The 112782-nt window shown below is 40.8% G+C and overlaps 3 protein-coding genes across 5 annotated transcripts; 2 read left to right on the top strand and 1 right to left on the bottom strand.

Moving 5' to 3' along the window:
- Nucleotides 1-32764: 32764 nt before the first annotated feature.
- Nucleotides 32765-36987, top strand: LOC311045561 (stress-associated endoplasmic reticulum protein 1). The gene is made up of 3 exons (XM_084057476.1): nt 32765-33013; nt 33684-33759; nt 36115-36987. The coding sequence occupies exons 1-3, from the start codon at nt 32930-32932 to the stop codon at nt 36153-36155; spliced, it is 201 nt and encodes a 66-aa protein (XP_083913602.1). The 5' UTR covers nt 32765-32929; the 3' UTR covers nt 36156-36987.
- A 2448-nt stretch (nt 36988-39435) lies between these two features.
- dnajb6a (DnaJ heat shock protein family (Hsp40) member B6a) lies at nt 39436-57341 on the top strand. Of its 2 annotated transcripts, XM_084057469.1 has the most exons (10): nt 39436-39597; nt 40737-40831; nt 43153-43262; nt 44004-44066; nt 44312-44434; nt 46591-46737; nt 48577-48778; nt 50088-50158; nt 54781-54909; nt 56036-57341. In XM_084057469.1, the coding sequence occupies exons 2-10, from the start codon at nt 40767-40769 to the stop codon at nt 56101-56103; spliced, it is 978 nt and encodes a 325-aa protein (XP_083913595.1). In that variant the 5' UTR covers nt 39436-39597; nt 40737-40766; the 3' UTR covers nt 56104-57341. The 2 variants fall into 2 exon arrangements, with proteins under 2 accessions (XP_083913595.1, XP_083913596.1); XM_084057470.1 differs by lacking the exons at nt 54781-54909; nt 56036-57341 and having other exon boundaries at nt 50088-51148.
- Nucleotides 57342-57863: 522 nt separating this feature from the next.
- On the bottom strand, nt 57864-90090 carry LOC311045555 (transient receptor potential cation channel subfamily A member 1-like). Of its 2 annotated transcripts, none has more exons than XM_084057468.1 (28): nt 89959-90090; nt 88844-89026; nt 88517-88667; nt 88102-88277; nt 85690-85797; nt 84126-84234; nt 83422-83567; nt 81970-82106; nt 81439-81487; nt 80467-80566; nt 79747-79847; nt 79162-79331; nt 78786-78950; nt 78366-78480; nt 77814-77980; nt 77501-77594; nt 76879-76938; nt 75764-75862; nt 75361-75431; nt 74699-74864; nt 74170-74259; nt 73716-73885; nt 72792-72927; nt 72513-72689; nt 72297-72365; nt 68903-69001; nt 68466-68569; nt 57864-58150 (listed from the first exon to the last, which is right to left on the bottom strand). In XM_084057468.1, exons 2-28 carry the CDS (start codon nt 88931-88933, stop codon nt 57988-57990), a joined length of 3282 nt encoding a protein of 1093 aa, XP_083913594.1. In that variant the 5' UTR covers nt 88934-89026; nt 89959-90090; the 3' UTR covers nt 57864-57987. The 2 variants fall into 2 exon arrangements, with proteins under 2 accessions (XP_083913594.1, XP_083913593.1); XM_084057467.1 differs by having other exon boundaries at nt 72786-72927.
- Between the last annotated feature and the right edge of the window lie 22692 nt (nt 90091-112782).

The raw sequence follows: 112782 nt of genomic DNA on the forward strand, positions 1-112782 counted from the left end.
TTCCCTTCACTTAATCAATACTGACAGAGGTACTGTATTGGATCATATAGTTGATTGACTCAGTTCAGACAGAGAGTACAGTCCTGACAAAAGCCATGGGATTATGAAAAAGGCCTAATTGCTCTAGCAACAAAACTGGTTTAAAACATTGTGCTCCATTATACGTACCTATCGTGTGTGTGTGTGTGTGTGTGTGTGTGTGTGTGTGTGTGTGTGTGTGTGTGTGTGTGTGTGTGTGTGTGTGTGTGTGTGTGTGTGTGTGTGTGTGTGTGTGTGTGTGTGTGTGTGTGTGTGTGTGTGTGTGTGTGGGGGGGGGGGGGGGGTGTGTGTGTGTGTGTGTGTGTGTGTGTGTGTGTGTGTGTGTGTGTGTGTGTGTGTGTGTGTGTGTGTGTGTGTGTGTGTGTGTGTGTGTGTGTGTGTGCATGCATGAGTGGGCAAACACAGTGACATAGCCAGGATGGAGGGTCTTGACCCTATGAAGTATTAACATCAGGGAGTCTTTATTGTGTGCGTCTCAGGAGCGATGACCTCTCCACTTAACCTGCACCACGCTCCACTTCACTACAAGCAAACTACACTAACGGACACACCACAAGTGTCAGGACCAGACAGGTCCTGAGAGAGAGAGAGAGAGAGAGAGAGAGAGAGAGGAGAGAGAGAGGGAGAGAGAGAGAGAGAGAGAGAGAGAGAGGAGAGAGAGAGGGAGAGAGAGAGAGAGAGAGAGAGAGAGAGAGAGAGAGAGAGATTTACTTACGTCTATAAGTTAAAAAATAATGTAGTGAAAATAAGTCATTAAAATGCTTCAAGTTTTTTTTATATTTTATAAGGTGATGTACAGTAATAATTATCCCTCAGCCTTATGTGTTAGACATTTGAGGTGACTCTTAACATTGTGTATATATACACTAAATACTGTGTGTGTGTGTGTGTGTGTGTGTGTGTGTGTGTGTGTGTGTGTGTGTGTGTGTGTGTGTGTGTGTGTGTGTGTGTGTGTGTGTGTGTGTATATATATATATATATATATATATATATATATATATATATATATATATATATATATATATATACATATATATAGTGTGTATGTACATATACAATTTTTGGGTAAGGGAGTTATCTTATGCTTTATTTCAGATACATGTACTGTACTGTAGGTCAGTATAAGGTTCAGACAGAAAGCATATACAAGACAACCTTTTTGATTGTAACCAGCTAGGGTCCTTGCGTGCACAAGGAGCATACAGTATGGTCTGTGCTCTAACTGGATGAGCCACCAGGCACCCCTGCAATTATATTTTTGTAGAGAATATACAGAGAAATTGTCCTTTGAAAACAACAGAGATAAATGAAGAAATGTATTTGTCTATCAATACTCATTTTTCCCCTTTTGTATTTTCATCCTTATTTCTCCCGTTCTCAATTACCCCCCCCCCCCCCCCCCCCCCCCTCTCTCTCTGTGCCTCGCGTGACTCCAGAGCTGCTTGCATGACGGCAGACATTCTCCGCTGATGAAAAAGCAGGCAGCCCCAGCCAACACTCGTAATTCCTCTCCTCTTTCCGCACCCTCCCTTTTTTCCATCCCGGAGTCTTTAACCCCCGCTCCCTCCCCCAACACCCACCCCCCCACCCACCCATCCACACACACACACACACACGCACACACACACACACGCACGCACGCACGCACGCACGCACGCACGCACGCACGCACGCACGCACGCACGCACGCACACACACACACACACACACACACACACACACACACCCTGCTTTATAAAAAAGCAGGCACTAAAATATTCACTCTCCCGATAATATCCGTGTCTGTAGACACGCAAAGGCTTCTCAGTGCCACTGAGAAAAAAGACACGCTTGGTTTATGATATGGTGCTTCAGCTCTGTCTTCGATGAAAGACTTCAGAACTGTACTGTACTGTATGCAAAGGCAGGGCACCGTGTACTACGTCTGTCAGCTGGATTGGAGGGTGCTATCGTTACAGGTTGTGCGCTCGCACACAGTGCGTGCACGGTCGCTCGCACACACACACACACAACATTCCACATGGGCCTTTTTTCCATCTGTTGACTTTGATCACCCACATCTATACTTTTCAATCAACAGCCTGGTTGCCAGAGAAAATGTTGTCATATACTGTACTATTCTACAAATTGCAAAAAAAGACTTTGCAACTGGAATTTTTTTGCAAACAAATTTCTACTTTCCAGATGCGGATCATGTCGACTCAATCCTAGATATCTTTTCCATTTAAAGTATAACTGAGAATGTATTATTTACTATTCAGTGCCTATCAACATGGAACTCGAACGGTGCTGAGTCGTCAGCGGTGGGCTTCACACTGCTCGGTGCGGCCACTCGCTCATCTAGCGCCTCGCTCAGGGGCACAGGGCCTGCTGCTGACACTGTATCTGGCGGTAACATTTATTCTCTGGCGAATGGTTTGCTTTTCAGAGAGACTACATTATCCAGGAATATAATATTGATGGAATTAGATAGATACAGTAACCATATAGAATACACATAGGTCAACAGAATATCAATGGGAGTTACCTGATGGAAACCTAGGTAGTCAACGATGGAAGAGGAGGCATAGAAGATGAATCCTTCACTGCTGACCACCAAAGCGAAGCCTGTCAGTGACTGGCAGAGAAGGGACACCAGGGTGTTGTTAAAGTGGTAAATTATGCTCCCATTTTTTTTTTTTTATTAATTATGAAGAAGGTATGCTTCTACTGGTTCTACTGAATGAAGACCCACCCTCGCAGATTGTTCATACCAACAGATATTGTGACATTGCTTTGTGTTAAAAGCGAACGGTAGTTTCATGCTCTTTCAGATTACCTCCAGAAGAAGGTCACTCTCAGCCACACCGGAGCCCAGGGAGGTGCATGCCTTCTGGGGATGAAGGTGGGCCTGGGCTGGGGGTGAAGTTGGCTGTGGTGATGACTTTCTACCTGGCTTTTCCTGGATGGCTGAATATAGCAAGACAGTATGGGGAGAGAGAGAGAGAGAGAGAGAGAGAGAGAGAGAAATGGGAAGGTAAAAGGTAGAAAAGTGTTCACACTGTGTGAATATCTCATAGCGTGCAAAGTGGACTGCTGTACCACATTAGCCCAACACAATAACAACATGAGTCAAATATTGATGAGTGAAGGGTGCAGCCCTAAGGCCACAGAAAAACCTCTACTACTTACTGCACTCTAATTTGGTTTTAAACTGGGACCATAGAACCCATTAATGTCTTGTTACTGAACCTGTCATAATATGTTGTCACCCAATGTAGTGATGTAGTAATACATTACTTTTTAATGGTTAACTATACATAAAACCCACAGACAGACTTAATTACTTTAAACTTGGCATCCATATTTGGTCATTATAAGCAAACATTTTGAGAAAAGTTTCAAAAATGTTTAAAACGGCAAAAATGTACAAGGTTTTCCTCCTGACAGCAACAATGAGAGTGACAAGGAAGAAGTTATAACATAAACAAGATGCGGATTGTGTGCTTTAATTGAAATGTGTGACGTCACGATAACATGGCGTGCAACTTGCCTGCTTCCTATGTACATGTGGTTCACCGATTGCATTGCTCATAACAGCCAGCCTCTACATTTGCCATGGCTAATGCATATTTGAAATGCATCCAAAACAGAGAAAAACACTCATGTTTTGCCTATGATTCTGTGTGGCCATATCACTGACATTGGGTTATGGAGTAGAGAAACACGTGATTGCTGTGGTCACACACACACACACACACACACACACACACACACACACACACACACACACACACACACACACACACACACACACACACACACACACACACACATGCATGTGATGATGTGAGTGCTGCAGCTCCAGGGGTGTGTGAGCTGCAAGGAGTGATCCAGCTTTTGAAAATCGTGCCAACAAATTCTCTACGGTCACGCACCCCATGCTGACTGCTGACTGGTGGGAAGGCAGCAGCCAATCAACAGTCAGGGATTATCTCAGTGGGCTACTGGGGCTGCTTCATAGAAAGCACATACTGTAGAGCTAGGAAATTAGCGTAAGACAATTTGTAGCAGGACAGGCAGTCACGCACACAAACAGACACACACGCGTAAGTGCACACGTCCACGCACACAGATAAACACTAGAAAGCATATGTACACAGTAAAATCCTCAGTTAATTTAACTGTGAGAGTGTAAAAGTGAGGATTTTACTGTACCCCCCCCACACACACAAATGCACACATACTTGCACACAGATTGGCACCAGAGCCAACAAAGACACAGGAACACATGTGCATGAAACTGATCTCCATGAAAACATAATGCAACGCAGATGCTTTTGCAGGTGTCTATAACCTCCGTAATCGTAAGGCCAGTACAGTCCTGCGCCTGTGGCAGCATGACTGACACAAATGACACATTTCTTAATTGTATTGTTACCTGATGATTACTGTCAGCAATTTGATTGTGGTTATTTTAACATCGTGGCTACTATGCAGAATAAAGACTAAAAGGTAACAGGACAGTGAATGTTATGATGGCTTCATACCAAAGCTTTTTTGTTTGTTTTGTTTTTTTGCGAACGCAGCGGAAGGAGGCCCGCGCAAGTGGAGCTTACTATGAAACCGTGCTCGGCTTGTGAGTGTCTCTGTCTCTCTGTGTGCAGTATGTGTGCACTGCCTGTGTGCAGCCAAGTAAATGTCCAATATAGACGTACCATACATCAAATGAAAGGTCTTTGAAAACTGAACACACCTGTCAAGGTTGCGTTTAAGCCCGCCCCTTCCCCCGGAAGCCACGCCCCGGAGAAGGCTCCTAAAAACTCCCCATTGAAACCCCATGTCGAATCGCTCCCAAACTTTTTCTACCCCCCCTAAGTGGGGGTCTACGAACAAATGGTATTTTTTTTTTTTTTTTTCATTGGTTACTTTTTTTTAAATCTTTTTTTTCATTATTATTTTTTTGTTTTGCGTTCGCTTCCCGCGTTCGCGCGTCTTACTTGTGTTATTGAGTTATTCCTGCTATAGATTTCAACCACATACAGTATGGATTTTATGGGGCCACACATAATCAGGTCATTTACAGTCCCGGTCCTCTGTGTGTGTGTGTGTGTGTGTGTGTGTGTGTGTGTACAGTATGCATGGGATTATGAAATGGGCCTAATTGCTCTGGCAACAAAACTGTGTGTGTGTGTGTGTGTGTGTGTGTGTGTGTGTGTGTGTGTGTGTGTGTGTGTGTGTGTGTGTGTGTGTGTGTGTGTGTGTGTGTGTGTGTGTGTGTGTGTGTGTGTGTGTGTGTGTGTATGCATGGGATTATGAAATGGGCCCAATTGCTCTGGCAACAAAACTGTGTGTGTGTGTGTGTGTGTGTGTGTGTGTGTGTGTGTGTGTGTGTGTGTGTGTGTGTGTGCACGCGCACTCGCGTGTGTACCCTTCAGCTTTTCCTTCCTTCCCTTCCTCGTCTTCTCTTCTATTCTCTTCTATTCTCTTCTCCATTTCTCTTCATTTCTCTTCTCTACTCTTCTTTTCTCTTCTCTTCTCACCTTTTTGCTTACCCTCTCCAGTTCTCCTCCATTTCTCTGCCACTCTCACCTCTCAAGCCTCTTCCTCTACTGCCTCTCTTCTCCCTTCCCTCATGTATCCTCCCCTTGTCCTCTTTGTCCTCTCCCTCTCTGATGGTCTGATGGTAGCAGAAAGATTCAGAAGTCTAACTATAGAGCCTTGTGGCACGCCATTTCTCTCTGACAAATACCCAAGTACCAACCATGCATGCCAACCCCTCTCTCTCTTTCTCCATCGATCCAGCCCTCCACCTGTACACCTATCTGTCCATCTCTCATCAGTTGTGGTGCTTAGCTTATCGTATTAATCCATGCAATGATCTTATTATTGCCTGGGGGCTCCAAACCTCTAACTCTTTTTATCTATCAATATATCCATTCATCCATGTACCATCCATCCATTTATTCTGATTGCTGTCTATCTACATATCCATGCTGTTTCGTTTCAATCCATCCATCCAACCATCCATCCATCCATCCATCCATCCATCCAACCAACCCGCCCTCCCTCTAGCGAACACACAAATGCTAGATGTTCATCACGCAACCCTGGAGGGTAGCGGAGGGGGTGGGAGTTTCTTTGCACACATGTCACACACACATATACATACTGTACAATCCACCCACAGCAGTGATCACGCATGTACTGTAGGATACACCTGCTCCCATTAGGAGGAAGAGGGAAGGTTTGAAGTCGAACTCGCGTGACGCATAAGCTCAAGTCTCAAGGGTCTCAATTAAAGCTAAAAGGATAACACAAAAATGTTTCCATTGTGGTCCTATCTATGTATTCAATTAATCAACATAGCATACAAAATGAACACAATAATACATATCATCAACAAATACAAACACTATTACAAAAAATATATGGGAAAATTACATTTGCCTCCCTTTTCGGTCTACTGATAGTGTTCTTTCAGGCCAATTTGGAAAGAAACCAGTGTTACGCATCTGTTAAGGCTCAATATATGGCTAAATATTGACCTAAACGTTTCAAATACCTTGTGGTGCAATCCAAGAAGGAATAATTTTAAGAAGGGAATGATTTGTATGTATTAAGTGTTGCTTAATGCTGTTCTGTTGTACTGGTGTTTACTTGTCAGGTTGTCTCATCTCTAAATCAACTGAAATCGGCAGCAACAGCATAGCGTGCCAATGATAGAACATGATTTCTCATTAGATTATATATGATAACCTTTTCACAGCCCATATTCTAAAACCTCTGAGATATGAAGGCATTTCTGTTTGAAAATGAACAAGTGAAGCAAACACTGACACTGTTTTTAGCCCCAAGCAGCAGGGCTCTAATGATGTCTGTCGATCGGTCCATCTGTCAGTCCAACATTTTGGTCCCAAAAAACAACTGGATTGCCATGGAATGTGCTGTGTACGTTCATGCACCCCGGAGATTGGATTATCACATTTCAACCCAGGGTTAAACGACGATGTGGCATAAAATACATAAAAGTCAAATATAATTTTCATTAAATATGTATATAATAGTATTGTTATTGTTTGCTACACCTTATTTCCGATGTAGCCAACATATCATTACATCCTATAACATAACAGTGAAAGCGCTCAGATAACACCAAACATATACTCTGTACTAGAGTTATCAGACACCAAATATCTAATTTTGAAATTAAACTCATGAGATCACTCTTCTGTGGTTTTGTGAGGCAGCTGCATTTGAAACACACAATAGAGCTCTATTCTGTGGTGATCTACCCTTAATTGACAGACCAATGACCCAATGCTACAGGTCGCCAGATGGGACATGTAGCTCTCTCCCTCCAACCTCTCTCGTGCTCCTGTCTGACATTACATGAGACCCTGTAAAGCGGCCAATGCCGAACTAATAGGTCCAACTCAGGCACGGATCTTACATACATAGTGGGGCATTCACACACCAAAAAAAAAGAAAGGAATCTTACTTCATTTTTACCAGACCACATTAAGTATTAACACGCTAGAGGAGAGGACTGAGGTCAGACTAAAGGAAGAAAGGAAAGAGAGAATAGAATGAGGGTATAGAGAAAGAGTTTGTGAATGAATAGAGAGATAAAAGATTGACAGTTTGCAGAGAGCAAAGTCCACAACTTGGCTGTATAACAGGCCGCAGGTCGCTGACACACTGACTTCCAACTCCAACACACAATAGAAGCCTTCAAGCCTTCATGTTTGACTGTGTCTATTCCCCAACCATCCATTTGTGTTAGTTAAACACAAATTTCGCTGCCTTCGGGTGGAAATCTTTTATGTCCAAAACCGTTCCTTTTTGATTATTAGGTTTATAATGTAAACATTTTAAAATAGTGAAAATAGCCAATCTACAAGCTAACAATGTGTCACATCACGACGTGTTGTGAGCTTTGTGCGACACTTATGATTATCATCATCTTACAAGAAAAAAGAAAAGGAAAAGGTTGAAATGTGGAGATATGAGACAGCAACGATATACAAATAAAAGCAGATCTACAAGCTCACAAACTTGTGAACTTATAGATCTTGTATTTTTTGGTCAAATGTTTCCTATTTTCACTGAATGTTCACCAATATTTTCGCCAAGTGTTATCATTTGCCCGGAATAGGGACGCTAGTTACCATGTGGTTAAGGCATTTCGCTAATGCTCTTGTCTCTTTGTATTTCTATGTCTGTACTAGCTTGACAGATGATCGATATTTCTGTGAATGTGAGTTCCTGCATTAAGTGTTAGCCAAAGCAAATTTTCTGTATGTGATAAAGTGTATCTGAGACATACAGCAAGTGTAACAGTAGAAAGATCTTCCTAGATTACAAACATTACTAGTAACCAAGAGCAGTCTCAGTGGATCCATCCATCATGTGTTTGTCAAATGAATACAGATAAATTAAATAAAGATAGTAATTGGAGCTAAAGGTCTCCAGATGCATGCCGGACAAATCATTGTGTGTGTGTGTGTGTGTGTGTGTGTGTGTGTGTGTGTGTGTGTGTGTGTGTGTGTGTGTGTGTGTGTGTGTGTGTGTGTGTGTGTGTGTGTGTGTGTGTGTGTGTGTGTGTGTGTGTGTGTGTGTGTGTGTGTGTGTGTGGGGGGGTGTGTGGGTGTGTGTGTGTGTGTGTGTGTGTGTGTGTGTGTGTGTGTGTGTGTGTGTGTGTGTGTGTGTGTGTGTGTGTGTGTGTGTGTGTAGCATCCAGCTCCTCCAATGGTTGTTGACAGGGTCAATGAGGCCTGAACACTTCAGATTAAAAGCCTACTGCGTGCCTCGCCCCAGAAGTCTTTCAACTGTCAAGCCCACTTTCTGTCTGCCACCCCCCCCCCCCACACACACACACACACAAGTGAGAAAAGCAACACAAATGCACACTCATTTAAAAAAAATAAAAATCACACAATAGAGGCACATTTCTGCAAAACGATACACACAATAGAGGCATATCCGCGTGCACAGCAAAGTCGATGATACTCATAAACATGTTATAAGCACACACATACAGCCTTGTGTTGCTCTATTTGTGAGGATATCCCAGTAACTAACCTTAACACTTAACCATAACCAAAACTGAATGTATTACTGCTGCCCAGAGATGAAGGACTCAAGTCCTGTTTTTCCCGGACTTTGTACTTGGATGGCAATGACTTGTGGATTTGGGCATAATGATATCCCCTATGTTCATATACATTCATGTGCATCAATTACATTCGATTAACTGTTGTGTGTCATCTTGTGGGCTCCGTAATGATTATTTATTTAGAATAAAACTAAAATAATTATATTTTGGATATGCCACTTGGCGCCTTAGACTTAGACTTGAACACTTGGAATAAAACACCAGTCAAGCACTGTTGAGTTGAGCTTTGACTCTGACTACTCTTGCATTAAACTATAATTCTTTGTTTGAAAGTCTATTTAATTCTTAATGAGATAGTCCGGTGAAATGAGACAGAACAAATAGTACAAACTGTTTGTACTAGTACTACCATTACACTGTATGACATTCCACTGACTTCCATGGAATTCCCATGTACCCAAAACCCTAAACCCTAAACCTAACCATCACGGCTACATGCCTAACTTTGACCCTTACTTTGTTATTTCAGGAATTTATGGGCGTGGAGTGAAGTGGAATCCATCTCTCTCTGTTCAAGAAAAGACTGTTAATGAAAGCCAGGCAGGCCTTTTCCCACAACAGATGTTTGTGTGCGTACATGCGTGTGTGCGTGTGTGTGTGTGCATGCGTGTGTGCCGTGCCATGCCGTGCATTCGTATATGCGTTTGATGACTTGATGGTATGACAACTTAACCAATTCTGCGGCTCAGCGCTCCTCTTCAAAAGTCTAAAAGCGTCTAAAAGCGTTACAGACTTCAATCACATGGCAGAATTCCACGAACTGGCAATAATCACATGGAAACTAAAAGAGTACATCATCTAAATGTCCTACCAACAACATACAGTACACACAGACAGAGACAGGCAGGAGGACAGATGAATAGATGCATGCACTGAAATTGAAACTTTATATTATGTGTTCTAACCCCTACTATGTCAAAATGTAAACTTTACTCAAATAGAAATGGACAATGGATAAACTGGAAATGTTTCTCATCTTTTTAGTGTCTTGGTGGCTTAACCATGCAGTTGGTGTTGATATGATTCCATTCTGGGCCATGGCATCCCTTCTTTTCTGTTCTTTTTTCCCCAGATACTTTCCTTTTTCAAGTTTTCGGCCTTTCCACATCGTACCTTTACCAAATATGTTTGGTATGTTCAATGCTCTTTATTGTAGTCTGGTCTGATTAAGAGATGATGCTCGGAACGACTTAACTTTTTTTCTTTTCAGAAACTCTAAATATTTGATTCACATAATCAACAATGGGGATCTGTGCTCAAATCGGATTTTGGTAGTGAGAAATACTAATACAGAAACCTTCATCACATAATGTGACATGTCAAGGTATGTTTATCACCTCACCCTAACCTTTAACATTAAAAATGATAAGCTCTGGAAAAGGTTTCCTCTCATGTGTGACCCCCTTATCACATTCATCACACATTTCCATTCTTGGAAGGGCATTTGGATTCACAAGATGGTAAACTCACACATGCATGTACACACACACACAAACACACACACACACACACACACACACACACACACACACACACACACACACACACACACACACACACACACACACACACACACACACACACACACACACACACACACACACACACACACACACACACACACACACACACACCTAATCTTATATACAGTACCACAGGCATTGGGAGGGTCAAGGCCACTGATCCGCTGGACAGATCTGAGATGGAGCTCAGGGACTGGCTTACCATGGAGGGAATGTGGGGGCCTCTAGATGTTATTCAATCATCAACATGTCAACCTTTGTGCTGATTAGAGCAGCTTTGACACTGTCCATACTGTACATGTAAACCACCATCTTTTTCTTCTCTCTCTCTCTCTCTCGCGCGCGCACACACACACACACACACACACACACACACACACACACACACACACACACACACACACACACACACACACACACACACACACACACACACACACACACACACTTTGACTTGTCAAGTTTGACTTTGACCTTCAAAGCACATGCGAATTTATGGACAGCTGCCATCATCTACCACCATGAACTGACAGAAAACCCTATTTGCCTTCTAGTTGTTATTTACCTAAGAAGAGAAACTGATCTCTAACTGTACAGTAGGCCCCCAGGTTCCAATCATGTGTCCTTGAACTATAGCACTGAATCTACCAACCTTCAAAACGTTTTATTTTTTGTTTGGCTGCCCATGCATTCACACTTAACCACTTTAACCCTGGCGTCCCGATTCGAAACTAAGCCAGGAGGAGACGAGATCAAATCCGGAACCTTGCAATTCCCAAGCTGCTAGCTCTACCTCCTGAGTTATTGACACTACTGTATGTCATGTCAGAGAAAGGAGGCATTGTGATGGCTTGTTCTGGATTAGACACTGTCAATGTCCTTCCCACTCCCTGACAAAATGAGTGTATTTTGTTTAACTGCTCATCAATTGATGGGATGATGTGAATTATGAATGATACGGGCAGACAAACTTGTGACGTCATAGGTTGAATCTGGCTCACCCATATCATATCATACCTTTACAATACATTCTGGATGAACAACGTTACGCCTATAGCTTCCCTCGAAGATGTGTACACTTCATTGCACAGTTGTTCATTGGTCTGCCTGGCCACAGTGGAGGGATATTTATGTCATCCTCATCTTTAGTTTATATCTAAGTCTAACTATGCTAAAGGCTTCTCTCTCTTCACTACAATAAATGCAAATATATAAATCAATGCTACAGTTATCAGTGCTACAGTACACTATACTGCCCAGAAAAATGTCAGAATATAAAAATCTACCAGCAGATTTATTTTCAATTTCCTGTGTCTATTTATGTGTGACAAAGTCACCAGGAAGTTGGCAGAATGGCAGTGATATAATAATCAATTCAAACGTCATTCAAACATACAATACAATATGCAGGTCATACATCTCAGCAACTATTTTCCAATTCCGTGCATTCCCTGTAATAGTCAGGAGACTCAGGAGGACACACTCCAGTGTGCTGGGTCCATATATCTAAAAATACACACTCCCTTGCTTTGAGAGAACACAGGAATCCATTCTAATCTAATTTGTGCCCCCTGCATGTTACCTATGTTCTCTCCTCTTCCTTCTCCTCTCAATTCTTCCTCTTTCCACGCATCCCTCGTCTTAGTCTTTTATTCCTTTTGTCTACTCATGACAACCCCCCCCCCAAAAAACAACAACAACAACAACCTTCTACTGCCTCTCCTTTCCTTTCTTTCATTTCTCCTCTCCCACATTGACCTCTCTCCCCTCTATCCTACCAAACCTTTCCTATTTCTTGTGATCTGATCTTCTCCCACTCTCATCCTCTCCTCTCCTCCCTAGTCTCTTCTCCTCTCCCCCTTGCCCCAGGCTCATTTTTGCCTGCCAGGTCCCCTGTGTTGCCTCGCTCTAATCGGCAGATCGTTTTCATGGCATCTCTGAGGTCAGAACCTCAGTCTGTTTGAGTCACGCAAGCCGCTCGCCCACTGTACTGTCGCTACACGCTATACCAAACACAGCCTTAAAGGTACATTGCACATGTAAACCCACACACAGCGGACATGGAGGTTAGAAAGGTCAGTTGTGGTTCAAGTTTCTTTCATTCTGAATCGTCTGGTTGCAGTTGCTTCACAGGCACAGAAATGCTCACAAGTGTTAGCAAAATACTTGTGATGTGCTGTGAATGGAACGGAAGTGATTACAACTCTTTTCGCACCATTTCACCATAAATTGAAGGCTTAAGTTCAGTGACTTGAACAGTGAGACATCAGTTCCTCCCTTTTTTTTATTTTTTATGTTGTCATCCTTCTTTCGTCTCTTTTTTAGCAGCTACCTCAGCTAGTGTAAGCCATTCTGTCTATATGTGGGTCGCTAGGTACGATGGTCCCTCCAAACTTTTCGAGAGCCGGTTGCAGAGTGTCATGGATCCCGTGCGCTGTTTTTCCAAACCTCTTCTTTTTTCTTATGTCACTTTCTCTATTTGTCTTTCTCTTTTCCGTCTCTTCTTTTCTGTTTGTTTTGTTTGTCTTTCATCTGCCCTCTGCTCCTCTATCCACATCAATTATTTTCTCTCCAAACGCGGCATCTCTAAGCTGTGAGATTAACGAATTCATGCAATCCTCCCAAAACTACGTCATCTTAACACGGATAGACACTGATGCTCTGACAAAGAAATGGCCTAATACCTGACCACACGATCCCCATACTTCAACCCCTAGCACAAAAGGACACAAAAGGCTCCTTGTGGATCTTTTGTATCAACCAAAAAGTTCATACGGAGATCATTTATAGCAGTGTTTCTTAAAGGTGCTGTAAGTGATATGGCTCCTTGTGGCCCTTTTGTATCAACCAAAAAGTTCATACGGTTATGATTTATAGCAGTTTCTCTTAAAAAAAAAGATTTAAACACTCGTTTTTTAATTATTATCATTTCAAACTAATAAAAGAACCCTTGTTGTAAAAAGAGAAAGAGAAATTACATTTTCAAGTGGGTTACATATTTTGGAGAGACATCCATGTTACTGAAGAAACACTATACTAGCAATGGAATCGAATATAGAGCTATTTAACACTGATTTTAACAAAAGATATATGACTTACAGCGCCTTTAAGGGGTGGTTCACGAATTGAGCCATGACAAGAATTGCACATTATGGGTAAATGCTGTTACTGTTAGTTAGTTAGTTAAAGTTTATTTCGGTCATTAACCATACACACATATCGTTGCCTTGCTAAACTAAAAAATGTTTTTCAGGAAAAAAAAAAAACTGATCCAAAACAAAACTATATGATATTTCTTAATCATTTCACCCAAAATGTTTATAACAAATTATGACTATTAAAATAAAAATAACATTCTCTGTCAGTTATGTAACATAAGAGATTTAAATAGGTTTAAATAGGATTAAATCTGACTTAGGCCAAAACATTTTTTTTTAAATGGCCTAAATCAGTAAATAATTTGGACTAAGTCACAAAACCATGTGACTTAGGCCAAAAAAAAAATAGCCTATTTTGGCCTAAGTCACACTATGGAGTTAGGCCATTATACTAAAAGGAGAGGGAACAGCATGATCCTTTTCAATTAGGAGATAGGCGATTTTACCAGAGGTGGCCAGTGTCATGAGGAGCTGACTTAGGCAAAAATATAATTTTCCTCAAAAAATGACTTAGGCCATTAGTTTAACAAGGTGACAATATGGCATTTCATACAATAAAAGACAAAACAATTAAAAACAAAAACAAAGCAGCGCAAAACTGCTTGACCGAAAAGGCGTAGTGCCTACCCTTCTTGCATTAAATAATCTATTTAAAACAGAAAAACAATTGTATACTTTCATTCAAAAAGAAAATATTTCTATACTATATAAATATATAATATATATATATATATATATATATATATATATATATATATATATATATATATATATATATATATATATATATAGTATATATATATATATATATATATATATATATATATATATATATATATATATATATATATATATATATATATAATATTTCTAAGCTATATAAAACAGAAAATGAATTGCATAATCAATCATTACTAATACCTCTATACTTTAAATAATTGCATAATTAACAATTACACATCACTATATTTCCTATGGCAGCGTATATAATTATCATATCATATTATATTAATATATTTCATTACCATATTAATGTTATACATTTTCTTAAATGTGCCAATAGAACTACATATTTTTAAATCATTTTCACAGTTATTCCATATTTGTATTTGTATTTTTCAGAAACACATTGTTTTTTTTATATTTGTTCTGGCCTTAGTTACCTTAAGCATATTAGCTCCCCTCAACCAATACCTGGTCTCTTTAGCTCCAAACAGCCTCTGAATGCAGATCGGGAGTTGATTATTGTGCGCCTTGTATTCTATTAGCACAATTTGATAAAAAGTTTATTAGTTGGTTCATAGTAATCTGTTCTAGTTATTATTCTTATAGCTCTCTTCTGTAATATGAACATTGGGTTAATATATGGGACTATGAGAGAACACAATAATATATATAGTGTCTTCTGATTTAGAATATGTTTGGTTTTATGTAATATTGCAATAATTTTAGACATTTTTATTTTTACATTATTTATATGAAATCTGAAAGTTTAATTTACCATCAATTATTACACCCAAAAATGTATTTTCATACACTCTTTCTATCTCAACATCATTATTTAAAATTTTTTTTTCCTTGTGCCAAATATCATAAATTTCGTTTTACTTAAGTGTTGAGATTAACACATTCATAATATTGTACTGTTTGAACATAATTGTGCAAATACTGGGTTGCATCCCTACATGTCACTCATTGAAGGTACAGGTGGGGCTGTGCTGAAGATGTGCTCAGTTTCTTCTGCTGCAGTGTCATCCTACTGTAATTCTATTTCATCTGATCTCATGGCGGGAATGCTGGAGTTTTGCTGATCTGACAAAGTTGAATAAAGACCATTTTGAAGTTCACTATACTTGCATGGTTGTTTTGTCCATGGTGTGGAAGTGAGGTGTGGTCTCAGACAGACATATTGTATGGCGCCGTCCCACACAGGAACAAAGGACAGCATTGCTGTGGCCGGGACAATGCTTTCATCTGCTTTAATGGGGTCGCTTCCTTCAGCAATTAGATTCCACTGTACGTTGACATCCAAGCTGATGGGCTGTATTGTGTGAGTCGATGAAGACCTCACAAGCATTGACCCCTAAGTGATCAGGAAGGGTGTGTGTGTGTGTGTGTGTGTGTGTGTGTGTGTGTGTGTGTGTGTGTGTGTGTGTGTGGGAAGGGGGGTCGGTGGGTGTTTTCATGTGAATGCCTACTGTACAGTATGTGCTTATTCATATTATGCCTGTGCCTGCATATCGTTGCTGTCGGGCCTTGTATCTCCATATTTCAACTTATGTTCTACTTCTTCGTACTACAGTGTCACACAAAAGCAGCAAAAATAGTCGATATATAAGCTCACGACACGTTGTGAGCTGCTATTTATGCTATCATTGAAATGATTTGTGTGTCTGTGAGTTTTATAAATATTGAACGAACGAAAAGTATTAACAATAACTAAATAATAACTACATTTGATCCATTGGAAGTGGAACACAGGTTATTTTTTTCATCCACTGAACAGTAACCGTTTTGGACATACAAGGTTTCCACCCGACACGACAGCGACGATATGTGGCGTGAGTGTGTGTGTGTGTGTGTGTGTGTGTTTGTGTGTGTGTGTGTGTGTGTGTGTGTGTGTGTGTGTGTGTGTGTGTGTGTGTGTGTGTGTGTGTGTGTGTGTGTGTGTGTGTGTGTGTGTGTGTGTGTGTGTGTGTGTGTGTGTGAGACGTGCGTGTGCATGTTTTAATGTACAGTAACTGAACATGTTGGAATCAATGAGGGCCACCACATTCTAATTATTGAGTTGCGTGTCAAAGGGTCTGTCTGTGTGTGTGTCTGTGCGTGCGTGCGTGCGTGTGTGCGTGCGTGCGTGCGCGTGTGTGTTCTACCATCATGGGATCATGGGTCCTTGGGAATCAGCAAGGGATTCAAGTTGGCATGAAAGACAGTTTGTTGACAAGAGCTGTGTTAATGATCAGCCAGCCATATCCTGAGAACATTCAGCGTACTGAACATTAATTCACATTCCATTTTATCTCCACATCCGGTACTGATACTACTGTGTGTTTCAGGGTTAATATGCAATACTTAAATTATTATCTTCACATCACGGTTTTATACTACTGTTTCATTGAAATGCCTTTTCATAAGCATCCATAAATATTTGAAAAAATACTGTCATTTACCTATCTGCCATTGATTGACTGTGTTACACTATATTATCTTGTTTTTCTAGTCACTGGGAACTTATTTGGTGGATTTAACAATAACATTTAATTCAAATATGCAGTAAATTGTATGCCTCCCCTAATAGACACAAAGAGTTGCATGGTAATTCAATCTTAATCGTTCTCTGTACAGTACTCAAGTGCAACTTTGCGCAATATACATAGTTGATGTTTTCTTCTCTCTACTGTTAATCTGCTGTAACAATCCTATTTCACCCCAGCAATCATAATGTTAGACAAAATATATTGTTGTCAAACTCACATGCAATAGTCAAATCTAATTATTGTAAACCTAAATCTCACTACTAGAAAATTCTAATCATTCACAGGACAAGCCTGTCTTCATTTAACTCTGAGAGCGTACAAATAGTCACTGAGGATTGCATTGGTTTCTTGACTGACAAAAACAAACAAGGCCAAGACTTTAAATTGGGAAAATGTGTCTTTGTTTGAAGTCACACATTCATATTGTTTGCATTAAGCAAAAATCCTTCCTTAACCGCTTTCAACCTGGTGTTGCTATTTTGGGCATGTCATTATAGGCAAAAATGTTCAAAGATGTAAGAAAAAGTTTTTACTAAAATGTACAAACATTTAAAAAGGTTTAAAAAAATAGTAGATCTATAAGCTCACAACATGTCGCGATGCAACATGTTGCATGGGATATTTTGGGTAAAGCAGTTTTCTGAACAATCTAACGTTATGGTGCATCTTCCATGTATCCCAGTACATAAGAACCAATGCACATTGAATCCTGTCCATCCCAGCTTCAGGACAAAAGCACAATGTCTTGTTGCCAAATGGCTTGGGTTCTAATCACAGAGCCAAAAGATCAAGCACAGTGCCCCTCAGCCTGTGGGTGACATATTGGGGTCATCCCTACCTCACGCTATAGCGTGACGAGTAATCGTTTTCTCCTCTGTCTGACTCTATACAGCATCATCCCCCCTGGCCAAAATACCAACACTCTATGAGGGCATAGTAAGCCTGAGCAAATACATAATATATGCATTTGCATTGTGTGCACGTGGGTGCCTTTTAAGCTGGAGCATTGTGTGAAATATGAGACTGCAACCTATGCACACTATGGATAGCTCTATGTTTTATTAATCAGCTGCATGCATATGCACATGTGATATCATAGGATTGTCAGGCACATTGAAGCATGAAGTAATGCAGATGTTTGGATTCATTAGAAAGAAGAGAGCTTTCTTGCACAGTACACAAACATCCAGCCACACACATGCGCGTGCATGGGCGCACTCGCGCATGTGTATGTGCCTTGCACGCACGCAAGCACTCTTTAAATACACCACCAAAAAATGTCATCACACATGTGAGACGGTTTTTGCTTTGATGTTTTTTATTGGCTCTATTTATACATATGTTTTACATGTAAATGTGTTTTTTTCTATTTTATTGTCCTGTTTTAGCTCAATTGAGAAAGTAAAATGTGTTCTGTACTGAAAAACAGCTATTTGTGGGTGAGCCAGTTAGTGCACAGACCTATGCTCCTTGTGAGCGCATGGATCCGGGTTCAAATCCGCCCCCATGCATAGCAGTTCACGCCTCAAAATGTATCTCAATCTGCAATATGCAAATTACCACACACATAACAACACGTCGCTTTGCGACGTGTTGTTATCAAAAATGCATCTCAAAATGTATCTCAATCTGCAATATGCAAATTGCCACACACATAACAACACGTCGCTTTGCGACGTGTTGTTATGTGTAATTAAGTAATTAGTGTTGTTAAGTAATTAGTAACTAAAGTTAAATAGTTACTAAATAATTGTAGTGGAGTAAAAAGTACAATATTTGCCTCTGAGATGTAGTGGTGTAGAAGTAAAAGTATTGAAAATTGGCAACACTACAGTAAAGTAAAAAATCCTCAAAAAGTGTACTTAAGTACAGTACTTGAGTAAATGTAGTTAGTTACTTTACACCACTGGCGATTTTCGGCGAAGAGATTGCATCCCTGACCACCCCTGAATGTGGTCTGTGTGATAGCTCAATACATCCTCAGTGCATTTGCAGACCTGTGTTTAGAACTGTGTCCACTTGTGATCTGAACTTCAAGATGCATATTCATGCTAAGTGTATGAATAAATGATTCAATCAATCAACCAATCAAATACTTGTCCACATTTTTCCAAACACTTGAAACACGTCTAACTACAACTGATTTGTCTGGAGCCGGATTTGGCAGTAGCTGTGGAAATGAGATAAACGAGTTACAGGCGATTTGGAACTCTCTCAAGCTTGACAGGGTTTGACTCACACATTATTGAATTGTATGGTTGACATGCTCGTCCATGACTCTGAACCACTTGGTCTTTCTCTCTCTCCTTCTATCTACAGTATGTCTCCCTCCCATCTGGCAGGGTAATGCAGAGTGGAGTGCTAGCTAATGCCTGAGTTACACTGGTTGCGTGCCGGTGTTGCGCGCTGAAAATAGCACATCAACAAGCTCACAATAATTAAGAGTAGCTTGAGAGTATAATACAGTATAATTGCTTAACAAGGTGAGCTGTTGCAATTGTTACTGAATAGCAACACTACACTCCACGACTGGTACCGATAAAAAAACTCTCTCTCCTGAATTTCACAATATCCCCTCAAATTTCACGAGGAAATCCAGTTTTACTTACAGTAGCTGTGAAATCAAAACATGCAAGGAGAATGTCGCCACGTGACAATAACTTTTGAACATCTCTGACTGTGTTGCCATTGCCCTACAGTCTCTGAACAAAAATGAGATCAATGGGGAATATAGTACATACTTCATGAAGTAGAGCTGTGGCGAGCCAAACAAAGATAAAGCACAAATCTAGTCTTAAATTATTTCAGGGGTGATCGACCCATCAGGTGGGAAAGTAAGAACATTAGCATGGCATGACACACTGGTAGTTAAAGACTTTTAGGTTGGAACGTTGTTTCTTTTCATGGATCATCTTTCTTAGAATAGTGTGGCACAAAACTATTCTTGAAATGAAGATTGCAACTGGATTACGTCTTTTGTTTGTGAGGACTTGAGACCTCTTGATTCAAAAGTAAGGCCTATTGAACCAGGGGCGTGACCACGATAAAGTTTCACTTTGGTGCTCCATGCACGTCACTCTTCAACAGAAACCACAACCACTTTAAATATACTTGCTACCCCTTATTTCATTTAGTTCACCAGTTACACATGCATGCGCATTGTGCACACACACACACACACACACACGCACGCACGCACGCACGCACGCACACACGCATGCAAGCACGCACGCACGCACACGCATGCATGCAAGCACGCACACACGCACCCGATATTGAATTAAACCAGACATAATGTGCTGTCGCTTCACATTTACACTGGCACACAAATGCTCACCACACACATGCACACACAGCCTTCTTAACTCCAATGTAATTGTGTAAGACAAGACCTTAACAATAGTGTTAAGGTCAACAAAGAGCTCATGTGGTGGATTTCACAGGCAGACAGACACACACACGTTGTGTTCTCTCAGCTCTGTTCCTGTTGAGCGTCATAGCAGACGCCTAGACTGTCTGCTGCAGTAGCAGGTCAGTTACTTAGGTCTCTGTTATGGTGACAGCCCAATCTGTACAATTACCAGGCAGACACTAGACAAGAAATGACACACACCAGTGGGTACAGAGACATATGAAGAGAGAGAACAAGTGCTCACAAATCACAGTCCCCTTCAAACAGAAGACATACTGGGTGAGTTTCAATTAAAGTGGACTTTTATGGAATTATAGCCAAAACTATTTTGACCGATTTTGTGACCTTTGACCTTGACCAATTACCCGCAGTATTTACAGTTATTAGGTCATGTAGAGACAATTGCTGACCTTTTCTAAAAGGTTAATTTCCTGTAAAGTCCCTAATATACAGACAGATTGCCTCCTCCAACCATCACCTGCAAGCTCCCCCATCTGATCTACAACAAGTTGCAGTTTGTATAAGTGGACATTTGCTTGCAATTCAACAGCCTGTTGCGAACACACCAAGTTCAATTTAGTATATGGTATAACGACACCCACACTCACCCTAACACACACACACGCACGCACGCACGCACGCACACACACACCCACACTCACCCTAACACACATACACGCACGCACGCACGCACGCACGCACGCACGCACGTACACAATAAAATCCTCAGTGATAATTTACCCATTTGTAACTGAGAGTGTATAAATGTTACCAGTTGGACCACTTAAAGTTTAAACCCTTATATTAGTAAAACGGACCTGAGTTGCAACTGTACTTGCTGACCTTTCTTTTCCAGCCCTTTTCTTATAAAGTTCCTAATAAACAGTCAGTCATACAAACCCGTCAGTCAGTCTGCTATTTCTGGCAACGTTCCCCCCAGAATAGGGATGCCTGGGGTTCAAGTAAGTGCTTAAGGGTCGATTTGGTTACATTTGTACACTCAGATTTTCACGGTGTGTCACTGCCCACCTTGGAAGAAGCTCTTGACACGGAGGTAGGAAACAGCGAGGCGGAGGACAGACAGCTTGTCCAGCTTGGAGATCACATCTGGGGTGAAGGGCAGCAGACTGGCCAGCCGGTCCAGCTCTGCGTTGAGACGGTCCCTGTGCCGTTTGGACGGGTTGGTCTTCACAGTGGATGCCGAAGGCTTCCTGGTATGGATGGGGGGGGGGGGGGGGTGGGGGGGGGGCAGAGAGAGGGAGAGATCAAGAGCTAGCACGACATACAAAGTAGTAAGAACTATAAAATATAACTTCACTGCAACAGGAGCCTAAAAATGTCGGTGGAAACCAGTGCTCACATCCTGTGTGAGAAAATTATAAACCCCCAGAGTTAAAAAAATAAATAAATGAACACTGAGGAGTTTATTTAGCAGAATAGAGGTTCTAAATTGACACTTGAAAAATACCTTTCCACAACAAACCTTTCCACAAAGGTTTGTTGCACTCTTTGTTATCATTTTGTAATTTGATGGCCAGGTCTCACTTGCAAAAGAGGTTTCATACCTCAATGTGACTCTCCTGGTTAAATAAAGGTTACATACACAATTCATGCAATTAATTGCCTAATGAATTCAGACCTTTTAAGCCTTGGGGACACATTTAAAGATTCCTCCTTTACAATGGTGACAACTATCAATAAAGAACCATTATTACAGTGTTAGAAGAAAAAAAGCAAACATTGAATCCGAGAGAGGCGTATTGGTATCTGAATGAATGCTGTGATTCCTTATTGATTTCACATGTACTATGTACACACAACCTGACAAATCAACCAATTATCTACAAATGAGGCTTGTGACTTGTGTCACATGTCAATCACTTTCTCTGCCCTCTCCTTCCTGTCTACCTCTGCTGTACTGTCTAAATATATTAGGGGGAAAAATTAAGAAAAAAAATCTTTAAATAACTTTTACGTTCTACCTGGGATTTGAACCCAGCCTCTGCTATGATGCAATCAAAATACAATAAAATAAAACATAATATGACATTTTAATCACTTAGGGCAGTGGTTCTCAAAGTGGGGTCCAGGGACCCCCAGGGGTCCTTGAGGTTCCAGGGGGTCCCCAGCAAGCTCACAACGAGCTTGTAGATCTGCTTTTTTTTCTTGAAAAATGTCGAAGATGTTTTAATATTTCTGAATATTTTAACAACACAAATCTTGGGTGTCCTTGACATGAAAGAATTTGAAAGCCATTGAATTAGGGCACTGCTAGAAAATAACGGACTGATTTTGATTAGGTTAAATGTTTGTATTTATTCCGAGAGCCTGAGCCCAACTTTAAAGCTATATATCACATTCATGTCTTTGGCTATAGTTGTGTGTTAGAAGAATGATACTTTTACAATACTTTGTCCTGCACAAAGCAATAAAATCACAGTAAAATCCAGAGTGTTCATTTATCTTGTATAGTATAAAAGAAATTGTACCTAGGTCCAATGCTAATGTTTAATTAACTCTTGGAGTCTTGCTAAATTAGAATCAATCTGAAAAAAATATTTAGGTATTTAGCAGAATAATTTTGCATGCCAGTAAATTATAAATAAGTAGCCAAAATATTACTAATGATGTTATAAGCAGCATTAAAGTGGTATTGAATAGTATTATTGAACATCTACGGTTCTGAAATCATTAAGCTGACAATTCTTTATTGGTGCAACAAATTAAATATTGTCTACTCTATTGTTAAAGTCAAGAAAGTTAATTGGACCAAGACATAAGTTAATCAAGTAGACCTAATAATAATAATAATCATTATTCTAATAACTGGTGCATTCCATTTAAAAAATCTCAACTATACATTAAGATAATTTAAGTGTTATGTTCTTATGCATATTGCTGCCGTTGGGTGGAAACCTGTCCAAAACTATTCCTTTTTTATTATATACATTTTTTTAAATATAAAATAGTGAAAATAGACAGCGCAGCGACGGTCACGTAGATCTGTTATTTTCACTACTTATGTGCAACGCTCTTGTATGATGACATAAATTTATGGGGAAAAATCATAAAAGTTGAAGTATGGTTATACTGTATATGAGGTCTCTTCCCTGACTGCTATGTAAGCTATGTAGATGCTCTGTTAAAGGAATAGTTCACCCCAAAAAATACTTATTTTCTATACACACCCCATAAAGGCTTGAATTCATGGAGAAAAAAATCTCCATGAATTCAAGGCTTCATGGGGCGTGTAATTAAGTCAACGCATTCTCACCCCCAAGAGTAAGTTGGTTATGTTGTCTTGTGTGTTTGATTTACACATTTATTGTAGGCCTGTTTCGTAAATGTCTAAATGTGTGCACAATTGCATTTATGTTCTCTTGCATTCCTTTTTCACCTCTCCCTTCTCCAGCTCTTGTCATCAGTAAAGATATATTGTCAATAGTTTCTCTATTACAGCTGCTATCATAAATAGAAGTTTAGGTTTGTATGGCTAACCAGTTGCAACTCTGTTAGTATTAGTAAACGTTGGTGTCAATATAAGGAGGAGGAGGATAATTAGGCTACTGTAACAACCAACAGGTTTCTGTTGAAAGGTTTTAGACTCACCACATAGCTCATGAACATACACAAAGTTTTAACAAAAGTTGTGTAATAGGCCTACTGCTTGAGGCAGTCAATAACATGTTACAAAGAGTATAAGAGCAAGAAACTCAACTGTTTTTGGACAGGTTTCCTCCTCTTCCGGCCAGCATAGAGACACTCTCCTGCTCCTGGTGGAATCATCATCTGAACACATGTGGATAGATGCAAAAAAAAATAAGTAATTAAAGTCATAAATATTATTAGACGAAGCAATATCATGCACTGTCACATCATAAATCATAGAAACCATTCAAATACACCAGATTTAATTATTGCATGGATGCCTTGATTGGCAGTGGGGAAGAGCCAATAAGAAACAAGTAATTGTTGACAGTAATTAAAACAACTATATATATATATATATATATATATATATATATATACTATATATATACATACTATATATATATATATATATATATATATACATACTTTGGCAATTTAAAATTAGCTGATCTACAAGCTCAGATCTATGAGCTTGTAGATCTGCTATTTTCAAAGGTTTTTTATACATTTGAAAACTTGTGTAATGGAACATTCTGCATAATTAGTAGGCTATGTATGTGTAAGCAAGTGGAGTGGCCACTCAGCAGTAATTAGGCAATATTGACTCACCAAAACGTGTTGCGGTGTCCAGCTTTTTGAAGTAGGTTTACAGAGTTAAAGAAGTAAATCTAGCAGTTATTTTTGTATCTATGTTTTCTTGGATCAAATCGGAGCCATTGGTAAAAGATGCCGGGTTGGGTGTTTTATAGACGGCCAGAATAGTGTGTTTCAGGTGGCGGATTCATTGGTCGCATTGACCTCACGTGCCCTTCGCACGCAACTGTCCCTGACACGCAAGAGGGACTTGGAGAGCTTGTTCATTCATGGTAAGGAGAGAGAGAGGGGGGGGCATCTGCCCACATGTGTAGTAAAAGGAGAGAGAGAGAGAGAGAGAGAGAGAGAGAGAGAGAGAGAGAGAGAGAGAGAGAGAGAGAGAGAGAGAGAGAGAGAGAGAGAGAGAGAGAGAGAGAGAGAGAGAGAGAGAGAGAGAGAGGGAGAGAGAGGGGGGGGGGCGCATCTATCCGAGAGAGAGAGTCACACAGCCGAGTGAAGGTTGAACTGCATTTATTCAGCTTTTAGGCTACTTCAGCTGGTTGAGCTGCTGTCTTGCAGACCGAGATGGATATCGTTAAATGCACCGACGATGGAAATTATGTATTTTCACATGGATGGATTGGATAATAATAGATGACGATTTCTGGAAATATTATAGACATGTTTTAGTTTTGGGGGTGAGTGCATAATAGGTCATTAGGTTATCATTCATTCATTTATCTTTTATTTATTTATTCTTTAAAAAGTGTGTGTGTGTGTGTGTGTGTGTGTGTGTGTGTGTGTGTGTGTGTGTGTGTGTGTGTGTGTGTGTGTGTGTGTGTGTGTGTGTGTGCGTGCGTGCGTGCGTGTGTGTGTGTGTAGGGGGGGGGGGTGCTTCAATGCAGCGTCTATCTGAATTGACATTCTGAAAACCAAATTTCTGTACAGCATAGCCTACCTATAACGGTACCTATACGTTTCTTAATTATTTGAACAAATAAATTACAGCGAATTGTACAAAGACTTGCTAAATATTTTTCTCTGTTTTGTAACTGGGTGCCATGGCCTATAGGCCAACAAAATTAACATATGTATTATTAACGTTTCTGTGTTGAAATGCGACAGTAGCCTAATCTAATGCTGTATGTGTGACCTATGTCTGAACTCGCCACAAGCGTTGACACAGTTTTGGAATCGTTGAATCAATTGTAAATTCATGATACAAGTGCGCTCTCTGCTGGCAACGGGACAGCACGACAGGAGTCAGGACGTACAGTAACAGTAGCCTATATAGTAATTTGGCTGAATGTATTGTGTGTGACTGACATTTTATTCCCACAAGACTGCGGGACATGTGACTATGCCCATATAAGGATGTGTCCGTCACCTGCTGTTAACTGAAGAAGTTCCTGGGTGAAACATTCACATCTGAATAAAAGGTTGGAGTTTCAAGCTTGAGACATGAATTGGGTCTGCGTCTTTGTTCTAAATGAGGTCTTTTCGAATAATATCATGTCACATAGGCCTACCGAAAATGTACTTTTCGGTCCATGATTAGGTCCAGGGACCCAGATATGCAAAGATAGTTTGCTTGAAATTAAATGAAGTATGTAAATTGTACATGAGAAGTATATAATTTAGGTCATATTGAAATTGTTAGAACAGTCATTCATAGCATTTTCCATATTGTAATACTAAAGGTGGATTGAATTACAATGACATTAACCCATTGTCATTGTAGTGAGGCCGATTCTTAAAACGCCTACTAAATCCTAACAGTTTTCTGAAAAGCATATGTTGCTATATAGCAACAAAACCTTACAGACTATTCAGCAACGTGTTTCAAGTATGCTAACTCTTCCCCAGGTTGCTGCCCTGAGAAAATAGCTGTTTGAAGTTAAACGACTCTGTCTTTCTTTTTCCTTTATTTATTCAGGGAAGGCAAGCTCTCTTTTTTCAAGGACGCCCTGATTACAGCATGAAAACAAGTATAGTTTTAAAATACAATACATAAAATGAAAAACAATATCAGACATTTGAACTAATTAACACAAATCACAGATGCAAATAAATATAGGGTTAAATGAAACAGGTGCAGTCACTATGTAATGTGACTCATTTGGCTGGGACCCCTGGAACCCCCTCAAGGACCCCTGGAGGTCCGCAGACAACACTTTGAAACCCACTTCTTGAGAAATACTATAGCTACCGGCTTGCTCCAAGTGTTGATACTAACTGCTCTTGACCTCATCACAGGGCTCACTCAGTAGCAGCCAGGCTGGGGGCGTTGCCTTGGCTTCTGCCTCCTCGGTACCTTTCATGACTGGCAGGTGAAACTGGAGCCAACCTCTGTACTACTGTCTCTTCTTCAGCTGTTTCCTCCTCCACCCATGCACAATGCTTGTCTTACGCAGGCCAGAGCAGTCGAAGCCCAGTTGGAGGCCTGTATTATGTGCATTGCCCATTCTGCTTCTGGGCCAAACAGGTGAACATGCTTGTGGAGATGGTCTGAACGTAGAGAAGTAAGTAAATTGTAACAACAGTAATATTGTGAAAATAGCAGATCTACAAGCTCACACCGCCTTGCATTGCGAGGCATTGTGAGCTTGTAGATCGGCTATTCTTTTCAATTTTTGCCTCTTTCTTATATTATTTGATAATTTGGCCAATGTTTGACCAGTTTTTACTGTATAGTTTGTTCATTACTTTCTATGCAGTAATGGTCTTTTTCTTATCTTTCTTTAAAAAAAAATGTATTAAACTGTCACTTTATCTAAGGACCCCCTTAAAATCATATGGGAACCCCCCTGGGGGTCCCGACCCACGGGTTGAAAACCACTGGCCTAATGCAGCTTGATATACAAGCATTGCCCTTCATTTATAGGGGTGCTATCATCCCCTAAATTTAACACACATCAAATAAAAGCCAAATGGTGAATACATTATAAAACATAAAACAACGTAAAACATGAATCCCCAAAACATTCTTCATGGCTATTAAGAACCCAACACACTACCTGGACATGCTAGTATGTTGCACGAAGGGACTCACCCCCAATTCAACCCTTCATGCTGAATAAAAGAACACCTGTCTGCAATTTGTAACTGTCCTAGAAAAGTATTCTAAGCTTAACACCAGAAATGACCCCCCCCCCCTCAACTGTTTACTGTACATGTTTATTGCTACTACTGTTAATGATGTCTTGTATATTATTGTATATTATAGTGTCTTTAAATGTCTTGATGAGTTGAATACACAGGACCACAACAAGCCCTCAGGGCTTTTTGTGTGATCCTTTTAGCATGTATAAGTGTATCACTGTATACTATTTGCAAACTGTTAATAAAGTATTCTATCAATCAATCAATCAATGCATGCAGGAGGCATTGTGTACCATTTGTATAGTCTTTGATAAGACTATGCCAGGTATTGAACCCCTGACCTCCAAATCTCAGGGCCATTGAGCTGACCGGCATGGATGGCAAATTCCTCTTGTTTCAGGCAAGAGAATGCAGGGTGCCCTGTGTCCTGGGAGACAGTTGTTCCTTGGCTTCATTCTGGAATGCAGGCCAGCCGAATCACTGCTCCAAAGCACTGCTCCAAAGCACTGCTCCAAAGCACTGCTCCAAAGCGAGCATGTTCATCAGGGCAGAGGACCCTGGGATCATCAGCAGCAATGGCATACTGCCAGGCACTTTGGGCGGCAGGAAGCAGTGGCTTCCCATAGCAGTGGCTTCCCATAGCATCTGAGGTTGTTAGTGGAATATATTTTAGTAGCTCAGCGGCTGCTAGAAAACCCCAGGGTTGACAGTATATGGGTCGACGCAGCATTGTTGCCCTCTGCTGACCATTCTTGTTGCCAATCCGTGGATGTGCTGGTGCCAGCTTCCGCCTGTCATGTTACAATTCAAAGATGCTCAGTCAAGAGTAAGACGGTAGCCTAAAAACGCATATAAGTATAGATGTTATATAAACAGACTATCTTGTTTAAACAAATAGGCTCATTATTACAATCATATTTGTATTATTCATTTAAAAAGGTAGGCCAATGGAGTCTCCTCAAAATATGGTGTATTCATCAACGTTGAGTTCAGTTACCATGACAACCAACAAGCCAATCACAGCGCGACCAATATTGAATCGGGATGAAGGATGAATGAGGAAATAAATGGAGCAAGAAAACACATATGCATTGTGCAATCATGTTACATAAAAATATACAAATAAAAACAAAATAGGTGTAATCTATTTTTCAATGCACATTGTTCTGGAAAGATTTGCACGGAAAATCTGGAAAATAGTATGATATTTTTCTTGTTCTATTTTTCTCGTGGTAATTTTACTGCGGTGGTCGCAATGAAAAGCTTGAGGGACGTTGTAGTCCAGGCGTTTCGGGCCAGAATCGTGCACTTTACGATACAAGCATGAAATTTGGCACACAGTTAGAGCATGCCATAAGGAACATTTTTGGCTATAGGGCCATCGCAGATTTGTCCTGTGGTAACCATGGCAGCCATTTTCCCAAATGGCCTCCATCTGCTGTTATTTTACCAGTAACTCAGGTGCTAGACCACCTAGGATCTTGATTCTGGTGACTAATCCTACATTTTCAAGGATGAGGAATACAGCGGTACTATTTACAACATTTTACTACCTAACTGCATATATCTGGCATTCAGTTAATTAAATAATAATAAACCCATCAAAATATGTAATGATGTAGTACAGTAGATGTTTTCAAACTGACACGTGAGAGTCAAGAATGCAGTACTTCACTGTTTCTTTTATTAGTAGTAGTATTGCATAATCATTTTCAATGGACTATAAGACACAACAAAGGCAGAGTACTCATGAGTCATAGCCTAATGGCATATAGACCAATTATTTGTTTACCAACATTGAGACTGGACGCACAGGTGATTGTTTCACGCAATCAATTCTCAACCTGTTGTTTTGGGATGCGCTGATTTCAGCACACCCCAACCCCCTCTTGTGTGTTGGCTAGTGAGGCGCGTCCTCGCGAGACCTGATAGAATGGGTTTCATTGCGCGCATCCGCGCAGACTGGTTCTTATCAGTGTGACGTCGTCTGTTAAGGGGTCTATTCAATAAAGCCAGATAATCTACACAATGTTAGTTGCACAGTCCACCACAGTAGCAAAGGGCAGTACACTGAAGTGCTGCCTTAACACATCTGCATTGTCCACTGCATCCCTTTTTGCAACCACAGCGGAGGAGTTCCCGAAAGGCCAGGCTCGCTTCTGTGTGGTCCAGTGCACTTCCCATCCTCCTGTCAAAATTAGAATCAGCTTTATTGTCAGATCACAGGTTTACAAGTGTAAAGAAGTGGATTAAATTATTTGTATTCACCTGTCTCCTTCCTCTTCCACCCCCATTCACCTGGGGATGGGAGTTCAGGGGCTGCAACCATCGCCTGTCCCCAACAATGGCCAGCTTCGTAGGCTGCCCTCTTTGTATGTTGAATCAGTGCAGCTCGTGTTGGGGGGAGTCCATCAATTGTTCTGCCCTTCTGGGTGAATAGCTGCTTCCGTGCCCGTTCACTGATGCCTGGCCGCTAGTGCGGTCATAGAGCAATACCACAAAACGCTCCAGAGGCTCCATCCAGTCATCTATTTTGTCTGGGATGGCAGCTAAGGAACTGAAGGCACGTGTGACGTCACCATAGGTTTTCCAGGTCTCCCATGCCGTCTTCTTGCCTCTGCCTCCAAAAGATGACACTGTGTCACATCCAGTAAAGGCATCGAACATGGGTAAGGCTAAGCATCGATCTGGGCCTAATGCCCTTGCCATCTCATGAGCTGCTAAGTTACGGAAACTTTTCCCAGTTCCAAAAGCAACCCACAGCTCAGTCAAGTGGAGGCGTTGGGCTGACGTTACTGCCAGGACTAGCACATCCGTGTCTACTGTGCGTATTGTCACCTTGCTATACCCTTTCTTCACAGCATCTTCTAGGTGTAATATGACACGAGTATCAGCCTCCTCATGTACTGTAGTTAGTTAGGTAGTTACTAGCATGTTGTGAATAGTACCACTGTATTCCTCATTCTTGAAAATGTAGGATTAGTCACCAGAATCAAGATCCTAGGTGGTCTAGCACCTGAGTCATTGGTAAAATGACAGCAGGTGGTGGCCATTTTGAAAGATGGCTGCCATGGTTACCACAAGACAATTCTAAATAGTACCACTGTATTCCTCATCCTTGAAAATGTAGGATTAGTCACCAGAATCAAGATCCTAGGTGGTCTAGCACCTGAGTTATTGGTAAAATAACAGCAGATGGAGGCCATTTTGGAAAATGGCTGCCATGGTTACCACAGGACAAATCTGCGATGGCCCTATAGCCAAAAATGTTCCTTATGGCATGCTCTAACTGTGTGCCAAATTTCATGCTTGTATCGTAAAGTGCACGATTCCATCAAAATATGGCCCGAAACGCTTGGACTATTGTAACAGTTGTAGCCATGGATGATCACACGACGTTCGTCTGTCACGACCGTCATGGATGAACTTCCACTTTTCGTTTGCACTTTCTACATTTCTGACCCGTACATCTACATAAAGGTTCAAATTTCAAATATAAAGTGCTAACCCAATGGCCACGGATGTTAGAATTCTGTACAGGCTCTAAGAAGTACCCTTATCTTCCGTATTGTTCAATGAAAAGCATTTTACTCCGATTGATGGCCATTTATTCCTAGAGGGTTATAATGTATCAGAGTGCAATACACTTCCCAACCGCTCCCAACGATAGGGTCGCGTAGTTGAAAGCATAGGGCGAAAATACAGAGAAAATGGCCACCAATCGGATTCATTTTTTTATTGAACAATACGGAAGATGCGGGTACTTTTGAGGGCCCGTACAGAATTTTAACATCCGTGGCCATGGGGTAATTTCTTTATATTTGAAATTTGAACGTTTATGTAGATGTACGGGTCGTAAATGGAGAAAATGCAAACACCAGGTTGAAGTTCATCCATGAGTCATGACTGTCATGTATCAGGGCTAAAACAGTTGTAACAACTGTCTTGTTATTATTATTTATTTTTTAATATATATTTTTTATTTTCAAATGTTCACAAAAGTACACATTCACATACAGCCCCCCTCCCCACATATAAACCCACATGCATAAAGGACAGCACAGTCTGCACAGATGCAAGCAACAACAACTGTCTTGTTATGGGGAGGGGGGATTTGTGCTTGTAATAATCTATGGCGTTAATGTAATCGTTTTAAATGTGTTTCATTATGTTTTGTCTTAAAGGGCAAGACCACTTTGGTAGAGGTTTGGTTTTTGTAGTTACCTTGCCATGATGTAACTCCAAAGGTGGACAAGAAATGAAAAATAATTGCTCCATTAACTAGAAATTGATAATTAAAAATATGCTCCCCATTGACTTACATTGTACACTGAAACAGCTCTCAAAGTCACTCTTTTAGCCCATAAACGAACACAAACTAAGCTGATTCAGACAATATAGAACATCACCAAACCCAGTACTGTTTATTTTTTTAATAAAAATGTCAACTTCCTGATGATTTTACTATTTGAAGATCCGGATCCGCCGATCCAGTCCAGGTTTTCTTTCTAATAAAAATAGCTAAATCAACAGTAAGTTAACATTTTTATTTAAAAAATAAACAGTACTGGGTTTGGTGATGTTCTTGTCTGAATCGACTTTGTTTACATTCGTTTACATGCTAAAAGAGCGACTTTGAGAGCTGTTTTACTGTACAATGTAAGTCAATGGAGAGCATATTTTGAATTATCAATTTCTAATCAATGCAGCAATTATTTTTCATTTCTTGACCACCTTTGGAGCTACATCATGGCGAGGTAACTACACAACCCAAACCTCTACCAAAGTGGTCTTGCCCTTTAAGTCTACACCTTGTAATTTGTCTTGAACGATTTTGAATAAAGATTTTGAGTTACAAGAAGAAAAAAAAGAACAATTCTTCCGGTGTGGGCGGGGTCACTGTTGTCTACGTAGCACTAGTAACCCGTTGCCTTTCCTCATCTGTCTCTGTGCTTTACTTTGAAACTAAAGTAGAGTATCGGCAGCAAAGAAGACCCTTTACAGGCACGGAGTCGTTTTTTTTTACCAGATATAAAGAAAAACAACTGCATTGAAAGATGGTCGCCAAACAGAGGATCCGCATGGCCAACGAGAAACACAGCAAAAACATCACACAAAGAGGCAACGTCGTCAAATCCACGGTAACGTTATCATCACACGTCCCTGTGCTTTCCATATTTATATGATTTAGATATAAATATGACGGTACTGAACTGTTCATTCAAGAACTGTCTGTTTTTCTGCTTGAACCTGCTAGACAGTGGTTCTCAACCAGTGGTCCGGGGACCACCAGTGGTCCTTGAGGGGGTTTCAGGTGGTCCCCAGCTAAATGATGGAGAGTTGGATCTTTACATTTTCCGATGCCGAATAATAGAATGGACCTTGATATGAAAAGTGTTGAAAACCACTGTGCTGTATGATTTCATAGGAACTTGATTTGTGCTGTTGATCAGCAAGATGTGTTGACACACTGTGTGTGTGTGTGTGTGTGTGTGTGTGTGTGTGTGTGTGTGTGTGTGTGTGTGTGTGTGTGTGTGGACTTGGCCATCGATATAAGGTGCAAAAGCTTGCAACGGTGCATCTTTCCCCATTCCATGTCACTGATTTATAATGATAGTACATATAGCTGCACGTTTTTTTATGTTGACATGATCTATGTAAATTGGTGTCATCTCTTACTGTGTGTGTGTGTGTGTGTGTGTGTGTGTGTGTGTGTGTGTGTGTGTGTGTGTGTGTGTGTGTGTGTGTGTGTGTGTGTGTGTGTGTGTGTGTGTGTGTGTGCGCGTGCGTGCGTGCGTGTGTGTTTTGCAGAGAACCACTCAGGATGACAAAGTGGCTGTGGGACCCTGGCTTCTGGCCCTGTTCATCTTTGTCGTTTGTGGCTCAGGTGAGTGTGAAACTTGAATTAATACTGACCAGAAGAATAACAACATAATTAAATCTGCCAGTTGCTGTTTTCTGTTCACTTAAACTCGATACAGTTCAAATTCTATTTAACTTGACTGTTGATGCAACTCATGCAAAAAAAGTGTATAGTGACTTTTTGGGTGCCCTAATAATGTAACAAATGAGTATGCCACTGCCAGTTCCCTTGTTTCCCTTGCATAAGTACAAGACAATATAGTAATTGCAGTGATAGGCTACTTGATAGTTGTGTGTGGTGAGAAAAACTCAACTGTAACTGCAGCCTGCCCTGTAAATATTTAGTGACTGATGGTGTGGATATTGAGAATTGAAGGCATTGAGGCATTACAGAAACTGTAAAGAAGAGATTAGAGGTAGGAGGCGTAGCATTCTTTACTTCCCAGTTATTTCCACTATCTTGCTCAATTAAAACATATTTTTCTTTTAGAATGACCAAAATATCAGGTGTTGGCATTCACACAGGTATTTTGAGTTTATCTGCCGCTTTGCCCTTGTCAGGAACACAACATGATTAGATGAGAGCACCTTATCTCCTTCTCTCGTGACATTTTCATGGTCAGCCAACACACGTCACAAACACAGCATGCCCACAAACAGTTGCATTTTTATATTGGCTAGGACCTGATGATTACATTTTTTTTTTAAAGTGTGTCTTTTAACAATAAAGTGAAGCAGTTCATTTTCTATTCCCTATCAAGTTAGAGTTTAGGGACTTGAGGAACAGAACCTCCAAGTGCTGCTGAACGTTGCTATTCTTTCCTATGTTGGTAGTCTAATCTTTCCAAGCAAGGTGGTTCTGTACACGTGTGTTTGCATTGTCCAACATGTTTGCCCACCTCAGCAAAGTCTACATAAGGACATCCACATTTGGATGAGTGTTGGCTGCCTGTTGGGCTGCTGGAGCCTGGAACTCAGATTATCTCTTTGATAGTCTCTTTATTTGTTTTCAGTTTTGACATTTAGGGGTGACTCTTCCCAACTCAACTTTTTGTTTTTTGTTTTGTTTTTTATATTTTTATTTATGTATTGTTAACAGCAAAATACCCTGCGTTTCATTTATAAGTTGCAATTATGTTAACTTGAGGTAATGATGCTTGATGTTTTTTTTTAATAAACTTTATGTTTTAAAGTAATACTAAGCACTTGACTGTGTATGTGACTGTGTGTCCAGAGTTTCTGCTCTGGGTCACGTAGCCCCAGAGTAGACCATGTACCGTATGGTCACTGTGGTCTGGCAGCAGTATAAAGAATCAGAGACCACAAAAAGAGGTTATAGACAGGGTTGTGGGTTCAGATTTGCAACTGGAATGTCCTGGTCTGGAATTTCCTTGTTGACAATTTTGTATGGTCATAAATTGCAGTTTTGGACATTCTTGTCTGTATGTGGACTACTAGAATATGTATTTGAAGCTCTTGTCGTGATGTTTTTACTTTTGTGTTGTCGGGATATCTTGACTGTATCTTGGGTTTTGGTATTCTTTTGTCTAACAGTGTTTTTGATGCTGGTGAAACCATTTAGTGAACATTCTGTGGGCTGCTGTGTTGTCATGCTGAGGGATTTTTCTCTCATTCGGATGATAACATTGTACGATTTGAACCAGATCACTTAAAATGCGTGTTTAACAACACTTATCAATTCACACTTATATGGTTGTCATTACTCATATTTTACTATAATCATTTAAATCTAAAGAACTGTATACAGCTCACACGTGTCCAAAGGGGCATGCATATGTTTCCAGAGAAAAGTTGCAAATATCCTTAGAAAATCTTGAAATGATTAATGATTATTGCATATTTGTTGATAGCCCATACAGTGGTGCAACTATTCTAATTTAATTGGAAATCAGTAGAGTTTAGCACAGATTCAATTAAAGTGGCAGATTTGGTGTATTCATTGAGTTTGGATTTGTTGAACTGTTGTATCTCCATCTTTAGTCACTCACAATTATTACATAATCGTCTGCTTGCAATTATTTCAGATAATCTCAATTATTTTGCATAATTGTCATAATTGTTTCAATGTTGAAAAATACATTTTCCCCCAATAGTGGAAATAACAGATCTATAAGCTCACAAATCATTGTGATGCGATGCGTTGTGAGCTAGTAGATTTTTTTTGTATAACGTTATTAAATATATCAGTAATTTATTTCTATTTAAGTTATTTTGCATATCTGCTCTGTGCAATGTTTTCCAATATTCAATGCCAAAAACACAATTAAATCATTAATCGCAATTAATTAGACAATTATTCGTCAAGTAAAATGTCATGTTTGTGACAGCCCTATCCATCTTTTGTTTCTTTTCTCCACAGCCATCTTCCAGATCATTCAGAGTATCCGAATGGGCTTATAGGATGACATCTAGTTCAAGAAGTCTGTTCATTCCATTGGCTACCTGTCCGTCCTTCTGTCTGTTCTCCAATCAACTATGGATCAACTCTCTTCTTTGTTATGTTTTCAGTATTGTTTTTTCTTTTTAAAAGAAGAAATACTTTTTATTTTTAATATTTTTTTTCAATTAGATTAGTAATTTTCAGGCCATTCCTTCTCTGTGCCTTAAATGATTCAGGTTAACACTTGATCACAGCACTAAAACAAAGCAATATACATTACATTCCATTCACGGGTGGCAGGTCAGCCACCGTATAAAATCCTTTCTTCATTTTTGTTTTCAATTGATTTTTGTTTGTTTGCTAGATATTGCTAGCATATTGATGTATTATTTCGTTGTTTTTTTTCTTTTCTTCTTTTAATCTGATTATAATGTGGTTTAACAACATACTGTAGTATGGTTCACACAGCTTTGGACTTCTCAGTCCATGGTACAACATATTACACTATTCTCAGCCAGGCACAAAGACACCTTATTTATTGACATTGATTTAATAGAACACTGATAGTCTTTTTTCTTTTCTTTTTTCCTGGATCAACATCTTGCCAATTGTTTTGCTGGACTGTGGCAAATCCATCACTTGCTCTATGCCCTGTAGGACATGCATATAAGGTTAATCCTTTATCCTAATGGTTATCTCCTCATCTGTATGATGTTTTGTAAAATCAGCCTCTTGTCATGTACAGCCCAGTTTAGGGCTCTTCATAACATGTTAATGCCTCTTGTCATTTGTCAGATGACTGTCAGATTTAATGTGATCTAAATATTAAATTTACTTATACTGGTGATACAATGGTGGAAACAAATATAGGGTCAATTCATTTATTTGTGTTATCATTCTGGGGTTTCTGGGTATGTATAATGCACTCCAGTTAAAACAAATAGCATTTAATATTTGAGAGATGGCAAATAATCTCAAGATTCTTGATCACTAAAAGTATAAGCAGCTAGTGTGACATGCTCCACAGACTGTGCCAACAATAATATATAACAAGATATGAAATATAATACAGGTGTATGTGAATGGACATTATACTAATGAGTGGGGTCATCTAGCATGTTAATTAGCCTTCACCCAATAACAACAGGAAGTGAAGGGCTGGCATCTTTTAGAGCTACATGTACTGTTTACACAAATCCTTTACAATCTTATTCTTAGTGAACAGCAGTCAACAAGTGAATGTTTAAATGTGTGTTCTGTCTCAAGAGTAGGTTAGATGTTTTTGTAGCATTGCTTCTATATGAGCCAGAAATTATAATGGTAAAATTGACCACTGTTTCACAGCCTGTATATCAGGGTACCAAAATGGACCATGAGAGGATTTTAAAGGATCATGAACTCGGAGGAATAACATATGAACCACACCTTGTGAATAACCAAAGCTATCACCATCTATTTGAAATATATTCAATGTAAAGATTTAACTTTACATTCAATATATTTCAAATAGATGGTGATAGCTCCTGGTGGACCCCAATATATTTCAAATAGATTGTGATAGCTCCTGGTGGACCCCATCTAATCAGTAAGAGAAAGGTTGTGTCTGTCAGAAATATTCACTAGGGGGCACCACAAACTTAAAAAAAATAATTGATCCTGAAATTGCTGTGGCAGACATTCAAATTCAACTTCTCACAAATACAGTTTAGTGAAAAACATTTTAATCAATCTGGGTGTCGGTGAAGAGTAACCACTATCCGGAAGGGACTGTGACTGAGCTGAAACTGTACTGTATCTATGGATGTCCAAAAGAAATGTCCCTTGAGGTGTAGTCGTAGGTGTTAATATTACTTTACTTCAAGTTATAGCAATTGTTAATGCACATCATCCAACTCTTAGACATGCCAAGCAAGCACATTAATTAACTGATTTGATTAACAATAGACCACACATTATCCAGTCTGTGTGGCTCTGGAGTCTGGAAATGAGCGGATACAGTTAGAGATTGGTGGGCACCTCGGTGTCTGATGTCATAAGTCTGATAATGATGTACCGTGCATGTTGTTCACATCATCTATACTTTACATTACTGACCATTTTTCAAATATTTTATTTTTTAACATTTTGGGTGCCCAGATGTCCCTGGGGCCCACTGCCCACCTATCCTGTATCCAGTGTTGGCAGAATTTGTGAGAGAAATATAGAAGCAACTGGGGCACTTGACCATTATGAGTACCTTAAACCTGTACTGTATACATTGAAAATAGCTGATCTACAAGCTCACAACGCGTCGCGATGCGACACGTTGTGAGCTTGTAGATTTGTTATTTTCAAAAAATCTTGAAATAAAATGTGGAATATTTGGAAGATTTTCGAAACATTTAACACATTCAACACAAATCTGGTACGAGGCTCCCTGGAACAAAACATTTTCAGATGGGGGTTGGGGACCAAGTCCATGATATGAAAGTATTTGAGAATCAACTGGTTGAAATATTTTTTTAAATTGTGAAGCAAGCCCAAATAAGCAACTACACTTTAGAAACAAGACCAAAAAAACGCAACCCGCAACTACCAATATTTACAAGCAACTTTACAGAAAAATAAGCCCAAAGTCGCTAATAATAAGCGGACATGGCAACGCTGCCTGTATCCCTCATGGATACAGTAGGCAGGCTCTGCGGTGACGCAAGCTTCAGCAGTCAGTCACATATTTGGGTCCCGCCCATATGCTGTGTGACAGACAGCGGCGGGGGCCAAGCAGGGGCCAATCCAACTAGTGTTGCCATGTCTGCTTATTATAAGTCACTTTGCACTTGTTTTTCTGTAAAGTTGCATGTCAATATTGGTTAGTTGCGGGGTGCGTTTTTTTGTGCTTGTTTCTAAAGTGTAGTTTCTTATTTGGTCTTGCTTCCTAATGTTGTTTAAACCAGTGCTTCTCAAACATTTTCAAGTCAAGAACCCCCCAAATTAATATGTATTTGTCTGCGGACACGGACACCCATCTGAAAATATTTTATGCCAGGGACCCCCCATACAAGATTTGTGTTGTTGAAATGTTTCACAAATATTACACATTTTTCAAAATTTCTTCAAGATTTTGTTGGAAAAATAGCAGATCTACAAGCTCACAATGCGTCGCAGTGAGCTTGTAGATCAGCTATCTTCAAATAGCCAATTATGTTTAATTGGCTTCTTCTGGGCTTGTTTTCATAGACCTGGTTGCTTGTTTCTCTCGCAAAACCTGGCAACACTGAATGCAACTCGAAGGCCCACCGGAAGGCTGTAACCAGACTAACTACTGCCAACAGGACGTTGCGTCAAATCTAAAACAACCTCCAGGGCTGCTGACCATGACGAAAACCCCCAGCTAAGGCTCTTTAGAAGCAGAAAAACAACAACACATTGTATATTGTTACATTTTCACCAGTGCACGGAGACACTGGACTGCGTGTCGGACAGGTAAATGTGACAGAATGGGTCAAATTGCTGCTGCTGCTGCCCTGGAGCAATCGGCTAGCAGCGATGCTAGCTTATAATTACCTGCTTTCTTTAAACGGGGATAACGTTAGCCATCGCAAACAAAAACCATCACAATAATTGAATCGTAATGTTTTTATGAGAGCTGCTCCTTTCCTTGGTAAGGGGGGAGGGATTTGTCAGACAAAATGCACCGTATATCCAGAAATACTGCACTAGTGATGACAGTTGGAGGCTTGTGTGTGACTGCCAAGCTGTCCTTTGTTTGGTTCAGTGGATGGTCTGCAGAGCAGCACAGTTGACCAATGGCAGTAGAACGTTTCTTTATTGACATTATAAACCAGCAATTATTATTTTCTGTTACAGTCGAGACCTGGATGTAACGTGTCCTAGTCAATTTCTGTTTTTTTGCAACCAAAGTAAGGTGACATTTGCTAGTCATTGCCGTTTGTTTATCTCAACCAGAATCATTGCATCGCATCTTGAATGCATTGCACACTGTGCCTCATTACAATATAATAATATAATGATATGGTGCTGGCCTGGGACAAGTTGTCCCAGGCCAGCACCGTATCATTATATTATTACAGATATTATCTGTGGTGTCCCAGGCCAGCACCATATCACTTTGTACTGTGTAATACTAATGATGTAAGCTTACATTGTTATCCGATCAGAAGAGAGAACATACAGGATAAACCAGTTCAATAGAGAATAGGCTACAGTTTTACCTTCTTTAAATCTTAGTAGTACAGATGCTACATTCAACATTTATGACTTGTGCACTGGACTAGTACCTCATAGTCATTTATTTTTCATCAGTCTATTATACTTTAATCAGAAAGTTAAAGGAATCTTCTTTGGTGTGCGTTGACAACCAGGTCAAACAACAATGATATTAATAAGATATTGATAAGATAATAAGATAAGATATTGACAAGCTGCATTGGACTTAGTTGATAGAAGACTCACATGAGTGAAAATGCACATTCCATGATCCTAGACAGTAGGTCTGTGACAGATCATGCCTAGACATCTGGCAAAGTTCTAGATCTTTGTTATATTGCAAATCTTGCATCAGCCTAATTGTTATGCTATGTTTTACTGTACAACTTCACCAGGCTTGTTGAAGATTCTCCTCTCCACTCATCATGGTGGAATATTACCACATATTAGGTGTGCGGCGAGATGCAACTGCAGAGGACATAAAGAAAGCGTGAGTAGCTGTGTACTTCATTCTAGTTGTGGAGCTCCCACTGTCTTTCAGTTGCTGCTTTTTTCCCCTTTACCTTTACCTATGAACAAAACAGTTTCACAAGAACAATGTTGACTTAACTTAGAGATTTGCTGAAAAAAATATATTTTACAAGAATAGATAGATCAGCAATCAAGTTTCACATTCTTAATTACTTTCACTTCTGTTTCCTTGTATAGACAAGACCACAGTGCAATGTATAGTTGATTATATGTGCATGTAAAAAAATAGATCAAATGTTTTCAGTGAATCTCTCACACAAACATTGTTCTTATGAAGTAGTTTATAGGTGAACTATACTGGCCAGTTTACAGTAACGTTATTCTTGTCTCTACATAGACAAAGCAAAGTACAATGCTAGTTTTATGACTTGGCATTTCTTGCTTTTACACAGACAACCTGTCAGTGGTCATTCATTTTTGGCGGTGCCAGAAATATGCATATTAGCGTATAGTATATACATTTTTTAAACTATTGTCATTCTATTCAATTCTTTATTTCCTTGTTTTAATATATTTTTGTTATATGTATGTAGCACAATCTGCGGAACAAATCCCCAAAACATTTCAGATTCGCATACATTTCGCTGCTCGGGTGGCGCAGTGGTAAAGTGCCTGGCTGCCCACTACCGCAGAGGTTAAGGGTTCGAACCCACCGTGGTGCATCCGGCTTTATCGAGCATCTACACGAACACCCGTGTTCGGGGGAGGGTGTTATTGTCTCTGTGCGTAATCCTAAGGGCTGGGGCGGCACGGGAGGAGTAGGACGAAGGCTCTACATCCTCCCGGTGGGGGCTCTTCACTGGTAGGTGAGTCAGTAGCATACAACAGCAGTGACAACAGAGGAATCAGTTTGCATAACAACTATATTGGGGAGTAAAAAGGGGGTAAAAAAAAACATCTTTGTCCCAAATGCATACCACAGAGGATTTCTATTCATCCCAAATGCATGTTATATTGTCCCCAAATGCCAAGTCTTGCGCGCTTTAGACCCCTTCGCACGAGCATTACTGTATCCGTACTGTAGCCTGTCTGTTGTAGTCATCTAATGTGGAATTAGAGTGACACCACATGGAACTTTAATGCAAAATACTAAACAATACAAGGGGCACAGCAGTTATCAAACTAATAGATTTATAATAATAATAATACATCCAATTTATATAGCGCTTGTCTTGGTACTCAAAGTGAGTAGAGGATTTAATCGATTATAAAAAGATAATCAAATTTAAAGATCCTGCAAAGCAATAATTAGTATTGTCAGTTTGTCACACCACAGAATAATGTGTTATAAACCACCCAGTCAGAATCATGAAAAATAAGCATTATTTCCTCTAGCCACTTTGCTCTGAACCCTGGGGGCGTGTCCGTCAGAGGCACTAAAATCACTCCCATTCATGGGAGAACAGAGAGAACATGCTGGTGTGCCCCTCCCCCATCCAGGGAAACTGACCGACTCACTGGAAAATGGCTCCTAATGTCATCGACCCATGATTTAGCCATGCCCCAAAAACGTGAACTGAAAAATTGTGAAAAACGGTTAATTCATTACCACATTGTTCACAGGCTTTTTACACGGCTTTAACATTACCTTTTAGCATGTATGATGTGTCCAGAAACAAAATATTGAATTTAGCATATGGTGGTGTGTTATGAAATGTAGTCTTATCATATATACACAATCATTGTTTAGTTTACATCATTGACTCTATTCCTCAAACATTCTAGCCTGGAATCCAGACTGACTTGCTACATTCAGCTGTTTTTTTTTTTCCACTTCGCTTCTCAATCTGAGAAGCTTCCATTTGATTTCCAAACGTCACCTGTTACGTAGGCACTTCATTGCTCAACGAATCATAGTAGGAAGGGAAGACTTGAATTTGACATTAGAAGGCTTTGGTCCTGCCATGCCTACAGACCATTGGCCTCGCGTGGCCACTGGCCAGACTATATCACTGCGTGGATATGAGTCTGGTGCTTCTATGAGGACGTTTTTTTTCTCCCAAGGGCGGGATTTGCACTGGCAGATTTGTCTGGTCCCAGGCTAACAGACCATTACATTGGAAGGCTCTGGTCCCAATATGTCAAGTAGACATACTTGCCATACTGTCGGGCTGTGTTGTCAGACTAGTATGACTCTGTATTCAGCAATGTAACATAGCAGCGTTTCAGAATTGCGAATCTTTATGTCATTGATAATACCATAAAAGGTTCTAGCACACTCTTTCATTTGCATGATGATGGTTTTCTAAGGTTGCTGTCCCCCCCCCCCCCCCCATCCAGGTACAGAAAACTGGCCCTGAAGTGGCATCCAGACAAAAACCCTGAGAACAAAGACGAAGCCGAGAAGAAGTTCAAGGAACTTTCAGAGGCTTATGAAGTCCTGTCAGACGGTCAGTAGTAAAATACCCATTGTTTCCCTAGGATGAGCGGGGCCAGACGCTGTTTCTGATTGGCTGAAACAGGAGTAGGGAGTGCTCGGCTGTGTTCACTTGGACCACACGCGAGGCGGTGTTGACGTTTCGGAGGTCCCTATCGGGACGTAACTCAGACAGCGCTGAGTCTGCTGAAGCAGACTTCAGAACTTTCGGCACTGCGACTCGCTCGCCTTAGCTCACACGGCGGTGCCTCTTGTGGCTCAAGTCCGCTTCAGACAAACAAGGGCTCCTGCGCCCGCTTATCCTAGGAATACAAATTTAGCATACCCAAATGCTATTCTAGAAGGCAGACCTGGCTGTGGTCAGTGCTTTTTGCACTTGAAACACTTAAGCTCAACCCACCAGGAAAAGGGGTTTTACCTTAAAATTGTAAAAATCCATGTTTACATGTGCAACATTAAGAGACCATCACCCTATCCATGTTTTTGAAAAATGATTGGATAGGGTATTGGATTGGATTAAATCTGTAAACCGCGTATTTAAAAAGTGATCATTGAAATTCTCATCTTTCAGATTGTGTATGTGATATATATAAGTAATATAGATGTAATATTGTGTAATATAGATTTTATATTTACAGGTGTGTGTGTGTTGTGTGTGTAATTGTACATACATATTATACAGAAAGATGTTGTTTCTCTTAAATATTCTGTAATAACTTTTCCTTCTATCTGTACTCTTATGTTTCTCCCTCAGCCAACAAGAGAAGCTTATATGACCGCTATGGCAAAGAAGGTCTGTCGGGAAGCAATGGAGGAGGTAAAATTACATCCTAACTCCTTTAAAGCTACTGTCAGTGAAACCACTTTGTGAAGAATTCTTTCCAATCCTGGAGCACAAAACTGTGTCAAGGCTTGCCACTGGGGTAGTGGTCTGAGGATGCAGACACAGAACAGTTGGATTGGAACCAGCAAGTGAAAAATAAATAAAACATAATAACACGATAAGTGGATGTTTGGTCCACGTTTTCTACAGCTCTTAACTGTGAAATGTTAATATTTTAGGAGGACATTTCCACAACGGAGACCACTTCCACAACGGAGACCACCATTTCACATTCCGCAACCCAGAGGATGTATTCCGGGAGTTTTTTGGGGGCACAGACCCATTTGGTGCTGATTTCTTTGGTAAGTCTTTTTCCTTTTTGACCCCCCCCCCCCCCCCCCCCCCCCCCCCCCCCCCCCCCCACACACACACACACACACACACACACACACACACACACACACACACACACACGATTACTTGGGGGAGGGGATGGCTTTATTCACTTATTCATGATGAATTACGTTGGAGAGGTTCTCCAAGAACAGCATGGCGTCCATAGTTGCCAAAATGTACGCAGATGAATGTCTGCAGGGTCCACCTGCACATACAGTATAGCAGACTCTGAGTGGATGTCCACCTAAGAGATCCACACAGTCATTATATGTGTCCGTGAGGACCTGAGTCCATGGGCAGTGTTGTCTATAAAATGTGTCTGGTAGGCTTTGAGAATGCTTCCAGTACACTAGACTATGAAAGCTCACAAAATTCCACAGACACACTGCGGTATTGTCCGTCCGCATACTTGCCTGCTTTTTTCAACACTATGTAAGCACTGGTCTGTCTCCAATAGCCTACTACGCTAATCCTGACAGCAGACTACAGAAAGGTCTCAAAGGAGAAATGGTAGCCTTTGCTAAGGAGCAAAGTTTCTTTCCATAAACCGATATGCCGGTCATTGACCAATTTTAAAATCGTATTTGGCCATTAAATATAAATATCTCTGGCCGGTTTGAACGTTTATATTTATTTATTTTAATTATAATTATTTGGATATTAAATAAAGTAACACAACATTAGCCTTACAATATGTAGATTTATAACCATTAATAACATCTCATCATCATCATTACAAAGTTGTTTGTGAGCATATACATTGACTGGCTAATTGGTTTGGTTTCCCGACAGCCTGCTGGCTACTAGCAGGCTCAAAAACACACACACACACACACACACACACACACACACACACACACACACACACACACACACACACACAGAGACACAGAAAGGCCTGGAGTTGCGCAGTGTCGTGGCGGTGAAATAGACATGATCTCTTGCCAAATTTGTAAACGATTTACAAATGGTGCGACCAACATGAATCAGGGAGCAATAAAAGATCTGTCATGTATTGATCACATTGCAGCAGTAGAGTAAAGACTAACGCCAAGCCGTCATCTTCAGTTATACTCACATGGCAGCTCAAAGTTGTACAATATGTAACAAAATGACATCATTAATCAATTTGTTGCAACAAGCTTGCTACAGTCTGTAAAAGCCCCTGACTTTGGAGCCTATGTGGATACAATACAAGGAGTGACTCTTAGGAGCAAAGTCATAGAACAACTTGGTGGTGACACATTTCTGGCAAGGGACTTCCTTGGCATCATGAAACAGTAAACATGACAGTAAACAGTTATTGACAGTTATTAAGTAGGCTTCTTGGTTTGACGTGATGTAAAGCCAGAAACATGCTCAACCTGCTTCGTTTTTTCACAGTTTCACATTATGGCTTCCAAAAAGCAGATCTTCAAGCCAACACGGTGTAAGCTTGTAGATCTGTTGATAGCTTGTAGATACAGTATATCACTACTACTTTCTGTGCTTTTTGGCAAGCTACACCCCTGCATGATGGAGTCTATAGATTATGCTTTAGGAAACTAAGGATAAATGAATGCAGGAACACTTCAGAGCATCTATGAGGAAGTGGTGGAAAGAAGCCCTGCTGCGCTACAGTATCAAGGTATAGCGATGAGTTGGGTGGTACACACGCACATGGCCTATTTGCAGGCATGCACTTGTATTGCATTATGTAATGTTGAACCATTTCCAATGTAGTGGGTCACGGGACCCATAGGTGGTTGGGTCTTAGGGACATTTTATGGGTCCCCAATAAAAAGGAAAAAACCTCTCTTACTAAATCATGGTACCTATCTCCTTCTTATCTCCTTGTTTGTATTTTTACCATACAACATTCCTGCCTATCCACTTATCACTCACAACCATCGCACTGGTATACGGATTCACTCACCTCATCCAGCTGCTTTATTTTCAGAACATTTACATGAAAGTTCTGAATAAACTGTTGTTGTTGTACACTCTTTTTTTGTGACTTTTAAAGAGTGGTTATAACAAATTACCTCTCTCTAACCTGCGCTCCCTCGTAACTCTTTCTCAGTCAATCTGTTAACCCTCCCACTGTCTTTGTCTCTCTCCTTCTATCCCATCACTCTCCCAGGTGGTGATCTGTTTGGTGACGATCCGTTCTTTGGTGGAGGGCGACGGCACCACAGTCGGGTCAGTCGGAGTCGGACAGGCGGTCCTTTCTTTGGAGGCTTTGGTGGTTTCCCTCCCTTCGGTGCTGGCTTCTCTCCCTTTGACCCAGGTACAGTATGGAGCAATGTAAATAACAATAACAAAAAATAACAATACTTTCCAGTGCATGTCCTGAAAAGTCTTAGCCTAATATATTGCATTTTATTACTAAATTCCACATATTTAGACTTAAAGAGGCACTATTTACTTTTTTTTTAATGAATGAAATGTGATTTTGTCCAATCTGTATGGTAGAGTATGTTAATACAATATAACTTATATACAATTGGGGTGGTTTTATTTTGTCTCCCTGCTCTTCTATTGAGACATTTAGATCGTGTCAAAGGTCATGTCTCACCTAAACACAGGCTGACACGAATTTTGTGGATCCACGGTTCATACGATAATTTTGGGCGTCCTTGACATGAAAAGGTTTGAGAACCACTGATATAGCAACATATGTTTTTCAGAAAACTGTAAGGATTTAGAAGATATTTGTGAAATCGGCCTCAGGTCCTAATGGGTTTAAGGTTGTAGACACATTGAATTTATCCTAGAGACACACTTCCACAGTTCTAGGGCTCCAGAGAACCATCAGATTTATTTAGGATTTTAGTAGGTCAGCACCATAAATCCCCAGAGAATATCAAAACGTCAGTATTAGCGATTTGGGCATATTTCAGGGAGAATTAGTTTTATTGAGAGAAAAATGTTTCACACAGCTTTCTAATCTGAATCTTAGGTCTGCAAATCAATTTACATGCAGCGGGAAATTGTATTTAAACTGAGTCAGATAGTAATCACCTACATGCCCTCTTTTTAAAATTGTAATTGTAGCCACATGCCCTCTTTTTTCATTTTTTTTTTCAGTCCAGGGTATGCAATCCTCTAGAAAAGGATGTGTTGACAATGTATTTCATTACCATCTTTACCACAAGATATTTGTTATTGTTATAGATAAGAGTTATCTAGTCCCAGGGAAATCTTAGATCGCGTCATATAAGAACTTTGTTCCAAAAATAAAATCATCCAGGAGATTTTACTCATATGGATATAAAGCATCACTGACCGTGAAAAAGTAAATCCAAAGAGTAAGAAAGGAAAAAAAAATCTCCAACCACAGACGTTATCAAATGTAACTCAATATCATAAACGACACAGAGTCACATACCTGACGATATCGGCGGGCTGATTTGTTTATTTTTGGAACACAGTTCTTATATTACGAGATCTAAGCTTTCCCACTGGGAATTTCAATGGGAAAAATACTTCCGTGACCCAAGGGTAGCGACTGATGTCATTTAACCCTGATTTTATTTGAAAAAAAAATCTGGCCTCTTCCGTGAGGCCCGACTACAGCCAATAAATTATGCCTACCCTTTTTGGACCCCTCCGCTCTTAGCGGCCGACCGTTGAGCTTTTAAGCTTCACTCCTATAAGCTTCTCCTATGAGCTAGCCAAAGCCTCTAAGGAGGACTAGGCTGTAGTGTATGGTGTCCTCTGGTTAACTCTTGGGGGATATCAATTATTTTCTTTGTCAATGTTTTTTGACAAAGATTGTCATGCAACAATACACAAAACTGCAAGCTCGGAATGCAATGCATTGCGATGCGTTAGGGATCTGCTATTTTTTGGAAAAATACTTTTATTAAAATTGTTCTTTATAATCGAGTAAATTGATTAATTCAATTAACTTTTACACCCCTAACCTCTTTCCCTGGATAAGACTGCATGTAGCCTTACACCATTAAGTCAAAACACTTGGATAATGACTCCAAAACATTTTGTTCCACCTTTTAATTTGCCTTTTTATCTGATTTATTATTTGCTTCATTAATCTATTATAACGTGGGCTGAGCTCAAGGGTTGTGTAAAGGAATTACATCCGGTCCATTCTTTCTGTCCTCAGGCTTTGGTTCTTTCGGTCCGATGGGCTCTATGGGCCACATGGGTCACATGACCTCCATGGGCAGTCTGGGAGGAGGCTTCACCTCCTTCTCCTCCTCCTCCTTCGGGGGAGGTGGAGGCGGAGGTGGTGGGGGCATGGGAAACTTCCGTTCCGTCTCCACTTCCACCAAGTTCATCAACGGCAGAAAGATCACCACAAAGAGGTACACCGACTGCTGTTTATGGATGGCTATTAGGACTGCAGCAATCCATTATTTTCTTAGCGATTATTCTATCGATTACTTTTTCAATTGTTTGAATAATTGAGAAGCACTTTTTTGTTTGTTTCTTATTATTTTTTACATTTAATAACATTTTATAGCAAAAAATATATAGCAAAAAAAAAAAAATTCGAATACATTTTTTTATAATAAACTAAATCTATTAGTATGATTAACCACTTAATTACCATTTTATACTGTGCCGCACTTTTGCACACCTACGGAGATGGACAGGCGCGTTGGAGTAATGAACTTGAAGAGCTGAAAAAAGGAGTCCCGCACACTGTCCTCACTTACAAAAATGTATTGATAGGGATACAACGTTTCGGTCACATGCATGATGAAGGTCTGAGTGACTGAAACGTTGTATCCCTATCAATATATTTTTGTAAGTGAAGACAGTGTACGGGACTCATATCGTACAACATTTTCACTAACAAAAACATGTTAAAAAAATAATCGATAATCAAAATGTATCTGTTCAATGTGAGTGACGTGTTGAATGTGATGACCTGTAAATTCAGATGGATTTTGATTGACTGTCAGTGTTTTATCATTTCCTCAGATCGCTCTGAAAGTGATCCCAACGATGTAGTTCACCACTGTCATCCTTATAGTTGTGGTGTGGACCTATACTGCTGACTGTGTACTAGGAATCATTCATAAGATTTATTTAGTGTTGTTTTGTGCCTTTTACGACAGCCACCAGTTTTAGCTTGGCTCATCCATCCCTGCTAGTGGATATATCCACCATGCCAGTTTGGCAGCAACCCACTACTATGCACTACGAATACTCAACTGTCAGTTGAAAATTGACACTTTCAGTTGACTAAGGAAATTCCTGTTCGGAGACGGCTCTAAAGTATTACAATACATCTTGCCTTGCTTTGTGTTGAACCGAAGAGAGGGTGACATGGGCTACTATACAGCCATCACCACTGCTACTACTACTGTAAAAAAAAAAATAGGGGGTGGGAAGAAGGAAGGAAATATTTGCATGCTATCTAACATCCCACACAATGAGTAAACAGATTCAGATTCTATCTTTTTTTTTAAATTATAGATTAATACCCTACTTCGTCATACTACAGTGTCACGGCACAAAAGTAGCAAAAATAACCCAAGTACAAGCTCAAAACATTTCACATCACGACATATTTTGAGCTTGTATATCGGCATTTTTTTCATTTTAATTCAGTTTTGGACGTATGCAGTTTCCACCCAACAATTTGTTCCTCTTCCATTCCTTCAGGATCGTGGAGAACGGACAGGAGCGTGTGGAGGTGGAGGAGGATGGACAGTTGCGGTCACTGACCATCAATGGTAAGGAACAGCTACTGCGTCTGGATAACAAGTAAAGAAAACGCCCTCTACCTCCCTTCCTCGCACAAGCAGCACAAACACACAAATTTGAGCTTGAAACAAACACAGAAAAAGCAACAAGCAACGCTATTACAGTGCTACCATTATTTGGATGTACTTCCGGTGTTCCAAGAAAAATAATTCCTTTTATTTTCCTCACCTCCTCTTCCCAGATTAGTGTTTGTTTCTACCTACCACAGGTCCGATGTGTTGATCTTAGATGGGGAATTTTTCTATGCATTTTGTTTAACGTATTTATGAATATGGAGCTGTCAGTATGTTTTGGCTCAGGGTGGTGTTGTCGTTTTAATAACTTGTGTTCGGGACCACAATGTTAATATGACCATGTATAGGACAAGAGAAATCTTCCCTTCTTCATCATGTACTGTCTTCTGTATGCACTCCGCTCTGTTACTGTCTCTATCGTCCTCTTGTATTGATCTATCTATTATGCTTTCATTCCTGGGCATATTGCCTTTTGACTGGTGTTTCAGACAGTTGATACAACATGCATTCTGAAAATAAAAGCATGACGTTTGCTTTTTTCCCCATCTGGATATTCAAAATTGAGTGTTGAACTGGATCAGAAATAACTAAACCCCAACTTTTGTTTGCTTTGACTAAACTTAGCCCTTACTCTTTATGGCTTATCTAACCTCGCCAAGTAACATTTCATTTTTGTAAAAAAAACAAAAAGAAAAAAAAAAGAAAAATGCTGGTAGAATGTGATATGTGTTTTTTATGTCCTAAAACAAGTGTTTTTGTTTTTTTCCCCTTCATTTAATAAGCATGTATGACAATAATTGTTGAGTCTTAATGTTATAGCTGCATAACAATGCACAAATTAATGATTCTATAAATTATATATGAATAAACAAGGAATTTTGTGTACTTTGTAAAACAATTTCAAACCAATAAATATGAGTTTCATCCTTTTTTGGGGATGTGTAAGTCTGGGGTGGCTTGTGCTGTTTTTTCCCCCACCAAATCAACTGTCGTTGTCCATTGTAAACATGTGATTGTTTAAGAAAAGAGGCAGCTGGTCTGTTGGTATCAAGAGGTTGTAACCATTGCTGTTTCATCCAAATATGTTACACATAAATTAACTTTAATGTCAATGGTTGATTTCGGATTGCTTTATTAACCCAGAGCCCTTCCCTTTCTTTTTGTGTTTTGCAACTGATAAAAGAGCATGCATGTAAGCACACTGGCACTAACAAAATTGGTGATTGCCCATAATCGAGTTTCTGCATGTTCTGCACATCTTTCCATGCTATGCATTTTGGCTTTTTATTCAAAACGCTAAAATATACCTTTTTCAACAATTACACCAACAGAAATAAGTACTGGCGATTTAATATTGCAAATCCATGCACACCCTTGAAAATAAATTCAGGCGAGTTCAACCTTGCCATCACCTCTGAGGCAGTTGAGTTCACTTAAAGGACAACTTTAGTTTTTTACAACCAAGGTTTATCTTTTAGATTGTAATTAAAGTAAATAAAATATGAGTGTTAAAATTTTTAAATGTACTGCTTTCAATAGTTTTAGCAATTTTCGCGATCTTTTTTTACAGTGGGCGGGGGCATTCTGTCCGGTGGCTAAATATGTCTTTTTTTACACAATAACCCGGTGTTTTCTTTATTATTATGTACAGTAGCTCTTCTAACCCCCAATAACTCACATCTGGCCATCAAAGACCACAGGACCTTTTTTATTGTGTAAAAAAGGCATATTTAGCCACCGGACAGAATGCCCCCGCCCACTGTAAAAAATATCGCAAAAATTGCCAAAACTGTAGAAAGCAGTAAATGAAAAAAAAATAACACTCATCTTTTATTTACTTTAATTACAAGCTAAAATATAAACCTTGGTTGTAAAAAACTAAAGTTGTCCTTTAAAGACATTTATAGTTAATTGAAACTGATTTGAAATTGAGGGTGACATTTCTTTTCACAACTGAAAAAACAATGTTGGGACTTTCACTGAAAATGGTTTCTTGCTGCATGGCTTGGCATTGCACAGAATGCACACTACATTCTCTCTTGTCACCCCACACGGCCACAGTACAGTGTCTAGAAACATACCTACTGCCCCCCCCCCCCCCCCCCCCCGACTGAAACTCAATTAGTTTGGTCCCATTTTATTGAAACAAAAATCCTGATGAAAGCCTAATTACGTTGTATTTTTGCAAAGAAGTAGAGCAGTTGGTTGATGAGGTAATTTATCCTGTTTCCACTTATGTTTTCCACATGAACCCTGGCATAGCTATTCTGCGGGTAGAACATTTGATGAAAATAGCTGATCTACAAGCTCAACGCGTCATGTTGCAACGCGTTTGAAGATCGTTTTATTTTCTTTGAAGAGATTTGGGTTGAAGGGAAATACTAGCAGACTTGTGTAGGGCCCTGGGGGACCCCTGTCGACTAAAGCGCGAATACGAGTGTTTCCACGTACATAGTCTGATTCAGCATGATTCTTTGTACGTGATTCTTTGCGCCAGCTACATTGAAACTCACGTCTGCTCTCGGGTTCTCGGATGTGCCACAAATCATGTGTAGCTTTTATTAGAATGCCTTATTCATGCAAAATCAATTACAATGGTGCTAAACCTCAAATACAATAAAAGAAAGTCTGTTAAACAATCTATTGCTTGGATGCATATGGGCTTATAGACACAAATTCAAACCCAATTTTTTTTTATTTTTCGGTTTGCGCATTTAGAGCTGAATAGCCTATAATTATGCCCCTCTTTTTTCGCCTACAAGTCTTACCATCTGATGAAGATGCAGTCTGGATGAATTCGGTGTCCATTCCCATTCCCAATCGATGTAGGATAGGATACGCTTTCCCCTCAGTGATCAATATAAAGCAGGTGTAGTGCGATAGCTTATATAACCTGGATTCTTGCATAATCTTTTTTCTTTATTCTCTACATCAGCAAAGGTGGGCAATTCTTCAGTAGAATAGCCTTTTCTTCTCATTTACTCATGAGAACAATATTTCATTCACGTTCAGCGGATCCATCCATACTCATTTGCCAAATACACTGATCTACAAGTTGCCACGGCGTTGCGACACGAAGCGTTGTAAGCTTGCAAATGAGCTTTGAACCATAGAGTTGAACTTGTACTATGGTACGATGAGTTCTCAGCACGGTGAAGTTGGTTTCATGTTGGATATTTCCGGTTGCCTTTTTGGGCATGGTACAAAGAAAATGGGCCGCACGTGAACGCGCACTTGATTTACGAACAGTTGGGCATCATCATCTGATACACCTGTGATCCACATAAATCAAGGCTTCACATAGCCTTTCATGAATCGCACGTCGGTCTTTACTTAAAAAGATCAACACATTTACGAAGAGCTTTGTGAATGAGGCCCAATGAATCTTGACTTATGACTTCTGAAGTGACAATGAACTTATACAGTTTCCCCATTAAGAATTCCATGCTAGAGTTTGTTGAATAGTATGTGTGCTTTACTGATTATAATGCAATAAGCTTATGCCTTTGTACCTGTTAACGCATTGGTTGGACAAAATCTACAACATTGTAGCCAGTTTTACCCATAGTTGACCTAACTTGTACTACTTTACAAGCCGGTCAAACTACTGTAAGGAAATTGGAATGGGTTGGCATTAAATTGAATAATGAACTGTTTTGCTCAGCTGTGCATCCAGCAGAACACAAGGGGGACGAGATGTGGGCAGCCGAACTAGCTCCCGTCACACCACCTGCACACATTCACTCAAGACACAAAGCACACCTACTGTAAATCCCCAATGCAGCACATTGAATTAGTGACACTCCACTTTGACACTGAAATGTACAGAAGAGGAGAGGTGACATGGAGCTCTTCAGTTATGTCCTCCTGGCCACAACATACTGTATATGACGTGCCCGTACAATCCCGATTCTTTAGCCACTACTATAAGGTGTATCCATGAGATTAAAACTCCTATACTAGTTCCCCTTCTCCAAGAAAATTGGGGGATGTACTAAATGCACCCTTTGGGCATGCATTGCTTTTACAGACGGTACATCCTGCCTTTCCATGCCACACACAATTTGCAAAAAAACCAAAATGTAAACAAATATTAACCAGCACTTTCCCGCATTCCTTTTCAAGCACTCTAGCACATTTCCTCTCCCTATCTTCTGTTAGAGGTCTTCCTCAACAGTTGAGTTCAGCTGCTGCTACACTTACCCCTGATTTATACTTGGTTGTTTCCAGCGTCACAATCAGAAAATAGGAAATCTACCTGCTCATGGGACACGTTGTAAGCTTGCAAATCTGCTATTTTCAGAGAGCGACACTGGCGCGCAACTAAATCAGCTGCTTCGGCTGCCCATTGACTCCTGTTTCTTAGCACCTTTGTTGGAAAGTAGTCAGTAGCCAATCTGAGAAATGTGGCTATATTCCACCAAAATCTAGTGATACAAGATAAAAGGATGAACCCCAATGTGCCCAATAACCCAACCTCATTTCTACACAGGCACTCTCCCTATGTTATGGCACAGCGGGTCTGATAGACCAGGTGGATATTGGTAACTGTGAAGTTGTATTCCCTTCTCCCCCAGGCGGCAAACCTAACGACAATACAACTGCTGTTGTAGAGACCAGAGGCAGAGTCTCCCCACACACCTCTTCTCTTGCCCAAACACAACACAATACAACCTCCTCTTCCTCAAAAAGGAGCTCAGAGTCAGGTAAGTACATATGTGTGTCAATGTCTAGTGACCAAGGATACTATTTTCTGACCAAGCTTAGTAGACAAGTCATGTGATTTTCATCTAAATAGTATAAACCTGACATTATGCCTGAGGGAAAACCTGAAAGTGAGCAGTCAACTGTTTTTACTTTGCAATTTGTCCTGAATGTCAAAGCCATTTTATTGGCTTGGCCTGGGGTTAAAACACAGCCGAAATTAACTCCTGTATCTCCTTTTGGGTTTTGTTTTTCATCTTCATGTTTTCCATGGCCTTGTGATTTTTACAATAATTACAAGATGTACTGTAACTAGAAAAAGTCAAATCTTACGAAATACGAATACATCTTGCTTCAGATTGTTATAGGGTTGGGCCGGTGTGAAAATGATCAAACCAGTTTCATTTTCAAACAAATACCAAATCATACTGGTACTACAGATTTCTTAACAACTCACTTCCACTTCAACTCAAAGAAACAATGTTGTTAACGACACCAAAAAAATAAAATGAAATAAAATAGAGTACCTAATAATGAAAAAGTTGCAATGTACTTTTTCATCTGTGGGGCATGAATAATAGAGTTTGAAATATCTTGCCTGCAAGTGGACATTTTGGCCTAAGGGTGGAGCTACAGGAAAGGCCATAATCAGGAAGGTCTGTGGTCTGTGGAACATGGTTCACAAATTTCTAGCCTGTGGTTTTCATGATATTTAGTTTGGGACCAAAGTGTACTGGGACTGACTGATAGCCGCCAGCAAGGCTAAAAACCAGCCAGGTTGCTACGGTGCGACTACTGTAGGTGGTTAATAGTGGTTCCTACCTAACTGATAGGTAATTGCTATGGTGTTATCAGGTTATTGCTAGGGTATCACATCGTCGTCATATGTGCATGGTGGTCAGCAGTGTTTGCTAGGTGGTCCTAGAGCAGCCAGATTATTGCATCATCAGCTGACGCCTTCCTGAAGATTCCACCATTCATTTCTAGGAGAAGTTTCTGCCATAAAATATAATATTATAAAAAGTACAATCTTATCAAAAGGGAAACTAACAGACCATTACTGAATATGCTGAACGATTGCTAAGTGTGTGGACCTACTTCAACTCAGTTTGTTATATTTGACTCCAGGTCACACAGACTTGAAGAGGAAAAAACCTTTAACCCCAGAAGAGGATGCCAAGAAGAGAAGACCATAACACATACATACACACTCATACATTATTTATGTCTGCATAGATAGCAACGGTAAAGGACATAAATACTGGAGGTACAATATGTCAATGCACTGAAGAGGTGCATGGCATATTGACTCATATAGATGAACACAACAATCAATTGCCTAGAAACATCACTATGCCATGGCTAGAGGCAGAGGTAGAACTGTTTAGCCTTATTTTTGTCTAAGCTTTGTACCAGCTGCAATCCCCTTACAAACAGTGAGGGAACATGTCCTAGGGAATCTTATGTCAGCTTCGTTAGAAAGACTGCAGATTGTAATCAACACAGGTACACACGCATGCACACATACAGAGTTTAGAGCTTCACAACAACTATTTCTACAGTATGACACCATTTAGAACTGTAAAGGTATGAGCATATCTGAAACATGAATCGTGTCAGGTGGATACCTTTTATCTCCATATTTATTTTTCTTTTTATAGATAAATGCTATTGGTCACACTTTATGTCTCTGGGTTTTACAATAGAATAGTTCGCTCACACTGGTTAAAGCTCCATAAGGAAGCTACCAGTGAAACGTATTAAAGCTTCTGACTAAGAATCTGGTAACTCCATTAGATCCACTGGAACATTATGAACAATTTTAGACATACAAGGTTTCCACCCAAGAGCAAGGATATGTTGATGCATAGTTATGTTTATGGTGTACATTCAACATAAAGATTATTAGTCAGACTGGTTGAAGGATGCTTAAGCAAAGCAGTGTTAGTATGTGTTATGTGCACAATGTTATGTTACACAAATTTAAATTGTTGGCCATAGACATTTGATAAGGGAGGGTCCCGGACACTGATACCAGGCCCACCATACTATTGTATTCTTTTAACATTTGCTTTTAAGTCGTCAAAAAAATAAGATATAATATAATATAAAGTGACATTGGTACACAAATACAAATACAACACACATCACATCAACCCTATATTTACAGTTACAAAGAAGATCTTTCCCTGACAACAAGTACATTGTCAGAAAGGTGAGCACACTAACCACCAATCACAATGCAACCTCGGGTTTAATGTATTTAGCGATTGAAAGAGCAATTTATTTTAATGAACCCCCTTGTTTTTATAATATCTGAGACAATTCTTGTCTTTATTTAACTCTTCTATTTCCTATATCATCTTGTCAGTGTGTTAGAATGTGTGAAAGCCTTGCTTTTGTGTGAAACATATTAAAGCGTAAAAGTATATGACATTGGTGTTGGTGGTTCGTGTTTGGGATGAGTCAACCTGTTTATAAACCTCTGTAGTGTTGACGTCAGTTTGTTGGTTTTAGTGTACATCCAGATTCTATTTATTTGTTCACAGCAAAAATGAACTGGAATTGTGAAAATCATTTGCCAATCGTTTAATCATCAAATATGTGGCAGGAGAGATTCCTTTTCATAAGATGTTACGTCTTCCTCAATTCAAAGGGACATACATACAGTATGTGTGTTTGTCATGACCACAAAAACAGTAAAGCAGGTTCCCTCCTCAGCAAAATTGGTTAATATAGCATCAGTGAGCTTGTAAATCGGCTGTTTTCTAAAACTCTTGAAGAATTTATTGAAATGTTGAATATTAAAACACAAATCTTAAATATGAGGGTTCCTGTCTCAAAATAATTTCAAATGGGGGTCCGCAACCAATGAGATCGAGATGAAAATGTTTCAGAACTGTATTAAAGCATGCTAACTAATGCTAATGGATAAAAATCAATACAATATTATAATAATCTAATAATCATAAGAAAAATATCAGTGCCAAGCATAGCAAGAGGCAGCTTACGAATTGCTCCATTAGGCTGAAATGGGATTATAGAGTATATATATAAGTTCTTAGTGGTCCAACATGCTCTTAGTGGTGGGTGGAGTAAGGTGGAGACCCCAGTAGCTGGTCCATCTGTCTGTAGTCCTGGGGCCCATCACATTCCTCTAGGTCCAAGTTGATGTCCATCCTCTGGAGGATCAGTTTCAACAGCTGAAGCTGTTTCTCCTGCACACTGGAAATCTCCCGCAATCTGAACATGAAGAGAACAGCACTTTATTGACTCACAAGTGGAAGCTACACAAGGGGAAAAAAAGAAAACAAATGTCAAACTTTTATACCAGCATATCGTTGCTGTCGGGAGGAAACCTTGTAAATCCAAAACCGTTCCTTTTTCTTTATTTACAAAATTATTTAAAGTAGTGAAAATTGCCCATCTACAAGCTCACAACGCCTCACATCACAAGGCGCTGTGAGCTTGTAGATCGGCTATTTTCACTACTTTTGTGCGCCACTCTTGTATGATGAAGTAGGGCATTACTGCTAACACTTAAGTCTTATTCGATTTAGAATAGAATGAACAAAACCCGGGTATGATAATAAAAATAAAAAAGCATAAAAATCTATTATTAAAAAATGGCACTTTCTTTGAATGAAATACAAGCGTTGTATGACATCCCTTCCATACACCTGTTTCATTTATTCCAAGTTTGACAACACACCAGACCAAACAACCTCGCTGAACCAACCCTATTTGAACGTTTCTAGACTTTTCACTTAACCTGACTCAGCCAGATGAGGGCGGTATTGAGTAAATGTGTGTCGCAAGCTTCTTCCATTTGGCAAAGTCAGGTTACTTTTCACTAGCCAGCACTGAAAACACTAGCGATTAGGGAAAAATCACTACTAGACTTATCACTCCACATAACTCCAGTAGACTGGTCTTATGTGGGAAATACATACCTGCGCACATAATATTAGGTGTAAGCTGTCCCTATTCAAAGCCAGCATAGAGTTTACCACGCAGCGCCACATAAAAATTGCATAATATTTGTAGGAGCCAATATGGGTGTTTTTGATTTATGTGAAAGTACTCCTTATATGGTGGTGTCATTGCACCACCAAGCCACAAGGGAGCATATGGCGCATTGGTGGTGGTGGTTCACGTCACCTACTCATTGACGTCTAGCCCGCGGCCACGCCCACGTAGCGCCCGCGGCCACTTGGCAGCTCATATAAGTGGCGTAGCGTCCTGAGGGCCAGTGGGGCCGTGGCTCGGTCAGTGAAGACCCTGTAGTGCGGATGATATGTGGCATAGAGGGGCAGATTGTAAATCCCCAGAGGAAACATCCGTGGGCTACCATTGGTTCAGCGATGTGTGCGGTCGCCCTGCGGCCCCTCCTCCTCCACCAATGTGCAGTATTGAGAGCCCTGACGTCACAACAATTGGAGCGATGGGCACTGCACTCTGGTTGGTTAGGGTACACCTAGGGCCCAGGTAGAACCCAGTTAAAGCCTGCATGGGCAAACCCAGTTAGGACCCGCCTTGGTCCCACATAAACATGGCTAGTTGGGGCCCACCTAAGGGCCAGGTAGAAGCTACTTATAGCCTGCATGGGCATCGCAGTTGGGACTGAAGTGGATGCCGCTGACATTGCTGACATGGGGTCCATATGGTTTAGCCCACCTTGAAACCATATGGGAACTACGCTGGCATGCAGGCTGGAATGCAAACGCTGCATCATACCTGTAGTGTGTAGTTTGATGTTGTGTGTGTAGCAGATATACCTGCAGTGTGTAGATCAATGTCCATATGAAAGTCAATGCCCAGCAGTGTTTTTTTTTTCTCCAGCAGAGTTTCTAGTGTCTCTGTCTCTCTCTGGAAGAGGTTGCACATGAACTCTGCAGCCGCACTGAGACGCTCCAACACAAACACTCTGACATTAAGCTGCTTCACACAAAAAACATCAGCACCACGCTGCTGTTTGTCCAAAAGACACAATATCTCCTCTCCCACCGACGTCATGTGTTCATTTATCGACAGCCGTACAGACTCCTTTTGACACATTTTACCTCGTTTATCCAGCTCTCACTGACTCTCCACATCGGGCTGTTATAGCGCCACCATGAGGCTGATTAGAGAAATCTCAAGTGGAATTTCTTCCTCGGCATAGTGGGAATGTGGGTGCAAAGTTGCACGGAAAGTGCATGCTGTGTTCATAATGTGAGGCATTTTGGTCCAAACGGAGCAGTCCTGCAGACTTTGGAAGCCATTTTAGCCAATCAGGATGGAATATGAAAAATGTGAAAGGGCTTTTTTTTTAATGACTGTGGAGATACTGTGTACCGATGTGCGTGATGTTTGGGCAAAATATGTAGGAGTACTGTGAGAAAAGGTGTTTAGCAAAAAGCGGCCTCCTGGTGGCACTGTAACAGGGCCATGTGAAAGAAATAGGGCAGAGGTTCTGAATTGGCATCCAGGGAGTGTGTGTGCATAGTTTCGCTGCGATCAAGTCAACGATGTGAGAGATTAGCTATCACAGACGGACGGACAGGTCTTGCGCCATGCCTTTCGGCCTGGCGGAGACAATTAAAAAACGAAAGTAAAGGAAATTACCATTTCTGCAACAAAAGTAGTCAACAAACTATACTATAAAAACATTGGCCACATTGTCAAATAATCTAAGAAAGAGGCAATCATGTAGAAAATAGCCGATCTACAAGCTTACAAAGCCTCTCAACGTGAGGCGTTTCGAGCTTGTAGATCTGCTATTTTCACAATATTTACTTGTGGAATGGAGTCAAACAGAATGGGGGGGTGGCCAGATCAATGACGTTTATTTGGGGGGGGGGGGGCGGCCTGAAAGGGTTGATAAGCACTGCTCTAATTGGAGCGAAATTTTCTGAAATTACTACATGACCATAATACAGCCTAACATGCGTTGCACGGGGCGGTCCTGCCATTACGTTAGTTACTGTAGTTGCTGTGGAGCTACATAGTTCTCCAGAAGACACACACAAACATACACCATCTACAATGGACTAACTGAGCAGCAATATTGACATTCACAGCTCCCTGTCCGTCGTTGCTGCGACTGAATGTGATGGCTACAGCAAGCTTTCTGCGATGCCATTGTCTGGAGACTGCTCCTGGCATGACACGACCAATGAGAGTGAGCGCTGTCGTTGTTGCTAAGATACGGTGGCGTCACTGCCCCATAGCTTGTAGATCTCTCACACATGATTGGCGTAGGCTGCGTTGCCAGGTCTGACTGTTTGTATAAGCGATTTTGGGCTTATTTGGGTGCACTTTTGGGCTCGTTTCCATAGACCACGGCAGCGCTTCTTTCTTTCCCGTGACCGATGTGGGAAAAAAAGGTGCAAAACGAACCATCCGGAAGTAGAGTGCGAGATGAAATATATAGCACTTTTTGATTATTAGAGAAGGAGACAGATGTGAAGGTGGAAAATGGAATGTAGGAGATTATATATTTTTTCATGAGCGATTTTTGTAGCAAGTTGTGAGTGAATTGGGCCACTCCTGTGGGCGGGGGGCTGATTAGAACCATTGGGGTTTGGGAAGGAGACGCTCTCTGTTTGAGTGGAAAGATGAACACACGTGTGCGACTCCGGTGTGTTTTCACCGGCTTCGAATGCTATCAATGCATTGAATGGGAGATTATCACGTTATTGAATGGGCGAAGTAGGCGAGCTACCGTCTACCCCGCGATTTGTCAGACCATTCATTGGGCGTAATCAGGAGCTAGTGACCTACCGACGGAGGCGGAGCAGTCCCCACAACAATATTTACGATTCTGTCCATATCGGTACATAACTCGAACGGCGCTGAGTAGGCACAGGCGAGGGTCGCACCGCTCCGGACGGCAACTCAGTCGCCTTAGCTCCTTCGGTGGCCCGTCGCGGGGCTCCACCTCGCCTGAGACTGCGCGCCTCCGTCATGGTCCGAAACCGAAACAACCAAAACCAAAACCGAAACTAAAGTATTTAAGTCATCTCCGTCGGTAGGTCAGTAGCTCCTGATTACGCCCACTGAATGGTCTGATAAATCGCGGGGTAGACGGTAGGTCGCCTACTTCGCCCATTCAATGGTCTGATAGAACGTGATAATCTCCCATTCTATGCATTGATAGCATCCGAATCAGGTGGTGTTTTGGACTCTGAGAGAAGCGACAGTTCTTACCGCACGCACGTTATAGCACACACTTAGGAATTTAGGAAACAAACATAGAAACAAAAGGAATTAGGAAATACACACACAAGGGTGACTTTGGGGTATTATTATTATTGCCGATACAAGTGCTACAATGGAAGGAGCCAGGCTGGAGTGAGCGAGGCGAGCGCGTCAAGAACAAACTTTTGGTGAGTCCAAACGCCACCGTGACCGAACTGAAGGCGGTATTGGGCCAAATTTAGTTCAATCACTACAATATTAATAATGACTAGAAAATACTGTTCCTGAAGAAACCGCCTGGACTGGCTATGTTGGTTCTGGTAGCAAGTATGTTGTAGTTTAACGTAGAATGTTGGTGTTTAGTATTGACAGTGTTAATTATTAGTAGTGTTAAGAGTATTGGTACTGTTACATATTGTTAATGTTATTATGAGTGTTGTGGGTGTTAAGTATTGATGGTTTAAGTATTAGTAGTGTTAAGAGTGCTGATTTTAAGTATTGCTAGTATAAGTGTTGATAGTGTTGAATAGTATTATTAGTGTGAAGAGCGTTGAGAGTGTTAAGTTTTGTCCTGCTCCTCCTTTAGAGAGAGACTAGGCATTCAGGAGGTAACCATTTGTTACGGCTCAGTCCTCCTCACCTTCACATTCACGGCTCCTCCCCTCTCTCTGACTACTCACTGGCTCAACTCAGCGCACCTGCTCTCCCTCACCAATCTCCACACCTGCCTTCCATTCTACAATCAACTGCTGCCACCATAAAAGCCCAGTCTGCACTTCACTCCTCGCCAGAGCTTCACCAGTCTACCCGTACGGTAAAGTACAGGCCAGCCTACAGTAGTTACTTACTCTAGTTGTAGTGCTCTCCAGTTTAGATTTACACAGCTACTTTAACAGCCTGTTTAACTTCATGCAGTTGCAGTGCCAGCTTTCTGTTGCCTTTTGCCCTGTGATTATTTCCACTGATCCTGTGTCTCCTCTCCTCTCCAGTACCCCGGATTCCAACGCTGAGTTGAGCCGACCTGCGGAGCCACCTATCCACACCAACTCCACTTTCCACCCTAGATTGCTCTTTTCAATAAATACGCCCACGGGCTTCACCCTACCTACGTCTCCTCCTTGCTGTGCGCTTGGGTCACACACACTAGCCATAACAGTAAGCTCTGGCCAACTGGACCCAGCCAGCATGGAAGGAAAGCCACCGCCTCTCAATCCGCTTCAGGCCCAGGGACAGGTTTTAGCGCAGCACTCCCGCCTGCTACAGGAAGCATCTGCTGTCGTTTCAAATGTGCAACAGCAGCTCCAGGGGGTTTCAACTCAGCAGCAGTCCCAGGCCACTCAGCAGCAGTCCCAGGCCACTCAGCAGCAAGCCCAGATAAACCAACTCACTACTTTGGTCCAGGATCTCTCGGACCAGGTCGCCGCGCTCTGCGCTCGACTCACTCCCCTTCTGGGCCATCCGGCCCCCGCTCCTGTCCAGCCAGCTCCTGTGCCAAACGCAGTCCCTGAGCCAGTCATGCCTCCCACTCGGGAGCCCCATCTTGTGGCCCCGGCCCTCTTTGACGGGTCCTTCACTCTCTGTCGGGAGTTCCTTATGCAGTGTGAGTACATTTTCGATCTGCAACCTAGTATGTATTCCACTGCCACCGCCCGCATAGCCTACATAGCTAATCTGACCACGGGGCAAGCTCGCCGATGGGTTATGGCTAGTCGTGAGGGCTCTGCACCTTACATGCAAGATTACATGGCGTTTACTGAGGAGTTCAGGACAGTTTTTGATCATGATGTCCACGGACAGGATGCAGACTCAGCTCTTTCCACCCTCCAGCAGGGATCTGGCTCTGTGGCGGAGTATGCCACAGAGTTTCGCATTCTCGCAGCCCGTTGCCAGTGGAACGAGGCCGCATTGTTCAGTGCTTTCCGACGGGGTTTGGCAGAGCCCGTGAAGGATGCCTTGTCTGGTAGGGAGAGGCCTCCCAACCTGAGTATGCTCATCTCCCTCTCTATCTCCCTTGATGAACGTCACCGGGAGCGTAAGCGTGAGAGGGCTCACCAGTGTCATGCTGCCGCTAGGCCGTCTCCACCTCCTCCAGTCAGCCTTAACCGGCCTGTCCAAGCCTCCCCTGCTCTCTCAACTTCAGCTGGTGAGGAGCCTATGCAGTTGGGCCGAGCCCGCCTAACCTCTGCTGAACGTATGCACCGACGGCTACAGGGGCTCTGCATGTATTGTGCCAGCTCAGCACACTCAGTTGACTCACCGTGTCCCCTCCTGCCCTCCAGACCCTCCTCAGCCCGGCTGCCAAAAGACAGGGCTCACCCTTTCGGGGGTTCAGAGTGAGCCGCCTATCTAACCCCCAGTCCCACTCTAACAAGGCCAGGTTTATTGTCACTCTTAACTGGTCGGGACAGACTCTCACCATACCTGCACTTATTGACTCCGGGGCTGATGAGAGCTTTGTTGACCAAGGTTACGCCCGGGAGGTGGGCCTTCCCATTACGCCTCTGGAGAAGTCTCTCTCAGCTTTCGCTTTGGATGGCCATCCCATGGGTCCCATCACCCACCGGTGCGAGGCTCTCACCCTCACGGTCTCTGGTAACCATGTAGAGAGCATCCGCCCCTACGTTATCACCTCCCCTGACACGCCGTTCATCTTAGGCAGACCTTGGCTGGAGCTCCACACCCCTCACGTCTGTTGGAGCTCGGGACGTATTCTCAGCTGGAGCATTCCGTGCCACGCCCGCTGCCTCCGGTCCGCCCAGATGCCCTCCAGTTTGGAACGACCCAGTCCTGTTCCCCCCGACCTCACCAAGGTTCCCTCTGAGTACCACGACTTGGGTGAGGCATTCAGTAAGGAGCGTGCTTGTACCCTGCCCCCCCACCGACCCTATGACTGCGCTATTGAGCTCCGTCCAGACGCTCAGCTTCCAGCCAGTCGCCTCTACAATCTTTCTCTGCCTGAGAAGGGGGCTATGGACAGTTATATTAATGGTTGTCTGGCTGAGGGTCTTATCCGCCCATCCACATCCCCGGTGGCTGCGGGGTTCTTCTTCGTCAAGAAGAAGGGTGGGGATCTGAGGCCGTGCATAGACTACAGACAGCTCAACAACATCACAGTCAAGAACAAATACCCTCTCCCCCTCATGAGCTCCAACTTTGAACCCCTCGTCGGTGCTACCATCTTCACCAAGTTGGACCTCCGGAACGCGTACCACCTTGTGCGTATCCGTAAGGGGGATGAGTGGAAGACCGCTTTCAAGACCCCCCGTGGACACTACGAATACCTGGTCATGCCCTTCGGCCTCACCAATGCCCCCTCTGTCTTTCAGGCTCTCATGAACGACATGCTCAGGGACATGCTGGAGATATTCGTGGTCCTGTACCTAGATGACATCCTGGTGTTCTCCCGGGGCCTCGAGGAGCATATCCAGCACGTCCGCATGGTCATCCAGCGCCTCCTGGAGAACCGGCTCTTCATTAAGGCTGAGAAGTGCATCTTTCACTCTCCTTCTGTGGAGTTCCTTGGACTGATTGTGGAGGATGGCTGTATCCGTCCTGACCCCCGCAAGGTCCAAGCCGTCGTTGACTGGCCTCAACCCACCACCCGCAGACAGCTCCAAGGATTCCTCGGGTTTGCAAATTTCTACCGCCGTTTCATTCGGAACTACAGCCGCATAGCGGCCCCCCTTACTCGACTCACCTCCACCTTACGTCCCTACGTCTGGACACCTGCTGCCTGTACTGCCTTTGCTACCCTCAAGGAGCACTTCACCACAGCCCCAGTCCTTCTCCACCCTGACCCCTCCAGGCCTTTCATAGTGGAGGTAGATGCCTCTGACATAGGTCTAGGGGCTGTCTTGTCTCAGCGATCAGTGGAGGACCAGAAGCTACACCCCTGCGCCTTTCTCTCTCGCCGGTTTGACTCTGCGGAGGAGAACTATGACATCGGGAATAGGGAGCTGCTAGCTGTGGTGGCAGCCTTTGAGGAGTGGCGTCACTGGCTGGAGGGCGCTGAAGAGCCCACACTTGTCTGGTCTGACCATAAGAACCTAACCTTTATCCGTGCTGCCAAACGCCTCAACTCTCGCCAGGCACGGTGGGCTCAGTTCTTGGATAGGTTCAACTATACCCTTACCTACAGGCCTGGCTCCAGTAACACCAAGGCTGATGCTTTGTCCCGACTCCATGCACCGGAGAAGTCCTCGGCCGAGCCTGAGCCCATTATTCCTGCTTCTCGCATCATTGGGGTGGTCACCATGGACATCGAAGCGGTGGTTGAACGGGCCCAACACGCCGAACCCGGTCCAGGCGATGCTCCCCATCACCGGCTCTTCCCACCAGATCGGCTCTTCGTACCCGACTCGGTGCGGTCCCAAGTGCTTCAGTGGGGCCATACAAGCCAGTTCGCTTGCCATCCTGGGTTCCACCGCACCCTCTCCTTCCTGAGCCGGAGGTTTTGGTGGCCGTCTATGAGGACTGATGTCCGGGAGTTTGTCGCTGCCTGCACCACCTGCTCCCGTGCCAAGGCATCACATCAGCCTCCAGCTGGTCTTCTACGTCCCCTCCCTGTCCCCACCCGCCCTTGGTCTCACATCGCCTTGGACTTCGTGTCCGGTCTTCCCTCTTCCCATGGTAACACCATCATCCTCACCGTGGTGGACCGGTTTTCCAAGGCGGTGCACCTGGTGGCGCTCCCTAAACTCCCGTCCTCGGCAGAGACTGCTGCACTCCTCACCCAGCATGTCTACCGACTCCATGGGCTCCCCTGCGACATTGTTTCGGACCGGGGACCCCAATTCACATCCCAGGTCTGGCGGGCCTTCTGTAAGGAGATTGGCGCTACCATTAGCCTCTCCTCGGGTTACCACCCACAAACCAATGGCCAGGCTGAACGGGCCAACCAGAGCCTGGAGTCTGCCCTCCGCTGTGTCTCTGCTCTCCATCCCACCTCCTGGAGCAAGGATCTACCCTGGGTGGAGTACTCGCTCAATACCCTAACCTGCGCCGCCACTGGCAAGTCCCCATTTGAGGCCTCTCTGGGTTACCAACCCCCGTTGTTCTCCCTCCAGGAGTCTGAGGCCTCTGTCCCGTCTGTCCAGGCTCACTTCCGTCGGTGTCGGCGGGTGTGGAAGGAGGTCCGCACCGCCTTGCTCCGCTCCAACGAGCGCTCCTGTCGCGGGGCCAACCGTCGCCGTTCGTCTGCACCGGTGTACCAGGTTGGGCAACGTGTGTACCTCTCCTCTGCTGATCTACCGCTCCAGGTATCCTCCAGGAAGCTGGCCCCACGGTTCATCGGTCCATTTGAGATTGACCGCGTCGTGAATCCTGCGGCGGTACGTCTCAAGCTCCCCGCCTCCATGCGGGTGCATCCCGTGTTTCACGTGTCCAAGGTCAAACCTGTTTCCTCGAGTCCTCTCATGCCCTCTGCCCCGGCTCCTCCGCCTCCTCAGATGGTCGACGGACATCCTCAGTGGACGGTTCGGCGGCTGCTGAAGGTGCGGCGCCAGGGTCGGGGTTTCCAGTACCTGGCGGACTGGGAGGGTTACCCCCCTGAGGAACGCTGTTGGATCTCTAAGAAGCTCATCATGGATCCCTCTCTCCTTCAGGACTTCTACCAAGCCAACCCCGACGCCCCCGGGCGGTCGCCTGGAGGCGCCCCTCGGAGGGGGGGTCCTGTTACGGCTCAGTCCTCCTCACCTTCACATTCACGGCTCCTCCCCTCTCTCTGACTACTCACTGGCTCAACTCAGCGCACCTGCTCTCCCTCACCAATCTCCACACCTGCCTTCCATTCTACAATCAACTGCTGCCACCATAAAAGCCCAGTCTGCACTTCACTCCTCGCCAGAGCTTCACCAGTCTACCCGTACGGTAAAGTACAGGCCAGCCTACAGTAGTTACTTACTCTAGTTGTAGTGCTCTCCAGTTTAGATTTACACAGCTACTTTAACAGCCTGTTTAACTTCATGCAGTTGCAGTGCCAGCTTTCTGTTGCCTTTTGCCCTGTGATTATTTCCACTGATCCTGTGTCTCCTCTCCTCTCCAGTACCCCGGATTCCAACGCTGAGTTGAGCCGACCTGCGGAGCCACCTATCCACACCAACTCCACTTTCCACCCTAGATTGCTCTTTTCAATAAATACGCCCACGGGCTTCACCCTACCTACGTCTCCTCCTTGCTGTGCGCTTGGGTCACACACACTAGCCATAACACCATTAATGGGACTGATTAATTATTAACAAGAAACTGAATAAGCGGGATGGGGAATACATGTAAACGGTAGCCTAGTGTTCTGGTGCATTTGTTTTACGTTAATAAACAACAAACTGAAGTAACACTTTTAAGTCAAATCACCACACTCTAAGTATAAGTTCCTCACCTGTACTTCTGTTTCCTGACTTCTCTCTCCAAAGGAAGAACCTCCTGGGAGGTGAATGAGAAACTCTGTTTATTCTCACCACCCAGGAAAGACAGCAGTCTCACCTGGTGGAAGAGAAAAACCAACAATATATGTCATACTTTCATCCATACATTACATACACTACATACATACAGTACATGCAGGCTTGGCTTCGGAGAGAGGTGGCTCCAATGAACTGCAGCGGCCTATGAGGTATCTACGTTTCTATATCTATGGTTGAGACCGAGGGCCGCATAGCGGCCCAAATTCTAGCACAAAAAAACTTGCCTTACCTAAATTATCATGACTTTAACCATGTAAAGTTGAGATCTTGTGTGGAACATTATTTAGTGTATTTAAAATGCAGTAACTTTATAGTCTGTGTTGCTTATGAACTCCTTTGTGGAAATATTTACCCCTTTACATTTGTTGGGGTAAACTGTGATGCTGTCCTGATCAACTCGCTTCAGTAACCAATATGGAAGCTTTTTCTCCAGATTGGTGTGAAGTTCAATCTAAAGAGAGAGAGAGAGAGAGAGAGAGAGAGAGAGAGAGAGAAAAAAGCCATCTGATTTACTTTGACATAACAAATATATATAGTACCAGAGCATACACAGAGCATACACTGCAGCAAATACATATTCCTTGAAAATATGTTGAGGATGCCATTTTGAACAATGTAGCAGCAATAACAGAGATAACTAGAAAAAGTGCTCCTCGGAGCACAACTCTCCGCCAGAAGACTTGTGTTGGGAATGTTGGGAATGTTCTATCTGTATAAGTGTCCTATCCGTCCTGTCTGTATAAGTGTCCTATCCCTCCTGTCTGTATAAGTGTCCTATCCGTCCTGTCTATGTAAGTGTCCTATCAGTCCTGTCTGTGTAAGTGTCCTATCCGTCCTGTCTGTATAAGTGTCCTATCCCTCCTGTCTATGTAAGTGTCCTATCCGTCCTGTCTGTGTAAGTGTCCTATCCGTCCTGTCTGTGTAAGTGTCCTATCCAATTGTTACAGTATCCGCCATTTCTCAACCATTTCGTGATTGTTCCTGTCTTACCTCACTCTTACCAGACTTATGTTGGGAATGTTCTAATTCTTATGTTCTAACTGTCCTATCCATCCTGTCTGTATAAGTGTCCTATCCGTCCTGTCTGTATAAGTGTCCTATCCCTCCTGTCTGTATAAGTGTCCTATCCGTCCTGTCTATGTAAGTGTCCTATCAGTCCTGTCTGTGTAAGTGTCTTATCCGTCCTGTCTGTATAAGTGTCCTATCCCTCCTGTCTATGTAAGTGTCCTATCCGTCCTGTCTGTGTAAGTGTCCTATCCGTCCTGTCTGTGTAAGTGTCCTATCCAATTGTTACAGTATCCGCCATTTCTCAACCATTTCGTGATTGTTCCTGTCTTACCTCACTCTTACCAGACTTATGTTGGGAATGTTCTAATTCTTATGTTCTAACTGTCCTATCCATCCTGTCTGTATAAGTGTCCGATCCGTCCTGTCTGTATAAGTGTCCTATCCGTCTTGTCTGTATAAGTTTCCTATCCGTCCTGTCTATGTAAGTGTCCTATCCCTCCTGTCTGTGTAAGTGTCCTATCCGTCCTGTCTGTATAAGTGTCCTATCCGTCCTGTCTGTATACTGTAAGTGTCCTATCCGTCCTGTCTGTATACTGTAAGTGTCCTATCCGTCCTGTCTGTGTAAGTGTCATATCCCTCCTGTCTATGTAAGTGTCCTATCCGTCCTGTCTGTGTAAGTGTTCTATCCGTCCTGTCTGTATAACTGTCCTATCCGTCCTGTCTGTACACTGTAAGTGTCCTATCCGTCCTGTCTGTGTAAGTGTCATATCCCTCCTGTCTATATAAGTGTCCTATCTGTCCTATCTGACAATTATGTATCAGCCATGCAGCCATTTCGTGATGGTTCCTGTCTTACCTCACTTTGACAGTGGCACAGACACTGTCAAAGTGACGCCATGTATTTATAGGCCGCTATGCGTCACTAGCCAATCAGATCACAGTATTTCACCGTATTGTCACGTGTCACGTGAGGCTTGACCAATCGGTGTGTCATATTTAGAAAGTGTAAACAATACTCTCCTGGCGGAGAGTAATACGAATAACACCAGTAGTAAGTAGAAGGTAAAGAAAATAGTAGTTAGTAGTAGTTATATGTGCATAATCTGGGAATACACACCCAGGTCGGGACCCATGGGTGCATAGGTGTGTACCCGTGGCACGGGTATGTCTATATATGGGCATGTGATGTGCCGATTTGCACTGACATCAGGCATGTCCATATTTGGGCTGATAACGCCTCTTGGTGAGTGTGTTCACTTGTTCGGCTGCTTCCCCTGCTTCCCCTGTCACCCCAATCCCAAAACGCAGTTAACGGCATAGCAATGGACCTTTCTTCGATTTTTTCCAGATAACCCCCATTTCGTACTAGTACACGTGTTTTCCCTAAATAGGCCTCAAGTATTGGAAAGCTTAAGAACAAAACACACAAGAGACACTTACTTACAAGTGGAAATGACAGTAAATAATAAATCTAAAAATCTAAATGAAATATGTTATAGTTAAACTAAACCGCTCAAAAAAAGTTCGGAAACTTAACTTCGGTCAATTATCTCTCCCCTTTAATAATACCAATTGGTATTGTGTTTTATATCATTTTTATCGTTGATTAGTCACCTTTACAACGAGGTACAGCTTGTAAGGATCGTGCATTTGTGGAATGAGCAACACAGCTAAACGTGTGGGTAGCGCCTCCAAAAAATGTGCCAAAATCACCCAATATGCTTCTGTTGGTAATCACTCTTGTTTTGAGCAACCTGTCAGCACACACCTGCTGAGAGGTGTGTGCCAGTAGTCACAGGTGTGTGACTGCCTCACAGGTGAGTGACTGGCACCTGAACATGGGTTCTGCAACTTTGTTGAGTTTGTACTCCAAGCAGCAACACTGCCCCCATGGAAAGATGCCACGTTTGTCCCTTCAGGATAAGGCCCGTGCAATAGGGCAAGTGAAGCTGGTGTTCCGTTATGCAGAGTGACAGCATTATTTGGTGTTAGCCCTGGTACCATTTCCAAACTTAGGACCAAGTTCTGTGAGAGAGGTGAAGTCAACAAGGAAGACAACATCCCAAGACCCCTTGCTTCACTGAGGAACCATAGATTTACAGGCAAGATTTGCACAATGGTACCAAAGACAGATGTCAAAGTCGCAGGGTCCATGCTCAGGTGCCAGTCAGACACCTGTGACTGGCACACACCTGCCTGCAAATGGTACCAGGGCTGACATCAAATAATGCGTAATCTGCGTAACGGAACACCAGCTTCACTTGCCCTATTGCACGGGCCTTATCCTGAAGGGACAAACGTGGCAGTCCATGGGGGCAGTGTTGCTGCTTGGAGCATACATAAACTCAACAAAGTTGCAGAACCCATGTTCAGGTGCCAGTCACTCACCTGTGAGGCAGTCACACACCTCTCAGCAGGTGTGTGCTGGCAAAATCGCTCTTGTGTTGCTCAAAACAAGAGCGATTACCAACAGAAGCATATTGGGTGATTTTGGCAAATTCTTTGGAGGCGCTACCCACACGTTTAGCTGTGTTGCTCATTCCAAGAATGCACGATCCTTACAAGCTGTACCTCGTTGTAAAGGTGACTAATCAACGATAAAAATGATATAAAACACAATACCAATTGGTATTATTAAAGGGGAGATATAATTGACCGAAGTTAAGTTTCCGAACTTTTTTTGAGCAGTTTATAATAACCCTGATAGGAACCGGAACGCATACCTAATTTCCACCCACCTGCATTGCAATCTGTTTCAGCACAGCATTGTTTTGCACCGCTGCAATATCACCAACGGCTAAACCAATCTGCAAAATACCATTATTTGTGTTACATTTGAACAGGTTTATCTGTAAATCATACATTTGAAAATGACTTCTATTTTTCCTTTTTACCTCCTGACTGCACTTCCTTAAAATAACTATGAACTATTTGTTTGCCATATCTCATCTTACCATGAGGTTCATGAGCAGAATTGGTACCAGCAGAATAAACCAAATAAAGATGGCAAAGGTGAGGGAGGCGAACGGAAGCCCTCCACTCAAGAAGGGATCCCGGACATTAGACTGGTAGTTAAACTCCCCCACCATCATCATAAAGGTTTCCATTAGAGTCAGGTACAGCAAGTCATTCTGCCAATCAGAAGGAATTAATGATTAAGTCAACGGATCCAGTACAATTCTCATCATTCTTTCCTGTGAAATCTTTAATGGTGATAAAAGTTAAACAAATACCACTTCTGACACTGACACCACGGCATAGAAGGACAGAGCGAAGGCCAGGATGAGGAAGAAGAAGAGAACAATGACGACGAGCAGAGTTTTGGCGATCTCCCTGAACATCACCACATAGATCCCAATACGTTCAAACCTGCATCAGAATTGATACGTACAGTAGAGTATACATTAATAATATTAGCAATCCCCTAGATACATATTGTTGCTGTTGGCAAAAACCTTGTATCTCCAGGTATCATCTTTTTATGTTTTTACAGCATGGCAAAGCTGTCAATAAACAGACACTGCAACTAGTCGTCACTTTCTCGTTACTTTCACACTTTCTCCCTATTGGCTAAAGGCCAGCCAATGAGGGGTCACCAATGGCTTGCCATACTCTAAACCAAGCCCCCAGAACTGCGGTACAACAGTGAAGCTGCCGTCGCCTAGTGGTCAAATCTGGCATTGCAATACTTCCGCATTTACAACGCTACTGCACACGCATTATTGTTTTCTTTATATTGGTAGCCAAGCTGTAAATGACATTTCATGTCAGTCTTGTTAATTATTTTTGTCATAAATGAATGGGAAGTTTTACTTACTTGTCATGCAAAAATAGCAGATCTACCACCTCACAACGTTTTGCAATGTGATGCTACTCTGTCTGTGGGTTTTACTACGGCCCACTTTGGAACAATGCAAGTCGGGATCGGAACAATGCAAGTTGGTAATGCATGTCCCACTCGGTTATGCCATACCCGCTGTACCTGCTGTCACCCGTCTGAGTACCTGTTGTACCCGTCTGTCCTTTTATGCACATACAGTATCCATTGGAACACAGACTGCTTTTTTACATTTCCTGAAAAGTAACTGTTTTGGTCTACAAGGTTTCCACCCAACAGGGACAATATCAGAATCATGGAAGAGGTCTGTATTCAGTACCGTTGTAGGTAGAAGAGGAAATTGATCCAGGATACGAGGACCGCCAGTGCCCCAGCTTGCCAGGGCCACAATTGCATGCTGTCCATCAGTAGAGGGATGACAAAAACCAGCGAGCTCAAGGCAGCCATCCAGTCCAGCAGGTTGGTAATGTCACAGAGATATCCCCAGCCCTCCACACAAAGGCAAGAGATAAATACCAACACAAGGTCATACATTCAGAGTTCAAATCCTTCAAAAATATTAAGGCTTACCCAAAAAATAGCATAGCAATAATAATTGTTTTGGATTTTCACTGAATGTTCTTCTGATTTAGCAGAATGTTCTATTTTTGCAGAATGTTCATTTATGATGACCTGCCCAGTATAGGGTTCATGTGGTTTACATTTATTTCAACATTTGACTTATTAACAAGGTACCACCTTCATTCAGAATTTTCATTTTCATAGTCCAGTACCTGCTGAACAATCTGCAGCAGCTCCTTGCCCACGGCGTACAGATTCATAGCCACCACCAGGAACATACAGATGCTGATCAAGTAAGGTTGCTAGGACAAGGATTGCTTAGTAAGTACGGAGGTTATTGTTCGTTAAATTGTTCATTAAAAAACAGATATGATTTCTGGACTCAGGGTTATGCATTATGTGATTCCTCATCACCATTTTCCATTATCTGCTGGCAGGCAGGCAGTCTGGATAAACAAGGCTTCCTTATCCAAAGCATACAAACAGTTTAGAGTAGTACTGTAGGCTAGAACAATGTTTCTCAACTAGTAAACATGGTGTCCACCCGACTTGGGGTCCATGAATGCAAAAGGTTGAGAATCACTGATTTAGAAGAACGTTGCAACATTAGACCTGCACATGGCTAGCCCAGATGTTGCAAGGTTTTATGACCGCACCTGATCAGTCCCACTGTCCATCTCAATCCAGAAAAGAAGAAAAGTGCCCACAAATAAATAAAGACAGCTGAGTGTATTTTCTCACCTTATCCAGAGATTTGGGGACCAAGGTGCGAGCTTGGGGGTTGCTGGAGTTGGTGGTGCTGCCTTTAAAATCAGGTCTCAGGTTGATGATGAGGTGGGTGAGAGGCAGAAGACCCAGAGAGTACACTGAGAGGTTCAACAGGTGCACGATTACACCATAAGCTGTCCTGGTGGTGGGATAGAATTATTATATTAGAGTGGTACTATTGTCTAGAATGAAAATTATGTGTTCTCCAATTGTTTCCACCTATTGTCCAAAGCATTTTACTGTGGAAGGCTTGCTTGAAGCAAGCTGTGACTTAGCATGCGTATTGTTTCATTGGTGGATAAATAAATACAGTAGGAGCTTTGCAAGTTATCATACTGATTCACCCACTACAACCAGTTTGTTTTTAAAAATGAGCTAATATCTTTGAACTGTAAAATCATCAGAAGAAGCCGAGTGCCGACATTAGTTTACAAATCTGCTTGCCATACAAGCCTGAACTTTATAACAATTGTTTCTCTTTGGCTTGTTGCTATTTTATGGGACAAGCAGCTTCAGTGTGGACAAGTAATTGTCCACGCAGTTTTCAAATGAGCCTTGGCTCTATTGGTCATAATTTAGACATTAGAGGTGTATATTTAAACAGAAAGTGTAGCTACAAATTGGCATTACTTTACCATTTCATCTCCAGATATTTCCTGACCACAGGATGTGTCAACAACTCAACACGGTTGAACTTCACCAAAGTCTAAACAACAACAATAACCACAATATCAGCACACTAAATGAACATCATGTAGCTACAGTATGCATCTACAGTAACATCATGGTTTCTCTGCTGAATGCCCCTCGTAACTATAGATTTTTGTATTGCTTTCAATGTAAGCCATTTCACCCATTTTCAACGTATCTTCATATAACTGATCCTCATTAATGCTCATTATAAGATGCCACCAATTCTGTCTACTCGCTCTGTGTCTCAGAAGAGGGCTGTGGACAGTTCAGAAACTAACAATATCCTCACAGCTCACCAATGGGCCCCGGCCCACAGCCGGTCTAAGCTTTATGATTCATACTTACATTCAAAGAACAAAGAGGCTTGATCTTATGGCTTTTGTCTGTTTTTGTCTTCTTCATGAATTTGACTGGTGCCTGAAGCCATCTGAAATTATAACTGATCTGCAAACAAAAGAACAACAGAACTTACACACCATTTCCTTTTACGCGTGCACGCGTGCACGCGTGCGTGTGTGTTTGTAAAGACCGAAAGATTCACAATCGTTATCCTACATTAAAATTGCCTAGTGGGTGGGTGTACATCATAAACGTAACATCTGGACTTGCGAGGCGCACCGTTGCTCCAAACTGCACCAAACTTGGCACAAACTCTGTTCATGGACCTGCCATCAGAATAGCCACTATAGCCAGCTAGTACAATGTACAGTTCAGTACAATGGTCATGCGCATATACAGTAGACCGACCGACTTCAAATTTGTCGTGCGCATTGATGAGGACTTGAGGGAGTGCGGTGTGTCGAGTCGTCGTCAGAACCAAAACCGCAAATCCCCATATATGGACTACCCTGATGTCATCAATATGATGTCATAGAACTTAACTGACATCATACACTGGCCTGGAATCAATCAGAGCCATATAAGGAGAGTTGCCATATAAGGAGAGACCATTCACTTCATCGGGCCAGTCTTCTACAGAGCCTTCTATTGAGAAATAGTGACAAAGCCCTGTTTTCTGCTCCCGAGGTCGTGCCGCTTTAGACTCCACAGGGGCCCTCCGCAGGATACGGGACACAAGCGCGATTTTTTTTCGGGTTTCCCGCGGATAAAGTTACTTTTTTTGTTACTTTATTTCGGTTTTAGTGTGCTGCGCAGCCTGCGCTGATGTGAACGCAGTAATGCACGTTATTTTCTGCTGAAGGGAGGGGGCGGAGAGGGGGCCTCTTTGATCGGCGGGTAGGCGGGGCCCCACGCAACCTGCGTAGTGTAGGGAGAAGCGGCCCTGCCGAGGTGACGCAACTCTCTAATACAAGGCTCTGGACTCAATATTTGGCCATGCCTGACACGTAACTCCATATATGGGCATGAAAGGGACTCAGACTGACAGATATAGAAATCTCCATATATGGGCATAAAAGGGACTCAGACAGATGGGTACAATGGGTGCTCTGACAACTTACAGAATAGTTGGAGCTGTTGATGTCCTCCTCTGATTCTTTTATGCAGGTGTCCAACAGCGTCTAAAGACAGCCACAGTACTATGAGAATCAATTCCATTCTAGGCAGGCTTCTGCTACACAAAATGCACACAATCTTCATTCTCCTCTGTGTTCTACTAAGGTCCCATTAGAATGCCAGAGGGTTGGCATGTAAAGAAGGGGTTGGAAAGAGATGCTCTACCAATTTAACCACATGAACGCATCCCTTTAGCATCCCAGTAGCACCGATTTTCTGGGCATGTCATAATGTAGGTTAATGTTCTGCAAATATTCTAAAATTGGTAAACTAGCCACAATGTCTTGTGATGTGTTGTGAGCTTGTAGATCTGCTATTTCCATACCTTTCTGAAACAAATTGATTAACAAAAAATAAAATAATAATGATATTTACTTGCAACCCATAAAAAGAAAAGCTTCCGCGACCCAAAATTGGTGGCAACGGTATGTATGGATAACACTGAGGTAAGCCGTTTATTGGCCAGGTACAGTATGTTCACAGAGAAGGTGAACTTATTACAATAGACACAGTTATTATGTTAAATCACTTTCGTGCTTTATAACTGTTCATGCAAAACAAACTGACCTTGAATGCCTCGGGTAGCATCTCAATCATGTCTGTACTAGCATGGCGCCGGGATGATGATTCAGTATTGAATGCAGCCATAGCTTCAATGCATCTGTATCACATACACAGGCATACAAAAAGGATTCAAGTATAAATGGCTAGTAAAGATAGAAAATACAACCTACCAGTGATGGATGAAGTACTCACATTTACTTAAGTAAAAGTATTAATATCCTATTGTAGAAATAGTACAAGGACCGCTGGGGATTCCCAGACCCCGCAATGAAAACCACAGCCCTATAAAGAGAAGCTGGAAAGAAGCAGTGCAGACCTGTCACTCTTCACAACAGCATCACTTGTCTCCTTCTTCCCGTTGAGCACTGCCTCATGGAGAAAGGAGGCGTCCATCTTGTTGAGTGTAATCTGGGCCCCTCGACCCAACAGTAAGAGTACGGCTCTAGTGTGGCCTTTTCTAGCACACAGATGCAGAGCGGTGTTCTGAAAAGTAGCAATCCACACCAAATAAATAAAAGCGTCTTAAAGGACAGTTCCTTGAGTGCTGGTATTCTCTTATAGAGATTTATTGTAAAGTAACTTTTCCAGGCCGTGCGTGGTAAGAAAGCTAAGTAATATTGAAACGATTTGGAGTCATGCTCGCTTCCTTGATGTAAAGATACTTTTGACATATTATGTCCATATTCCCCTACTGTACATCTGCCATTCATTTTTATTTGAGAAGCTGTAGGATTAGTCACTTGCTAACATTGTCAAGATTGTATTGATTCTATATGGGAGCTTTTGGAGGGACTTGTAACAAAGCTTGCAGACAGATATTCCTGGACACATTAACCCCCTTGTGAAAAGCATGAAAAACATGGTTAACCCCGTCTTCATCAGTTCTGTCCAGGAGTTTGAGGTCAGAGGTGAGCAGAGTGGATATGGTCTTGGTGTAGCCCTCAAATGCTGCATAGTGCAGACTGGTCCTGCCCTGGTAGTCACTGAAAAGCAACAAATGACACCGTGGTGATCTTATGTTTCTTTTGATTTAATTGATGGTATAATGCTTAGTAACATTTCATTACCAATTGTTTTCTACCACTGCGAGCTTCTGTATATGTAAGCATCATTGCTGTGTTTAAATTTACTTGAGTTGCTAAATCCCACTTTTGGCTCTATTTTTGCCCCCACCAACTGACCACCACGGGACCAGATTTTAATCGTGTCCACCAATGTTGATAAGTGTCGATGAATCACTAACAAATCAGAAGAGTGTTCTATTCTATTCCCTCCCAAAACATAGTACCTGTGAAACAGTGCACCTCTCCGGAGCAGGAGCTCCACCACTTGGGCATGGCCACCATGGGATGCCAGGTGCAAAGGTGTCATTCCCCTTTCATCCCCCTCGTTCAGCAGCCGGGTGTCTGTCATGCTGTCCAGCAGTTTCTGACAAGTGTTGATCCTGCCATACCTGACGGGGCAAAACGTTTTATACTGCAGGTCAGTGGTTCTCAAACGTGTTTGGCTTCAGTATCCTCTGATTTCAATTCTAAATGTAGATTAATAGAAAATTACTCATTTATTGAAGATAACAAATGGTCATAAAATTCTTTAATTGTATCAATGTTCCAACAAAAAATATTGGCATGTCATTAAGCATGACATTAACTGTACAGACTCACTCTGCAGCAAAATGCAGGGCAGATTTCTTCTTTTTGGACTTTTGTTCCAGAGACACATTGAGACCCAGCATGTTGTTGACAGAGTCCAGAACCCCAAGTCTACAGGCATAGTGGAGGGGGGTGCAGCCCTCATGGTCCTCTGCACGTAGGAGCTCTTTAACATTGCTCAGCTACAGAAACAAAAATCATGAAAAACACAGACAGTGAATCAGAATGAACAAAAAATAAAATACATAGCAATAGAAGAGAGCAGCCTTTGAGCCAATCAGTATTCTACTCTGTTTTTTCTGTTGTTTGCAATGAATGAAAACAATATATATAGTCGTTCATTCATCAAAAACTGTTGATAATTGAAAAAAAAAAATATATATATCACCTAGATTTCTACACTTTTTACCAAAACACCACAAAATGAACATAAAATATACACTAGAAGGTAAAGCACCTGCCCACCACCATGGAAACAGATTAGATCTTCGGCGTTGATTGTTGGACCACAGCAAAAAGCTTATTTTTTTTGTTTATTCATTCAGCCATCCATCCATTCATCCACCTTTGCATCTGTCCATCCATCCATGCCCTCACCTGGAGGACATCCAGAGTCAGGTTTTTCAGTCCCTTGGGCTGCACCATGACTAGATGGAGGAAGTTACAACCAGACTCGTCTTGGGTTTGCAGATCAGCCCCTTGAAAATGTATACATTTTATTTGGATATTACATTTCTAAAGTTCAAGGAAGAATTGGAAAAATGACCAGTAAGTACGGTAAGTAGGTCGGAGGGGCTTATTGTCGTCATCAGCCAGAGCGCAGGAGTCTAGACAGTGTGGCAACATACAGATGGGGATTTTGCTTAAACAAAATAATGATCTCATGAACCAGCTGTTCTAGAGTCAAACTGCTCTATCATATCACAATATAAATGTGCTGTATTTTTAATTTTTTGTATGTCTAAGATAAATGTTAAATAGCCATATTCTGATAGTAATCATCTGTCTGTCTGGCTCTTTAGTAAATAAAAAATACCTTTTCAGGTCGGTATACCAATTTCATCCAATTAGCAGAGACTCATATAGGATACAGGATAAACATGTGAAACTGGAAGTGATTAAACAAAACAAAAAGACAAAAGTGGAACTGGAACACTATGAAACTGAAGATGGTAAATGGGTTCTCTTCCTGACTGGAAGAAATTGATATCCCATTTATTATCTGTTTAATAATGAACTGGAGAAATGGGGAGACTGTTACTGAACAAACACTCTATCTATAGAAATGATTACTCTCTGAAAGTGGCTTTCACTCACCATTTGAAAGGAGCACTTTGATAGTTCTCCAGGCACGACAGCTGGATGCTACCAGCAATGGGGTGTGTCCCTTACAATCAATGGCGTTTACATCTGCCCCCTGGAAAAGATGTAGGCCTACTCATTCATTTACTGTAGTATATCCAACCACTCATCCATCTAATTATTTATGGCATGTGATTCAGCATAATGACACAGCACTGGCTCTCATTTATGTAAATGTTTTCTCATTTTGTATAAATTGTTAGCACAGGGGAATTGAAGTTTTCCTTTTATTTAGACAGGACAGTGGAGAAAGGCAATTAAGGACAGATGTGGATGACTCATTCCATTATTTACCAGTGCTTCACACGTAAACACACACACACGTGTACGCACGCACAATAAATAAACTGGCATGCAGGTACGGGCCTGCACTAATAAATAATACTTTTACATTTTCCTTTATTTTTCATGTCACTAGTTAGAGTGCTGGACTCTCTAAGGACGGAAACATGTGTCGGGTCGGAAACACTTTGGTCCGATTGTGTGTAAGGAGCAGTCTGTCCTTTTAGGGGTTTAAGACTTGTCGATTTGTTTGTGATGCCTGATTTGTGTGGCATGTGGTAGTTAGGACACATGGTTTCTGAATGTTACTCAATGAGTTTTAACAAGGTTTAGACACATTAACATTTTCTGAACAATTTGAACATGTGTTAACTTTGTTACCAAGAACATTAAAGCATTAAGGAATTTACATACTTCAAAGGACTTCCCGTTAACCATGATCCTGAATACAATTTCTTTGCAAGTTTTCAAGAAGCTAAAGGGTAAAAAGTTTAATAGTGCTGAAAAAATGCATTATAATAACATTTCATTATTTTGTAACGGTGGGTAAAGTACAAAGTCATTGCTAATGTAATAATTTGAAACATATTAACGACAATGAACAATAAACAAGCAGTTTCAACACATTTTTACTTAGTTACATACCTTTGAAATAAGGTATTCAGCCAACTCACTGTGGTCAAATAGTGTTGCTCTGTAAGGGAAATGCAATCGCACACATACACACACAGCCCTCAGAAAACTTTTTGTGAAGATATTGTGATGATCTCAATAGTCATTCTATACAGTTCTCTCAGTGGACTAGCTTCTAAGTTCTAGCCAGTGAAATAATAGTGAAATTAAACAGTTATTTATCCATACTTATTTTGATGGAGAGCAGACCTCCTGGAACCCCCTAAGTACCTATATCCTCTAGCTTCCATTGTTTCTCTATATTGTGGAACTTTGCCTGATTGGGAACCCTACCTCCCATCCTATCCTCCACTCATATGGATTAACACATGAGTTGCATCTTGACTTACATTTCCTTGATGTGTATACTGACTGACTGTCTATCTAATGTCTATCTGTCTGTCTGTCTGTCTGTCTGTCTGTCTGTCTGTCTGTCTATCTACTCTTGAGTGTTATATCATTTTTACATTGAATTTTGTTTCAGCTAATTAAATCACATCTTACTTGTGTAGTGGTGTCTGGTTGGCTCCGTCACGGATGTTGATGACATCACAGCTTTTGATGAATGATGACAACATTAATTTTACGGCCTCAAGGGAGCCCTGGGTGCATGCGCAGTGGAGCGCTGTCGACTTATCACTCTGGAAAGCAGAGAATGGATGTTACTTATAGCAGCGGTTGATTCAGAATACTGCAGCTCAAGTCCTTACTAATACTGTACCATGAAAGCGGATCATAGCACTCCAGTTCTCAGATCTTTATACTGGCCCCCTGTCTTTCAAATAATTGATTACATAAAATAAAATAAAATAGCTTTTGGTTTATTAAGGCCTTTGGGGCCAAAATGCATTTCTGACTGTTATGAACCATCCAGACCTCTTAACCTTCCCGAGAGTTTATGTGGAGAAGCAGCATTTAGTTGTATGTACCACAAACCTATTTATTGTATCTGGAACAAACTCCCAGAAAACTGCTACAACTCTGTTATTTTAATTTTAATTGATTCTGCACTGTAATCTTATTGTTTTATTTGATCTTATTCTTATTTTATATGCTCTTAACTCTTTAAAACTATTTGTTAATGTATTCAAATAATGATGATGATGTTTCCTTTGTACTGTCTTCTCTACTGTATGTTTTGTGTTTTAGTTTTTTGTATGCTTTGCCTTACCTAATACCTATGATGTCTAATGCAGCAAGGCTACACAAGTGAACAACAGGCTGAGGAGTCAGTTATGCAGACATCTCAAATAATTTAGAGGAAACCATACACTATACTTTGGGAAATGCAACAGATATAATTGAAGTTAATTTGATTTATAATGACACAGAGTTGTTTAGAAATCACATTTCCGCCATCTCAAGAGGATGTAACATAATATGATAATGCAACAATTATGGGTGTATGGTGGTTTCACCACTCTAATACATTAACAGCAATGAGCAATGCAAAATAAATTCACAGCACACAAGAGGACTGAAATGTGTCCTCTTTTTATTTCTACAAGTGCAAGCTTAAAAACATGGTGACCAATTAATAATAGTAAGTGTGTCCCCTTTTAGGTGTTGTTGTTGGGATATTTGTCAAATACATTTGCACATACATGGAAATTGTCCTCTGCATTTACCCCTCCAAACTATTAGGAGCAGTGGTTGCTATTAATGCTTCACTACATACTGTGCATACTTTACTCAGCAATATGAATACAACAATCTTCTTACTAAAATAAAGCTTCGGTTACAGCTTCACAACATACTGTACATACTTTACTCAGCAATATTAATACAACAATCTTCTTACTAAAATAATAATAAAATGTGAACACTGGAAATATATAACATATTTGTGTTTGAGAAAAAAAGGTGAACATTAAGTGTGTGTGTGTGTGTGTGTGTGTGTGTGTGTGTGTGTGTGTGTGTGTGTGTGTGTGTGTGTGTGTGTGTGTGTGGTGTGACCTGTTGCTGGTCGATACAGGATCCCATCTGAATAAGGAGTCCGATGACATCCAGGTTCCCACCACGGACTGCTAGGTGCAGAGGGGTGCAGAAATACTTATCCACGCAGTTTACGTGAGTCTCAATAGAGTAACCCAGCTCCTCTCCTATACAAAACACATGGGAAAGAGAGAGGAAAGGGAGTGAAGGAGAAAGAAAGAGCAAGGGTAGAAAGGTGAGAGAGGTGAGAGGAAGAGGAGAGAATAAAATAAGAAAGGAAGAGGGGACAAAAGGAAATGGTTGAGAGAGTAGCTTAGAGTAGAGAGGAGTTAAGCCTTTATGCTTCAGCAAATAAGTGTCGCCTGAAAATAATATATCATTTTTGTTCAGCGACGTGGACAACAGGCTTTCTCCAAAGCATAAATTAGGCTTCAGTTGATCTATAAAACGACAATTTTGGCAATTTTGGCAGACGTTCTTATCCGACGTATAACTCTTGTCAATAAACAATGTAAATAATGCAGAGAGAACCATATGGGACCTCACATGCTATCTAGATAATATCTACAAGAACATTGTCCCTATTTGGGTGGGGACAAAAAAGAAAACATGAAAATAATTTTGAAAAGCCCATTTCCATGTGTAATTTATTTGCATAGCTAAGCAGGAACAAAGGATATCATGTTTGATTATTGTAGTCAGGCGGTGTTTTATGGTTGACTTACCTTTCTGTAGAACTATCTCCACAGACCTCCTGGCTCCAGCAAAGGCAGCTGTGTGGATGGGATAATGTCCCAGTTTGTTTTGTTGACACAGCTTAGCGTTGTGTTTGTACTACAGTAGAGCAGAGGACCACAATATCAAATTCAGCATTACTGTATATACACATGTCTGGGAACACAAATGTTTGTGATAGCCTTGTTAATTTGGTTTTGACTCATTTGAATATCTTACTACATATCACACAAGAGCGTTTGTGAATGGGAATGGGACAAATTGCTCAGTGATTAAAAGAAGTAGTCATTCTAGACATATAGAATAATATAGATACAATAATAGAATATAGAATATAGATATAGATAATTTTGTTGCATTTTCCTTTATTTTATGATAAAGTGGAGAGGTGAGCAAAACGTGGGATGAACGGTACAGAATGACAGCAGTCAACAAGCTGCAGTCCAACACAAGGCATTAACCACTTAATGTTCAAAAACAGCAAAAATAAATAGCAGATCTTTAAGCTATTGCATCATAATGTAGAAACGTTAAATCAATGTTCTACTTATTTTGTATTTCTTTTTTTCCAAACTGTTTGCCTATAATAACACACCCATATCTGGATATATGTGAGGTTGTGACAAGCATTACGCTGGATGATATTCTAACTTCTATCTAAGTGTGTCCATTTGGCCAGTAACTCACTTTAAAACTGAGCCACTACTTGAAATAGCAAGTATTCAAAATTGATAATTCTACACCCCAAGTACAACCACAGATGTTGGTTGATTGCTCAACCAAAAATAATACATGTTTTCAAAATACTAATGTATTACAACAATTTATATTCTTTAATTTTATAATCTTCATTATATTTCAAGATGGGCAACGCCGTTCATGAATGCCAAGCCTTAGTTTTAGTGAAACCTGCAGGTCACAAACGTTCTACCAAATGATGCTCTTGATGTTACAATTGCATTTAAAGCTGCATTGTGCAATATTTTTAATTGTCACACAAGGCCTGAATAATATGTACTGTATGAATGTTTCATTGAGACATGCTGTAGTACACACATACGTGTCCATGTTGATATTCCTCTTTCTAAAATGAAGCCCAACAACGGATGGACTTGGTCTGCATGAGATGTGAAGAGTGAAGACACTCTTGAGGGACCAACCAAAACGTCTGTCAATTTAATAAAAACTGATGCTGCTGAGCAAGAGCAATGTGCGGTTCATGAAATATTTTTTTCATGTTTGCTTCAACATCCAAACTGAAGACATTTCATAGATATACTTCTCTGTAATCCCAAACAAAATCACAATGTGCTAACTTTTACAATCTGCATCCATTTTCTCAGTTTGGCTGCCAATGTCTGTTGGGTGCATGTGACGTTTTGTATTATCAATTACCCTTGATTATCAGTAAGGGCCCTTTATCGTTGCCGTTACAACCATTTATCACCCAATGGATTTTAAGGGATAGCATTAATGTACTGTAGATAGCGTTAATGTACTGTATGCTCACCAGTGGAGCGTTAAGGGATAGGGTTGTTTGTACTGGAGGCTCACCAGTATTTTCAGAGCTTCGTGATTGTCCACAGAGCAGGCCATCATAACTGGTGTGTTCCCCAAGTCCCCTGCGAGATCGACATCGGTGGTACCATAAGACAGCAACGTCTGCACATGCACGCACACACACACGCACACACGCACGCGCGCACGCGCGAAAGCTGAGTACATGATAATATTTATTGCGTTGCTCTGCAAGAGGCTGAGCATCTGTCTGCTACCCACATAATTATGTTTTGTACTTTTTGAAATGTTTGAGTTGACTTTATTATTTTATGATATAATGTGTGATCCATATTGGAGCCACGCTGTTTCTATTTACCCCAAGATCCACATCATGTCCTAGTTTGTTTTGTTTAGTTATGACATCTATAAAGAGAGACTTCACATTTCTAATTTGGAAATGAAAAATGCAAGGCGTCATTCTTCTCTGACTATCCACGTGCTTTGTTTGCAACTGTCGACAGACTAACAAATGTCTGTAGCCCCATAACATTTGTTCACCAGAGCCTGCAATGAATTTGCCTCCTTTTTCACAGACCAAATTTAAAAAAAGATTAAACAAGCAGTTAGCGCCTCCATATCGGGTACAGGCTCTGTGTGTCCACGTCAAACTAACTCAAATACCATGACATAATTTTATCAGATCAATCACGAAAGCTTGGAAGACATCATACAGCATCTGAAATCCTCTTCCTGTTGCCTTGATATCCTGCCAAGGGTTGCTCCTTCCATTACGACATCTCACCACTCCGACTAGTGGCTTCCGCGTGCGGTTAAGGTTAGGGTTAGGGTTAGGTATAGGGTTCGTCAACGTCGGAAAGGCGACATGTCGGAAAGGAGAAATGCACCCCCTGCCAACAGGCCTTTTCAAAGATGTTTCAAATTGCATGGCCTCAGATCTTATACAAATTGTGAACACATCTCTACAATCAGGTTGCTTCCCACTGGCCCTGAAAACAGCAGTCATCAAGCCACTCTCAAAAAATAATAACACATCACTGTTAAACAAATATAGGCCCATATCAAACCTACCGTTTCTAAGTAAAATAATGGAAAAATCACAAGGATCCATTCTAAGGCCCCTACTGTTCAATATCTACATGCTCCCACTAGCTCAGATTATGGACAACAACAAAATAAGCTACCATATATGCAGACGATACACAAATCTACATATCCATATCACCAGAGAACTTATCCAATACAAACACTGAGTAAATGCATTGAACACATCAACAATTGGATGTGCCAAATGTTTCTTCAATTAAACAAAGACAAAACTGAAGTAATAGTTTTTAGAGCCAAGAAAGACAGATTAAAAGTCAGCGCCCAACTCCAATCGGTAATGTTAAAAACCTCTAGCCAAGTCAAAAACCTTGGCGTCGTCATCGACTCAGACATAAATTTAAACAGCCACATTAACACAATTACAAAGTCAGTCTACTATCATCTCAAAAATATAGCAGGGGTTAGGACTTAGGTCTCAGCAGGATCTAGAAAAACTCGATGCATTCATCTTCGGTAGACTTGACTACTGTAAATGTGTCTTTACAGGTCTCCCTAAAAAATCCACCAGACAACTGCAGTTGATTCAGAATGCTGCTGCTCGACTCCTTACTAATACCAAGAAAGTGGAGAATATCGCTCCAGTTCTTGAATCCTTAAGGTCCTTACACACCGGCGAAAATAGCGAATATACGCAAAATTCGGACTCGTTCCGAATAATTAAAAGACGCTTTTTCGCTTCGCTTTTTCGCTTTTTCGCTCCATGTACGGAGCCATTGACTTTGTAAGGTTTTTAAAAAAAAACGCATTATTCGCACGAAAAAATCGCCCCGGTGTGTAACAACCTTTACACTGGCTCCGTGTGTCAAATAATTGATTTCAAAATATTACTGTTGGTCTATAAAGCTTTAAATGGTTTAGGGCCAAAATACATTTCTGATCTTGTACGATGTCATGAACCATCCAGACCTCTCAGGTCATCTGGGAAAGGTCTGCTTTCTGTTCCTACAGCCACAAATAAACATGGGGAAGCAGCATTTAGTTTTTATGCACCACATATCTGGAACAAACTCCCAGAAAACTCCAGGTCTGCTGCCACTCTTATTTCTTTTAAAACACAACTGAAGACCTTTCTGTTTGGTGCTGTCTTTGATTGAGTTAATTTTCTTTTTTTTGCTCTTCTGCACTGTAACTGTATCTATTCATTTTACTTCATTTGTTTTATGCATGTTATTTTATAATTTTATTATTGTTTCCTTTGCTTTATGTTTTGTGTAAAGCACATTGAATTGCCTTGTTGTTGAAACTATGTGCTATACAAATACAATTGCCTTGTCTTGCCTAGTTTTATTACATTCTAAATCAAGGAATCAGTCAGGAGGATGAAGATACACACATGCTAACCTCTACTAAGTCGTTGTATTTCAGGTTGACAGCGAGATGCAAAGGGGACATGCATTGATTGTTGAGCAGGTTGGGGTCGGCCCCTAGGTCCATCAGGCATACACAGCTCTGTCTCTGCCTTTTCTGAACAGCCCAGTGTAACGGAGTATTCCCCTCCATATCCGCACTGTTCATATCTACACGGCACATTCACAACACATGAATAAATGAAAGAAGGGGAGACAGTGGGTGGAAAGACAAATAACAATAACAATAACAATTTTTGGCATATTGCAACATGTTGTGATTTTGTACATCTGCTGTGTACACACACACACACACACACACACACACACACACACACACACACACACACACACACACACACACACACACACACACACACACACACACACACACACACACACACACACACCTTGTGGTCCAATGACTTCCACTATGCTCCGTATGCTGTCTTCATGGCCCCCTGCTGTGGCATGGTGGAGAGGGCTGGCATCGGCACTGTCCCTGACACCCAGGTAGCCTCTGTGCTTCCTTAAAGCCTCTGAGTTGCCATTCTTAGCCCACTGGTACATCAGTTAAGAATTGAGAGTGGAATTGTTCAATACATTTTCTTAAAAAATATACTTTGTTTCATTATTTCTGCCTAGTTTCTTCCTATTCCTATTTATTTCCAAATGACATGGTTATTAACGCATTTTCGTTTCTATTGATCAACTATATCTTTCAAATCTTGACTCACCTCAAATACTTTGGTGCAAATCTCAGCGGTGTCATCTCCCTCCATGACATTATGGTAAATGCTGCTCATTACAAGATTGTTCTTTGACATGTTCACTAGATCTCCTTGACTCAGGAAGACCACTGTGGTTTACACAATGGTGAAGAATCCCAAAAGAGCACTTTTCCACTGGGTGGAGATCGTCTGTAATTATAATCTTTTTAAAAACACAGTATAATTCACTATAGGGATTCTTCATAATCTTAACATGGAACAGAGAAATAGAAACTTAACAAGAGTAACTCAGAGGTATGCATATTTTGGGCAGTGAAAAACTAAACTTCGACATCCATTTACATTGCATCATCTAGGTACCCTTAATGCAGAGAAGTGAAAAGGCTGATTGCAAATACAATCAGTCTTATCCTTCTACAGTGATATAGCTCAGACGTTATGTACACTGACAATGTGTTAATCAAATATTGACCTTTCTGACCTTTGACCACCAAATTGCACCATGTCACATAGTGAGTGAGAGATCTAATATATTATACAAAGTTTCACGGCCTTGTGTCGTAATTTTGACAATGATACAATGTACTATTGTGGACAGAGTGGCACATACTGTACGTATGGTGTATGTAAATAAAAGTAACAAAGGTACAGTGATTTGAAAACCCTATAAAAGCTTTTAGGCTAATCTAGAGCTACAAAATGCATTTTTCAGAGCTGTTGAAGTGTTAGTGAGATTGATAATAGTAAGCAGAACAGTGTTCTGTGGACTTTTGCTATCATAATTTAATTATCAGATGTAAATTCAAATCTTCAATTTCAATGTAACTATAAATACATTAAGCAAACAGAAAGTGAATGGGTTCTAGCCATAACAGGACAGCTATAACAATATTTAAATGGTATTCAGTCTACAGCAACCTTGAGCCTGATTTGTACAACGGATTATAAATTAAGCATTATGTTTCCCTGTCAATTATTCTCCCATGTTTCTAATATCTACTTAAAACTGAAATAGTATGTTTTGAATTGGTGACATTATTTGCATGTTGGATATATGTTTCACTGTACCATAAGAGTATAAATCTATTAAAAAAAAAGAAAAGCAGATATCTTTCTCCTACCGTGTGCTGTGGTCCTCAGGATACAGAAGAGCAGCGAATTGTTGGCTGAAACCTTTGCTGTGCCTTTTATAAGAGAGCTGTCATTTTTATATTACCACTTGACCACCAACTCATTTACACTGGGGGTGTATTCACATCTGTGAACAATATCAACATGTTCCGGTTAAACCAGCCTTCAGTAGACACTGGGGGTGGGACTTAAGAGTGTCTGGCCCAGCTGAGCACACCAAATTATTTTCTGATATAATCATAGTAATTGCTAGTTGTGCAAATAAATAGACAGATGCATAGATAGATCCATCCATCATCATCTATCAGATGATGTTTAGATTGGCCTTGTATGAGAACGGTCACTGAACCGGAGCCAGAGGCTTTTAGTCAGAGGCTCTGTGCCGCTGTCTCATTGTCTCCGCCAGGCCGAAAGGCATGGCCGAGACCATGTTTTGCACCCTGTCCGTCCATCAGTGTGTCTGTCCGTCCGTGTGTCTGTGTGTCCGTCCGTCTGTCCGTCTGTGGACAGCTAATCTCCGGCACCGCTGGCTTGATCGCAGCGAAACTGTGCATGCACACTCCCTGGATGCCAGAGCAGAACCTCTGGCCCAATTTTTTCACATGGGCCTATTATAGCGCCACCAGGAGGCAGATTTTTGCAAACCCCATTTTTTGACAGTACTCCAACAGATTTTGTCTTAACATCACGCACAGCGCACAGTATCTCTATAGTCATAAAACAAAACAGGTCTTTCAGATTTTTCATATTCCATCCTGATTGGCTAAGATTGGCTTCCAAAGTTTGCAGGAGTGCTCCGTTCTGAACAAAATGCCTCAAATCAAGAACACAGCGTGCGATTTCCGTGACATTTTGCACGCACATTCTCACTAGGCTGAGGAAGAACATTTTCAAATCAGCCTCATGGTGGCTCTATAACAGGCTGATTCGTGTTTTACCTATAACTGCACCGATCTGTGTAAAACTTTGTATGCACACTCCCTAGAGGCCAAAGAAAAACGTTTGCCCTGCATTTATCACATCTGCCTTATATAGCACCACCAGGAAGCCGACTTTTTTCTATATTACTCGGTAGTGTCACTACCGAAACGGAAAAAAAAATACTAAGTCCAGAGCTCGATGAATGTTAGGGACCAAAAAAAAAGTCACTACCAATCAACTTTAAATTGCCTGAAACGTACTCCTAACAGGTTTTTGGGGGAACATTTTTTTTTCCGTTTCGGTAGTGACACTACCGAAACGGAAAACAAATTACTAAGTCCAGAGCTCGATGAATGTTAGGTACCAAATTTCACACAAATCGGTACACATGACCTCTATAGTCATGTGATCAGGACTGATCTGTTAGATTTTTCATATTCCATCCTGATTGACTAAGATCTAAGATCTAAAGTTTGCGGGAGTGGCCCGTTTTGAACAAAATGCTGCAAATCATGAACGCAGTGTCCGATTGCGGTGAAACTTTGCACGCACATTCGTACTACACTGAGGAACAAATGCCACCCTTTTAACATTGCCTTAATATAGGACCACCAGGAGGTCAATTTTTGCAAAAAAAAAAAAAGTATATTACTTCTACAAATGTATTCCAAACATCACGCAAATCGGTGCACATTATCTCTATAATCAAGTGATCAAGACGGATCCGTCCGATTTTTCATATTCCATCCTGATTGGTCAGGATCTGGCAGAGACCTGTTCTCCAAGGAGCACTTTTTCTAGTTCATTCTTCTGCATTTGGAACAGAATGTGTTGGGTTGCTACAGAGCCAGATGCCATGTTGTGAGCTTATATAGATTGGCTATTTTCAACAAAGAGATCTGGTGTAGAGGGGTAAAAATACCAAGTATAGTGCCCTGGGGGATCCAGGTCAATTAAGTATAGGGTTTAAGTGGTTAATTATTGCTTTATCTATTCCTTATACCAGGTAACAAAAATACAGTACGATAACTCAGCTGTAGTTGAAAAGGATGATGCTTCATTGACAACAACAACAATGTTTTTTAATCAAATGGCAGACCAGACGTTTATAATACCTGTCAATATTTTAATAGCTTCGCATAACTGAGATATGACAACACAAGTGTTTTTCCATTGCCAACATGAGCTGTTCCTTCATTTGAACATCAGAATCACTTTAATCCCAAGCATGTGGTTTACACAGCACTGGAAAGTCACTAAGTACATTCACTAAGCTGTTCGTAAATAGTGTGGAAATTAAGCATGTAAAGGGGTGTGTATTCTCTCTAAGCACAAACTGACTTCACGAAAGGGGGTGACTGCATCGAAAAATCGGTTTTAATTTTCAACAATCTACTATATCGATATGCAAACAGCAAAATATCGTATAGTTTGACTTTGTATCGTATCGAATCGCTTTGCAATGCAAATAATCCTATCGAATCGTTTTGCAATGCAAATAATCAATTTTATGCAATACTAAGTACTTTTAAGAAGAACAAAGAGAAAGAGGGGTTTATATCCAGTATCCAGGTATTTATTTGTCACACCAAATTTTGGGGTAAATAAATAGTTACTATATCGATTTTAAATCATTGAATCTAATCGTATCGTTCTAAATTAACCTGTCCTGTATCGTTCATGTATCGTATCGACTAAATCACTGAATCGAAACGTAGCGTATCGTTCTAAAGTAACCTGTATCGTTCATGTATCGTATCGACAACCAAGTATCATGATACGTATCCAATCCTTGTTAAAACGTATCGTTACACGATTATATAAGCCCTTTCTACTGCTCACTCACATTTGCCGAGGTAAAAAGATGATGCTGGAATCCGCCAATATCCGATATGCATCCAAGTAATAGATCGTTTGACATCTTTTTTTACATGTGTTGAGGAATGGTGGGCACATAATTGTTTTCTTTTTAGGTTTGGCACTATTGTAATTGATTTTGCATGAAGAATAAGGCATTCTAATGACATATGCAAGCAAGCTTTTGTTTGTAAGTCTGCCTCCAAGCAGACTTACATGAGACTTTGAGCGGACATCCGTCAAAATACATCAACATTCACAGACAAAAAAAGATTGATGAAACAGACTCCTGACAACCTGTGATGTCACAATAAAGTTCTGATATACTCAAGTATCTACTACATCTGATCTCAGAGGCAAATATTGTACTTTTTGAGCATTTTGAGCTTGTAGATTTTCTATTTAGGCCTACTGTATAAAGGTTTGACAAATTTTAAAACATTTGAGTACATTTACCTTTGTACTGTAATAATATTTTGATTCCAATACTTTTTACTCAAGTAACATTTTGAATACATGTACGCTCTTTTTAACAGAATATTTTACTTTTAATGCATTTTTTAAAAAGTACTTCTTCCACCTCTGTTCATATATGAGGACCCTCATAAATGAACCCTTCTGACCCTCTCAGAGATAAGACTGTATCATAGAATTGCAACCATGCTGACACAAAATAAAAAGCAATTAAAAATATTTACATTTGACAGATATATCTGAGGGACAAGTGAACAATGAATGTTGAGCCTTTTATCCTGTAATGTGCATATCATACCACATAATGTGTGTTTTAATTAATTTCACTAGGGTAGCAAACACTATATTCTATACTGTGTTCTTAGCTTTAAAACTGATAGCACTGTTGCAAAAAAATATATTATTAACCATTATTGTGTGGCACTGGCCCTTTAAGGAAAGTGCATAAAGAGGGGTGGCCAGGTTTGTGGCCTCCTGTCTAGCCAGAAGTTTGAGCCTGGTTTGAGTGTTTGTGAGAGACCTGGAGGCGTGAGGGGCACAGACTAATTCTCGGTAAGACAATCTGAAACAAATGACAAGGTTTTTATAACTCATTGTAACAATAGTATATGTATAAGAGGTTAGATAGGCTGACAATATTAGGCCTGTTGTTAATTATACTAATATATATCTGTACTTCCAGAAGCCTCCAGGTCCTTTGAGTAGCAGTACTCTGTGGCTGTGCAGGCCTTTATCAATTGGAGCCATGAGCATACATTGACTATTTGGGTATGTTTGTTATTTTTCTGTATTTTGTCATCTTGCTATAGGAGCCTAATGAATTGATGAATTGTTGGAGGGTTGGTCTAATGTTTTATTATTTGATTTTTGTAGGAGCTGAACTAACATCACTGTTTTTCCCACCGTGCCCCATATATATATATATATATATATATATATATATATATATATATATATATATATATATATATATATATATATATATATATATATATATATATATATATATATATATATATATATACACACACATATATATATACACATACACATACACATACACATACACACACACACACACACACATACACACACACACACACACACACTATTTAGACTGAGTGCAATAGGGTTGACTGAGGACAGAGCTATACTGGGCCATTAATTAGCATTGCATGATTTTGGTTTTGCGTATTTGTAGTTTGTTTTGATTTGCTTATTTGCTGATTTGCTTTTGGTTACTTATTCACTTTATTTTCTTTTGGTTTTGCATTATTTGGATTTGATTTGTATAATTTCTGTATATTTAGTAGGCCCCGAAGCCCTTACCCTTATTGCCCCTTTGCCTCTTGAGTTTAGTCCCTTTTGCAGAACTCTAATACTAACCGCTTTCTTACGTTCTGTATTTTAAGCTGACTATTTTTATACCAACTGTTGAATAAACTTGACACATTTGATACATCAGCCTCTGGTTGTGTTAATTCTGAACCTGTACCTTCCTGGGGAACCTTACCTTGTTCAGTCCTATATATCTATATATATATACAGTATATGGTTAATGTGTTTAAAGGATCCCTCACTCCTATGTGTGGGTGGCGTAGTCATTGCTTAATATCGCCCTGCTACAATTGTTTAACCATTATTATTAACCCTGTTGCATAGTTACTTTATTCTGATGCTACAGTCCAATGTATAGTAAATACATGTTATTATAATTGTTACGTGTGTGTGTGTGTGTGTGTGTGTGTGTGTGTGTGTGTGTGTGTGTGTGTGTGTGTGTGTGTGTGTGTGTGTGTGTGTGTGTGTGTGTGTGTGTGTGTGTGTGTGTGTGTGTGTGTGTGTGTGTGTGTGTGTGTGTGTGTGTGTGTGTGTGTGTGTGACCTGTGGTCTCTGGCAGCAATTGCAGTAATGCTGTCCACCCACACAAGCACTCTGTATTTGTATACTATTAGTTGAGTTTGTGCACGTCTTGCAAGTTGGCAGTTGGTCATGTTTTGTTAGATTAAGATTAAGATAGAGAATAATTATGTTCAGAATCAACTTTAGTGTCACATCACAGGTTTACAGGTGTAAAACAGTGGGTGAAATTAGTTTTTGTGCAAGCAAGTTTTTGTTATTTCCACAACAGAAAGGCAAGAAGAAGAAGGGCGGGCAAGGGGGAAGAGCGAGATAATAAGCGCAATAATAAACAAACAATTATCTCCATATTTACACATGGTACCGGATATCGATCAGGTGCAGTAAGTAGGCTACCTGAGGTCAGACATAAGGTAATTACCGCACTGGATAGATCCGGTACCATGTGTAAATATGGAGGTAATTGTTTGTTTTTAAAAATAAAGGTTTTGTTGTACCTTATTTTATATTTGTTAGGTTAGTGGTTCAAAATCAAGGTTAGGTTTAGAATGATTATGTTTATTTCTCTTTATTCCGTGTGTCATTTATGTTTTTGTTAAAGTTGTTTTTACATTTATGTAAATATTTTAAGTAATACATAAAAACTGGCTTCACTCCCATCAATTTATGTTGCATCTTTTTACCCTAGACAGGGACGTAACAATAATGAATAACACACATTTACCAGGGGATTCATGATGTCAATGTGTTGACCTCAGGCAATGAAGGTGCATTTTCTTAAACTAACTAGTACTGAACAATGCATTCACATATTCTCAGATTCTATTTGATGTTTTCAGTGATATTAAGCTCAGAGGTCAACTACAAATTGTAAAAATCATAGTGCCTGTAATATACAAACTGACGTTCTGGCTTGTACAAATGACATGAGATCAGACCATGCAGCAACACTGACTGGAAATTGTACACAAGTTCTAAATTCCACATTTGAGGCTAGTCAGGCTACAGTATAAATCAATATTGTAATAATGCTTGCAATTATAGTAGAGCTTAGAGTATAACTTCATGCATTTTCTTGCATAATGTCTGAAACTTCAGAGTGACAGATCAAGCTCATTCCACATGCAACAATGCAATTTGCATGTAATTGTTCAGGCAGGCCTATTGGTAAAAAAGGACAGTTCCATAACCAAAAGGTCATAGTTTTGAGTATTTTGAGCTTGACAGTGGACTCTTAGCTGCTCTGCGCAAGTGTGTGCAAATGTCCAAAATGTAAAGTTCAATGTACCATATTGCTGAATGCTGAGAAATTCAAGAAAATTATGCACAACACTATGCTTTCCTTTTATAATCATGGGCTCTCAGCCCCACCCTGTGGCCAGTTTTGATACAAACGTGTAATCATGAGAAGCTCCTTTCGTTTCCCTATTAGCCATTGCAATTATAAACCCATTAAATAATCTCAGTCATTTACATCTTTTCCTTCTAACTTTAATTTAATTAACACTCATATCTGCCACTTGACATACAAGTGAAACATGAGCTTCAAATCCTGCATGACCAAGTAGGCTACAAGTATGAAGTACAGGTGTCAGAAACAAACACAGTAAAATACTATGTTCATTTATCCATTTGTAACTTCAAGAGTTTTCAAATGCAATAATCGTCCATTTGGTTACATTTGTCCACTCTCAGAGTTAAATTAACACACAATTTTACAGCATAGTGTATCACATAAAGAGTAAGTGCCAGCACCAGAATAGGGGTGGGGGTTCTTTTTTTAATGCAAGGGTAAAATAGAGTGAATATATCACATCACCCTTGGCCATGAGAAGGACATTACTCCTAAAATAGCTCTCTTATATTGATGGTAACAAAGGTTTGAGCTAATACACAGGAAACTATTAAGACTAGAGGTTAAGTACATAATATAATATATCATATTATATCATATATACAATTATATTTTATTATATATATATATAATAATATTCAGAGCACATGTGAAGAAGGTCAGGCTTATTGGAAGAATCCGTCTACCAAAGTTAACCTTTCTGTTAACCAATTCATTCTTGTCATTTTAAAGTTGCAAACTACTTTTTCACATTCATAATGTTTGCAAAACCTGCAAGAATTGATTCAAAAAGTCACAAAGTGTTCAAGAATCTTCTTGGCATTAAATTCCATCTAAGTAGGTCATGGTAAAATTGCATTATCAGCAACCCACCACTTGGCCATGTCGCTCAATTATTGTAATACCCCTTGGCATGGTTCATTTCATTCACTTAGTGTGAACAGACTGAACACAGACATTAAATTGTGTGCACACACACACAGGTCTGGATCAGCCATGTCACAATTTTCTCTTCTCTAATCACTCAGAGAGTGTACAAATGTAACCAATTACGTTTAAATGTGTATGCTTTCAGAGTTGAAATAACACAAATAGTTTGACAGTGTACTCTATGGTAACAACTTGATGTTGCTGTAGTGTGAGAGAAACGATACAGTGTATTATCCAGTATTTTTTGAAGGCCATAGTTATTTTGTTGGCTATAGGGTTTTCTTGATGTGTTATACCCACTAGGGAATAAGCTTAAATAAATGTTAGGCTATATGCAGAAAGTATCAATAAACACCATCCCTCACGCCAATAAGCGGACCCTCGGAAATAAAGCTTTCAGCCTGGCAGGCCCTGCCCTCTGAAACTCTCTCCCCATGGATAGTTGCCAGACGTCCACCATTGGACTATTTCAAGTCCGCAATTGTTTACTCAGGCTTTTAGCAAATAGTTTGTTTATTTTTGTAATTGTAAAGCTTTCTTGGGTTTTTTAAAGGTGCTATATATATATTCAAGTTATTATTATTATAATTACAACATACATACTAAAAGTTTGGGATTTCTTTGCGCTTCCTACTACCATCATATACAGTAAATGAAAATATTGGTTTGTTTTACTACTTACCATTGTAAATAAACTATATTACAGTCCCGTAATATAGCAAATACAGTTTAAAAATCATGTATCTGTTGTCTACAGTTTTAGTCCTCCTTCAATCATGAGCCGCTGAGTCAATCAGCTAGAATAAACACGTGACTGCTTAGTTTTGGTGGAGGGTCTGCCCATTTGTTTTTGTTTGGATCACTGATTCAGCCTTTAATTAAAATAATTAGGTTAAAGATATCAGGGCTGGTGTCACAAACAGCAACATATCCCAAGCGTAGGGGAGTTGTTAACTACATGTAGTTGAACAACTTGTTTAACTAAATTGAGCAATTTCAACTACATTCATTTTTGCATAGTGAGTCAAGTTGTTCAACTACCCACAATATAATTAAATTAATATATATTCATTTCAACATTACTGTATTGAACCAGAACCCCCTTTGACAGGACTGCCCTTTTTTCTTCTGTCCTGATCATTTTGAAGGCATTTGAACGCAACATAGACTGTGAAGACATGTCATGACATGACCAGCCTATGCTGCCTCTGATTGGCTTGCCCTGATATTCTTACTAACCTTATCCATCCTAGCACTTAAATGCTTCACAGGGTGGGTCACTGGGTCTTGCTGCGAAGAACATAGTGTGAGCCATAAACACAGCCACATGTGACGTCACCATGGACAAACCTCCTGATGATGATGTACCGGCCCCATGTGGCCAATTACTTTGGCTAGCTCTACAGACAAAGGTTATGTTTTTTACATGTGTCCCAGTCCTTACTGTTTATTTGTCTGAAAAGCACAACTCGGAAGAGCCCAGATTTGTTTACAACAAAAATATAACATAGAATATATTGGGTGTCAAGTATTGCAATAAACTCATTTGAGAGGCATATTTTTGCAGGCATGTGACTTTTTTGTAGGCTATTACGGTATATTTTATTTCATATAAAACACACGTGCACATTCTGAATTTAATGCTTAAACAAGTAGTTTGAACTATTTTTCCTCTGTAGCTTATACTTTCCTAAACTACATTTCTCTCAGGTTAGTTTTGTCGTAGTTTGAACTATTTCCATGATGAAGTAGCTGGTAGCCTATATACTTTATATCCCTCTGGACAGGCACATATACCCCCTTATTTATTCCTTGACTTTACCGTTGGTGGTTATTCATGCTCAAAAGATCCAAGAGCTGATTTTATATATCAATCATTATTAAGACACATAGTTAAATCTGGAGTGTTATATTCAGAGCTAATTTAACACTCCAGAATTTACAGTGAAGGGGAATGGATAGGGGAGAAGGGGCATAAATCAACTCAAGTCATCCTCGGAATATAGGGATGTTTATAGTATGGTGATTTAGTGTTGTAGCAACAGGCGATGATCAAATTTGATCGACATTTACAGTAGCTTGGGCTTCTGGCACTGTTGTGATGATCACTGTATCCATCGCTGATAATTTATTTACTTTCAACTTTCACCCCATGGCAGCACAATAACACTGTTATCTACTACTGTTCAGTGGTGGACAAAGTACTCAAGCCCAGTACTTGAGTCAAAGTATAGATACTCCTGGTCCTGGTATAATGTTATACAGTTACCTATAATCTATCCAGAGTATGTTCTAATTGAGGCTACTGTATGTAGTGCCAAGTTTTTATAAAACGTATGATGATCTAAAATCTGGTAAGAGTGCTCAATAAGGCTATAGTCCTTCCCGCAGTTGGTCCGGGTTCAAATCCAACCCACGGTTCTTTAACCGCATGTCATCCCCCTTCTTTTTCACGCTTTTCCAGTCTTTCTGCTCACTGTCTCGACCAAAATCAAATAAAAGAATGGCAGTAATATAACTTTGAACCTTAAAGCCTCACTATGTGACCTTTTTTAAAGAAAGAAATGTAATGTTACCCAATCTGTATGGTAGGTTAGTATGTTAATATTAGTATGTTAATACAATATAACTTATAGTAATTGGGGTGGTTGTTCTTTGTCTCCCTGCTCTTCTATTGAGACATTTAGAGTCAAAGGTCATGTTTCACCTACACACAGGATCTGACAAGATTCAATTTATCCCCTGAGCAAGCAGGTCGGCTCTATTACTTCAATGGTAAAAATGTCAGCACTTGTGCAGGAAACCGGGTTCAAATCCGGGGTAGAAGAGGAAAGTTACATAGTGCTGCTTTAAATATAACCTTTAATTCAAATGTGTTCCTTGAGTTCGTCTTTTTCTGAAACATACATTTTAATTGAACTGGTGGCATCATGACTTTCTGGATAAATGTAGCTTTTAATTATATTATTTTCAAGGCTTGATGTTTCGGGCATCTAATATCGATGCCTCCTAGGTGCCTCCCTAGGGAGGTTTTCCGTGCATGTCCAGCTGGAAAGAGACCAGAGGAGGATTATTATCCACGCTGGTCTGGGAATGCCTCAGGATCCCCAATCAGAAGTGGCTAATGTGGCCCGGGAAAGGGAAGTCTGTTACATCTGCAACCCTAGTCCGGATAAGCAGTAGAAAGAAGATGGATGGTAATCCTGAATTACTGATCTTCAAATTTGAGGAATTATTTTACATTTTGTTGTGCATCTATCACTGATATGACTATGCTTGAAGTTCACCTCACTACAGTGTGATTATAAACATTAAATTAAAAACCAATTTTGGTGTCAATAAAATAATGCATACTATGCACGACTTGACATTCTGGATCAACTTTATCTTATGTCTATGTCAGCCAAAAATCTCCCATAGGTGTATGGGTTGAGATCTGCATGACTGCAAAGGCAATAGCATCATTTTCATGCTCATCATGTTCTATGAAGTGAACTCTTGTGCCATGTGGAAGGGGCATTGTCATCCAGGAAGACATTAGGTGCGCACTCAGAATAACTTCGTATTGATTTGCAATGCAGTGACCCTTCCCTCTGAGGGGACAACTGGACCCAAACCATGCCAGGAAAATGCCCCACACAGCATAACAGAGCCACCGGACGTCCACTCTGTCAGGGTGAAGCATTCACGCCTATACTGTTCTCTCTGTATACACACCACACATGCACTGTCCCACTTGTTGAGAATAGGAAGGTTGACTAGTGAAGAATGATTAATCTGACATATCACTTTTCCCCTGATCTTTGCAGACAAGTGCTTATGGATGTTGTACCACTGAACTGTCATTTTTGTTATGAATGAGGGCTTTTTGCACTGGAACCATGGTATAATATCCCTCTCTATGTACTGTAGTTGTCGACAGACTGTTATTGCTGACACTCTGATAACGTAGTAGAGTAGAGCAAAAGGATTACAAAGGACAGGTAGGTTCTCAGCAGGGATATGGATAATTAACAAAATAGGAGAAAAAAAGGAAAACAAAATAAAACTAGAAAAGTGCTCCTCACAGGTCTCCGCCAGGTCTGGTACGTTATTGTGGCCTCCTGGTGGCGCTATAATAGGCCAATGTGAAAAGGGTGCCATTTCTTCTTAGGCCTTTCACGGCAATCGGACACTGCATTCATGATTTGCTAAATTAGACCTGCTGGTGGCGCTATAACAGGCCAATGTGAAAAGGGTGTCATTTCTTCCTCAGCCTAGTGGGAATGTGCGTGGGAAATTTCAGGGAAATCTCAAGCTGCGTTCATGATTTGAGGCATTTTGTTCAAAACGGACCAATCCTGCAAACTTTGGAAGCCAAACTTAGCCAATGAGGATGAAATCTGGAAAATTGGACAGATCCGGATTGATCACATGAGTATAGAGATACTGTGTACCGATTTGCATGACGGTTGGATAAAATCTGTAGGAGTAATATAATGTTATTATTATAATATATATATATATATATATATATATATATATGTATATATATATATATGTATATATATATATATATATATATATATATATATATATGTATATATATATGTATATATATAGTATAAATATACTATATAAAATATAATATTATATATATCATATATAATGTTATATATTATGATATATTTAATACATTATAATGGTTACACTACCATAATGTTCATAATATGCAAAAGCAGCACGAACATGGCAAAAAATGAAGTTAATGAAAAGGGGAGGACAAAATGTTGAAGAATGGTCATAATGTCACAAACTAACACAAATAGAAACATTGTAATACTCGCGTCCCTAGTTTGGGTTGCGAGATGACATGAAGGTGTCAGAAGTCACCGAGGAAGATGCAGAAAACAGACCCAGATGGAAACTGATATTCTGCAGTGGCAACCCTGATGGTAATTAGCCAAAAGAAGAAGAAATCTCCCTTTTAAGATGCAGAAAACAGATCCAGATGGAAACTGATGATCCGCTGTGGCAACCCTGAAGGGAATTAGCTGAAAGAAGATGAAGAAGTCCCCACTTTGGACGCAAGGCGTGAAGACCAGGCACTGGCCATTGGTAGATCTGGAGTCCGGCTGTAAAAGAAACATAGATCTGGAGTCCAGCTGTAAAAAAAAACCCCTGAATAAATGGATATCCCTATATGATTGAAAAGACCACTTTGGTAGAGGTTTGGGTTGTGTATTTACCTTGCCATGATGTAAATCCAAAGATGGACAAGAAATCAAAAATAATTGCTCCATTGATTAGAAATTGATAATTCAAAATATGCTCCTCAATGACTTACATTGTACAGTAAAACAGCTCTCAAAGTCACTATTTTAGCACATAAACAAACACAGACAAAGTTGATTCAGACAATATAGAACATCACCAAACCCAGTATATAAAAAATAAAAATGTTAACTTCCTGCTGATTTGCAATTTGTGAGTCATAGAGACACACAGAAAGGGAGAGAGAGATATATGGAATGTTATAGTGAAGAAAGGTAGAATAGTCAAACGACTGTAGTCAAAGGATTGTAAGGAGAACACAGATACGAGTATTCCTTAGAGGACAAGGGACTCTGCAGGCCTCTGGTGGTTTGTACAGGGTGGCTGATAAGAAGGAGGATCTGGTCAAGATACTGATTACTCTGAGTAATTGTAACATGTTGCACCCAGACCAGCAGAGTCGAGGTCAGAGGCCCATATACAGGGAGAGAAAGAAAAGAAGAGGGGCGTTAGGTTAGGATACAAACTACTTTGAGTACTTGTAACGTATACTATACCAAATATTGGAAAAAACGCAAAAAGGACTGTATACATAGACTTGAACACAAATAGTCGACCTACAATCTCATAAAATCTCATAAAAATTCTAATTCATACAATATTTGAAAATGCAAAAACAAGCAAAAAGGACTGTATTATATAAGACTGAAAAAAACAACTCTTTCCAATGATTCTAGCCAAATTATCGTTTAAGTTGCTTCTTTTTAACTTTAATCGTTGTCTTGATTATAGTAATATTAATATTTTTAATAGTGTTGTACAATATTGTAGTTCACTGGTAATTTCCGCAGAGATTTGTGATTTGAATTGAAAATTAAATGGACTGGATTCCCACTGTACTTTTGGCTATTGGACGATAAGGGGGAGGGGGGAACATTTCATAGCAACGCAGAGTAACGTCACTGGATGTTTCACTCACAGTCTGCTCCGTGAGCACTTTGTTTTGAGACTTTACTGGAGTATTTCCAATTTAACTACTCCACTACAGTTAAGAGGCCAATATTGTACTTTTACTCCACTATAATTATTGGAAAACTTGCATGCATACTTAGGCTATTTGAAAAGTGACGCATTGTGAGCTTTTAGATCTGCTATTTTCAAAGCATTTTTATACATTTGGAAACTGGTGAGATGGGACATTCTGCAAAATGAGTACTTTTACTTTCAGTACTTAAGCATATTTTAATGCAAATACTTGTGTACTTTTACTCAAGGAAATTTTGAATACCGGACTTGTACTTATAACAGAGTATTTCTACATGGTGGTATTGGTACTTTTACTTAATTACAACATATGAGCACTTCTTCCATCACAGATGGGTTTGCTAGACAAAAGGAGAGCGGCTTAACCCTATACTAACCACAATTAGCATGCATTAGGATTAGGTTGGATAGGAGGATGACGTGTACATTAATTGAAAGGCTTCCGCTTGCTTCCACTTACTGTACGTCCGCATGCGTCACCTTATCATCCGAGAACTTTTCTTTAGTTCGACATCTAGGGTTCACTTGGTTATTTAATATACTGAGTTAATAATGGATAAAATATTGGATACATTACACTTTAGTGTTTGCTACACTCTCAGGAGTTAAAAATAGATAAATTAACAATGAGGATTTCAGTGCACCGATAAAGAGCGAGTCGAAACAAACAGACAGGCAGACGGACAGACAGACAGGCAGTACAGTTCAGAAGATAACTAACAACATAAACTAAGATAAACAAGGATAGTATGCTTTCAATAAGGAATAAAATAAAAAACAAAGTCAGGCTTAAGGAATAATGAGCTGATTTACTTGGGCTATTTAGAAATAACACGGACAGGCGGACGGATAGGAGACAGAGAGTTCCGCAGTTCAAAACACTTCAAGTGAATATTCTCTAACATCTACTCACAATACTCTGACATGTAGCTCCAAGCAAGTGGATAGTTTCATGAATAGAAATAGACATATTTTAAAAACCTTTTCGACAGGTTAGGCTATATGAAACAGTGTCTGGAAAAGAATATTATGTTTTAACATAACCAATTGTCCAGATGTACCTATTTAATGGAATAAACCCATAGAATACTGACCGGAAATTATTTTTCTTAGTAAATACCAGTCCATATCTATCGGTCAGATATAAGAATTAATTACATCAATAAACGGAGGAAGGAAACGTGTTAATATGATAATAGTATTTGGGTTTATTCCAGAGAAGAGATCTTAAAAGCGTCAGAAAAGCATGGTTCCAGATATATTCTTCTGTTTTAAACAGAGATACATAGTTTTATACACATAACGTGGGTTAATGCCTTCCGTCATCACGTGAGCGCCAGCTATGGCCATCTTGCTTCGTTTCCCTGGCACCCAAGTTCATCATGACATCAAAACTGTAAACAATCTGATATTAACCTGCTTTCTAATATTGTTGACATACCAGATTGAGCCCATCAGACATAAACACAGTTGCAGGCACTGCCTGAGGGACCTTGGAAGTTCAACCAAACTGACTAGCAAATACGAACAAGCACATACAAATGAAATATATCTTTATCAGATTGCTAAATACATATTTATACATCTATCAACATCATATCCAGGATTATTGTTCATGTTGTGTTGTGTTGTGTTGTGTTGTGTTGTGTTGTGTTGTGTTGTGTTACTGTTATCACACTCTTGCAGACCCTTGCCAAACTAGCATTTTGCTGCATGGTAATAGTATGAGCAGTGAGAAATACTCCAAACCCTCTTGATTCTTGAACATTCTTTTTCCCCTCACATATCACACTAATGCGCGGTAATCGAATGTGTATTTTTGACCACAATTTCCAACCCTATTTACATCAGTAATTTTCCCACACTGTTCCTATCGAAACACTAGCCACTTGAATAGTCTTTGTGACTAAAGCTCATGCCATCCATGCTATGTCACATGTCTGTATATGTACAGCCTGTCAACAATGAATATATGAATTCATATATGGGTAGGTACTGTATTCTCTTAATTCTCTGTTTGATTGCAACTTTTTTCAGTGTATTCAAAAGTATTTTTTATAATGTGTTTGTAATGCACTTTGAAATGCCTTGTTGTTGAAATGTACTATACATATAAACTTGCCTCACCTTGAATGGGTATTTTAATTAATGAACGGAAATCAAAACACATCTTTGTCAGGCCTTCATGTTACTGTTAAGGCTGGCTAAAGTTACATTATTAGATGACAACATTTGACAATATTGTCAACACGCCGGAACTGAAACTAACTGCTTTATGTGCAACTGTGCATGCATATAAGTACTATAGTAGTTGGTTTCCTTCAAATTGTGAACAAGCACTTTGTGGCACCTCGGAAATGACTTTACTTAAGTATGTGTCCCCTAGCAGTGAACTTAAGGAATATCAACACAGAACATGCCTGTCCTGGAACATGTTATTCCCAGCTGGCCTACTGGGACTGCATGCAATGGTTCATTCCGATCGGCCTAGCGGTGTCCGCGATCAATTGTCCACAGTCAGACGGAAAGACAGATGGATGCACAGGGGTGAAAACATGACAACAAGTGGCTTAAGGGTTGGGGGTGGGGCATTGGTCAAAATGCTATCATGGGGTCAGTGGGCTGCACCTTACAGTTTGCCAATTACAACTGATATCTTGTATGAAAACTTGACCTGGCCTGCTGTTGGTGATAGAGGAAAGGTCATGGGGCCACTCAAATGGTTAGCGTTCATCCTCCTGGGAGCATGAATGCATTCAGTAAGTTACATGGCAAACCGTCCATTAGATTTTGAGATACTGGAAAAAAGGGTGACACTGGAGGAAAGGCCATGTGGTCACCAAAATCACAAGGGTTCCTCACCCAGGGAGAATGAAGGTGTACATTCAATGTCAATCCAGACATCCTGACATCACCATCCTCAGAGCTGTGATGGGGCTAAAAATGTACAGATACCACTTAGCCAATATTTAGTTATAGTATTCAATAGCCATTTCAATTTATGATGGTACTAAGTAGGCCTACTCACCAACAATAGCTTCATCATCACCACCATTATCCTTGTGTTGTTGGTTGATCAATAGAGATTCTGAGAAGCTCAAATAAATCACCAAAAAATATTGACATCAAACTAACAAAAAGACATGTATTTTCTCTTGCCATGTCCATTTCTCTGGCCCAGTTCTTTCACAGTGATATTAAAGATAGACCTTTATTGATCCAGTGGCGGGAATTCAGGTGCCAAATGCAGAACATCAGTTATATTAGAAACACAGGGCATGCAGGAACAGAAACAAAGCAGATACCGAGCTAATAGCAACAAGATACTAAGTAATGACATGGCAAAAGGTACACCAAATGGTCAGCAGGTAGCAAAGCAACTGGCAAGGGAGTAGGCCTACAAGACACACTAAGCACATTGCACCAACATGTGGGGGCTTTATGTGAGGTAGTCTACTGTAAATGGTTACACAAAACAAGCGGCATTTAGTTTGAATTCCACCTCTCTTTCTGCTGATGCTGACGTTATTTTCGACATATGTAACAAGAGACCCAACGTCAACGGATGACGCAATCATGATGAGCGGAGCGCACGTGAAACAAATAGGCTACAGTTGGATGATGAGGGATAGATGGGTTGCAGCTGAGTTTGATGTGACTTTTCCAGTGGTGGAAAAAGCACTACATTTCTTTACTTCAGTAAAAGTATCTGTGACGGTGGCCAGGTTGTCACATGTAACTTGCCACTTCTTTTTAGAATGCTGACACTCTTTACTTTGTCTCAATAATAAATAAATAACAATACACATTAAACTCACAACAATAAAATATCAGTTGCACGGTAAAGTGCGGGGTGCGTAATTACTGTGAGAATAATACTGTTTGTTAGGTACTGCAAGACTACGCCACCTTTTTATTTAAGAGGTAGGGTCCTCTGTAACACTCTTTCTTAGGCTATTCACAGGTTCGAGTTTACCCAGGTAAGTACAATACTTTTAAATGAGAACAACACTTCAACACATATCCCTTGGAGAAAGCTGGACGGAAACAGGTTTGTATAAAAAGGTAATCTATTTTATTAAGCTAATACAGTGGCGTCTATAAGCCATAAAATATTGAAAAGCATAAACAAAATATAACACTAATTCTAAAACCTCAACCTCCTAATGCGCCCACTAACTAACTAAAATACAGGAATACAGACAATCACCAAACACTAAAAACAGACAGGGCTTGTGCAAACTATAGCAAATAAATAATGAATTTAGCGTTAAAGTGCCAACTATTACTGAAGCAGTAAAGTGCCAAGTGCCAATTCAATTGCTATATGTCATATACTCATCACGGTTCAATGCAAAAGGTGGGAATGTCCTTATATGGGGTTTAACTGGAGCGGGGGTTTAGGCCAGGAATCACTGTCTCTTCTTGTCTTCGTGCGTATTGCCTGCAATCATAGAAACTAGAACCAGTTCATCTGTTCAAGTATATTTCACATATGAGGTTTAGGACCGTGGGTTTATAAAGGTAACGTTGCATAGAAGGACACTTACTCGCCCGCCAGACTGTACGTCTGGCTTTGAGGGTGTGAAGCGCGCAACGTTATCGCCACTGGACCTCTCCTCCGTTCCTTGGTTCGTCTGTCTGTCCTCCCCGTCTCTGCTGCTACTGCGCCGTCTGCTCACCGTCCGCTGCTGGTGGCTTGGTACGTGCCGCGATCACTGTATTCCCCACCTCTGCTCCGTGGTATGTCTGCTCCTCCTGTGCACAACCGTCCCTTCTGGCTGTCACTTCCACACTGCCCTGTATGCCTGTCTCTCTGCTGTCCAAGTGGCTCGCGCTCACTTTTGAATAAGGTGGGCCACACCCTACTCCGCCCTCATTCGCTCTGCCACCAGCGTGACCTGGGGACATTGGCCGTCCGCTGTCACAAGGCCAATGTCACACAGCCTATAGGGGAGTCCAATGTCAAGTGGCTCGGGGACCGGGGGGAAATACATTGTCAACCATAAAACATGCAGTGCAAAAATATAGTTAAGAGAATGATGTTTTTAAGTGCGTAATACAGGTTTTTCATCATCAATAAAAAATGTTACAATTTGGTTTCACCCCCCTGCTTTGACCCTGTCACATATCAATACTGCAATATATAAATACTCTGTTACAAATAAACATCCAAAATTCAAAATGTAGCCTACTTGAGTGAAAGTACAAAAGTATTGGCATCAAAATGTACTTAAAGTTCCAAAAGTAAAAGTACCAGGCCTACTCATTATGCAGAATGTCCCGCCGGGGACACTGTGGGCGCTGGGGGCGTGTCTTCTCCTCCGCGTCATCAGCGCCCATACCCTAGGTGGGGTTGGCGAAAGGGCCTACTCTGTGTGGAGTTTGCATGTTCTCCCTGTGTCTCCTAGGGTAGTTAATACCCTCACAAAAACATGTAGTAATCCTGGTCACTATACTGCCTCCCCCTGGTCAGCCGGGGCGCCTGATGGAGGGGAAGGGAACTGGTTGGAATAACGTGTTCCTTCCACTCGCTACGTCCAACCAGGGAAACTCCCCCCTGTCAGGTGACAAGAAGGTCAGTTGGCTCTCATGCATTGAAGGAGGCATGAGCTCGGCCCTGGCCTCCCTAGGCTGGTGGGGGGAGTGTAGTGCCCAGGATCACTTAGCAAATTGGCACCGGGTGAAAAAAGGGTTACAAAATCGAGGGATAAAAATGATTAGAAAAAAAAAATATGCAGAATGTCCCTTTTCAAGTTTTCAAATGTATAAACATATCTTTTGAAAAGAAGATCTACAAGCTCAGTTGCATTGTGAGCTTGTAGATCGGCTATTTTTAAATGGCCGAAATGTATAGGCTGAAGTGGTTAATGTATGTTTTGTAATAATAATCAAAACCAAAAAGTAAAGAAAGGTTTGTTTTAAAAAAGATAAAATAAAAAGTTGGTCACAAAAAAAGAAAGAAAAAAAGCACTCAAATACAAATACTTCAAAATTGTACTGAAGTACAATACTTAAGTACATGTACTTCGTTACTTTCCTCCACTGATGAGTGATAGGTTGCAGCTGAGTTTGATTTGCTTTTTCCTGACGCACAGTGCAACCCTTGCAGCAAGGATGCACGCGCAGACAGGCAGCCTGCACTAATGTAATATGCAGCCTACGCTGTAGCCTATCATTTAGCACGTCATCTGACATAATCATATCTGATACAATCATATCAGCTCTACAAACAAATATCGTCTGAATTCAACACTTAATAATATCAACTACAAATGATTGCTAGTCTGCTTAGGCTACTGACAAATCATCTACACGAATCGTTCAAGAACCAAACATTTTGATCTGGAACTTAACTTTCTACAAATATAACTGCATTCCCTTGCCTTGAGGTCTAATTAAGTCCTCTTTTGTGAATATTAACTGAAGGGCAGCCGCAACATGTTTTTAAAAGTTCTCTCCGGAGAACTGCGCGATCTGTAGGCTATCGGAGAGGAAGGCAGCAAGACGGAAATGATCATTGCTTGGTGATCAGTGATGGAGAGTAACCAAGTACATTTACTCAAGTACTGTTGCCTACTTAAGTACAATGTTGAGGTATTTTTTACTTTACTGGGGTATTTCCAGTTTTCAGTAACCTACTTTTATTTCTACTCCACTACATCTCAGAGGCACATATTGCCTACTTTTGCTCCACTACAATAATTTGAAAATTTTAGTTAGTTAGGCCTGCTTTGTAGATTTGTATTATTATCACAAAACATAGCCTACCCACCTACCCATTCCGTCCATTTGAAATATCTGATCTGCAAGCTCACAATGCATCACGATGCTACGTACGCATTGTGAACTTGTACATCTGCTATTTTCAAAAGATTTTCTATACATTATGGACATTCTGTATAATGAGTTGGCCTACTTTCTACTTTTGGTAGGCTACTTTAAGTACATTTGGATACCAATACTTTTGTACTTTTACTCAAGTAAATTCTCCAGACTTTTACTTCGGAGTATTTCTATATAATCAAGTAATACTGCTTGATTGCCGTATTGATACTTTTACTTAAGTAAACAAATCGACTACTTTTTCCACCAGTGTTGGTGATCCGCTCTGGGACGGACTGGAGCTGTCCTTGGTGATGTACGGTTCAATCCAATTAGCAAGCTCGCTCTCTCGGTCTCTCTCTCTCTCTCTCTCTCTCTCTCACACACACACACACACACACACACACACACACACACACACACACACACACACACACACTCTCTCTCTCTCTCTCTCTCTCTCTCTCTCTCTCTCTCTCTCTCTCTCTCTCTCTCTCTCTCTCTCTCTCTCTCTCTCTCTCTCTCCCTCCCTCTCTCACCCCCCTCTCCCTCCTTGCGCTCATCTGTTTATTTTTACACACTCGGACGCCAGCCATCCACTCTGGGCGCCCGGTTCAGAGTTCCATTATTCCTTATTCCATTATTTCGTCATAACGGTCACATCGCCCCATGGCAGCCGCTGATTCCTTTATAGTTTGTAGAATGCTGTGGCTGCAAGACAGATAGTTGTTCTTATTTTTTTATATGGGAAGATGTGGAGCTTCACTTGTCTCTGTACTCACAGGAGGCTTAATACGACCGGAGATGGAAGGGAGGTGAAGCCTGCTAAGCTTGGCTGACTCCCTGCTGGGGCGAGGAGCTGGAAGAAGAACCATACATACATTCTCAACAGGTATGGTACCGTTTTGCTCACTTTTTACCTTAGAAGTGCACTTTGCCAAGGTGGTACTATATGCTGTCATGTGCTTTCAACTCTTCCCTAAATCTTGACTGATTGGTAATAGAAGAATGGTATAGGACAGAGTCTGATAATAGAATAATAGAATAAACGCAGGGGTTTTCAACAGGGGGTCCGGGACCCCTAGGGGGTCCTCGGAGTTAGTACAGGGGGCCGCTGGAACCCTAGCATCCCTTTTCTGAGGAGAACTTTAGCCAAAAATAGCAGATCTACAAGCTCACAACGCCTTGTGCTGCGAACTTGTAGATTGGCTATTTTTGGCAAAAAGGTATAGGTGTAGACGGAAAAAAAGAGCCAAAAACAGACCAAGTTAAAAAAAAGGTAGAATCTGAAACACAATTTTATACAATATAGAGGGGGTCCCTGCTTCATCTCTCTCTCAGCTAGGGGGTCCTTGTCCTGAAAAACGTTGAAGACCCCTGGAATAGATAGTTAATAATTTGCCTGAAATGATCAAAACTGTTTAACTAGTGAGTTTAATAGGACTATGTATTTTGACAATGCTTTAGACCGTTTAATTTATGCAAAGCTTTTGTTATAATATGTTATGTCTCTTAGAAATGGTGTTACTTTCTTTTTTTATGTTAGGCTATTTGGAATTAATGTTTATTCAGAAATTATAAAAATTATACATCGACTATTATCAAACTTACAGTAATACACAGGGGCCAAGGAACATGACAATATGTTAGGCTACATGTGTTTCATTCAAATCCATTTTACCAATTCAATTATGCATCAATACCCAACATAAAAAGTTGTCTTTCAGACTAAAGATATTTTGGGGATAGAAAGGCATACTGAGGCCTATTTCTGACCTGGCAGTCACGTGGCCAGGTTGTTCCTGACGTCTTCCTATGTCCTATGCTGTCCTAGGAGTAGATAGACTATAGACGATTCTATAATTAACTCAGGTAGGCTGCTGCTAGTGAAGCCTAATACCAGCACAGGGATTTATGGAACACCTATTACACAAACAGATAAGAGCCTCTCTTGTCCCTGTGATCGCATGGCTAGTCAACCTGCCCACTGCCGGAGGACTTCTATAATCTTTACATAAATGTGTATACAAGTGAAATTGATTTCTACAGTGAAACCTCGTTACATTAGCACAGTTGTGGTCAGAACAATGAATACACAAACACATGGTACAATACACTATGTATATTAACATCAGACGTTCAAAATTATATTGACCATAAAATAATAAGGTCAAGTATCATAATATTTCCTATTTGCATTATAGTGTACAGTAAGTCATGGTGTTCTTTGAGTAACGTGGAAAAAAATAGCTTCCATTCAATGCGAGAACAACACACAAAATGTTTATACCTACAATCC

The sequence above is a fragment of the Gymnoscopelus microlampas genome (genome assembly GCF_963454915.1).
Source record: "Gymnoscopelus microlampas genome assembly, chromosome: 5".
Classification (NCBI taxonomy): Eukaryota; Metazoa; Chordata; class Actinopteri; order Myctophiformes; family Myctophidae; genus Gymnoscopelus; species Gymnoscopelus microlampas.

What these genes read in the sequence shown, in the direction of transcription:
- LOC311045561 (XM_084057476.1), top strand. Translation starts at nt 32,930, where the DNA reads ATGGTCGCCAAACAGAGGATCCGCATGGCCAACGAGAAACACAGCAAA. An exon ending in GCAACGTCGTCAAATCCACG is followed by an intron (nt 33,014 to 33,683) that starts GTAACGTTATCA and finishes TGTGTTTTGCAG; the next exon opens with AGAACCACTCAGGATGACAA. An exon ending in CTTTGTCGTTTGTGGCTCAG is followed by an intron (nt 33,760 to 36,114) that starts GTGAGTGTGAAA and finishes TTTTCTCCACAG; the next exon opens with CCATCTTCCAGATCATTCAG.
- LOC311045555 (XM_084057467.1), bottom strand. Translation starts at nt 88,933, where the DNA reads ATGTCAAAGAACAATCTTGTAATGAGCAGCATTTACCATAATGTCATG. An exon ending in AATACAACGACTTAGTAGAG is followed by an intron (nt 85,798 to 88,101) that starts GTTAGCATGTGT and finishes GTGCATGTGCAG; the next exon opens with ACGTTGCTGTCTTATGGTAC. An exon ending in CCTGTATCGACCAGCAACAG is followed by an intron (nt 82,107 to 83,421) that starts GTCACACCACAC and finishes TCTGCTTTCCAG; the next exon opens with AGTGATAAGTCGACAGCGCT.
- dnajb6a (XM_084057469.1), top strand. Translation starts at nt 40,767, where the DNA reads ATGGTGGAATATTACCACATATTAGGTGTGCGGCGAGATGCAACTGCA. An exon ending in CTTCTCTCCCTTTGACCCAG is followed by an intron (nt 46,738 to 48,576) that starts GTACAGTATGGA and finishes TTCTGTCCTCAG; the next exon opens with GCTTTGGTTCTTTCGGTCCG. An exon ending in AGAAAGATCACCACAAAGAG is followed by an intron (nt 48,779 to 50,087) that starts GTACACCGACTG and finishes CCATTCCTTCAG; the next exon opens with GATCGTGGAGAACGGACAGG.